Consider the following 125,578-nt stretch of genomic DNA (forward strand, 5'->3'; position numbering starts at 1 on the left):
TTTGATTTCACATCAAAATGAGTTTCTACTTTTTTTTATTTATTTGTGTCTTCTGTAAAGCACCTACTATACAAATAAAATAACATAAAATGTATGGATCGTCAGGGGGTTACTCAAAATCTATCCAGAAATATGAATATAAATTACACTTAAATAAAAGCTTAATAAAATATTAATCCAACATTTTTCTGAAACTTATTATAATTAAGATTTGTTGTATGTTTTGATACTAATTCTATTTCAAAGGTTTTTTTTCATAGTCGAATACATAGGCCTATTCGGGTTTAATAAAGCACATTTTGTTACCTTTAAATTTAAAGCATTTTGTGTTTATTTTTATTTTTGCACTGTGCCAACTTCCCATTACACAACATTTACTTTTCTTTAACGAGTCGCCGCCTGACAGCAGGATCAAGTTTGTTGTGTAATCCAATAAACTCCAGTCCGTATTTCCCCTCGAACCCATCTGGCTCACTGGCAGGGTTTGTTTACTGGCGGAGAGCAGAGGCTGGGAAGAAGAAGAAGAAGAAGGGGGATCCTGCAGGACCAGAGACTGTACAATCTACCTCTGTGGCGTGGTGGACGAAGAAGAAGAAGAAGACATAATCTATCAAAAAAAAGAAGCTTTTTCTTTCACTCAAATTGTTCCCACGGCTGTCCGCTGTGCCGAGCATAAAGACAAAACCTGGATCACAGCCCGTGTATATGTTGCATTTTTGACTCCCAAACAAACACGAAGAAGAAGAAAAAAGTAGCTGCAGAGCCACGAAGAAGTCTGTCACAGAGGTCTCTGCAAAATCTCTGCACACACTGGGGAGGAGTTGTCGCATTGGAGCAAAACAAGCTGCGTGGGGAAAAAAAAAAGAAACTCATATCTCACTAGATTAAGTCGGCCGTTATGTATGCTTTTTAAAAAGGACTTGAGGTGTTTTTTTTTTTCTTCCGCCACGCATGCCTCAAACTTCTCCTGTGGCCTGGTGCTGGAGCAGCGGAGCCGAGCTAACGCAGCTAGCGGCTAACACCACCTTCAGCCCCGGACAACAACAACAACAACTCCCGTGTTTCTGCTTTTTCAACGTCGACACGGACAAAGTTAGCTGCAGCAATTCAACACAACAATGCAGTAGATGACACAAAGGGAGCAGTCGTGTCTTGTGCTGTTGTTTGTTTGTTAACAGGGGGGCTTTTCTTTCTTCTCTCTCTCTCTCTCTCCATGAGGTGGCTAACTTTAGCAGCGTCGTTAGCTTGTGTTTGACTGAACACGTTGGACTTGTCGTTCCTCCGCCCATCTTCTGGGATGTCTTTTATTTATTTTTGTTTACCTGTTGGCCCATGTCGCAAAACAAAACCAGTGTCCTGAAGGCATATATCTCCACCAGTCTGAGCTACCGAAAGGATTATTCTGTATTTGACCCGGAATAGTGACTTATCCCGAGTCAGTGATGAGGCTCCGGACTTTGTGTTTGTGTTTTGTTTTGACTGCTGGAGTCTTTCTCATGAGCTGTCATCGAGCTAAAGCAGAGGGTAAGTAATCATTATTATCACATTTTATTAATGCATTTATAAAAAAAACAAAAACAACAACACAAGTCATTTTCTTAAATAGTGTGAATACGTGGCTGTGTTGCACCACTGTAAGAAAAACAACATTATGCAACACACAGGAACCAGAAGTGATAAAATACTAAATAATGACCACATTTCATCCAAATAATTTTTTAAAATCTGTAATAAATTGTTAGACCCCCTCAGCAGCAATAAAAATACACATTTGACACAGTTATTTAGTGCCAATATTGAAAATTAATTATTTTTATTTTTATGGTTTCTCGAAGATCTCTATAAAAAACATGTCATATAAATAACTGAGATTTTAATTATTAATGTTTATCACAGACTTTCTGTACTAAACACAAGTCTTTAATAGCATTTCATTAAAAACAGAATAATGGCATTAAAAATGGCCTAGTAATTGATTTAGACATACATCCTAGGGCTGGTTATTTAGTAATCTTTTATTTCGGTCACAAGAAAAAACAAAAACAAAACAAAAACATTTGTTTTTTAACCGAAAAGGTGTAGGCTGAAGCTTTATCCTATTGCACCTACCCTTATTACAAATCTTATTATTTAAGACACTACTAGGTTACAAAAAACAAAACATATCAGAACAAAATTTGTTCTAAGAATTTCTTTCAAAAGAAATGAAACAAACAAAAAACGATATATATCTCGATATTGTTTAGCTGAATGGCGATACTCGATATATATCGATATGTATTTTTATTAACAGTGAAAACACATACAATAAACTACCTGTTTGTGAATTTAAAAAGTAATATAATAAAATAAAAATGTTCCTTAAATACAATAAAAGAGAGAGAGAGGAGGAGCAGGGTTAAGAGACAGTCAGTCATCATCAGTGAGATGAGGAAAAAGTGACCTGGCACCTCTGTAACGTTATTTTAATGCAACATAAACTATATTGATATTAACGATATTGTCTTACCCTATATCTTGTTTGAAAATATATCGATATATCTTAAAAAGTCGATATATATTGCCCAGCCCCAATACATCCCTGATGCAGTGTTATCATCACAGCTACATAACATACATGAATATACTTTTTTTTTTGTTGCAATTATTGTGACTCGATGTGATGTAAAGATCGTGATATATTTCAAGAGTGTCGATCAATTTTGCTGAAAAAAACCCCTAAAATCATTATCATCTTAAGACAGCTGTACAAAAACAAACTTCTATGCTTTTAAACATCTGGAAAACAAGATATGTCGACATCCACAATTTCCCAGTTTGGGATCAATAAAGTAATTCTATTCTATTCTATGGTTTGGCATCACATCGTTTATTAATTAAAAAATATATTCTAATAACAAATAAGTAGCTGCTATTATTGTACATTTATACGGCTGGAATTTTGATATTATTTTGATTTGTCGTTTAGCCCTTGATGTTTTTTTTTAAGTCATTTCGATTTTGCACGTGATTTGTGATTTGATCAAAGCACTCTGGCAGCAACAGATGTTTTAAAAGACAGTCACTGCATTGACGGGACAAAGGTTAACACTTATCTGCTGTTTGAGTCTGCAGGAACTGTAAACAAAAGGTTTTGTCCCCCCCCCCCCCAAAAAAAAAAGTATGTCTGAGAAATGAGAAGAATTAGTCGGTTGTTGTTGTGGAGAGGAAAGCCTGTTGCCGTGGTCAGTGCAGGAATGTAACAATAAGCCCTCTTTACAGCTCCTGACAATCCCTTTATATTCACCAGCGAACGAGCCGGGGTGATAAGAATGAATGAACACATTTGCAATCGCCCCGGAGACATTTTCACATTTCTCAGACCCCACAATGGCCGCACACAGGCTCGCTGTTTCTCTCTCTGTCGGAATCTGTTTCTTTAAGCAAACATTAGCTATGAGGAAACGTAAAGCAAACCTGTGGGACGACTTGTTGATTTAAATGACTCTACAGGAGTGTGTGTTCTCAGAGTGACAACAACAGAGAGCAGCCTGGTAAACATGGCATTTCATAGTTAATCATTATAACCAGGAAATATGATGAATTTCAACATAAGCAGGTGATTGCAGTGAAAGTCACGGGGAGGAGATGTTTTCTGTTTAAGTCCCTGCTGGTGGTCCCCCTACTTGTCAGACTGAAATAGCAAAAATAAATCGGAGTTAGTTGGAAGGAAAAGTTGCTGTGTTTAAGATCATGTGTCATTACTTTCTTGTGAAGTTAAATCACCAAATTCTACAGAAACTGATGTCAGATGACTGAAGAAAAACATATATTCTGAATTGCAAAACCTCTACTACAGGGAAGTAGATGTAGTGGAGTGATACTATTTTTGCTTTCAACTACTTCCTTAAAATCTTAGTGTTCGACGGAGAGTCCTGTGTCCACAGAAATTATGTTTACAGAAGCTTTTTTATGAGCTACCATAAATAACTGATGAAGCAATTCATTTTGTTCTTATCTTATTATAAAGATTAAATGTTTCTTAAATCTTCAGCATTCACACAACAACACACACTCGTCATCTGTGTAGTTTATGAAAACGCACAAATGTTCGTACCCCGCAAACTGTATCTCTGCAGTCAGTAATCGGCCTGAAGAGTCCACGCTGAAGGAAAAGAGAATCATCAGATTGTGTCGAGGGGTGAATGGAGCAATGTCATCGGACCAGTTTGAGCAAGACTTTGAAGACATAAATAAAGAGCATGTTGTGAACGTGAACCACAGGAGGAAGAAAAGGGGAACCTGGGCCTCTCGCCGGGCACAATTTCATAAAGTGGAGCGACCGGTGTCCAAGTCAGGAAAGCTTCTGAGCTACTTGTTGGACGCTGTCCAGCTCAGCTTGATGGGAAAAAAAAAGAAATCACTTAGGAATGAAAGCTTATCATAAGTATGGATTGAAGTGATTTATTAAGCATTGCCTGACAGTTTGAACAATTTTGCCAATTTGAAAAAAAAACAAAACACCCCTCTTACTTCCAGTTAGCCCCTGATTGGGCCTCTAATGTTGCAAGAGTCAACGAGCTAAGCCTCCGTTTTTTTTTTCTTCTTGAAAAAGAGAGATAGTGATCTTTAAAAAGACAACAGCAGATTGTTTATGAGCACTTACTCACAGCTGTCCTGATCATATCTCCAAAATCTGGAAAGACCCCTCAAACAAACGGTTGAACGAAATTCTCAGTTTGACTTCTTAAGAGTTTTAACCTGTTTCTCGAGTCACGCCACCGCACGCTAACCATCATACGAGCTGAAGAAGACACGTGCCTGTGCTCATTTTGTACATCATATATAACATGTCAGCAATGTTGCTAGTCCCTCAGGCTACATGACTCTTAAACCTCTGGCACTGGAAGGTAGATCTTGCATCACTAAAGGGTTCGGTGTTCGGCGGCATTCGTTTTTCGGTCTGTGGTTAGGTAAGCGATACTTCTCAGTCTTGATGAAATTTGTTTTTAGAGCTGCAGCACGGGCGATTTACATTTATTTCTGTTTCTAAACGGCAAACCAAAGAAAGCTGCTGTTTAGAATAAACGCTGCTTCATGACGGCAAACGCCAACCAGCCAATATCTGTTGTTCAAAATCTCTATCTATTCGGGCACTAGATGGCCTAGCGGTTGTGTCTCGTGCCCCACGTACAGAGGCCTCGCAACAGCGGCGGTGGGTTTGAATCCCCCCCACTCCATCATACATTTCCTGCCTCTGTTCAGCCGTCCTTTTTAATAATAATGATCAAAAATGACGTGCTTGTAGTTATATTCTACCATGTAAGGCTGCATGATTTAGGATTTTTTTTTTCCATCCTGACAAATATTTTATTTACAATTTGTAAAGAAAGTATTCCAGATAATCAGAGTTTGTGATGTTAAAATCAATGGATAATAATGAGCTGTCATATGGGGTTACCATATGGGAGTCTATTTCCTAACAGAACAAAATCTCCCTTCTGTTTATACCCCGTTTGGTTCAGCCCCTCTCCCAATGAGTCTTACAGCAGCACGGAGAAGTAAATGAGACAACAGATGAAGCGACCTGTTTATTAATAAACTTGTCGGTTGCATAAAACGTTTCTAAAGACGTTCAGTTGTGTGTTAATTATGTGAGCGTGTCCAGCCGTGTGGCAGCAACTTTTTGCAACCGAAGTTTCAGACTTTTATTGATGTGAAGTGTTGGAAAATGAGAACCTGGCAAGTTTTTGTTTTGCATCAAGAAACAGAAAAAGCAGCAGCATGAAGCGCTACAGTGCAGTGGAGCGGCTGTGGCTCAGTGGTAGTAAGTCGTCTCTCGATCGGAAGTTTGGGGGTTCGATCGATCCCCAGCTCCTGCAGCCACACGAGAAGTTGTCGGCGGTTATCCTCCGCGTGAGAATGTAACGCAGCGCTGTTTTGTGTGGATACGTTCAAGTTGCTGATTGTTGATTAATGCAGACACGCTGAGAGTGGATACAAATAATTCGAAACTGACCTTTTGACTGGATCACATACGTCCCCGACCATAAAGACTCGGGTCCGTATGGATCACGGGCTGTGTTCTCCTGTTCTAAAAGTAATCGGATGTGCATGATGGCTGGCGCTCCTGTGTGTGCGCACACTTAAATGTTTGTGTGTTTCAGTGCGTCTTGTGTTGCTTCTACATGCAGACAGCAGAGGAGCGAGATATTCAGCGTTTCACAGCTCATTCCATTTTCTTCAATGTCAAATTCCGTCAGTGTCCTCCGCATCGCAGAAATCATATGTCCCTACATTTAACTTTATTAAACCCTGATAGCAATCAGTTGCAGCCCACATTACAGGTTAAACATGTTTTATTATGTAGCAGACAGAATATGTTTTCAACCGCCATCATTTAGGTTTCTAGAAATTCAATCTCCGTCAATATGACTGTCTAAATCTTTTTTTTTTTCTTATCCATGCAACCTGAATGTATCGGCACTACATTAGAGGTAGAAGCTGTGGTTATCTTCCAGTTTGGTTGGTGTCAGATTAAGTATCGGTCCGACTGCAGCGAGTCGTCGTGCCATGATGAAACATCACTTTGTGAACGGTGTCAGGCAGCAGGGAGTTATTGTGAAGCCTCTGGCTTGTTGTTGAGCACAGATCTGGTCAAAGCAGGTTCTGTAAGAGGGGTGACAATCGGCGACCTGGCACCTTTTGATTTATGCCTCCTCACAAGGAGAGGAATAGTGAGGTGATGAAACCGCCCCCGCCCGACGCTGCTTCACAACAGAAACACTCAGACAAGACACTGCAGTTAACCTGCCACTGTTGTCTCGAGTGTTAAAGTCACGAGTGTGTCTGACGTGTGTACAATAGAATGATTTCTGCACCTGTCACCCTCTACAGTTGCTGTCTAATCCGGGTCGACAGGTTCATTATGAAAACCTGGCACACCTGTAATCTCTCACTTTGACCACACAGACGCCTGATACAAAAAAGAGCCTTGTTGTGTCAGAGCTGTACCACTGACTCTGTGACCCCGCTGAAAGGAAATGCGTTTGTTATTGTGCATCACGCTTCAGAGGTAATAATTACCTCACTGCCAACGTTGGCACAGAGAATAATTGGTAAATGGATGCAGCTGGTGGGCAACAGAAGCACAAAAGGATCTTTGGTCTGGAGACATTTCTCTACAAGGATTCACATCAAACAAACCCCAAGAGGGAACGTTGTGGTTTTACAGCTTCTCTCTTTCCGTTCCCTCAGTATGAACACTGCAGACTGGATTACTCTACTTATTTTTATTACTTATTTTATTCCTTGACCTTTTGCACTGTAACGCACCGTCAGTGTGCTGCACTTCATGTCACCCTGACCAGCAGCTGGCACGTTGGACAACCCTCTGTACCCCCGACCCTGCTTACTACTAGACATTTATAGGAGAGCCTGAACTCGTAAAGATGACTCATAAGTCATATCCCAAGACAGTTGCATTTCTTATAGATGTAATTAGGGCTTCACTACTTATCCCAATTTCATTGTTATTACAATGAACACATCACAAAAGTCTGAATTTATGGCAGTAAATTATATTTTGCACATATCATGCAGGCCTCGCAATGTCAATTTCTGAGATGAAAAAACTCTTCTGGAGCTTTCGCACTTGCAGAAAACTCCTGAAAAACTCTGGATATTTGCAGGAGGGGCTGTTTGTTTTTGATATATGTGTGAACGCAAACAGCCACATTTTTCACTCAGACTCCACTCGGAGTTTCTCCTGCCAGTTGTATTTATTTCAGCAGCAAGTCCGAGTGAGCTGATGTGAGAACACAGCAGAATATTCTCCAGAGAATTCAAAGTACTTTGACTTATCAGACATGACCTCAAGCTCAGATGTTACAGAGCTTTTTGTCCTATGAGTAGAAATAGGTTTTGAATAAAGCCATTTTTCCCCCCCTAGCTCACAGGGGAATATAGCGGTATTGACAATTTGTTTCCCTATGTGTGCGTGTTTCCCTTTAAATTGACAGATAATTAGGTTTTACAGCCCGCCTTAAAGTGGATTACATCACATGTCCGTTTGGACACGGTGAACATGTAACACGGTGACCTCGGCATTTTGTGGATCTGCGGTGTGTTCAAGTCTCGGTTTGGAAAACAGCAGAACAGCGAAACCTTGAAAGGGGAAGTGTTGCAATCACTCGGTGTTTGTATTTCTGTGTGCTTATTGAGGCCTCAGTTCACTCCGAGGCCCAGCAGCAGTTATATACCTACGCCATCAGTCTGACAACCTGTTGCCCCCCCCCCACTCCCCGCACACACACACACACACACACACACACACACACACCCTTTCCATCTCTGTTCACCTCCTTCACAAGATGCCTGTTGATGCTTGCAGCTGCAGTGAAAGGATTGTGGGTTTGTTCTTTGAAGCTCACGTTGTGCAGCGATATGTTCAGTATGTGTTCAGAGTTATAGCTGAGTCCACGCTGATTTAAATTTAGTGACCCCAGATGTGATCTACGTCAGGCGTTCACAACGGTATCTATGTGGATTTATTACGAGGATTTGGCAATGTCACCCCAGGCTTATTTTTAATCTGCTTTTGTTTTGAACTTCTGCATTATTGTACAGAATGAGGACAGTCTAAGCAGTTTCACAGAAGGCGTCACCTGTTTGATGTCAATATATCGACTTCTTGTGGGGGGGGGGGGGGGGGGGGGACACCTGCTTCACGCCAGGCTGACCTTGCTGAGGTCTACTCTGGTCACAATGTAAGCCACCTTCAAGTGTCACTGAAAATATCTCGACACAGTCTGATTGCAGTGCACGCTGCATGTGATTACACTTTGCATTTAAGTGTAGGACTGCAGTTAATGAGCTTTTGCATTATTCATTAGTCTGCTGTTGTTTTTTTCCCCCCAATCAATGAAGATATCAGCTTTGTGGGGCTGAAGGTGACTTGTGTTCAACCCATAGTCCAATATGCAGAGACATTAATTTTCCATGTTGCTCTTATTTTAGTCTTTGAGAACGGAATTTAAGCCATTTACAACCTTTGAAACTACAACTTATTTTTAGAATAATTGCTGTTATTTTCCATTGATTCATATGAGATATAATTATTTTTCCGGACCCCTTTTCAGTTTTAATATCATACTTTTTTCTATAAAGATAAGACATCCACAATTGTGAGTAAGAACATGAATTTTGCTGAATTGGAAACAGAAACCTGCCGGCTCTGTTCACCTTTTTGAGAGATGTAATGAAGCACAGTTTCCACTAAGAAGGGCAAGTACATATATTTTACTCAATGTGGCAGCAACCTTAGCCTCATGTTTGCAACTCCCAACATGATGTGAATCATTAGATATCCAGAGCCTGATTGTACTTTTAAAACATGTGAATGGGGTCTAAAAATGTTTGCTTTAAATGATGATCAAAAACAAGCTTACATTTTTTTCAGATTTTCATATACGACTTTAAACACATAATACATCTCTTTTTAGATTATTAAAAATAAGATTCATTCTTTATCTTTTATGCCTTTATTGTAGAGATAGGACAGTGTAGATTAGAGTCAGAAATAGGCAGAGAGAGAGAGTGGGGAACGACATGCCGGAAAGGACACAAATCGGATATATAAACCCGGGTCGTCCACTTCGAGGACTACAGCCTCTGGACACGGCACGCTCGCCCTTACCACTTGGCCACCAGCATCCCCTCTTTTTATATTCTGCACCAAATGCAGAAGCTTCAGGTATGAGACCAGAATGTGTTCTGATCTGATCTGGTCTGGTCAGGAAAAACAGTCCATGTGGAGAGCAACGGGAGGAGAACACAATCCACCATTATGCAATCACATCCATGGAAAATCTAAAAGCTAATAAATGAAGCTTTAGTTGGGACTATTCAGCCAAACTATTATGTCAGGGCTAAGAATGAACTTCTGCACCGTACTCATTGATTTGATTTTCTCTTCAGAAGCCACTGTGATCCATTTTAACATCTTAGATAAGACGACACTTTGATTTAACTCTGCTATTTATTAGAGCTATACAAATCAAATTTGCCATGTTGGGCTCAGAGGATAATTTAATTGTTGTTTATGGTCCTTTCTTTGGATGACTAATACTCAGAACAGAAACCTTTAAACTTTGATTTAAGCTCGCTCCTGTGCGGCTATGATCTCATTTAATACCAACAGGCTGTTCTTGCTCACAGTATTGCCAGAAAATGAAAACTCTCACACTTCTCATCTCTTATTAATTAACCTTAAAGTTAATTTAGTCTCAGGGGTGCAGACAGTGAGAGACTTCAGAGGGCAGCGGTCAGTGAAGACCTGCGGCCTCTCTGATGACTCTAATTGGTGATTCAGAGCACCGGCGCTGTGTTTTCAGTGTTTTTTCGGTCTGGTCTGGCTGTTAGCGGGGAATGTATGGAGAGCTGGAGCTGGCCCGGTCACCATGGTAACCTTTGTGAAATCCTCCCAGTTTTTTTTTTTTCTCTTTCCTCACAATACAGGCAGCATTTAAATTCTGGTATGAACCTGGTTTGTTTTGTTTTTCTCCTGCGGTGGTGAACTGAAGGTCGACGCTCCACTGTACAACAACAACAACAACAACAACAACAAAAATAGTTTGGAGGAGGTTCTACCAAAAAAAGTTCCAAGTTTTGTTTCCATAGTGAGTCCTCTCACACATGAAGAAAATCAGCCCGACAAGAGTCCTTTCTCTGCTGCCGCTCTGAAATTCCTCACTTACACACCAGGACTGCCATGTTCCAGTATCCAATGCGAGCCACTATCGGAACGGCTGGAGTGTATTAAATTCTCCATTGGGAATGTGGTGCTAAAAATACTGGCTTGGCTGAAAGCGTACACTGAAGGGAGCGTGGACTCGCCGCCCTGTGATGATTCGCCTCCTCCCAGGGTCACTCGGTACTCTGATGGCCGACTCAGCTGCAGCTACAGAACCACCATCCCCTTTGCACTGAACCTCCGGCGTCTTTGTCTGTTAAACTGTTTTTGTTTGAGAGTGTGTGTGTGGGGTGAGACACAGAGAGACTCTTTGTAGTTGTGAATACCGCGTCTGTGTTCCCCTGGTGCACACTCCTCCTGGCAGTTACCGTCGCGTCGATGGGACATGTTTCATTTGGAGGTGGATGTGTAGAAAATACAAGTTTAGAGGCATGCCGCTCATGCTTACAAAACGACTCTAATCCCCAAACCACAAGAAGAACTGCAGTTCTAAAAGAAGTTGAAGAAAGAAAAAAAAAAGAAATGCTGCCAAATAACTTTGATCTTGCAGTTTAAACCCATGTTAGGACATTTGGTGTGTACTTTAAACAAGCCTCACAGTTGTAGTCTGAACTGTAGATAGTGAGCATGCTGGTTAAGGTCATGCAGTGAAAAGCTTGTTGTTTGGACACTCTGTGATTGGACACTGTGTGTGCGTCGGTTGTCTTGTACTCTTATGTAACAGAAGGTGTAAAACGAGCTGCTGCCATAAAGAGGTGCACGCCTAGCTGTTAGACCTCTTCCCCCACGTGGCTGACCAGTTGGCCTGATGTGCTCAGATCCATGGTGGGCCAGTTAGTAAACAAATACAGTCCTCTCACCAGGCAGCACTCCCACCAGCTGCACCCAGGACTCATGAACTGTAAAACTGGGGACTGGAATGTCCCACGTTGCACCTGCAAAGGAACAGTTTATTTTTTATGACCACCATTACTTGTGTGTTATGTCACACAAAAGCATATGCTCTGGAGTTTGGCTAATTTCCAGATAAAGAGAGACGAGGAAATCCTTAATTACCGTGTCCGCTCCCTCCATACAGAAACCCCCTGAGTGCAATAGATTTTACAGAAGGATCTTATCTGCAGAAGACATTCACATAGACCTGAAACAATCAGAGATGGTGATTCATGGACTTGGAATTTAAAGAAAAGATGTCATCAAATGTTCCATATTCATCGTATGAGAAGTTTAAGAAAAAGTTAAAGCCAAAGAGTTTATACTTTTAGCTATCTGAAGTTGAGGATTAACATTTCTGTTTCTGTGTTTTATATCACAACTCATGGATTTGTTTGGCCTTTGATAGAACAAATAAGTGCTAAGAAGACACTTCTGCCAGGCCTTCTGATCTGAAACATCAATTGGGGGTGAGAGGATTTATGATAATAATGCCAAAACTAAATATATCTAAACTAAACTTAGTAGTTAACCAAATATAATATTATACTTTCAACAAATTAATAGCCCCTGCAATTGTGTTGAAATACAATTTCAACTTTTTTTTGTCTGTGCAATAGCATAGTTAAGGAATTTCTCACCCAATGGGCTCATACTGTACGTCTGGGTGAAGACTGACAAAGCCACAAATCTCCCACTGGTGCAATACGTGGCTATTAGTGCCTCAATCCCCCCTCACAGACGAATATTTTTAACGCATTAGCTAATGTTTTTTATGGGCTTGAGTTTCAGAAGCAAGTCCACAAATCAACTCGGCATAACCAAGGATGAGCATGGCCTCACTCTGGTGACAGCGCTCCATATTTGACAGTGGCTCTCAGCCAGATATGTGGTTGCTAAACAACACGTCAGCAAAGATAGCCTGGTCTTCATCAAAGCCAGAGACATGACCGCATTTTTCTTTTCCAGCAAAATATCCTCTCTAATTACCAAGAGAGCTATTTTTTATCCTCCTTGAGAACGTCTCAGACTTCTTTAACCCAGCTTTCCTAGTTTGCAAAACTGATGTCTCGCCTAATACATCAGTCACTTTTATTAAGGTACAATCCTTCGGCCAATCCAGGCGATTGATTGTCTTTGGGATTTTTTTTTTTTTTCGTCGTTTCATAATCTCAACATGCTCTATTCTTTGAGGCACAAGTCTTTACTGTGCCTCCCAGCCTTTCAACATAAAACACACATTTTGAAAGATATTCTGTGGATCATACACAATGTTATCTAGTTCTAAGGTTTACGATTTTTTGATACTTTTTTATACCACATGTTTTAAAACGATACTATCACCTTTTTTAATCAATCAGAAGCGTATTAAAGCTGTTAAATAAACTACAGTTCTTATGTCGGGTTCCATTTACATCAGAACTCGGATCTCGGAGCTGGGATTGCGCCACACCCGGGTTAACCGCCTTTACAGTTACGAGTTGGCAACAAGTCGGACAAGCAACATGTACGCCTCCAGGAGTACCTTTGTTTTGTTGGCTAACACCTGGTGATGACGACACACTACAGGATAGTTTGCGTGCAAAAAGTAACTGTAATAGAACTTTCCGAACTATCACAGTGATTGATTGAATTACACAAACAGAGGACTAAGTTGCCAATAAACACAATAGCTACAAGTTAAACGTTACTGTTGATGCACGTAGCAGTAGCAGCAGCAGCCATGTTGGATTTTAACTCTTGACTACTGAAGTTGCTCAGTTTCCAAGTTGGAATTCCGACTTCAGGGCGGTATTCCCAATGACGTATCAAACCGGCAACTCTGAATCCCTGAGTTCTGAGATCAAATGGAGCTCATCATTAGGTCATTTTTTTTATCCAAAAGATGCAGCGAGGGCAGTAGTGTCTAAATTGTACAAATACAAATTGTTACCAATGTATTTGTACTATTTAGACAGAGACAGACTTAATTAAGAACAACTCATTATCATTTCCCAATATGCGGCGCCCTTGTACTTCTGTTGCAGTGCCACCAAAACAGGTTGCATTTGATTCTTGCAAGACTGGTATCCAATGTTTAAAACTCCTTTTATCATTGCAACCTTATTTTCTAATAAAGCTTTGTATTTTCTGTCTTTTCAGTGTGTCCAAGCAAGGACATCCGGAACAATGTGACCAACCTGCAGACGCTTGAGAACTGCACTGTGATCGAAGGCCACCTGAAGATCCTGCTCATGTTCCGAACCAAGCCCGAGGATTTCCGAGGCCTCACTTTCCCCAAACTGATGGTGATCACAGACTACCTGTTGCTCTTCAGGGTCTACGGCATGGAGAGCCTCAGCGATCTCTTCCCCAACCTCACCGTGATCAGAGGCAACAACCTGTTCTTCAACTACGCTCTGGTGATGTTCGAGATGCTCCAGCTGCGAGAGATCGGCCTCCGAAACTTGATGAACATCACCCGTGGAGCCGTGAGAATTGAGAAGAACCCAGATCTCTGCTACCTCTCCACTCTGGACTGGTCCAAGATCCTCGACACAGTGGAGGACAACTACATCATGGCGAACAAGAACGACAGAGAGTGCGGAGATGTTTGCCCCGGGGCCGCCATCGGAAAGACCACCTGCCAGACTACCACCATCAACGGACACTTCAGTGAACGATGCTGGACGCAGAACCACTGCCAAAGAAGTAAGCAGTCTTTTGTCATATATTCTAACTCTCATGTGATGAAGCTGGTCTGTGTTCAATTCTTCCTGGTAGAACTGGATTTATTCAACATGCAGTGATACTTTACGTCCTTGACCATCACACTGCCAAGCACGGTCATGATTGGGCGCCATAGTGAACCAACATCGTATGTAGTAAACATTCAGAAAATGTGTTACAGAAACACAAACCGGCAGCTTAATCGATACTGGACAGAATTTGACCCAATTTTGAACTTTTCCCTAAATGATTAGTGTTGTCATGACAACATCATTTTAAACTTTTGGTTCCAAACTAGTAAAAATCAAATAAAACCAATGACCCGTTTTGAGACGGCAGCAACATAGTTAGAAATCCTTGGCACCAAATTGGAGAAGTTTTTGGTTTTTAATGATAAGAAATAGATGTACGGGACATTTCTGTTTATTTCTGTGCATCAATCATTGTGAAGTGGTGTGGAGTTCACAGCCAATAATCCACAGACCAGGACTCAATACAACTTAAGTTTCACCTCCTCCGCTCTCCGTCTGTCACTAAGAGACATAAACCTAACTTTTGCATCTTTATGTGATTCTCTATCAGTTTAGAAAGCCGGTCTTTGTCAATTTGATTGGACCACCATTCCGCTCTCTCTTGCGCTTGCCGCAGCTTTGGGTTAATTATGACTAAGGATCTGCGTTTTTTTTGTTTGTTTGTGTTTTAAAGCTTTGATAATCATATCGTAAATGTTAAACCATAGTCATCTTTCAATCTTAGATCACAGCCCGATCGCCAGCTCCTTCCAGGAAAACATTTCATTTTCTTATTCACAGTTCTTGAATTACAGGTTAAGGCTTCATAAAGAGTTCAATCTTTAACATTTACGCAACACTTGTTCAAGATAAGAAACGTAGTTATCAGATTAATTCACGACAGTGTTGTTGTATAAATCTTTGTCACAGAGCAGGTATAACTCCTTGTGTGGTTTTAATTTATTTATGTGTTAAATGTGTTTTTGCACCACGTTCAAACATCCCAACGCCCCGAGAATTCAGCTCTCCATCTGAACTAAAAAAAACAACAAGTGAAGGGGCACTTTATAAATCAAAGATGTGTTTTCTACTTGTCAAAATGAAGATAAATTGCATCCTTGAAGTTGTTTTGGCAGAAGCTAGTTGTGTCCCCTCTTAGTGTTGAAATGCCAGAGCTGTGTCATTTACTCAGGTTAAGTGAAGTAGGCCAAGTTCTGTGTCAATGCAGCTTGAACCGCACTCTAAGGTGACGCAACACCATGCCAGTTAGTCTTTGGGTGTTTACCCTCTTCAGTCGGGGGGGTTTGTTCTTGCTCATGTTGTGTGAACGAGCTACAGAAGACATCACTGCACATTTCTCATTGTTCCCCTTTTTGAAGCGCCCTGCCGTGACTCGGGCCCTTCCCCGTGTGTTCTTTCTTTTACTGTAAAATGACAAGCCCACCCATTTCACACAGCCAAAGAGTTCAAGTTCGAGTGCTGGGAAGAATTTTGCGCATGGGTGCTGTCTGAGCACCTTGGCTCGCACCATTACGCAACACTGCATACATGAGTTAAACAGCCCCGTTTGAAGGAGTTTGTCAGCTTACTCAGACTCTTATTAAAATTTGTTTGCTTTAGTGGCCGCATTCACTTTCTCTTTGGCTGAGCAAGTTCCATTATGAAGCTCTTCTGTGCTGTTGTTTTTGTTTTTGTAGGTTTATCCTCTAATTACTTTTCGCTTGAGGTGATTTCTCACAGAGCCTTTTGTCACATTGCGGTGAATGTCGAAGGGGAAGAAAGTGTCGTATAAAACCTCTCACCGCACAGATGACTTCCTAATTGTGTGCGATGGCGATGAATCAAGACCAGACGTCGCCTGGCGAGCTCTGATCCCTAGTCATGGCTCTGCATTCGGCTGGGGCAGGGCCTGCGGTCTTGTGGTCCGGGACCTGTGGTTTATTGCCTACTTTCACTAAAGCATGAAAAGAGCCGTGAAGCCCGAGCTGGAACCGCAGGACAGAGTGCAAGGCAGCTGGTGACCTCCTCAGATGAACACTGTTGCTGCTTTTTACAGACCTACCGTAGTTCTTTAAGTTTGCTACTCTCCCCAGACTAGTTGTTGTTCTTTTTTCTAACCTTCAGCTTTTCTATTATTTTGTTTTGGGTGGGGATTTTACACTTTTAAGTGTGTAGATCTGATACCAAAAGAAACATTTTCAAGCCAAAAGGAATCAAACTCTTTATTTTATTTTATTTTTTTATATTCCTTTTATTTAGAGACAGGACAGTGAATAGTCAGAAATCAGGGAGAGAGAGAGAGTGGGGAATGACATGCGGGAAAGATGCCACAGGTCGGAATCGATACTGTGCCGCCCGTTTGGGGGATTACAGCCTCTGCACATGGGATGCGCGCACTAACCACTAGGCCACCGGTGCACCTAACTTTCTTTTTTTTTGCATGCTTACTAGTGTTGTCAGGTTTGTCAGTATACTTTTCGATATCACGTGTTTATAAAATAACAATCACTGTTATTTTACAGATTGTAGCAAGAAGCACTGAAGATTTTAAACACAGTTTTCTGAATTGTACAAATAAGTTGGCAACATTGCAGTAGGGAAGGTTGCTGATGTACTTGCGCAATTTAGGCAGTGTGCAGTAGTTTGTCTCCAACTTTTGGTGATCAAACACAAAAAATTACCAAATACTAAGGACTTGTATTTTGTATTTTTGTTGCTTTGGTATTTAAGTAGGCATTGATATCATTTAATTGTGCTGGTATCAAAACCAAGATTTAATTATTAAATCGATATTGTGGCAACCCTTATGAGCAATAGATCTCAGAGAGAAATATATATTTTTTAGGCAATATCAGTGAGCTCTAAATTAAAAAAAACCCAGAAACAATAGTGTGATTTTGCTGGTTTTAAATAGGTTTGTAACTCAAACATAAGGTAGTGGTTAAGTGTTGTAATTGCCAGAGGTCACTGCAGGTCACACACACACTCTGAAGTCTAACAGAAAACAAAGCTGCACAACCACGAGGCTTGGCTAAGGTCCCATGTTTGGAGTCACAACCCATTTCCCTTCCTAGCTTCTATAACAAGGGTCATTTGAACTTCATCCAGAACTGCTTCTGCTAATTTCTTCCTTCTTTTTTTTTTTTTTAACTAAATTGGGTGCTTTCCTTTTAACAAAGTGGCTAAGTAGGTTGCAGGAGATGCTCATTACTGAAGCTGATTAGATTTGGCTACAGTCTCACACAAACACACACACAGAGCTGTAATTTTAGTAAATATAAGACATCATCCTGCGGAGCATCTTTCTCATTCCTGCAACCATCTGTCTCAAAGTTGATCCAAATTAGTGCTAAATTGTGGTTGATTTGTTCCTGAGTTTCAATAAAGAAAATGACTAGACAAACACACAAACATTTCAGAAATACAAAACAACTCTTCAAAAGAGCTTGAACACTTGTGGATGTAACTTCTGCATCTTCAGGTTCGTGTTTGTTGTTTACTCATGTCACGAGGTGCTTGTTGGGAAGTGGAGCAAATTCATGTTTAGAACATGTTATATTTTCTTCTACAGCTAAACCACTTTGACTTAGACACGGGCAGCGGTCAATTAGACAAGGGTAACATTTGTTTTTGCAGCGTCATCTGACTGACAAAGTGGGGCGGCAGTAAACCAAGTCTCGGTGTAGACCAAAGTATGGAAGTCGTTCTGGTGGCTGGAGAGGTGCCAGGTCACTTCCCGAGTACTGCCAAGGTGCCCTTGAGCAAGGCACAAACCCCCAACAGCTCTGGCATGCTCCCTATGTAGCTGCTCCACAGGTCCTGTTTGTGCATGTGTGTTTTTTGGGCCTAAGTGTAAACCCAAATTTCCCCCTCAGGGATTAATAAAGTTCAGTGACTTGCTTAAGGGTACCTCGGCAGTGCTCAGGAAGTAAACTGGCACCTCTCCAGCTACCAGAATCAGAATCGGGGTTTATTTCCAAGTACATTTACACATACAAGGAATTTGACTTGGTGTATTGGTGCTAAACAATTAACAAGGAAATAAAGCAGACCAGTTTCCAGACTTGGTTTCCAATGGGACTTGGACCGGCAACCCTCCAGGTCCCAACCCAATTCCCTACGGACAAAGCTACTGCCACCCCCTGTTCTGATCTGTATTAATTTTTTTTGGTTTATGAGACTCCAAAGAAATGAAAGCTTGAAGCCCTGTATTACTGACGATAATCAATAGTTGCATTAGGACATAAATTAATAGTTTGTATTCTGTTACAAACCCTTATTTCAATTTAAACAAGAGAAGAAGAACGTCTTTATTTTCATTACACATTATACGACACATGTTGCTGTGCGTCTCTAAAACAAAAGAATAACATTCATCACATTCACTGTCCATTAAAGTGACACAAAGTGCTATAAAATGAGGTTGATGGACTAGACGGATAAATAATTAGCTTCGGTGGTCTAGGAATTACAAGGATATAATTCCACATTGATTGTTATGCATCATGAGTAATAATGTCATAATGAACTGTCTCCATAAATAATGTCCTACATGAGCTTGCTGCTCTCAAAATAAAATGGCACATTAACTTTTATGCAGTATGAAACGTCCTGCGTAACAAAGACGGCCTTTATTTCCTCTTAAAACAGAGTTAGAGTAATGAGCTGGCTGGAAGGCTAACACTGCACATTTGTCTGTTTACTTTTATAAATGACGGTTTCTTGCCAACCCTGATTTGAAGATAAGACACATTTGATTATGTTTTGGTAATGGTTGTTATGTGGCACAGCTTTTTCTGGACTGTGAGAACAGATTAGCCCGAGCTCTGAGAGTCTGCCAACTGGAAATATTGTCTTTGTATCCATTAAGAAATCAGGACTTTCTGTAAAAAAAACATTTTATATTCATATAAAACAATACATACATGTGATTGAAATGGTTATTTTATACATATATTATATCTATATAACCAGCAAATATTGAGTAAAATGTTGAATCTGTTTGTTTTTCTTCAGTAGTTTTGGGCTCATTTTCTTAAGAGAGATGACCCACTGGTAACGAGGGGAGAGGGAGATGAAGAGGGGAATGTCATGCAACAGTGGCCGGTCTAAAAAAAAAAGCCTTCAGGGAGCCTTTAACTTTACATATCTCTGATATCTATTTAGATTTTGAAAAAAAAAATGTCTGAAGCACTGTCTGAGTCATATACGTGTGCATACATTAAAGGTTTTTCCTCTCTCACTAACTTATCATTATTAAAATATCTTGATGCTTAACACCTGTCGCACAGAACTTCTTACTCTGGCCTGTTTGAGGGGCTTAAAGTTTAAAGTGATCGAGACCATGGGAACGACAGCTCCAATCACAATGACTTCACATATTTAAACTAATACATACTTAATTTTCATTTTTGTCTTTTCAAACGTAATCAAACCCATAAAAAAGTCTTCTTTACCTTCAGTTTGATCTGCAGAGTCCCTCTGCACCTTTAAGAAAAACCTAAAGACCCCACAGCTCTTTCATGAACACCTTCAACCTTAATCATACTGATGACGATGATCATGACGGTTTTGTTTGATAATGGCGATGAAAATATTAAAAATGGTTTTGATTCTGATTAGAACTCAAGAACAGTGGTCGATGTCGTGCTCTGCTTCTGGTCACTTCCTGTCTGCTCCTGTGTGTCCGATCAGACTTAAAGTTATTCATTTAAACTTACTGACGCTGTTTCCTCTCTAGATCCTTGCTTGTGTTGTGCTTCCTCTCTGATATTCCTTGCTTTGATGAAAGCGTCTGCTAAGTGAATTGTAGAATTGTATTTAGAAAAAAAAACCATTTAATTGAATTTCTTTTTAATAAACAGGCTAAAGTAAGCGATCATTTCATAATAGATGTGTTCCAATTTCTGCAAGATTGTGAACTTCTAATTTATCTCTTTCTTTTTTCCCCCAATCAGTTGGTATTTGTTAAGCCAAGTTATGCCTGATGGTTTTGCAGTGTACTTTAAATGAAATTCTTGTCGATAAAAAGATGATTATTATTTTTTATCTTAAACCTTTTGAACCCTGCAGAAAACTTGATGCGTGTTTTACACATTCATTTCTGAAGAGTTTTTTCTTGTCGTGGGGTTCAGTGTTTCCCCTAGGTTTAAAGCGTTGGGGGGGGTGGGGACAAGCCGACATGCCGACACGGCGACACAAACACTTGAAGGAATCTTGGTGTTCATGTGTTACTTTTAATGACAGCTGTCCTTTTCTATCGGAAAGGTATCCTTAAATGACTTCTTTCCCTGATTTCCGACTCTATCCACTATCCTATCCCTATAATAAAGGCACAAAAAGCCCAAAAATAAATCTTAAAAAAAAAAAAATTGTTGGGGGAGCGGGCCGCCCCCCTAATATAATGGTAGGGGAAACACTGGGGTTTATATGTTGTCATTTTAGTCTTTTACTTTTCTCATCAGACGCAGAATGTATTCGTTTCCTAAGAGGAGTATTTTCTGTTGCCGGCCGTCCACTGAGCCCAGAGATATAAATCCTCATGTTTCTCCCAGTTGGCTCGTGTACACAGTATTAAAAGTGATCTTAATTATGCAACCTCTGTCTGAGGTGAGACACGCGGGGGGGGGGCTGTTGTCTTCCTCCTCAGCAACCACTGCAGCTTACACCAGTATTTGGATTTGCATGATCTATTACAAATTAAATCAACTCCCATAAGGTGGAGAATGGCTCTCAGCAGACGCCTGAGCCTCTTGAGTTTGTTTTTTTCCATTTCCACACGTGTGTCTTTGCGGCCCGTGGGCAGACGGAGATAAAAACCATAGTTTGATGCAGGCTGTCACAATTGGAGTATTGCTGTGAAGCACATTTGAGCCAGGTCAGGTGAGGACCTTTCTTGATATGGATGATCCAAATTTAGTTTTGGCTCACATCACACACGTCTGTCCACCAATCACAAGACGGACTTGGGAGATTTGTCAGGGTCAGTATGGGTGTAATGGCTGCACAGACACGAGGAATAAATCACTCAGGGACATAACCTCTGTGTGTGTCTGTGTGTGTGTTTGCAGACAGAGTGGACGGCTATTGTTTAGTCTTGCTGCTAGGAAACAGGAGAGTAACACTGTGGTGTAATGGTGGGTATGAACACATCGGTCCTGCAGCCAAGTCGTATCGGAAGGAAAAGCGAGGTCACCGGTCATGTCGGGAGTACGAAGCGGGTAGTGGGATAGGGGGATGTGTACCGCCTCACCGTTGACCCTCAGCTCTCCTCTCTGCCGACTTTGTCGCAGCTCCCACACGCATCAGTCTGCGCTGGCGCCACGATCCTTTTCCGACCTGCACAATAGTGGTCGTAGAAGATCATGGAGCGCTCTTCCCGATTGTTTCCTGCCTTTGTTGGTCTGTTTCCGCTCCGAGGTTATGAATGGGCACAGGGGACTGGGATGCAGCCTCAGTAGCGGCTCAGACACTTTTATGAGACCAAAATACCGATGCATGACCCCTGGAGGTCAGCGAGGCAGGAAAAGAGGACAAACTTAGCCGCCAGTAAATCTGTCCGTGGGGGAAATTGCGGATATTGTTACGAAGCTTTATTATTTTGAGATGGAAGTGACCCCTGCTGTGACCGAACGTGACGCTTTCATTATACGATCTTGACATTGTGTTCATTGTGGCACTTTTATTTCTGAAAACTGTGATTGCTCGTCACTTTAGAGCCGCCAGCATTTGAAAGGCTCTGTGATGTGTCTCTGACAGCGTGAAGGCAGGTGTTGGTCCATTTCCACAGCTCGATCGGGCTCATGTGTTCTTTACTTTAAAATAATGAACTGTGTCTGAAAGCCAAGCCACCCCTTCCTCCTTGCATCACATGAATCATTCCTTCTATTTCTGTCATGGCCACCATTCGTTCCGTGTCCTCTATATAATATCAAACCTCAGAGCTTAAATCTGTAACCATTGCACATGGCTGCTGTTGCAAGAAAGAGACCAAAATTGCATTTAATGTGACTCAGAAGTGAAAGAAAATCAAAGTCTTTGCTGAGAATTAACAGTTACTGCACTGTCTATAAATCACCAACGTGGACAAACTTCATTATCTACAAAAGCCAAATAAAATGTCTGTCAGAACTCGTCAATGCAGCCCGCTGTGATTGGATTACAACTTTAGAGACCTCACATAGTGTGAGAAAACAAACACAGTGTAGACATTTAAATGCGCATATGGCCAGCAGGTTTACAAGGTAAAGGCCGAAGGTTGTCCTTTCTCCCCCCCCCGCAGATCAGCTGTTGAAAAAGAAACACTACAAAGCCCAGCAACGTGTTTGAAAAAAATACAGTAACTACTCCACTTAGAACCAAATGAGCACTTAACAGTTTTATTAGCTTTAGGAAAAAAAATCTTAGCTCTTTTACGACTTTTTTAAACTGGTTTGTAATCAGACATGAAATGAAGAAAAAGGAAAACAAGATCAGACACATGCATAAAACTCATGGAAATCTCTCCCCCCACCCTTCTTTTCCCCTCTCAGCCTGAAGAGTCTACAGAACTCTTTTCATGGCTATTCTACTAGCCTAGATACACACACACACACACACACACACACACACACACACACACACACACACACACACACACACACACACACCATGAGTCCCGTCCTCTTAGCTGACTTAACTGCTCTGGCACTCGGTCTTGTGGAGAGGAGCTGCTGCACCCTGCGAACCCTCGCCGGCGTTCAGCTCCTGGAGCCGTTCCCATGGAATCCCAGACATTTCAGGCATCTGTTAAAGCTGGGCCGACAGGCGTTTCTGCACCGCTGTACGCGCTCATGCTCGCCGCAGCCATTGGCTTTACAGCGACTCACTGCTGTTTAACTGCAGGTTTAATCGGCTCCGCAGGAAATAGTTTCTTTTTACCTGCTCACACAGCTTACATGCAGCTTTGATCCAAATGTTTTATTCATTTGTTTATTGTGATTTCATCATTAAATTATTAAGTTTATTGCACCTGAACAACATTTACAAAATGTAACAGTGCAATAATCTGCAATTTGTCAAATAAATAAACTCTTCCTATCTTGTATTAATTTGCTCATATTTCATATTTAAACATAATTTTATATTCCTACTTATATTTAAATTTCCTGTATTTCTTCACTTAGATCCTGAAACAGAAACTCCTGAATAAGGATTTCTCATTCTGATACTGTCATCACAAACTAAATATCCCTACTGTGAACATGGTAAAGTATTTTTGCTTTAGTGTCAACTGAAGGCCAGAAATGTTCTTCTGTGTGAACTCAAGGCTGCAAATGAGAGAAAAAAACAGGAAAGCATCCTTTAGTGGTGAACTTAAGAACATGGTACAGTGATGGAGAGCTGATCCAGGGACTCGAGTGGATTTATTGAGATTGACTTTGGCCTCTGAGTGCCGTGAAGGTTTTGAGAGGGTGAGTGAGCGGTTTTATTGCCCTCCAAGAAAAGCTCAATAAAAAATATTATTTGTGGGGATGTCAATGTAGAACTTGGCAGTAAAACATAATAATTTTTAATATTGTCATTTTTGTCAAGTGAGCTGCATAAATCGTTCTCGATTGGCCGGGCTGTGACTATTTAGTTTTAGAAAAGAGTAAAGAATCTGTATTCCATAATAATCCAAATTACGACTTAAATCTCTGCATATTAAGTTTTTACGATGGTATGAAAAATAATCCTTCCATTTAACAATCTATAATCTGAGTGTGACTCCAATAAGTTTATCAATAATTGTCCTTTGTCTGTTGATCCTTTGATGAACAGGCGTCCACTGCTGTTTATTGACGGCTCTGTTTAAAAGTCTAACATTGACAGAAATGTGGCTCCATGGTAACACGCCACTACGCCCTGCCCAGTTTCAAATACGATGCGAGTCTATTTTCAAACAGTGCACGTGTCAAGCTGGACAGCATAGAACGACCTGGACAGGAAGTCAGACAAGGAAACATACAGAGCGTCCGGTCAATTTCAAAAGTACACACAATATACGGACTCACGATCGTATTTTCCGTCACTTTATCAACATTTTCTCTTTATTCCCGCGGGATCTTGTAGTCTTCCTGTGATGTGTGTACAGCTGCTCATGGCTGCGCTCTGCTGCGCTCAAGCTCGTGAAACAGACCCAGCGGGGGAAGGCCGCGCGCCATTCGACGGAGCAAAATCGTGGAGCTAACAGGCCATCAGTTTAAAAAAAACAACAAAAAACTGCCCCCTTTGGCACCTTGAACCTTCAGCTAAATTGCAGAAAGAGAAGAAGTGAATTGTGGTCTTTTTGCTGCTCGCACTTTTCTTTTTTTTGTATTTCTCCTCGGGGGTTTCCGCTCTCTTCAGAAGATGAACGTGTCGATTTAAATAAGGACAAAGTGTTTTGTGATGAAGCATAAATGAAACAAATATGACACACTTCTGATGTCATAACCGGTAGTCAAAGTCGAGCACAGAAGTAGTTATTATTTCAGGCTGACACTGAGACCTGGAAGGAAATGAAGATTCAAGGCCGCGGCGTGCGTCATTTGCCTGTCAAACAGGCGGTGTAATTGCCCATCAATGAGTGCACAGGGTTTTATCATTTCTATTCCAGTCACGGACAAACTGGATATCCTGCCTTCTGATGACAGCGGAGGCAGGGCAGCATCAAAAACAAAAAGTGTTTTTCCATGTTGTTTGTGTGTTTTTGTTCTATTAACGGAGGAGCAGGACGGTTAATGAAAGTGTTTACGCTTCCTGTTGGTACCAGAGCCGTCTCAAACCTGCCGCTGAGTCAGAGCGGCTGACACGTGGTGAACGAGACGAAACGAGACAAACCCAGGTCGTAAGCCTTCGCTATTTATACTGTCACGCTCTGGCAACTATTGTACCTACATTTCCATGTGACGTTCTTAGTTTTGCCTTCATTTGAATCACAGGTTGTTCTAAGTCTTCATCCGGCTCATCTTTGTTTTGAAGCATAATTAAATTCTGCAGCAGAGAGGAGCGTATATTAATAAAATAACATCTCTCGTTCATTCATATTATCATTTAATCTTTTATGCTTCCTATGACACTTAAAAAACGAAAAAGGACTCGGCTCAGACACACGGGACACATTTCTGATGTTTAGATTCATTTTTAAGTTTATTAAACATCAATACTGTTTTATATATCATTCAAACATGGACGCCCTGTGCACAGCGATGTCACTTCTTATATCTTAGTGCAGGTGATGGCAGGAAACATCATCTCGACAGCAAGAGAGATTCACTGCACACAAGAAGGCTGAAGCACTTCTTCTTATTTAAGTCCATTCTCAAACGAATATCGCGTTTCTCCCTCATGGCTTCATCAGGTTTGTGGATGATTTTTATTTGATATATTTTTACATATTTCTCATCAAAATGTCCTTGACCTTAAGGTGATCTTCCTTAACTTTTCGTTTTATCCAACCAACCGTCCAAAACACAAAGATTCTTGTCTCACAAAGACATCTCTTCTACAGCATCCTTTTTATTTATATCATTATCCACATCATGTTATTATTTTTTAACTAATGGGTTCATCGGTAAATGCCCTCTTTTATTTTTTCCTGAGCCTGAAAATGTATCTGTTGTGTTGTCTGACAGAGTGTCCTAAGAAATCAGACAGTTGACTCTGAATAACAGAAAGAGAAGCTGTGAACCTTCTCAAACGCAGCATTTCTGATTTACATTTGGCTCAAACAAATACAACTCCTGCTGTTGATTGATTTGTATATTTCCAAATCTACACTGATCCTAAAGAACAGGAAGAAACCTTCACATACAAGAGGTTTTATTTGTTGTTAAAGTAACACAGACCAGTTGTATTAGATAGATTTACTTTATTGATCCCTGGGAAAACTGGGAAATTGTGATGTGGGATCAATAAAGTAAATCTATCTATCTAATACATTATTAGCTTTCCCTGGTAGTCAATTGTTTTTGCCTTTTCAAAACTTCTTTAAGAGGCCCTCCAAAAATCCGAGCTACATGGGGAAACAAACTTTTCTGACAAATATTTGACGATCCCTAACTTATATCAAGCCTGGAGTCATATAAACTAATGACTGTGAGATATGAACCTGGAGTGTCCTCTGTGAACAAAGCCCGGGGATGTAATGATAGCTCCAGGAGATAAAAGGAAATGAGTGAATTGTCTTTCTAAATGTCACCGGGCGCTCATATATAAATAACACTGAGTTGTTTCCCAGTGTTCTGTCAATACATGACTCGTAGCAAAGTCAATATCTGCGCTCAAATGTCATGCACTTCATTTAATGAATTAATTCAGTGTTGTTGTTCATGTCCCCCCTTAACCCAATCTTCAATCACCACTATGTGATTCTCATGAGGTACAGAGTGAGCTGCAGCTGACAGAGACTCGTTCGGAAATAGAAGTTGGGAGTATGTGACATCTGGTTCTCAGTAGCAGAGAGGAAACCAGGCAGCTCTGCATCAATGACAGACGTTGGTGCACATCAGGACAGAGACAACAGTCATCACCACCTGAGGCCAGTTCGGCTAAATCATACATTTCATTTGCTAAGACTCTGTTACAGGACTTGAAACGGTAAAGATGGTGAAGTACGCTGATGGTATTTATTATCCTCAAATTGGGCAGAGCAAAGGAATAAAAAGGGCTTCGGATGTCTGGCTTGTATTTGCAGCCATCTTGAAATCTGTCTTCTTCTGGCGGTGAACACTGTTGTGTTTGCGATGCGCCGTAGGTTACAGAGCTGATAGTCCCCAACAAAACTCTCCAAAGGATTTATGTCATAACAAAGGATTAAAACAGCCTCGACTGATGATGGCAGGATAATTAAACTCTCAGTGTCCTTCTGTTTAGAGTGACACAATCAAACAGCGCAATCCATTCGCTGTTGCCATGGCTACCCATGAATATGAGACGTTAATTAACTCCAATAAACACCTTTTAAAGTAGCTGTACAGTTCACACATATAGTTGGGTGTTCAACTTTATACTTCCAATAACATCTGCTGGAAAAATAAGATTCTGACGAGCACAATGAAGGAGTTTGTTCAAAGTTGAGTGAAAACATCGGATGGTTTCCTGACTTCATAAACATTGTTGTTGCCGTGAAGGAAGCACAGGCTCAGCCCTGTAAACAGTTTGGTCAACTTGCACCAGCATGTCTGAGGTAACAAAAACCCTGACGTACCCAACAGGAACAAATAAATTAGCCAGTGGGGGATTTAAATATGAACCATTCCTAGAAAACACTCAGAAGTAGGTGACACAGCTGCTCGTAGGCCGAGGAGTCGGGCAATGGCTGTTGGTTTTTATATTTGAGATGTGACATTGGACGTAATCCTTCAGGTCATGCTTAAATAGTTGATTTAGCGATTCTATGAAAACAATCAGAGGAAACAGATTAAAAACAATAAAAGATAATGGAAATAAAAGGTGACATCTACTGCCTTGGATACTGCTTTTTTTGGGAATAAAAGTATTGTCTCAGGATTAAAACATGCTCAGAGGGAACATAGAAAAGTCCCGAGTCTTAATTCTCGTTGGGACAAATTCTTGACAAGGCCAAAATATCGCCGCCCTAACTCGTTGGATAAAGCTATCGAATCCTCAGCGCCAAATATGGATATTTTAATAAATAAAATATACTGCGCTTGAAACAGATTTCCCCACCAATATGACCTACCATGCCATCCCTTCATGACTCCTCTTGGTGGCGTTTATGTCATGAATAAGGACGACGTGTACACGAGTTAATTAGCCATAGCAGAACAGAGGGGTGATGTCGGTCAGCAGTTAAAAGAAGTTCTGAAGGATGAAGCATGAGAAGAGGTGAAACTGACTCCGAATTCTGTGAATACATTAATTCTGCACTTTACCTTTTTTAGGAGCATTTACTATTCTTCAGTTAATCAGATATCAGGATGTATAATTATATGATTGGCGGGCAATCTATTAATTATTGCAGAATTTTGGTATCTTGACTTTATCGTGACTGTGGGCCACATATTGTGTATCATATAGTGAGTTACCCTATGATTCACATCCCTACTCTTATACTCTTAAATAATTATATACAACAGTATTACATCAATGATCAAGCAGTTCCAACAGAAGCGAGGAAAAACTTCCAACAGGCAGAAACGTCTGTCAGAACTGGACTCATAGGTGGACAGACATCTGCTAAAACCAGCTGTTACATTATAATTTGAATATCTGTTGACAAAAGAAATCGTTTGAAGATGAGACGTCCACATGAACACAGCGAATGTTTTATGGATCAGTCCAGAATTAAAAATATTTATGAGTTGGAACAGTATTTACTTATCTAGTATATTTGTTAGCTGTTGTCTCTTTTGACCCTTTTCTGTTCTTTTCATCGTTTTTTTTTTAATGACTTCATTATCCCTAAACGTCCAGTCAGCTGTTGTTGACTTGTTTTTGCATATTTAATGTGTCCTGTCGTACTCTGGACATCATTACAAATGAGGGCATGCCCTCAATGATTCTCCGATGTGTGAATAAAGGATGAAAGAAAGAATGAATGAGTCCATGCCATGCAGGCCGTTTCATGTCATTTGAAAGAAAAGTTCAATTTCAGAAGTTTATACACTTCTTACATTGAGGTCAGTATGTTTAAAACTTGTCCAAACTGCTGAAAAACTCCTTAGCACGACTTTCAGAGGCACCTCATTTGTTCTGTTTGAGATTGTTCTGTTCTGGACCTTCAGCAAAAACGTGCTTTCATAAGAAACTAAACACTGCCCTCGTCATGGACCTGGAATTTTAATTATCAACCAGCACACCGCCGCATTCCTGTTCTGTACAAAAAAGCCCGAATAAGCTGCCGTTTCGTCACTGCTAAAAAGGGAACTTGGAAAAACTCACCACAAAATGATCTTAGGGGCGATTGTGGTTAATGAGAAGTACATAGGGTCTTAATTTTAGGCAGAAATCTCAAAGCTTAGGGAACATGGTGAAGTGTTTGGTAGAAATAACAAAGATGGAAAAGTCTTTCTAACTGAGTGTGCATTGGTGTCAGACAGCAGACAAGGATCCATTATAAACTGCATGAGTCATTTCTTGCAAGCAATGTGGATTCTTTCTGCCTTTTCCAACACCCCACGCGGCTGAAATTCGCTGTTGGCTTGCAGGCTGCACAAATCTTTTTCTTCACCTCCCATGTCCAAGTTGGCATCCCCCAAACAGTGTGGAGTTGTCTTGGTTTGTTGTTGATTTCAAGGATTGTGCATCTCATTGTGCGGCTCTGCCCCCATAGCCAAGCGAAAACCTCTTCTGGTGAGATGAAGAGCCAGGCATTTCTGCAGCATTATTCGCCGGCCTTCATGTGATCCTGCTGCACTTTACACAAAAACCCCATGACAAAGAGATCAGACAGCATGCCAGATGAACCAGAGTCATAATCCAGAGGATAAGGAGTTCAGAGACTGGAGTAGATACACTCAGCCCAGAAAGCTTTAAAACAATAAGATGTAGCCATTTGTAAACAAACCTAAGTCCAACTGCCAATCCAGCGCTTGCCTCCCAAAAGCCTCCATTGATTCTTTGTTGTCAAGTGATTTTACTTTGTCCAAACGGGAGATAAGTGGTGGAGATGCTGACAAGACCAAACTCAAGCTGAGCATAACTAATCGACACAGACCAAACTGAGAAAAGACCTCTGCTTTCCATGAACAGTGCGAGCAGCGGGGTTCATAACGACAATAAAGAAACTGGGCCTGTATTAAGAGATTTGCATGTTTTAAGGAAAGAATGACATACTCCTCCAAACAGTCTCCTCAGCGTCGTTCTCGCTCGGGGAGATCAAAGACGGCTTGGGGTGGCCTCACTCTCAAAGGTCGTCAGGGTCTCGACCTTGAAAACCTTTTGGACAAGCACACAAGAAACAAGTTTATCTCCTTCAGTGTGGTCACTCGCTGTTGATTTTATGAACACCCTGATGATCTCCGACAGCGAATAATGCTGCTAATTTAGGCCAAACTGCAAACCTGCAATAACAATTTGGGCACACATTGCCGAGTCAGCTCAAGTGGACTGTAAAAAATCTTTTGGACAGTGATTGGTTTGTTTTGGTGCCACCTGAAAGTGGTCGTCCACTTTCAGGTGGCACCGGCTGCATGTCTGAGGCTTGACATCAGCCGCCTTAATTGACTAAACCACATCAACCAACCGTTGTATTTTTCTTCTCCTGCACCCACCACACTTTTTTGAAAGATGCTACATTTGAATTACACGAGCAACAGAAACCAACAAACAGATTTTTAAAACATTTTCTCTAATAAGAACCTCAAAGGAAGAACACACACATCACACATTCTGAGGGATCAAGCTGACATCTTCCAAATCCTTGTTATGATCTGATGAAGTCAAGATTTAAAATTTAAAATGTTAAAATCCTAACAATGGAGAAGCTGATATTTAGTTAACGAACTTATTAACATAACTTCCCCAGCTCTGATTTAAATAAGAAAATGCAATGTAGGGCTGCAACTATCAGTTATTTTTTCTTTTTCTGTTGAGTTGTTGAATATTGTAAAAAATAATCAATAACATTGAGAAGTTCATTCAATTAATAAAATAAAAACAAACTTAAAGTTCAAGATGGTGTTTTTAAATATCTTGTTTTGTCCTAGAGGCTTTTGTCAAAAGTCAACATATTTTATTCATAATAAAAACCTAAGAAGAAGAAGAAGAAGCGCATCCTAACATTTGAGAATCTATGAGCAGAACACATATAATTCTTGCTCGATAATAAACCTGAAACGATGTATTTCACCTGTATGTTGATCAACGTCTTGATCATGTGTTTATTTACAGCCTTTAACAGTGAAGTCAGAGGGAAGTTAAACCTCTAAAAACAAGTGAGACGTGGTATAATGGCATCATCTAACACAAAAGGACAACATTAAATCAACAAAAATATCAAACATTACACACAACATAATATCTGAACCAATGTTGAGTTTTAGATGGTTGGAACAACTGCAGATTTGACCAGTTAAAAGTGAATCAACAAATTGTTCCTGGTCCTCTGTGATTTAAAAACATTTTTCTTTTCTTTTTTAAATGACAGTTCTTCATGGTGTCCATTTGACAGAAGTTGTACAAACTGTACTAACCATCATTAACGGATCATAAAAGTGTGATCTGACTCTGATACACGTCTTTCTATAAAGACAACATTTCAACACAAACATATTTTACCCTTTGCAGAAATATGAACCAAAAGTATCTGACATAAGTTCAAACTCCACTCTCAAGAAGTTGCTCTCTTAATAATCTGTTGAAGTCTGTAAATACTTCTAAAGAGTTATGAACAAGATGAGAGTTGATGCATCACATGATGAGCTAGTTTTCAACACTTTACTAACATAACATTAAAGCCTGTATGAATTTGAACCTCTTAATAACTGAATACACCACGTGTCTCTCAACAAGGATTAACTGGAAACTGTTCCTCCTTCTTTCAACTCAAAGTTAATGCATCATTATTCTAAAACTAAGAGGACTTATTAAGAACAATTTGTGCTTTCTATATCATTAAAAAAATTTAGCCACAAAGAAACAGAGAGCGCAGCATTGCCCCCCCCCCCTTGTTTTTGGCTTCAGCTCCAGTCTGTTACTATGTGGCTCTCGGGGTTGATATGTGTTGAGTACCACCCATCGCTGCGGCTGTCTGACTGGCTGAGAGGGAGGACAGAGGGACACAAAGGGTTAAACTGTGCGCCTGTCTTCCTTGGAGATGGGAGAGGCCATTTGAATGGCTAGCTTCTGCAGCTAGCCAACACATTGGCTAAGGCTGAGGGTGGATCTGCTGCTGGGCCTGTGCTCCGACATGGAGCCGCGCTAGAGGATCAGGAGTCTGTGTGAGCACACAGCGAAGCGTTTCTGTTCAAACATATGGGGGGAGGCGTGGAGAACGGGGAGGGAGTGTATGTGCGTACGTGTTTGGGGAAAAGTTGAAGAGCAGCTTTTGAGTGGAACTTAAATAATAGCAAAACAATTTATCAAGAGGACATTTTTGTTTTCTTTCTGTCTTTTTCTTTTTTCGCTCTGTATCAGTGGACTAGCAGGCTGACGTAGATAAAAGGTGGTTATATCATTTGTTTCCCCCCCCCCCCCCCCCCCCCCCCCCCAACATACAGGCACATACTCCTATTCTCATGTTGCTGCTGCCTGCCGAACACACTCCTCTTGCGCTTCAAGAGCTTACCTTTATGAATGCAGGAGGACAGGGGGTCCGTGTTGTTTTGTTCGCGCTATGCCTGACCTCATGTCGCTAATGAGGCCGAGCAGTTTTTGAACATGTGCTCACGGTCGTGCCCGACAACAGAAAGTTAATAAGGAAATCAATTACATAGGGAAAAAAAAAAAACAGATTATGGAGGCGAAATTGGAAGTCCGAAAGGAAACATTTCCTCTCCTGTCTTTTTCTTTACACGTCTTAATGTTGGCTCGGACACTTGGATACACCAACACACTCACAACTTTACGGTGTAACCTGTAACCTCTGCGACTCATTATATCCCCTGCTGCTGACCGCTCTTAATCTGGCTCTCGTGGATGAGAGGCTAATCTCAGCAGGCAGGTCAGTCAGCGGTATTTACCTCTGAGAAGCCTCCGTACATGCTCGCACACTTGTCCTCATACTTCTGCTGACACAACAACACACTCGTAAACCCCTGGTGCACTTACACACACACACACACACTCTTTGCCAATCCTAACGGTCGAATGTTATGTAAGAGGCTGATGTACAAGCACACACACACACACACACGCAGATGTATGCACAAACAGCTGACCCACACTCTGTCTTTAGCTGTTTGTTATTGAACTCTAGAAACAGTTATGAACTTCAGTGTGTGTGTGTGTGTGTGTTTGTTTTGTGTCTGTTAAACACTTCATCTTTCTGAAAGAGGCCTCTGCTTATGTTTTACACATCTACTTTACATGATTTACTGTCGGGTTTGTTTGGACTATAGACATCGCAGCCAGAGCCCAGTGATGAACGGATAGATATCATCATCATGCGCCCTTTAAATGACTTTTGTGTCTCAACTTTGATTTCATGAAATCCAGGCACTGCACAGCTCCCAAGAATTATTTTTCCTTTTAATGTGAACTTCCTTTTAAGACCCACTTTTTTCTTTTTTTAAATCCGAAACTGTCTGAAATTGTTAAAACAAAATGTTCTCAAATTTCCAAGAACCTGCAGGTGCAGGTGCAGCCTTTTCCCCTCTGCCTCACTTTCACCTTCTGGATAAGTGTTTGGATTTAGTCAAATACCGTTTGATCCCTGCTGTTCTGTTTGTATTCACTTTGCATGTTGGCCAACCACAGATGGTTGTGTTTGGGCTTCTGGTGAATTCAGTGGAGAGGGATTACACTCTGTATGCAGACAGAAGGATCGGATGAATATGAGAATATCTATCTTTATACTGTATTTAAAAACGGATTGGGCTACTTAGATACCATTAATGTTCCCTTTTCTCTGACTCTGTAGCTCATATTCAGTCCATACATATTCAGCAGCCCTTTCATTTGTGAACAAAACTCCTGAGAAGTTCCCATATTTTCTGGGAGGGCTGCATGTGTGAGAGCAAATGTCCAAAATTTTCACCCCGACTTTTTCCAGACTTTTCCTGCCAGCACCTTCGTAAAAATTCCAAAATAAGTTTGGGTGAGCCTGGGCGCACATGGCCTAGCGGTTAGGTCGTGCCACAAGTGAGCAGCCGGGGGTTCAAGTCCGACCTGTGGCTGCTTTCCCACATGTTGTTCCCCACTCTCTCTCTCTCTCGCTCCCATTTCATACCCATCCACTATAAATGAAGGCAACAAAAAAGAAAAGAAAAAACAGAAGTTGGGGTGAGCTGACCACAAGAAGTAGGCGTGGCGACGAGGGTATTGTCCTGCTACTTGCGTCCTGCTATGTTCGATCTTTGTGCACAAAATGAAGCTGCTTCATACTCTTTCATGTTCTTATACTTGTGTTCATTTACAGATAGCATTGTAATGAAGGCATGAACTTTCATCTGTGGCTTTGTCTGACATCTTGGAAATGTTGTAAACATAACTGTGAATTCAATTGCATCCCAAGTCTCCCACGGTGATGGGCATGTGTGAAAGAGCCACTCAGATTTGATGGTTCCTGTTTGCCTGTGCTTCTCTAACTGGACTGTCTTGTCCCTCTCTCCTCTGCAGTGTGTCCTGTTCAGTGTAAACATCGAGCCTGCACCAAGGACGACCAGTGCTGCCACGACCAGTGTCTGGGCGGCTGCCTGAAGCCCCACTCGGCCGGTCACTGCGTGGCCTGCCGCGGCCTCCAGCATGAAGGCACCTGCGTGGAACGCTGCCCCGAAAACCACTTTACCTACAAAGGCTGGCGCTGCGTCTCTTTTGCCTTCTGTCAGGAACTCCACAACAAATGCAAGCGGGAGAAGGAGCGCAGCAAGAGCCCCGACTGCCACGAGTACGTCATCCACAACGGGGGATGCATCCCTGAGTGTCCCTCCGGCTACACCACCGTCAACTCCTCCATGTAAGTGGACTCTCAAGCCTGGTTGATGGAACGATGTGTGTTCTGTAAATGTATATAATATTCTTCAAACCAAGCACATTCTGTCACACTGTTAAAAATAGAAACAATATCTTAATTTACAAATGCTTTAGTGTTGACTACAGATTATCATAAAAGGGACTCCGAGGTATTAAGCAGTAATCATTTAATGGGAGGATTTGACCCTGACACTCAGAGTGCTTAAAAATGGATTGTTTCAGGGTGGGTTTAAGGTTGGAAGAATTAGGGAAGGGAAGGTTGTTTTTTGTTTTCTAAGAGACTGGTGTTGTCCCGATACCAGAATTTCACATTTACACACATAACATACCATTCTATACTAGAAGAGTATTTAATGACCGACCTGCACAAATTGCTGGTACAGAAAAGGAATCTGAACACGTTTGTTACGATGTTAAATTGGGCTGCTAAATTAATCCCAGTGTCATCGTTATTGTGGTTTGAGCATTCCCAATACAGACATCACAGAAGTCTGAATTAATGGTGATAAATAAGAAATGTTATTTTAAAAATACCCATATTTTGTGGGTATTTTGTCCTTTTTTTTTTTTTCTTTTTTTTTAACATGAATGTGATGCAGCCGGATGAAGCTCAAGCCAGTAATCAGTTACTTTCAGTTTAGTGTTGAAGAAGAAGAACGGCTGTTTGGATTTATCTTGAAGTCACTACAGAAATGTTGCGGGGAGCGACTAAATCAAAGCAGATTAACTTAAAAACTATAATTATAGCTGATGCACTCTATTATTATTTGTTTATTATCCCCTTTATATCGTCATCTCGATACTGAACACTGTTATCACACGTTGCATTTTTTTCACAAACCCTGCAGCAGACCTGACGTACAATAACATAATGAAGGATTTTCTTCAAAGACAGAGTATCTATGAGAACAAAAATGAAAGAACTGTCAGCATTCACGCATTCATGACAATATGATAGAGGTCTGAAAATAATAGACTCAGTCGATAAGTCAAAAGTAGCATCCATCTCATGACATCAAATATTTACATTTATTATAATCCTCATCCGTCGTACCATCAGTTGCTTATTTTCTTTCAAAATTAAAGCAGGTTTGTATCCAAACAAGAAGAAAGGAATCCTAAGCTTAAGACAGTACAAAAATACAAAATAAAAGACTTAAAAAGCTTATTTGAAATGCAACATGATGGAACTTCAGACACGTGATTTACACGCTCAATCACTGTAATAGTTTGACAGCCCTTAACAATAATCTCTATTATCATTTTTGACCCACTAGAACTGTGCTGCTGTCTGTTCTTAGAGTGTTAACCCTCTGTGTTTTCTTGTTTTGAGGATGTTGATGATATCCCAAAAAAAAATGAAAACCTGTAGCTACCAGGTGACATTCTTGTCTCCGTCTCACTCGTACACTCGTCTGCTGCAGACTGCGCGTGTCGTTTGAAATGACTGCCAATGCTTGTGACAAAGTGCTGGTATTTGTGGTGTGAATGAAAACAATCTGCCGTGTGTGTTGGTTGTGTAAAGAGCTGCAGCTCCATGCAGGGTGGAGATGTAGGCACATGTTTGTGTGCGTCGATTGGACAGCGAACATCTCATAAACAATCATATAAAAAAAAAAAAGAGCAAGTCAGCCTGTTATGTTAAAAAATAAAGGACAGAGATGCCTGCCTTGGTTTTGCTCTCGTCACTGTGTTTCTGGCTCAGAATGACAGAGCAGGAAGTGAAGGTCCTCCCGCTGAGCTCATAAAGCTCCTCAATATGCTCACTCGCGCCTCTCTTTTTTCCTTTTTTTTTATGTGTACATGTGTGAGACTGCAGACAGCTAGGTCAAAGCAGTGCAGCGCAGTAGGAAGGCTGGCACATCTCAGCTTCTGCTTTTGACTCAGAGTCTATCTGCTGCATTTTTTTGTCGCTCGCACACTGCACTAAATTGACGGTTCTTTACAACCACTGCATTGCGGTTGGCGAGCTATAGGCAGACGGTTAGACGTGACCCGTTTCTTCTCTTTTCTCCACATCTGTAATTTACAACCAGCTGTGTGTGTGTGTGTGTGTGTGTGTGTGTAACCATGTAGCTGCATCTCGACAGACTTCTCCCTCTGTAGAGAAAGGGTGTTGCTGCTTGTGCTGACTCGTGGTGACCTCTGTTGCCTCCCTCTTTCACACCTTCACTGACCACAACAGGCGTGTTGATCAGTGTGGGTGTGCCTGGAAGCTCAGACACTCAGCACAGCTCGAATGCAGCAACAATTATTACAAAAACAACAATAATAAAAACAGCAACAAAAACACCATCAACAATATTACAGTAAATACAATATAATAAGTCAGTAACCAAACATTATTTACATGTTTCTTACAAACAATTAAGTGTCATTTCAGTAAAACATGCACTTCTATCTCTGATATCATTAAAGGTCACATATTCTCCTCCTCTTCAACAAGTTTAAATAAGTCTCAGAGGTCCTCAAAAAATAAATGTGGAGTTTCTTGTTCTAAAGCCACTCTGATCCTGTATTTGATCATGTCTATAAACCCCTCTATTTCAGCCCTGCTCAGAACAGGCTGTATCTGTGTCTGTAGCTTTAAATATGTAAATGAGCTGTGTCTGACCACGCCCCCTCTCTGGATTAAGATGTGGCTTGGGCTTTCTTGCTCCGTGTCCTATTGTTTACGGTGAGAAGGCAGACTCAGAGGGCAGAACAAACACCTAGCTGTGGGAGTGTCACCCACCTGGGGGCGGGGCTACTGCCCTTTGTGATGTCATGAAGGGAAAATCTCCAAACGGCCTGTTTGAGCACGCATTTTCTGAAAAGTGGAGCAGGCAAAAGACGGAGAAGATGGACTTTTCTCATAAATGGGGGGTTTGTAGACAGACTAGGGAAACATATTAGAGTTATAAACACATGGTGAAGTGTATTTTGCTTAATATGTGACACACACAAACAAACACAAGGAGTTTTATAAACACCCTGAATCAGCTGATCAATCAGGTTTCATAACTTCTGGATTATAAAGGAGCTGAATCACAATCTGAACTCACATCTTTCAAACTGATAACACTTTGTGAGGTACATAAATTATTATTTATGACACATTACTTGGTGATAATGACTTTTTATTTTTTGTTTTATTCAGGCATCATTATGTTGCACACTTGGGGAGAGCATTTGAGTCAATCACTGTTTGAAAAGGGAAAATTGTTGGTGTACATCAACAGAAAAATGCCATCAGAGAAGGCTGGAAATAGATTCATATGTTTTTATGTATGTGCCTTTATTGGACAGCTTTAGCTCAACTGTAATTGTCTGATGCTCAACAGCTCTTTCATTGAGGCTTAAACACATTTCGGAGCCTCTCAGTATGTTAACTTGATCACTTCTTGCCAGGTGATCATTAATCCCTATAATCTGCACCTTTTAAGCTTCCATTCACCTGTGATGAACCCTGCTGTTCTCCCATCTCAACCTCTTTTTTTATTATCATTTTGATTCCGCTGCCTTTTCTGCTCCCCTTATGGCCCATCTTTTCTTTTTTGGCATCTCCTTCCCGCAGCTGGCTTCAAAGTAAGCTGTGGAAATGAAAGTGCTCAGGGGATAAAGTGGTGTGCTTCATGAGGGTTATGAACCGTCTAGGCTGAAAGTGCAGATGTGGCACCATAGAGAAGGGGGAAAAGGTCACGATAGATCAGGACGCTGACAAAGCAACAATGCATCACATTCTTCTTTCATTTGACACTGTCCAACATCTTTTTATGTAATTTTCGAGATCACTTCTCTTTGGTTTTCTCGCAACATGTTGGTGAATTTGTAGCCAGAGGAACGTTAAAGTGCTGATGAAGAATGGACCCTACATGTCAGACATAAACACAACACATGACCATCCTCTTACACTGAGCACATGAGAGTATGTGTAAACAGGAAGCAGGTTGTCTCTACTCTACATCTGCAGTGCTTTGTTATAGAGGACCTCAAATGTTGAGCTTGAATTGTTTCTAAATACCCTGACTTATAAGAGCCTATCAGAAAGCTGGTGTAAGTCAGCGTAATAGGGATCAACTGTCTCAATTTGTGGCAATCTGCAACCGCGGGTTTTAGAACATGAAGCCAATGCAGAAGTGCAGAAAAGTTCCTTGAGTGTCCGCAGGAATCCCCAATACTTCCGTATTTAATTTCCTATTTTTACAGTTGAAATAAACATGTTTACCGTCTGGTTCCAAAAATGGATTTGGTCTCTAGTCTACAGCTTATTTCTTTCTTGAAAACTGTGCAATCCTTTTTGATTCTATTCATTTTAAGAGTTATGCTTCTAAGTTGAAGAAGCTTGAGTGGTATCAGATATAGTTTTCATTTCATCTAGATGTGTCAAACTAGGATCCCAGATGGAGTGAAATGTGTCCAAATGAAAGCTTTATCTTTTCAAAGAAATACTCTTTTGCATGCCCAGAACAGCAGCCCTGAACCGACAGCCCATCATTGTCTGGTCATGCCTCAGTGCCCGTCGTTTCCGCAGCAGCAGCACGTGTCTCTGATCGGAGATGTTCTTCTCTTCTCTCTGCTCTGTGATTCTGAGACTCTGCAGAGGTTGCTGTGCACTTTGGATTTGAAATCATCAAAGTTTGCACTTATTGCATTATGAGTGTGGGGACTGCACAGATGGCTTTTCCAGGAAGTAGGTTAATAAGGTTGGCACACAAAGCCGTGAACATATGTACCTGTTACGAGAGGAGACTTGTTATAAAGACATGATGTAAGTCGGGTTGTTTCAGGCGCTTGTGAAGGGTTTGGAGTCGTTCCTTTTTTCAGTGAAGTTGAGTAAAGCTCACTTTGCGATGCTTTAGTCATCCACACAGTGCAGCTTATAAAGCAGCTTTTACTTGATTTCTACAGAACTGAAGGTCACATATGTCTCAGTGTCTCTTATATTTAGCAATCGACCCACAATTGTTATCCTGAACACAATGTCTGGATCTTTTAATCACCATGTCTCGTTTTCCTTTGTTTTTTTTAGGCTGAACTGCACTCCCTGCGCCGGGCTCTGTCCAAAGGTCTGTATGGGTGTGAAGACTGTGGACTCGGTCATGACTGCGCAGGCTCTGAGAGGCTGCACCGTGCTCAACGGGAGCCTGGTCATCAACCTGCGGGGAGGAAGTGAGTCTTTGTGGTTTTCTTTGGTTCACTGAGATAACGGTTCACAACGGACCAACAGAACAACAAAGAGAGTCTGACATAACAGCCAAAGTGACACTGAGTGAAGTCAAACTGCAACACACACCTTAAACCAAACTAAATAAGTGTTAACATGCAAATACCATTAGTCTTTTCTTTCATGATTTATGATAAATATAATTCGTTTTACAGCAAAACAATTAAATAAATATATGTTTTTAAGATGACTGAGACAATGCACGTGCAGAATATAACTTGACAACAAAGCAGAAGAACCCAAATACAAAACAGCACAACAACAACGCAAACCATGGAAGAGACACTCAACCAACACCAACAAAACCCAAGGAGTTAAAGAACCCAACCAAAAACCCAATGTGTCTTGCACCTCGGCAATGCTCAGGAAGTGAATCGGCGACTCCCCGGCTACCAGACCCATTTATAGATTTGGTCCGCACCGGGACTTGAACTGGTGAATCTCTCAACCCAAGTCCCTACAGATTGAGCTACTGCCACCCAGGCAGCTTAGGTAGAGACCGAGAGGTCCGAGGATGTAAGAAGATAAATAAGCGATTAAAAAGAGAAACAATGAGAAGAACTGTAAAAATCAATATACGAGAAACATTAAAGAGAGAAAAGTGAAAAAAATAAATCATTAAATAAATCATCATCAGACGTGAACAGGAAAACAACTCTTCTCTATTGAGCTTATTCTTCTTCGTTAAACATTTATTCTTGAGATCAACACATTAAAAATGCATGTTTACATCCAGAGAGTCACATTATTAGTAATTCTTCTTACATAAGGGGAACATATCAGAGCATGGTGGAGAAATATGAGTAATAGTGTCATTATTTTAGACTTTAAATAGATAAATAAAATGACAGTCAATAGTGCAGAGTATGTATTCATGTGACAAACCTTTCTCTAAAGGTGGTAAAGAAATACTGAAGTCACTGGAAGTCTCACTTATATCAGAAGAGGTTTCTTTACTTCTACTTGAACAGATTGTTGTCTTTCTTTTACGTCTTTCTTTTCTGAGTCACAGAGCTCTCCCTCCCTGAAATACTCGGGCTTTGCATGAATCACAGGCATGGATCATAAAGGATTTCTGTGATTTTTAAAGGTTAACTGAGACATAAAGGAACGACTGACCTTTAAACTCCAAAGCAAGCGAGCTTCTTTTCATTTCCTGTGTTACATGATGTCAGGCGTTTCACCTCACCTGTGATGACCCTCTTTGTTTAACCCCCCCTTTGTTTGTCTGCTCAACAATAACAAAGTAAAGGAACACTTCACGGGGGAAATGATTTTGTGTCAAAAGAGCCAAAAATAGATTCAGATGAGATGAAGATAAACTTGATAATTACACATTTGGGGCTTATTGAGTTGTTAGAGCCGCTCAAAGTAAATCAAGTGTTAAAGTGGGATAGATACAAAATGCAAAGACAAATTACTGACGTGAATAAAAATACTAATAGTATTACGTATATATACTATGTACACCCATTCTTAAGGAATAGAAGGGTAAGTGCACAGATAATGTCGCAGGTGTTGATTATATACTATGAAATACACTTGAGCAGATGTACATTCACAGAGTAATAGTAATAATAAACGTATAATGTATGCTTCAGGTTTCAAGGTTTCTTTATTCTTTTTATGTGTGTAGATGTGAGATCAGCGTTCCAATGACAAAAACAACACTTTAAAGGTCACATATTAAGTAAAATACACTTTACTATGTTGTTCTAACTCTAATATGTTTCCCTAGTCTGTCTACAAACCCCTCAATTATGAGAAAAGTCCTTCTTCGTCGTCTTTTGCCTGCTCCACTTTTCAGAAAACAGGCTGTTTGGAGATTTTCCCTTCATGACATCACAAAGGGCAGTAACCCCTCCCACATCTAGGTGTTTTTTCGGCCCTCTGCGTTCGCCTTCTCACTGTTAACAATAGGGCATGGTGCGTGAGTCCGAGGCACCAAAGCCCTTCCAGAGAGGGGGCGTGGTCAGACACAGCTCATGTGCATATTTAAAGGTACAGACACAGAAACAGCCTGTTCTGAGCAGGGCTGAAATAGAGGGTTTTGTAGACATGATCAAATACAGGATTAGAGTGGATTTAGAACAAGAAACTTCACAGACGTGTTTTAAGGAGCTCTGAGACTTACTTAAAGTTGTTGAAAAGGAGGATAATATGTGAGCTTTAAAGCGATACAAATTCAAAGTTCACAGACATCCAGACAGAATACATCACAACAAACATCCTCCTTTAAATCAGGTCATGACAAAGTGCTTACACAGACAACCACTCAAGAGTTCAAGATATCCTTACATGGTTAAAGTGAATCATCTTGTGCTAGCTTTGTTAAGTAGTGCCATAGCCGCAGGTTCAAAAGAGTTTCTGTAGCTTTTTGTCCGCCCATTAGGAGCACAACTAACCTGCAGCCAGAGAAGCCTTACGCTGCAGCTATGAAAAAAACAAAATAAAGACCTGACTGGTTGGGTTGAGACTCTACTACATAAGCTTGCTCGACTATTTGACAAAAAAAAACAGACACTATTTTTAATTTATTTAGTTTTCCGTTTTCTTGAATAAAATTTGTGCAGATGTGAATTAAATCTAACATGAAGAATTTGTGCAAAGTAGCTGCCATGTAGAGAGTGATATAAATGGATAAGCTTATTATTAGACTTATCCTTATAAGGAAGAAAGGTGATAGTGAAATAACAAACTGTAGAGTCCAGTTTGCATGCTGTAGGCTCAAAGGTCTCCTTCATAGCTTTGTGTCTTTTGTTCTTTGTAGACAACATCGCTGCTGAACTGGAGGCCAGCCTGGGCCAGCTGGAGGAGATCACTGGCTACCTGACAGTGCGGCGTTCCTACGCCCTCGTCTCCCTCTCGTTTTTCCGTAAACTCCATGTTATTCGCGGAGAGGAACAGGAAATCGGGTGAGACTTTGACTTCTGAGCCCATCTCATCCTCGCCATGTCAGAGCCGCCTCCTGTAATTATGAGTTAAAAGCGGAAGGACTGACCTTTTGAAAATGTCTTTCTGTGGTGGCTGTTTTTGGTTAGACTTTCCAAAATCATACACAAGGCTTCATGCAGACGAGGAGGAAGCCGTTTGTAGCACAATGAACTACACTTACTGTAAAAACGGCAAAAGATAGGCACATGATGCAAATTGAAGGCTAACCATGCTGAAATAGTTTTTTCTGCTCATGTAACTCCAGGAGCTCTTTAACAGTAAAGTGTCGTACATTTGATGAAAAATATCTTCTTGTAATCTTAGATGTTTGTTTGTTTTTTTTTTGTCAAGGAATTACTCCTTCTACGCTCTGGACAACCAGAACCTGAGGCAGCTCTGGGACTGGTCCAAACACAAGCTGACCATCCTGCAGGGACGCATGTTTTTCCACTACAACTCCAAACTCTGCATGTCCGAGATCCGCAAGATGGAGGGGGTGACGGGGACCAAAGAGCGGCAGGTCAAGAACGACATCGCCTCCAAGACAAACGGAGACCAGGCATCATGTAAGAACCTGTGCTCTGAAGACATGACCGTTGTTGTAAGAGTTACCGTGGCAACAGGAAACACAGAGTCCTGTCTGGAACAGACGCAAACAAAGTCATAGTTCTTGTTATGATGGTCATTTCCTGCTCCTCTATGTTTGCAGATTTCTTCCTGCAGAGCTTTTAGTGGCACAGGAACAACAAACAGAGCAGAGCAGATTAATGTATAACATGGGAACACATTGATATATGGTGATGTGCTCCGTTTTGTACTTTCCATCTCAGTTTAGGATCAGGGACAGGGTGTGTTCAGGGGTGTGTTCAGGGAGTCTATCAAAAACACACAAGAGACAGATTACAGCCTCGTCTTAAAAAAAGAAGGAGACGGTTAACAGGAGGAAATAAATGGGGAAAAGATGCTTCAACAAGTCCTTATCTGGGATATGAGCTGACTTACGGAGGTCCAAGCAGAGCCCCTGCCAGCCCTTATTAGGCAGCAAAACAAAATAATAATCTCATGAGGAAAAATTATCTTGTTGTTGAGGCTATATGGATGTCAATAGAAAAGTTAAAGGGAAATTAATGTAGAAAACTACTCCACAGCTACTCATTAATTAATGATGCATAACACTGCTGCCAGAGATGATGACCGCGGCTCTGTTTGAACCCTTTGGTCTATTTCTGACTCTTTCTTGAGCCCATTTTTCATTTTTACTGCAACCTTGAAAATGTCCCCAAAATTGTCAGCTTGAACTTCATGAGTGAATGCAAACAGCCACATTTTTCAACACGTCCTGCCAGCCTCCGAGTGCGATTTCTACCAGAATCGCGAGCAAGTGGGAGAGGTGACGATGTTTATAGATAGATAATCCTCATTGTCTGTCCTAACAGGGACATAAATTCTCCTTTGACACGGCTCAAACAATAAACACAGCTCACATTAAAAACACAAAGTGCAGTACAGACATTAAAAGAGGATTGTTAAAAACAACAACTTTTAAAAAAAGGTCCGGCTCCTGCAACCAGAACATGACCAGTGCCATCTTAGTGCAAATAAAGAAGTTACTTTATAGTCTTTTCATGTTCTGTCCACTCTTTTGTTGATGACGTGAGAACGTCCAATTACACGTAGCATTGATATTTAAATCCCATTGGGACTTTAACAGCAGCCTTTTCACATCATGTCTAATAGGGAACATTTCCCACTGTGATAGAAATATATAAAAGAGTAAATCAGGCTGTCCTGAAATTGTTCAGTTGTGCATGTGTGAGGGCTTTGCTGTGTTGCGGTTCCTTTTCCTGATTGGTTTAGTTTGTTTTTAAAGTTTCTCTTTTGGTGAGATTTCCATGTCTTCTTTTAGGGTTATAAAGGCTTCTCCGACAAGAAGAACCCTTAGACAGATATGAAGGTCAGCTACGTGATATCTGTCTGAGCAGATTGATTCGCTCACTATGATGCAGAAAGCCAGGCCAATTGTTGGACTAATAAGGTCAAGTGGAAGGTGTCAGACAGATCTCCAAAACCAGGACACCTTGCTACTTAACGTTCTTTCTTTAATAACAGCATAATTAAAACCTCCGGAGAACAAAACAGGTTTTTGTGTTGAGGTCTGAGGTCATTCAATCTGAAGGGGAGCCCACAGTGTGATAACCTCCAGTCTGATTTATACTTACAATGACGAGGTGAAGGCGGGCAGCGGCTCTAACTGAGTTTGGCAGGTTTTCATAATTAATCAACAAAAATGTAAAAACGGTCATTCTCATGACAGGCTGACGCATAGGGCAGCAACACAGTCCTCCCCCTCCACTCCTTTGATTCTGAGAAAGACGCAGTGCTTCAACACCTTAGGCTTTTGAACCTAAGTAAATTAAGTGATTTGTGTGCTCCAGTCTGAGGAGAGGAGTCCACTGAATTATTTTGAAAGTCTAGGGTCCTTTGGTGAGATCACCGACTTCCATTTGTGGAGGGGCTGAAGCGCAACAGTTTCCTTCTACCCTCCTCTACCTCCTCTCTGTCTCCGCTTCACCTTCCTTATCAAAAAACCTGAACCAATCTATTTATTATTTGTAAGCAAATAAAAGGAGTAAAGAGAGTGGATGAGGCTTGATGTCTCAGGGCAGCTTCTTCACATTCTTTTCACTGATGTGTTTTCATGTGGTGTCAGACTGTAGTCCATTACCTGAAGGTCAAAATGAAACTCTGCTACCCTCCTAACAAAACAAGAACACTGACAGTTGAATGGGAGAGGTACTCTCCTGCATAACAAAAACATGCTTTCTGAGACAACAGCGATACCTCTCTGTAACAGATAATACAAGTTTAACACAACATCTTACTTTACCCTGAACTCTTCATGCTCCTCTCCCTGATTTTAATTGATGAATGTTGTTGTTGTTGTTTTTCAGGTGAGAACCATGTGTTGAGGTTCACTCAGATCCGAACTGGGAGTGATAAAATAATGGTGAAGTGGGAACCCTTCTGGCCTCCAGACTTCAGAGACCTGCTGGGCTTTATGGTGCTCTACAAAGAAGCGTAAGTCAATCTTTGTGTCCTCTGTGACGATCGGACCGGGATCTCTGCCAGACACAATATCGTTTAAGATGCTGAAGTACTTTACAGATAGGAAGGGTTGAATAGAAAAATAAAGAGAAGGTTTCAGTAGTATTCACCAGTAGAGCTTACACATTCAAAAGTGCATTGTTTACATTCTTTCAGAGATTAAAACAAACTAAAACCAGCCACTTTCCTCCTTTAAAACGGCATCATTGTAGTGATAGCCTAGCGGTTATGTCGCATGCCCGATGTAGAGAGGCTGTAGTCCTCGTCGCAGCAGCTGTGGGTTCGAATCTGACCTTTGCCCTTTGCGGCATGTCGTCCCCCGCTCTCTCCTCCCAACATTTCCTGTCTCTCCTCAGCTGTCCTGTACAATAAAGGCTCCAAAAAAATAACTTTAAAACAACAAAAACACAGGTCTCAGGTCTCTGTTGTGTGTTGCGCGGCTTGTTTCCTGTATTGACCCGACGAGTAACTGCGAAACATCAAATTGGATCTCGATCTCCTGTCTGTTGTTGAATATAATTTAAGCCCACATGTAACAAATCTGTCTTCTGCTTGTTGTTTTTCTCTTTCTCTACACCAAAAAAGACCTTTTCAGAACGTAACCGAGTTCGACGGGCAGGACGCCTGCGGCTCCAACAGCTGGGTGATCGCCGACGTGGACCCTCCGCGTCGAGCCACAGACGGAGACAGGGAGCAGTTTGAACCGGGTCACCTCATCCTGCCGCTGAAGCCCTGGACGCAGTACGCCATCATGGTGAAAACCCAGCTCTCGGCCTCCGACGAGCACCAGGTCCACGGAGCGAAGAGCGAAATCATCTATGTCCGCACCAACGCCACAAGTAAGACTGATTTAGACTTAGATTCTGACTTATACTGTGAGTGCATCATGGGTTCATTCGAAGCCAACGGTGAAGGGTTTTTTTAAAATATTAAAATGTAAAAGCTGTTTTCCTTCTCCTGTGCGAGAGTTGATCTATTTTAAGGTCGTCTTAAATCCTCATTTCCTTTGCTGTTACTATCATTGACTGGTGGCTTCAGTGAGTTTAGTCTGGTTTCTGTCTAAATGACCTTGGCAGAAGAGCAGGGAACAGGAAAGACAGATGGGACTTTTCGCCTGGGGGGTCCTCTGACCAACAGGGTGCTTGCCTCGTACAAGGTGTCTTCATCTCTCAGTCCCGCAGCAATCCTCAATCTCACCCTACTTAATTGCACTCTTGACACCCACAGAGTGTGTGGTGTGCAGTTTGCGCCCATCGTCATCACTCCTCGTCTAACTGGCTCCCTTTTTTTTCTCCACGATCTGCATTTCCTTCCCGATAAACCAAATTAAACATGACACCCCTCGCTCACAAAGAAACAGGCTTCCAGCGGAGACATGCAGGGTGTCAAAAAGGGAGGCTTGTTTTCTACACGTCTGGCAGCCGCTCAGGCTTCCTGCTCTGTGTCGTACCTCGTCAGAAGGGCAAAGCTGTCATTACCGATAAGCTGTTTCTGATGAGTCTAGTCTGACAATGCGGTCGGACCAGTGTGTCGCGACGCGAGACGGGGACATCATAATCACTCTAAATGACAAAGAATCTGAGATCTGTGTCTCTTCAGGGTTCAGTGTGACATCCCCACACGCCGCTCCCTCCTGGTATCTATTCTCCTCATCACACACTCTCCGTATGAACTCTAGACGTCAACACCTAAATCTTTGCTCAGTTATATTTCTGACACTCTTCTCTTCACTCCTACTCCACTTCAGGCCAGGGCAAGTCCCTCTTATGTCGCCTCCCACTTGAAGATCTGATTCATCTGTCTGCTCAGACGACGACTGATCATCACACAATCAGATAAACACTTGATGCCAGTCCACATGTAGCTGCTAACCTCATTTTGAACTTGCAGCAGTGGAAGACCCACGTTTGTTATTAGCTGTCTACTCAGTCTACGGCAATCAAAGATCAATCATTACACCTGGATGTGCAGGATACAAAAAAAACTCTTTCCATTTCCTGTCAGAACACTTTGTTTCTGTTTCTCAAACGAGTAGTCTGCAGTCTTTTTCTTTTTTTAAATTTATTTTTGGGCATTTTCTGCCTTTATTGGAGAGATGGGACAGTGGATAGAGTTGGAAATCAGAGAGAGAGAGAGAAAGAGAGAGAGAGAGAGGGGGGGGGGGGTAATGACATGCGTGAAAGAAGCAACAGGTTGGATTTGAACCTGTCCACTTGGAGGACTACAGCCTCCAGAAATGCATGTCCAAAGTCTTAACATAGGATTAAATAATGCACATGCCGGGTCTGCAGGATTAGGATTGAGCGTGAGATGTGTTTAAGATGTATTTTGATGACTCTTTCTGACATCTCTGTCATGTCTCCTCAGAACCCTCAGTCCCGCTGGACCCCATCTCCTCGTCCAACTCTTCCTCTCAGATCATCCTCAAGTGGAAACCTCCCAACGACCCCAACGGGAACATCACTCACTACCTGGTCTTCTGCCAGCGCCAGCCTGAAGCCAGCGAGCTCTACAAGTTTGACTACTGTCAGAAAGGTGAGCTTCATTGCTAGTGGTTCTGCTTTTGTGTTTTGTGGTTTTGTGTGTCTGAGTTTCTGACAGACGCGGTGAGGATTTCTTTTGTCATCTTTTTATTTGCAGAAGAGCTTTTTGTCCCTGGAAGACTCCTCTATTTCAAGTTGCTGCTGTCTTTTCAGGCACACTTTCTGATCAATGTTCAAGTAGTGCATTTTTTTTACAAGCTTTTTATCAGAATCAGCTTTAATGGCCGGGTATGCATTTACACACTCAAGGAAACATACAGACGAATCCGAGACAAAAAGCAAATACGCTCAGTTTAGTTGTTTTTAAAGATTTTTGACCTCACTGAGTTTTCACAGAATAAAAAAATTATCTATCTAACTAAATTTATCTAACTAAAGGCATAAAAGTCAGTTTTGAGAACAGGAATAAAAGGTTTGCTGTAATCTTGATGACATCAAATGATATAATATTAATACATACTCCAGATTTTCAAAGGTTTCAGTTGTTGTCATTTTCAGCTCGGTGTTAAAAACATTGATATCAAAACTCAAGACATGACAATAGGAGTGTGTGAAAAGAACAGGGTTTGTTGTGTCTCAGTAGGAAGAGAGGTTGGATTGGACAGAAAAGGACAAAGCCATTTGTGGACCAGTTTTATCTCCGAGTGCATTTTAACCCCAGTGAGCCATTTGTGAATTGAGCCGTGCTCTCCAACAGGCTGAGTGCTGCTCTTTAACCATTGAGAAAAAAACATCAATTGCAGTAAAGGTGAATCTTTTGTTAGGGGACTGTTATGTAGCTCAAACTAAATGAATTTTAGCGATGAGACAAGACAATGAGACAGTCAAGATCGACCTCCTGCTTTGACGCGGGTTCAGACAAAGTTCAGACCTTTAATATGGATGAATTATTTCCTGTCACAGCATGACCTACGTCGATTCCCTGCCATCCATGCCCTACCATATTAGCACCCAACCAACCCAAACGTTCCTCTTTTTAACTCCCACACACACACACACACACCAGAGAGAGAGATGGGAGTCTGCAGCGAGGTCATGTCACTTGTAATTTATCTCCAGCAGAAAGGGTGAGGACCTGAGGGTGACAATGACAGACGTGCCTCTCAGCCACGAGTGTGGGAGGATGTCTATGTGTTTGTTTTTGACTAATGTTTCTGTGTTTATCCCACCTGTTACCCCGTTCGGTCTGATTAACTGTGTTTTTGTTTTTTTTGTTTTCATCAGGGATGAAGCTGCCGTCTCGGGTTCCCACACAGGTCGACAGTGACGAGGAGCAGAAGTGGAACCAGACAGAGGAGCAGGGCCAGGGGACGCGATGCTGCGCCTGCCCCAAAACCGACAAGGAACTGAAGAAGGAGAAAGAGGACTCGGAGTACCGGAAGACCTTTGAGAATTACCTTCACAACGAAGTCTTTGAGATCAAGTAAGACAAATGAGATGAAAATGTACAAAACTGTAGTTTGTGTTTATAACTTTTTGTTTCTTTAATCGTGCCATCAGGAGAGTTACTTCTTAAGTTTTCAAACAAGTCAGACTAAATGCTTCCCTTCTCTTTGTTTCCATGTTGTTATCTTAATGAGGTTCACCTTTGCTTTGAGTGTTGCTGTAGTGCAACAGATGAGGCCTCTTTGAACCATGTGATGTTTGGTATTTGTATCATGCAAAGAACGCTCCATAAAAAAAAGTAGCACGAGTATTGAGACTGAAGAAAGTTTAAGAGGATGCAAAAGGAAAAAAAAAAAACGTTCAGAACAAATCACCTTGCAGCTGCATGGAAAGACCAAAAAAACAGAAAATAAACAAGAAACTTTTTTTCTATTTGCAACAAAAAAACAAAAAATGCAAACCTTTATAAGGGTCAGGTTTTATGAGAAAACATGTACTGGTAATTAGAACGACATGTTGTTGGACCACATCAGTGATAAAAAGTGTGTGAAGTTGATACATGCATCCACACTGACGGCCTGATGAAAAAGTGGAGGTCACAGAGGAGGAGACATGAGATCATTCAGGGATCACAAAATACAAATACAAAATACAAATCCAGATCTTGTCCCAAGTTTCATACATTTTTGTGTAGCAAATAAAAAAGAGAGATAGATAGAGAGACATTGGAAGCTCGACTCTGTTCTCATCATCACACAGCTGGTCACTCGCGTGTGAATGGATGAATGTTCAGCCCCTTTCACACATGCACTCCTGATGGGTTCAGGACAGCCTGCTGTCTGAAAGCTTCCCGAGTTGCTCTTTCACACAGGTCTTCTCTCACAGCAGAAAATATTCCCTTTCGGACAGGAGGGGGGGGTCTTAGGGGGGAGGGCATACAGCAAAAAAGGGTTGCAGCGGTATGCTGTTTACAACATATTCAAGATGGTAGACAGAGCAACTGCATTGGCCAGTTTTTGCCTTCATGTCAAAGCTTTGTGTTAATATACATATCATAGTATCAACAAAAGGAACATACTGGCAAGCAGAAAAGAGAAGGAAGTTTACACAGATCTCTCAGGTTTCTCACCAATCACAGGGTGTGATATGTCATCACCTCCCCCCACTTGAGATTTTTCCTGAATATTACCCACTGTCTTCACACGTCTGCCCACCCAGACTTCTGAGATACATTTTACTAGGAGGGTTGCCGGGCGGAACAAGTCTGGATAAAGAAGGGGTGAAAATGGTGGTTGTTTGTGTTTAAACATGCAGCCCACCCAGAAATATGGGGAATTTTGGTATCATTGGGTTCCTTGAAAGGCAATCTATAAATTAAATTCATTATTATTATTATCCGTAGTTTTGTGCGTAATGTGAAAAGGGTTGTTGGTTGTTAATTTGGGAATATTAATGAAAACGTCAGACACAGATTTCTCTCACATGTCTAAAAGTTAAAAGAGGAAGCTGGCAGTCTAACCCCCCGTCTGGGAGTGTTTCATCTTTCTTCTGTCATATCAAATATTTTAAACTTGCCTTCTCCTTTTTAGACGCTCGAGACAGCGGCGCTCTGTGATGGGCATCGCCAATCGAACACACCCCTTCCTCACCACCGCCCCGAGCCCGACCCACGGCACAGGCAGCCCGGACGAGGACGAGGAAAACTTTGAAAACTCCAAGTCTGTCGTCACCGTCCACGCAAAGGAGTCCACTGTCATCTCAAGCCTGCGCCACTTCACCAGCTACCAGATCGAGATCCACGCCTGCAACCACCCGACTGACGCCGCACGGTGCAGCATGGCGGCGTATGTCAGTGCCCGCACAATGCCTGAAGGTAAGGGTCTGAAGAATGTTGGTCTGTGTAGTAAAAATTAAAAAAGCCATCTTAAGTTGGAGATGTTGTTCATTTAATCCCCAATATATATTCCTTTTTTTAGAAGCATGGTTTACTGAGGGGTTTTTGAGGTGTCTTGTTTTTGTCTTTTGGGCTTTAATTCCTTGTTTGTTTTTTGTTGTCTTTACTGAAATGGACGCCTTAGATTCTTGGAAAATATGTAAATAATACATATGTATTTCTTTTGGATGTAGAAGGGACATGTTGCAAATACATAATATAACATGTAGCCCGACCTCGGCACAAGACATAAAATGATTCAGCCAGTCAGACAGCAAACATCTCATCTTAGGTTAAATCCAAACAGACCTGGGGTTTCATTAAGAATGTCACACATATGAAATAATGTGATTGACACCTGCAGATAAAGCCGACGACGTCATTGGTCCAATCAATTATGACGTGGCAGAGAACACAGTGCTGATCTCATGGCAGGAACCTGCGGCCCCTAATGGTATGATCATCCTGTACGAGGTCAACTACAAGAGACTGGGAGACTCAGAGGTGAGGAAACACACACACACACACACACACACACACACACACACACACTCTCTGCCCTGCCTTTATTGCTTTAGTGTTGGGATTTGATGGGCTGGGTCACTGGGTGCATGAGTTCACTGTAAGTTCACTACAACACATAACACAGACGCTCGTTGGTAATCAGAAAGCACTTTGAATACTTCTCCTGTTCATTAAACTCGACGGCCGAGACTGGGAATGAAAGACGTGCTGCACAGACAAATAAGAGGCAATACTTATTACTGCAAATGTAGTTTCAAATGAAGCCTTACGGCCTCACTAATGTGAGAGGTTGACCACTAAACGGAGACGTCATTTAGGCTTTGCATTATGTTTTAGTTGCTATGGAGACAGATCAACAAAACATTTGGCTGGTGCGGCGGACTGCGATTTTCTTCGTACAGCAAATAAAAAACTAAATAAAATAAAATATTCTGGAACGGTCTTTACTTTGTGACTGAATAGTATCGACTTTAAAAAGAGTCACAGTATTATTTTAAAGCTCGAAAGTATTCAGGAAAGTCCAGCGCTAATCCTCAGTGTTCCTCCTTCTGCAGGAGCTTCACTACTGCGTGTCAAGGAACATGTATAAAGTGACCCGGGGCGCAAAGCTGAAAGTGATGCATCCTGGGAATTACACAGTGAGGATCCGGGCCACCTCGCTGGCAGGGAACGGATCCTGGACCGATCCCACGTACTTCTACGTCCAGGACGCAAGTAAGTCTCCGTCTGCTATGAAGGAAACAAAGCTACGATTTGGACATCAGGCCTAAAATCCAGAAACACACATTTTATTATATTCACATACAAGTATCAGCATAGTGATCCTTCACTTGTTCTGCAGGCGATCCTCTCTACTTCGTAAAGATCATCATCGGGCCGATCCTCTGCTTTGTCCTGGTGCTGTGCATGGCCACGGCCGGATTCGTCATCTTCAGAAAGAGGTACACACTTCTTAAATCCAGCTCGATGCCTTCAAGCTTTTAGTGTGTTTTCAATCGTTGTCAGTGAGATTATTTTATTATTTTTGTCCTCTTCTCTTTAGTCAAACTCAAGGGCCAAGTGGTCCCATCTACGCCTCCTCAAACCCGGAGTATCTCAGCGCTAATGACGGTAAGACCTGATCAATAATACAGAAGAAGAAACTTGATTTATAGTTTAGATTTAAGCCAACTCAAGAAAAAGATGTAATGTTGAAATAACAATTAAAGTATAATAGACATATCTGGAGAATTTAAAATAAGTTGTTTAGTGAAAATTATTTAAGTTATGTGCGCCTGAATTTTAGAAAATATAAAACATTATCACTGCATTTTGGTAACTATGGTAACCAAAGACTTATAAACAGCCTTGAAGAACTTTTTCATTTAAACACTTTTAATTTCTTATTATGATGAATTCCATGTTGGCACCCTAACGCCGAGGTCAGACGACACAATCTTTTTGTCTGTTACCATGGTAACCTGTGTCCGATCAGACGATCACACAGACATACATTCATGACGTGACTTGAAGGACAGACCACGCGGTGGTTCCTGACCAATCGTCACGACCGACGTCATGATTTTGGAAGCAAAAGAGAGAAACTTGCATTGAATTAATTCAAATTAGATATGTTCCTCCGTCTCATAGTTCCATCTCGTAGCATCAACTTCACCATTCTTCTTTGGCGTCGCCATTTTTTTTTGGTAACACTGGTGACTAGAACGCTCTGTGCTCTCATTGGTCAACATCACCGCTGTGAGGGAACACGTCATAGAAAGCAGAGAGAAAAATCCAACATGCTAGACTTCCTGTCGGGAGGTTGTGAGACGTCTCAGACACGATGAAATGAAACGATCCATTTCCAGGGTCGACTGGTCCCCAAACCCTTCGCTGCTGGATCAGGATAATATCGTGTTTGTAACATGTAGTCTGACCTCGACATAATTTGAATTCCATTATATACACTCATGGAATCTGTTTATTTGCGTTTGTTTATTTCAGCTGTAACTTAACTTCTTTAAATAACAAATGCAGTTTTCCACCAACTGGTCAAAACATTCTGAGAAACTCTGTTCAGACTGGGAAACTTGTCCCACCTGATTTGTGGATGTGAAGGCTGAGTGGATGTCCACAAATAAACATTTGGCACACTGAGGACAACACGCTCTTCCCTCTTCCTCTTGGTTTAAGTTAAACTGCTGCAGGCAACGAAAAGCAGACAAACTCAAATTAAGTTGGTTTCTTTAAGGATTGAATTTACTTAGAACCACAGCCAGCTTTCTAAGGAGTATCGAAGAAATCTGACTACTGATGAGTTTTATTATCCAGTAATCCAATTTTCTTGCCTCGACTAACCTGTGTCTTCCTTGTGTGTGCGTTTGTTCTCTGAAATGTGTCTGCAGTGTACGAGGAGGACGAGTGGGAGGTGGGGAGAGACAAGATCAACATTTTGAGGGAGCTGGGCCAGGGCTCCTTCGGCATGGTGTACGAGGGCATCGCCAAGGACATCATCAAGGGCGAGGGCGATACGCGGGTAGCGGTGAAGACGGTGAACGAGTCGGCCAGCCTGAGGGAGAGAATCGAGTTCCTGAACGAGGCCTCGGTCATGAAGGCCTTCAACTGCCACCATGTGGTAAGAAGAGACACCAGGCTGTCCTTGAACACACAAACAGAGTGCATTGTGGGATTAGTGATTCATATTGACCATCGTTTAAAGATTAAGGAAGTGTGTGAGTCAGTGAACCATACCTATGAATTATCAAACCCACATAAAAAACAGTTTGTTCACAATGTCCCAACGTGTACCGGACCTCTCCTTCATTCAGTCAGTAAAGGAAACCAGCTACAGAGCAGAGGTTTAAAGTGAGCGAGGAAACGTCAGGGTTAACTCTGCGTTGTCAGGACTACGGTGGTGGTTCACTTCTTTCTGGGGTAGATCGCCATAGCAACTAATGCTGAACACCTCACCTGCTCCGGGGATTGTTCTGGATACGAGGAAAACACAAGCTGACCAATCGGGGGGGGGGGGAGAGATCAGCCAAATAATTAATTTTTCAACAACAGACTCATTAAACTGTGAAGCCTTTTACTGGTTATACACGAGAACACTTTTCAATTCTGCTTTCACGTTCATTTTATCAGCCCGCCTCGTCTCCGTTTGTTCACATTAAAACCATCAAACGCGTCATGAAAATATCTGAGCAGTAAATTAATTTAGGGGAAAAACAGGTCGATGATGCGCTGATGTTGTCGGAGTGATATCTTAAATCCTAACATCTGCATCCACACTTGGGTATATTTTTTTCTGCGGCTTGTTCTTCCTGAATTTGTCTCTGCAGCTGTGGTTACTTTAGTAAAGATTAGGCTTTTATCTTCTTCACACTTTGCTATCATCATTTTCTCTGAGTTTGAGAAACGTGACGATCTGCTGTGGGCAAGCTTGGTTTTTTTATGAAGCTAACACAGCCCTCTCTCATAGAAACTCTGCGTTGATTTATCAGTTTTATAAGCAGCCTGATCGCCTTTTGTGAGAGGGTCAGCAGAGCGAGATAAACAAACGATACCCTGAATGTGTTGAGCTTATTTTCCCTCAGTCGTCTTGTGCATACTCTAAACAAACCAGGCTGAATTGAAAACAAAAACAAAACCTCCCTCTTGCTTGTCTCCCCCAGGTGCGTCTGCTGGGAGTCGTGTCTAAAGGTCAGCCCACGTTGGTGGTGATGGAGCTGATGACCCACGGAGACCTGAAGAGCTGGCTGCGCTCTCTGAGACCTGACTCTGAGGTAACAGCTCACATCCACCCCGAATCACAAACTGAACCTCAAGTGTGTGAATGAATATTTCATTGATGGTTGAACTGAACAGAAACTCTTCAGTCATGTCCTTCTGCTTTACACTTCTACATGAAGTGTAAAGGAGCCAATCGATGCATTTCTCTTTATTAGAATGGACATTTCTGATATTTTAATTGTATCCCTAAGTCAGAAATAATTTTTGCTTTGGGGTGGTTTGACATTGAATTCACATTATTTCTCCCTCAATCAATCGTCTGCTTCTCTTCCTGACGACATTCAGCTCCTCTGACACTTTAAACAATACTTTTATAAACACACTTCACTTCCCTCTTTGTCAAATCCCTGCAGTTCCCAAACTCTTATCTGGGTTGAAGCGTCGTCACAGATGTACAAACACTGAACAACTTAAATCCATCAATATTGAAACAAGCTAACAGTGAACACAATAAGTAAACGTGGACTCTTCCCCTGACACATTTCACTCAATCTGTGGTTTTCTGTCAAGCCACATTCCTCAGATTCTTGATTTAATCACATCGACTACATGTACTTAAATCACACTGAGGACTTTGAGACCTCTCATTGACTTATTTGCGATGTGACTAAGACCTGCCGCACCTTTCCCAGTCAACAATGTGCACTATAAAAAAATGCCATGGTGTATTTATATTTGATATGTGTACAGATGATTAACCAGTGAAGTGTGCAAACATGCAGATGGCTCTGTGGTGGGAACAGGAGCAGGAGTGAGTTCTTGACAGAAGACTTGAGCAGTCGTCCTCTAAGTCATCAGGAAACGCGTCTTGTTTGGAGTTTAACAGCAGGCTTCCCAAAAGATTGAGAACATTTGAGCTGCTGAGCTGCTCATAGTCAAGTGTTGCAAAAATGGTTCTAATTGTAATTTTTCTTTATGCTGTGGGATGTATGAAGTCTGCAATTCTACAATTCACTTAGCAGACGCTTTTATCCAAAGTGACGTACATCAGAGAGTAAGTACAACACAAGCAAGGTTGTAGAAAAAAGGGAACAATGTCAGTAAGAGCAAACGATCAGCTTTGAGTCCGATTGGACACACAGGTGCTGACAGGAAGTGACCAGAGGCAAAGTACAACATTGACGGCAGTTCTTGAGAGCTCTAATCAGAATAGAAACCGTCTTATAAGTCGTCGTTATCAAACAAAAACCATCGTCATTACCATCATCATCATCAATAATATGGAGACCATCATCATTAAGTTAGTAGGTATTCATGAAAGAGCTGGGTCTTTAGCTTTTTCTTAAAGGTGCAGAGGGACTCTGCAGATCGAATGGAGTTTAGAAGTTCATTCCACCACCGGGGGGCGACAGAGGAGAAGAGTCTAGTCAGCGACTTAAGACCCTGTTGTGAAGGTTGGATCAGACGCCTTTCAAGTCACATGTTAAACAGTATCTAAATCAGCTCTTAACCTGTGTCCTGCAGAACAACCCCGGGCGTCCACCGCCTACTCTGAAGGAGATGATACAAATGGCCGCTGAGATCGCAGACGGCATGGCTTACCTTAACGCCAAGAAGTTTGTCCACAGAGATCTGGCAGCCAGAAACTGCATGGTCGCTCACGATCTCACTGTCAAAATAGGAGGTAAGTTCTCAGCAGGACAAGCATGAACGTTTATAAAAGGAAGCTTTAAGACACTGTTTGGTTCTCGTGTTGTGTCAGGGAGCCTTTGTGTAGGAGTCTATTGTTTGTGTTTTTCTTCATTGTTTTTTTTTAGATTAAAGTTCAATATGCAATAAAAAGGTTTGAATGATGTAAAAGGCAGTGATGTTGTCATAGAGACTGACAGACGATGCACTCTCATATCACTGACAGAGCTGTAAAAGTAGGTTTGATTTATCCTCCTGGCTTCAAGTTTTCACACAGCTGTTATAGATCAAATGCATTTAAACTCACACAGTGCATTACAGTCTGGTAACTGCATTTAGAAACAACAAGTGAACTACGCTGCCTTTACTGTAAGTCAACAACAGCATTCAAACCAAGATGAATGTATTCATTCAGCTTCTCAAAGTACACACACACACATGGACACAGTGGAAAGCAGTGAAACATTTGTGGAATATATGAATATGACGCCCTCTCACTCGCCCGACTCTCTCTTTTACCTTTGCAGACTTTGGCATGACCAGAGACATCTACGAGACCGACTACTACAGGAAGGGAGGGAAGGGCCTGCTGCCCGTCAGGTGGATGGCCCCCGAGTCTCTGAAGGACGGAGTCTTCACTGCAAATTCAGACTGCTGGTCAGTGACGCCTCGGATACTGAGTGTGGGGGCAGGTTGATGATGTGCACGGTTCAGTCTCTAGAAATAAGATGTACAGTCCAGACCTGCTGTTTACATAAAGGAGCCTGAGATATCAGCGGTTATGTATCGATGCTACATAATAAGAACTGATTGATTGATTGCTGTGCATGTTTATAAAATAAAAGTCTGCATCAATCAGTCTCTAAAAAAAGAACGAAAACGGAGCAGCTAAGGTATTAAATGTAAAGGCATCAGGGTTTATAATAATAACAATACAACAAAGAAGTAGTCAAAGAGAAGGAGGATGAGAACACAGAGTTGGAGGTGATGTTGAAGAGGTGGGTTTTTGGGGATTTCTTGAAGGTGGAGAGTGAGGGGGGGGGAGGGTCTCTGGTGTTTTTTGGGAGTCAGGAGGATGTTTTCTAAAATGTGCCATCATTGTTAATCATACAGCATGTAAATAAAAGATGATAAAACTCTACGATGCAATATTCTGTAAGGAATTAAATTAAGCTCATACGTCACAGCTTAGCGTAGCCTTGATAAAAAAAAATCTTACTTTCCAAATACTTTGTTGAAATGGTTGTATAACACCTTTAATTTTTTTTATTTGTGAATAATTGATCAACAAAGCTCTTCCAGAGGCCAATTCTTTTCTGTTTAGTCCTTTTTTTTTTCTTTTTTTAGAGCTTTTAGGACTAGACCACGTGTGCGCCGCTAACCTGTTTTCAGGGCTAACTTTGTTTCCCAGCATCTCTCCCCTGCTGCCTCTGCCCTCAGTCCACCCGCTCTCTGCCTCAAGTGTTTACCAACAGATTAACTCTGTCAGGTGTCTAAATTGGCGTGTCCTCATTCTCCCCCCCCCCCCCCCTCGTCTCCGTTGTTTGTCTCTCTCGCTCGCCTGTGTGCCAGGTCATTCGGGGTGGTGCTGTGGGAGATCAGCACGCTGGCCGAGCAGCCGTACCAGGGCCTGTCCAACGAGCAGGTCCTCAAGTTCGTCATGGACGGGGGCTTCCTGGACCGGCCGGACAACTGCGCGGACAGACTGTGAGTACAAGAGCAGGGCGGTGGTTTGATACAATCAGATGGGTTTATCATCTCCATTAGAGCTCATAGAAGTTATTTTTTTAAATAATAAATCCCCTCAATTCTCTGGATCCAACCTCACCTCACATTGCTCTAAATGCTGATTTGTTGTGTGATCTCACTCTCCCTGTATCCTCACACAGACACAACCTGATGCAGATGTCCTGGCAGTACAACCCCAAGATGCGTCCCGCCTTCCAGGAGATCATCGAGATGCTGCGCGAGGACCTGCACCCTTCCTTCCAGGAGGTGTCCTTCTTCTACAGCGAGGAGAACAAGCCGCCGGAGAGCGAGGACTTTGACCTGGACATGGAGAACATGGAGAGCATCCCGCTGGACCCGTCATCGTACTCCCAGAGGGAGCACTGTTTGGACAGAGACGAGGCGTCCTCCATGGGCCTGAGGGGCAGTTACGAGGAGCACCACATCCCCTTCACACACATGAACGGGGGAAAGACCAACGGACGAATACTGGCCCTACCCCGGTCCAGCCCCTCCTAACACCCCCCCCCCCCACTTTACTCAAACATGTCGATGCTATAGATTAAAAAAAATATATTTTTGTTTTTCGTTGTCATTTTATAGAGATCACACTTTTATCACTCTCTCTCCAGACGCCACTCAGTGCATATCTCAGGACCTTATTTTTCTCCTCCGATGCCACAAACACACACTACAGCACGTCCAAACATGGATGCCAGACGACACTTTTTGTATTTAAGGACGAACCTCCCTTGTCTCTTGTCCATGATTGTAGTTTATATACTGTACATATATATATTGCCAAGTTTGTGCTAGACTGGGTGGATTAATGGATTCAACTGTGAAACAAACTCTTGACAAACAAGACGGCTGCTAAACCCACTGTCCCCTCCTAAGTCCAGACTGCAATCCCCCCCCCTCTCTCGACTCCTTATCCAACCCAAGGATTCATCCCTCGGTTGCTAAGTTTTGGAAAAAGAAAAAAGAGAAGAAAAAGTGCCCTTCTATTTTGTCTGTTGCCTCCATCAGTTGTCATTGAACTTCTGTCTGAATCTTTGTACGCGCGGTAATGACAAACTGAAAATCAAAGACTTCGGGAACTCTTTGTCGGGTGGTTAGGAAACGGTCCATCCTCGAACAAACTCTTCTGATCCACTGGAGAAGCTGGTTGAAGTGGCTTACCTCCTCACACTCTGCAGTATTCCAAAATGGCACACAGGATGAACACAGGACTTTTGTAGGGTTATATATTTTTTTTAAACTGATTCACCTGTCTTTTCTTTTCTTTTCTTTTCTTTGTTTTTTCTCTCTTTGAGTTTTCACATTTACAGCTGAAGGATATTTAAACTGTTTTCAAAAAACACGTTGGTGAACGAGTTCCTCAGATTGACCAATAGCTGCTTCTTTGGTATATTTTAGTGGGTCTAGAAGATTTAAAAAAAAAGTATATAAATATATATATAAATATATTATTGATGTTTTTGTACATAGCTGGTATGTTGTCATTTTTGAGGTCTTTCCGGTTCTAGAAACTGTTTTTACATGTTAGTCTCTTGTGTTTATTTTTTCTAATCCAGAAACTCATACTAAGTAGCTTTTTTTTTTTTGGACTTTGTGATCAACCGACAGCACTTGGTCTTTTTTGCTATGCGAGGCCCCCCCGGCGACGAGGAGTGTGTGGCGTCTTCAGCTTGAGATGTCTGCCCCATCATATGGAGATCAAATAAAAAATAGTGCTGTAAATAATGCAGCAAGGTGCGTTCATGAAGAGGCTCTGCCCGTCTTTCTCCTTTTCTCTTACTACGGGTGTCGTCTGACGCTGAGCCGTTTCTTGAGAATCTATTTTGTGTATCAGAAGCTTTTATCACACGCTCACACGTCAACCATGCAAAGGTACAGTCGACGCATTGAACTTCATCCATAAAGGAAGCACGGCTTAGATGAGATGTGTTTTTTGCCATATACAACACATCACATCATTCAGTGCTTTCAGCAGAAATCCTTCAAATATTGTTCATCTATTGCTGTGATTAAAGGTTTATTCTATAGCGGGGTTTTTTTTTCTTCATGTGTCACATACATGATCATGATAATGCCATGAACACTTTGAAGTAACAGAATTACATCATCATAAAGGTGAAAATCAACCATGCATAAAAACACAAAACTAAACTTATCCTTATTAAGGAATACGTGGGATCGTTCTATAATAGACTTTATCGATGAAATGTTTTTGTACCGTGACTTCTCATGTAAATATCTGCAAATGTATAAAACAAAAAGTTACTTTTCACATATCCGATGACGGTTATTTAAAAAAGTACTGATAAGAATCCAACATTTGAAATGCTGTGGAGTATCTGCTGTCAGTTTCAATGCTGGAGAGGAGAACTGTAATGCAATGACGCCCCCTACTGGACACAATATGAAATGTAAACAACCACCCCCAGTATGAGATGGTGGGGTTTAACCATGAATACTTTTAAAACTGTCGTGTGAAGGCTGAGTAGAAGAGGTCACACTGTTCTAATCCATCACTTCAATAATGTTAAATTTGTTCACAAAGTTATTCTTCAGTATTCTCCATTAAAAAAATACAAACTTGTAAATTGTTGACACTGTAACGCCCCACCATGAGGCGGCCCTCGGGGTCTTAACAACGACCCACAAATTGACCCACAAAAACATGTGAAACACCTTTAAAGCAGTGGTTCTCATCTGGTCTAGCGTCAGGACCCACCACCAACTCCTTCCTGGGAAATCTGAATGTCTGTAATTTTTTAAACAATGAGATTTATTTCATGAAAGATTGAGCAGTTTGGACCTCAGACGGTGGGAAACATGAGACGGAACAAAGAGACGGAACAAAACAAACATATTTTAAAAGCACTACATGGACTTTTAGACACTTTTTTTCCAGGCACACATTTGCGACCCACTGAAAACGGCTCCGTGGCCCACTCATGGGTCCCGACCCACTAGTTGAGAACCGCTGCCTTAAAGCACTCGATACTTCTACAAAACATTTAGCACTCAAAAAAACAATCAAAAAGGGATTTGTTACGAGACATAAATAAATAGTTTACAAAGGACTAAAGCAACAACACACAACCCCTGAATGAGGGGTCAGAGGTCAGCAGTCTCCGCTCCAAAAGTCTCCAAACAACACCTGAGGCCAGGTAACCTTGTTGATTGATCATTGGCTTCACCTGGGCAGAGCTGGAGACAACGGGAGGGGAGAAGGGACAAACAGCACAGGGAACAACATACAGTCGTTACAGACACATTAAGTCATCATCACGGGAAAACAGAGTTGAATATAATGTACACTACAGATGCATGAATGCTTAGGGCTTCTTTTAAATGTTTTATATGCGATTTTTTTGATCCAGCAGATGTCGCCCTTGAGCACCAGCATGAAACCAAAACAACTTGCGGTGCATTGTTGTGTTAGCATGCTAATGCTAGCGATCTTTATTATGCTCGTATCTTCACACTGCATGTAAATTTACCTGAAATGAGCGTGATCTAGAAACACAGTTAAGCAGTGAGTACAGTATGTTATTCTTCTTTTCTCTAGTCCCTCAATTAAACAACTTTTATACGCGAGGGGAGGAGTCAGCCGGCCGTCCTGACGATGTAAACAAAGTGAAGATAGGACTCTGAAAACTCTGAAAACATCACAGACAGTGGGACTCGGGTATTACGCCCATTGTAGACAGTCATGACTCACAGAGTTATTTTCAGAGGATATACTTGATTTCTACATTTAAGTGTGAAAAATCGCACGTTAAGCCTTTAAAGTTCTTCTTATAAGATTTTTAATTTTCACGCATTAACATAAACAGAACACTGTTTCCTTTTTTAAATAAATAAGACTCCTAGGTTCCCACGCAGTTATATTTCAAACATTCACAGAGTGGGCCATTGTCATCATCGTGTTATATATACAGTATATTTAATATATTTACATATATTAATTTAGATAAAAATTTAACAAGCTTTATTTAAATAGGTTAAGGCTCAAAAAATATGAAGAAAGGAGAATAAAAAGAAATACTTACCACCTGAATAAACACAGAGAAAAAGAACACAATTAATAATCAAGCATTAAAAAGTCAAAAGGTCCCAGGGTGATGGACTATTATTTTTCAGGTCTACTGTTCACGATACGATATGATACACTTTATTTGTCTTGGACTCAAAGTGCTGCCAAACATTCAGCTTCTTCCTTTAAAACTAACAAATAAAACAATAGAAAAACACATCCACACATTAACACATTAACATACCCATGCAAGACAACACAACATATATTACAGATTATCTGCAAAAACGCAACATGAGAGATAAGATAACAAAGGTAAGAAAATATAAAAACAAAAAGGAACACCATGACGCTATTAAACAATCCGTACAGCCCTACAAAACATTATTCAGAGTTTTGATTGACGTTGGTACAAAAGAGATTTTAATTTAAAGCGTTTCAGTTTATATTGCTGGCTCAGTCTGGTTCAGTTTTTTACCAAATTCTGTTGAGGTGTACACCGTGAAAAATCCTAGTAATTGAGGTAAATAAAAGATAATAGTAATAATCTGATATGTAAAAAATTATGTAAATAAAAAAACAAATTGTTGTGGTTAACAATCAGCCCATTCATGTGTGAAGGGGTAAAAAGAAGTGTAAAATAATATCAAAATTAATTTAAAACATTTTAAGAGTTCTCTACATTTTAAGATGCTTTAACTGAAAAGTTTTTGAGAAAGATTAAGTTTAATTCTGCTCAAATTGCATTGAGAGGCTTTGATATTTTACTCATTTAGATTATTTTATTTTGAAAAATCTATGACAGGTGACAAAGATCTTTCAATTGATTCCTGTTCCGCATGTCCCTGGCTGTCATCCTAATAATTTACTGCAGACTTTACTGTATAGTTTTTTAAATAATTAAAGGTAAATTCTGCTCAAATTGCATTGAGACGCTTTGATATTTTACTCATATTCAATATTTTAATTTGAAAAATCTAGCAGAATTTACCTTTATTTTTCTCAAAAACTACTACGGTCACTCATGATCTGTGAGTGCAGTCAAGAATACAGGGGTGTACATTCTGCCAGGAAGACTTATTTTTTAAACTAATATGCTACAGATTGCTACAGGCTTGGGTGACTCAGGCTTTCTCACCTAGCTGTGGGAGTGTCACCCACCTGGGGGAGGGGTTACTGCCCTTTGTGATGTCATGAAGGGAAAGTCTCCAAACGGCCTGTTTGAGCACACATTTTTTTTGCTCACCAGAAAACACGATCTTAAAGAGTTACATTTGTTTTCTCCAGATCTTACCTTAACAGATTTACTATGTAGGCAACAAAAATGTCAACATGTTTTGATTTCTTTTGACAGAAACAGAATCATCAGAATGGTGGGTGGCATAGATCAACTCTGACTTTGACAGTGGATTTCTCAAAAAGTACACAGTAAAGGTACTTCATAGTACATGTGCATGTAGTTTAAGAAGTACTAAGTATAGTCATATCATAATCATGGTGTACTTATGGAAGAATTTGTTTTTACAAGACATCAAAGTCAGAATAAAGACTTATTATAGTGATTTATAATGAACTTTGACAGTGGATTTCTCAAAAAGTACACAGTAAAAGTACTTCATAGTACCTGTGCATGTAGTCTAAGAAGTACTAAGTCCAACCATATCAGAATCATGGTGTACTTACGGAAGAAAATGTTTTAACCAGACATCAAAGTCAGAAAAAAAAGACTCTGTAACATGACATATAAGGGACTTTGATGGTGGATTTCTCAAAAAGTACACAGTAAAAGTACTCCATAGTACCCGTGCATGTAGTCTAAGAAGTATTAGGTATAGTCATATCAGAATCATTGTGTACTCATGGAAGAATTGTTTTTTACAAGACATCAAATTCATAAAAAAAGACTCATTATAGTGATTTGTAATGAACTTTGACAGTGGATTACTCAAAAAATACACAGTAAAAGTACTTCATAGTACCTGTGCATGTAGTCTAAGAAGTATTTAGTCCAACCATATCAGAATCATTGTGTACTTATGGAAGAACATATTTTGTTTTTATTTTTTTCCCAGGAAAACTGTTTTTTTTTTTATTGTGGACACCTTATTTTGAAAAACGGAAGTTATCGCAGACTCTCAGTATTATTCTCAAACTAATTTCAGCGACCTCCGGAGCTATTCCCTGAACAGTATTTTGTTTGCTCCCGTTTCATACACGTGTATCTCATAGTCAGTTTTATGGTAAGACTGGAAAAGGAGATTAATGACGGACTCGCTCTCTCTGTCTGTTACTCCTGCTCGCTCTGCAGTCCGGAGCATTTACCGTAAAGATCAGAATACGTGGGCACTTCAAATTTAGGGGCGGCTCACTTCACCATGTAAAAGCGAGGACGGTCCCTGCTCTTCAGAGTCACCACAGTCCGCTGCTCATAGAGGTCAGTGTGAACTAGTCCAGCTCAGAGGACGACTCGTACAGTACTGATGAAAGTAGGGACTGCAGCTCGCTGTCTGACTCTGCAAAAGAAATGTTCTCCTGATGAGGTTGAAGATGTCCCATGAACTAAGAGGAAGGATGGCGATCACTCTGACCAAGACATTTAACCTGATCACAGGACTGCTTATTGTTTTCCAGTTTCACCTGAGCTTCACGAAGCAGAAGTCAGTCTATGGTAAGTCATCTAAACACCTTTTTCTTCTTTTAGGACCCTGACTTAAGTGGGTCAGATATTATTTAGCAAAACTGAATTACTCACTACATTTGCACAGTTTATATTGTAAATGCTACATATAATCTTATAAATATGTTTACTGTTTTTATTTGATCACTTGAATTACTTTAATGCTTCAGTGTTATGTTTCAATACAGTAACCAACCTCCTATCTTATCCACATGTATTGGGACAAAAAAACTTACATTTTAATATAACACATTAATATAAGCCTACTAAAAGTGTTTGTAAATTGTCTGCGTTTTTTAATTATGCATATTATTATTTGAAAAACATATAATTTTTTCTGTAGTAATGATTTTTTAAACAGACTTTCCGAATAATATTATTTAAAGTAAAAAACAGTTTGCAAAGCTTCAACAGAAATTGATTTAAATATTGAACAGTATATGATCACTCTGACTCTGAAGTAGGTGTAATAAATCACAGTTTTCATCACAATCGAAATAAACAAATCTTAACAGCGTATTTTTGCAGGAAATAAAAAAACAAAGACTAAGTTCAACTTCAGTGGCGATTCTAGAGGCGGTCAGGGCCCCAGGTGAAAATCAATGTGGACACCCTTCAACCAGCGCTCTCCACTCGACGGATCATTCCTCTTCATTTTTCTTTGTTGACTTCCTTTGACAAATTTTGGATTACACAGCAATAATGCATGCAACGGTTAGCAGGCCAATACGATTTAGTGCTGTCAGATGGGGGGGGCCACTTAGGGAGGTTTCCTACTGTCATTGCAAAATTTGCACATTTGAGGCCACTTCTTTGGTTTGTCAGCCCTCAACCGCCCCCTACTCATTTTTTACCAACAACACTTCTCTGTTGTGTTGACACCTGCACATCAACCTCAGATGATGTAGACACTGCCCACGTCACACTGCCCACGTCACACTGCCTCACAGGTGGAGCGCTTAACAGAGCTGCCATGTGACTGAAATATAAACACAACACCCACTGCTGCCCGGCCTCACATGCCGGGGTGCTTGAGCTGCTGGTGTGAAAAATGTGAAGCATGCTTTCACCCTCCGCTGTGAAGAGGAAAGTTAGGCTCACTGTTGTCACAGGAAGCGCAGGATGACGGGGTGAGCACGCATGTTGGCCACATGGTGCACTCTGGGAAATTGTTTATGTGTCTTGATGCATGCAAGAGTTTGGAGGTTTGATTTAAAAAAAAAAAAAAAAATTAAATTTAGATGTCTGATGTGATCCTAATATTGCACAATTAGAATTTATACTACGTGCCATTTTTTAAAAGTTATTTATTAAAGCTATTAAATGTTCATACTGGCTGAAATATTCAACCTTAATGATTTTTTAGGCAGAATTATTTTATGTATTGGAAATGTTCTTAAAGTCAAATGCATCATTTTATACAGACTTTAACCAAAATGTTTTGTTTTTTTATGACTTTATAACTACAAAAAATCAAATTAAACGTCAGTGGGGTGGAATATTTGGGAAGAACTATAAATCAGCAAATATTAGGATAATCATAATTTTAATAAATGCGACAGTTCCAGGTTTAAAATGTAAGAATCGTCTGCTTCTTTTGGTCTTAGAGGGTAAGTAAAAAATATAAATGTGTCTTAAGTAGTAGAAAAAAAGACGTGAAGACATCTAGCCGTGCTGCTGGATGAGATGTGTGTTGGTGTTTTGTTACCTATTTTATTATATATTTTATATTTTAAAAGGTTTAGATAAGACTCAACTTTCTATGATAATTTCACTACTTTTATTTCATGCAGGTGTCCGGCTCTTTATCGTCTCAAACTGAAAAAGTGAGTGATGAAAACCTCTTTTATTCACACACTCGGTCTCTCTGATTCCTCAGGACTCTACCTTCCTGACTCACAGAGCCTGGCTCCTCCAGAGAGAAGGTCTTATGTGGCCACAGAGAACAACCAGACCAGCGACAGGAGGTGGGCGTCCAGACCCAGGTCTGGGTCTCCTGGCTGGGCCACAGATAAGAAGGGCCTCTACAGAGACCAGCACAAACCAGATGAGTCCGATCCAGACCTGCTGATGGAGGAGAGACACGACAACTCTACACAGATTGTGGTAAGGATTCGTTAAGAAGACGACTGAAGGTCCTAACTAAACATATCATCATAGGGACCTCACTTTAAAAACATGTGTAGTTAGTCTTCAAATAGGATGAAATCTTGAGGACTTTTGGTAAAACAGTCCCAATGTGGTATATAAAAATGGACAACACATCTCCACTTCCAAAAGGGAGGCCAAAACACCTCTACCACATGGGCTGACATATCGCGCTGGTGACGTCATTTAGAACTGGAGTTGCAAAGTAGACTGCCACGGTTTTTACGTGCTGACCATTCCTTCTTTTAATCAAAAAATAAATTTAACGTACTGAATAACGAGTGAAGATCCTTCAGGTAGTCAGAGTCCACAGCAGAAAGGATTCACAGAAGGGCAGAATCATTTGGAAACAACTGAGATTGCGAGAAAAAAAAAATCTTCTGCCATATGTATCACCATTTATACAAACAAAATTAGAAATTATAGTGACAGATAAATGAAATGTCTTTTTCTGTCCATCAATTCAAATTTCAATGAAACATTCACTTTTGACTTTTGCACATGAACACATGTCAATAGCGTTGTTAAAACATTATAGCGTTCATCCCTAATTCATGATAATGTAAATGGCTCTTTTGTCAGTCTTTGCTAAATTCCTGTCATTGGTCCTCCTCTCATCTGCTCGTCCAGATCACAGAGCGCCGCAGGAGCTGCTTTTATTTACAGCATGGGAAAACTAAACTCCTCAAAACACTTAGGACATTAATCAGCACGACAAGAATTACTTTTAGAGACAGAAACCACGTTTAACAAGAATTTATTTGTTGTGTATTTTGATTTTATTGTTTGACCCCGGTCCCATCTGTTTACATGGAGGAGGCGGAGCTTATGACATACTGCGTACTGCAGCCAGTCAGGAGGGGGAGCTCCAAATGTTTTGACTTCACTTTTGGGGAGCTGCCATGTCGTCCATCTATTAATACAATCCATATGAGTAACAGTAATGACATTTGGACCATCTAATAATATTGTAGTAGAATTTAAAACATTTTAGTGAATTAAATATAAAATATATTAAGAGAGTTTTTTATTATTATTTTATTTTTTTGTTGATTGTCTTGTTTACTGACTGTAAAGTGATTGAGTGAGTGATGCATGTTCTTCCTTATGTTAACAGGTTCCTAACATTTAATATTAAACACCTCTTTGTGTTAATTTGTAAAATGTGTATTCAAAGTAAATCCATCCCTTAAATCTTTGGACAGGACATCGATCACGCCTACTACACATCTAAAATCTACGTCTCAGGTGAGGCGGCCAGTAAAGAGCTGTGGGTGAACGTGGATCAGATGAAAGAGGAGGAGTGGAAGGTCTTTGGCACCCTTTCCAGCACCCACAGACAAGCCGAGGTATCAAACCATTGTTTGGGGGGATACTGAATGTTTTATGAAAATGAAATACCTCCAGTTAGAAGAAGGGGAAAGAGGAATCTATTTTTAATGTTTTGTATTCACTTGACAGTGTTTGTTGAAAATCTTTGTCATACAATTAAAATTGTACTTTTCCTTTCCAGAGAGTGAATCTTTCCTTTGACTTCCCTTTCTACGGCCATATGCTGAAAGAAATCACCGTGGCAACCGGAGGTGAGAGGAGGAATCACAGATTGTAAATAAAACGATAGATGACATGACGGAGCCCCAGAAGTGAAGGCCAAACATTTAGGAGGCGGAGCTTGTGACATATACTGCAGACAGTCAGCAGGGGGGCGCTCCAAATGTTTTGGCCTCAGTTTTTGGGAGCTATGCCGTCCATCTTTTTATACAGTCTATGAATCCGTAAAGGAGGGAGTAGAATGCACGGGTGAAAATCACATTGTTGTCATCTCACTGCTCAGCATATAAATTACTAATAGCAGCCTCTACATGTTTTTTTAATCTCACAGGTTTTATTTATACCGGAGATATAATCCACACACTGCTCACAGCGACGCAGTACATCGCCCCTCTGATGGCCAACTTTGACCCCAGTCTGTCCAAAAACTGCTCAGTGGTCTACTTTGACAATGGTAAGAGAGTCAGAGGAAGACATTTGCATGACCTCAGTATGTTTCTTTTATGACATTTTGTTTGTGAATCAGCTGTAGAATATTTACACTTAATGTGTGCATGTGATGTGTTTTTTTTGTTTACTGTGTAGGGACTGCATTGGTGGTTCAGTGGAACAAGATTCACGTCCAGGACAACATCAGTCTGGGATCGTTCACCTTCCAGGCTGTTCTGCACAGCGACGGACGCATCGTCTTTGCATACAAAGAGGTGACAATTCTTCTCGACTTCTTGTTCTTCTGTTAAAAATTGTGACATGATGCAGCTTTTTTTTTTCTCCTCTTCCCAGATTCCTGTAGACATCAGTGAGATCAGCAGCGAGAATCATCCTGTCAAAGTGGGTTTGTCGGATGCTTTTGTGGTGCTTCATGAGATAGAGCAGATCCCCAGTGAGTGAGACATGGAGCTTTAAGACTTTGTGGAAGATTTTTAAGTTACTAATTTAACTTCTAATTAATTAATATCCTGTCTTACATGCTGCAGATGTTCGGAGGAAAACCATCTTTGAGTATCACAAAGTCAACATCCTAAAGTCCAAAATCTCCAACTCCACAGCTGTGGAGATTTTCCCTCTCCCCAGTAAGTGAATCAATATTTAAGAGTAAGAAGAGAAGTGCTATAAAGATGGCAAGACATAGATTTGTAGAAAGATTTCCACTTGTGTTCTGTAAGGATGGATCAATCGTCAAGAGATAAGTAGTGAACGACATCTGATGATGAAAATGTGTCAGTAGTTCCATAAAAGCGTCACTGCTGTGGGACGGCCTGTAGAAATACATTCAGGTCAAATGTACAGAGGTCAAAGCTTTCTCCTCCTCCTCACTCTTCTTCACGGGTTTCTTTGTTCCCAGCATGTCTGCAGTTCTCCACATGTGGTGCATGTGTCACCTCTCACATCGGCTTCAACTGCAGCTGGTGCAGTCGGCTAGAAAGGTAAAACTGGGAGGCGTTGGGTGAACTTAACACCACGGGCAAAGCTTTCACTTTCTCTACTTTTTGTTAATCACAGGAATATTTGATCTGAAACTGATTTCATCACTTTGATCATTTAATTGTTGCTGTTGTCATGTCTGCTTTGTACCTAATAGTTTCGACTTTCTGTCACAAAATGTAAATCTATCTAGAACAATAATTTTTCATCTCATAATTATGAGTCTTATCTTAAATTTTGACGTTTTAATTTGGGCTTTTATCTCAATATGAACGTTATCAACAAGTAATGCAGGTTATGAACACATTATAGTTTGTTTTTTTAATCAAAAATACAGTTTATCAGTCGTCTAATGATTCTGACTTTTAAATCTGAATTTTTCAATTCATAATTAAGGCCGTCCATGTCATAAACAAATATTAAGGCATCTAAATAGCGCACACATACCCCGTGCACAGTTTCAACACGTTCTCAGCTGCACAACATTGCAGGATCATACCACGAAAATAAATCAAAAGTCTGTGGCTCACTGAAAATAACTTACTACTTTTTATTGTAAAGATACTTTAAAGATTTTTTTATTGTAAAGATACTTTAAAGATTTTTTTATTGTAAAGATACTTTAAAGATTTTTTTATTGTAAAGATACTTTAAAGATTTTTGTTCGCTCACAATAAAAAGTTAAATTATTATCAGTGTGCCACAGACTGTTGATGTATTAAGACATATTTATTCCTGTTTATCCCATAGTTTCTTACTTTTTGTACGTTTACTTTTTATGTAGACATTTGACACTTTTCTCATAATTGTGACTTTTCCTCTCATGTTTTTGATTTTTAAGCTTTACTTTTTTTAAATCTCATAATACAATGTTTTATGAGAATACTTTTAATCTCACTATTTCAGCTTTTTGACACATCATGAGTGTAATTTGTTTTAATCAATGTCAAAGTTTTCATCATGTTTTGCTCTTTGGTATGAATGTGCTTCCGGAGTATCTTACATGTTTGTGAAGTCCTCCTTTAATGCCAGCTGTGTTTATTTCCATGTATTCATCTTCTTTACTTTCTTTCTCAGGTGCTCCAGCGGCTTTGATCGTTTCCGTCAGGACTGGGTCGACCTCGGCTGCCCTGAGGAGGTTCTCTTTCTTTCTGGCTTTATAAAAAAAAAAAAACGTTAGAACTCTTCTCCTCTTTGAGTCTGTCTGCACAGAAGTGTTTACTGACGTTTGTCTCTCCAGAGAAAAGACCCCCAGTGTTTCCGACCGACAAACCTCACAAACGCTACATCTCCTCACCTCACTCATTCGACCACTCCGGCTACAACCACCACAATGCAGCGGAGGACCTCCAGCGTGACCTCGACCCCCCACAGCAAGGCTCCCAGCGCCCCCAACCCCCCATCACACGGACGTATGAGCAGAATCGAATCCTCTCCTCAGACTCCTACCAGCAACCCGGCAGAAGGTAACCCGACAAAATCCTTTCAAATCTTCTGTTGGAACCTCAATGTGTATTCATCTCAAACATCAGCGTGATCTTGAGCAGGTCGTCAGTACGTCTCATGAATCGATGCGTGCTGTTGTTAAATCGGCTCCTCGCCTGTTTGTTGTGTAAAGTCTGACAGAGTCGGGGTCAAATGGTCAGCTATTTCCCAGCCCTCTGTGAGCTCATAGCTGAGTGTATACAGCGCCATGTTAAATACTGCATACTGTCCTCAGCTGCTGAGGGATGACTCAACGTATGTGCATCACTCTGGTTGGTCAAAATATGGGAGGGCTGTTAGCGCTTTTGTTAACCAGCTGAACTGTCCAAAAAGCAAAAAGCTTTGTTTCCAACCCTGGTACTTATCATAGCCACTAGAGTTTGTTAAAAACATAAAGCTCTTCAAAGTTTGAGAATGGCTGAATCCCAAACTTTACACCTAAAGACTTTGAGTTGCGTTACGGGCAGATGTGTGAGTGCGTGTGGCTGACCTACTGTGAAAGCATTTGTGCAGACTTTCCTGTAGGACTTGCACAGAAATCATTTCTAACTGGGTGAATTGAATGAGGTGCTTGTCCAGACTCACTGAAAGGTAACACATTTTTTATTTATTGACGCAGTGTGGAATAAAGTTTGGGGTAAAAAACTGAACAAAACAAAGGACATGATGTAAAAAACTGCATGTTTATTTGTAAGTTACTGTAGTAGTTTCATCCTTTAGGGGTTAATGAGTCCACATTTGTAAAGTTGTTTGTGGATTAACAACGTCTTCAGGTGTTTTGATAGTTTGTTCAGGTCATTAATGTAAGATCAGAGACTGTCTGATGGTTAAAACTTGAACTTAGTGATGTCACCCATTGAACCCTCACCCTACTGAAGACAGATGATGAAGCCGAATGATGGCGATCTGAACATGCTATCTGTACCTGACTTCAATTCTAGAAACAGATTGAGCTGAGGCGGGCCTGTCAATCATATTTTTATATTAGTATAACTCATACTGTCAGTAGTTGCCATGTCAATTTCTTGTCTAAACACACTTCTCTGTCAAATGGATTTACATCTGATGTGAAACTCAAGCCTCCATGTTTTTGTGGGATTACAGAGTGAGCTATTTAAAATCAACCATTGTGACTTTGTGACTGTATGACATCACTGAGTGTACCAACATCACCTCTGTACAGAAGGAGCCCGAGAGAGCATAGGAGAGAGCGATGAACGTCTGCAGATGGGTCTACTTGCGGGCATCGTCATGGCGATGGTCATCATCGCAGCAGCTGTCCTCACATCTGTTTACATGTACAACAACCCGACATCCAGCGCAAGTCTCTTCTTCATGGAGGTCAGTGACACTCGTGCCGTGCACCTCAGTTCTTACCAACGTTTTGTTGTTGGACTGTATAAGACATGGCTGTGGTGTCAGTGACGTCACCCGTTGGTTTCTGAAGAGGCGTTATGAAGCCAAACTATGGTGGTCGTCATTTTGAAAATGGTGACTCCAACTAACTTCAGGCTATTCGAAAAGCAGGCAAAGAGGTGGAGTTGTTCTAAATAAACATTTAAAAGGCTTAAATGAATTTGTTGATATGTATCCATCCCCAGTGGTGCAATTCAGCAGAGCACAAAGACAAATGTTATTCTTTGTTTCAATAGTAAATAACTACATATTTAAGTGGAGATTTGTATCTAACAAATCCACCTGTGTGTTCATTATCTTTTGTTCATCCCCCCCTTTAGCGGCGGCCCACCCGCTGGCCAATCCTGAAGTTCAGGCGGGGCTCAGGTCACCCTTCATACTCCGAGGTTGAGTCTCCGGACAAAGACAGCGCGGTGGTCATCGACCCCAAACAGTCTTTTGTCATGTCGGACAGAAGAGAGAGTGAACAGAAAGAAGGATTCATAGTTCCTGATCAGAGGGAGCGCTTTCTGATATCAGAGAGATCCTGACCAAAACTACTTTTCCCACAAAGCTTTGGGACGGAGCTGGTTCTCTTTGGGACAACGCATTCCCTCCTTGACTTCTTGTTGTTCAGGTTCATTTCAAGGACAGAAGCTGAGCATTCAGAGGGGAAAACACCAGACCCACGAGGAGATTATAACTACATATTTTATTTACAGTTTGGCTTCATGTTTACAGTTTTGAGGTGAGCCATTGGACTGTTTTAAAGATGTTTCACCTACGCTCAGATCAGGTGTTTTTTTTTTTCGAGTTTATCTGCGGAGCAAGACGGGATGTTGCTGCATGTTTGTGAAGAAGTCTGTTATTTTCCAGCCCTTTATGTGTTGTTCCCACACTTCTTCACAAGTAGGAATGTCATAGTCAGGTGTCACTTCCTCATCTGAAAAATACGGACTAAATACCTCACCATCACACCCACCTTCATCCGGGATGCAAACAGGGCGTGCAGTGTTTCCACTGCTGCTCATCTCAGAGAAAAACAGATTTTATGCAGAATGTACGTCTTTACTTTCTGAATTTAACGACGACAAAGGCAGAAAACGTGTTAACTGATGATACCTGTACAGACATCACAAACATCCACAGCCATTGAAAACACAGGTCTATTTATTTTAGACATGAGACAGTTCAAATCTTCTAACATATTTAATTGTTCCCACATATATGTCATGTGTATATTTATCATATAACAGTACAAACAGGTCTACTGTGGGTGTTATTCAGAAGCTGTGCTGCTGATAATTACTCTTACACTCACTAATAACCATTGATATGATATTATTCATCAGCAAGTTCATTGGATTACTACAGTCGTTAAAAAGAGGTCTATAAAAATATTATAATTAAAGCATTTAACAAGATTAATTGTACACAAGCTGTATAATGTAACAATTTATCTCAAGGTGTTAAAGGCTTTTTATGCGATTTTTTTGATCCAGCAGATGTCGCCCTTGAGCACCAGCATGAAACCAAAACAACTCGCGGTGCATTGTTGTGTTAGCATGCTAATGCTAGCGCTCTTTATTCTGCTCGTATCTTCACACTGCATGTAAATTTACCTGAAATGAGCGTGATCTAGAAACACAGTTAAGCAGTGAGTACAGTATGTTATTCTTCTTTTCTCTAGTCCCTCAATTAAACAACTTTTATACACGAGGGGAGGAGTCAGCCGGCCGTCCGGGCGATGTAAACAAACTGAAGATAGGACTCTGAAAACTCTGAAAACATCACAGACAGTGGGACTCGGGTGTTACACCTATTGTAGACAGTCATGACTCACAGAGTTATTTTCAGAGGATATACTTGATTTCTATTATATTTAAGTGTGAAAAATCACATATAAAGCCTTTAAACTCTGCGTACTGATTTTCTTGTTCTTACATTTGAGGATCGTAAGGTTTATTATCCTTTTATTTGATCAGTGAGGATAAATTTAAGAACGGTTTGCTAATCAATCTGATTATATCTACAAAACATTTAATTCAATGACCGAAAAATCAAGTTTCCTGCACCGTGAGAGTGACACAGAGGACATCTAAACAGAATCCACAAACACAAAGTAGTAGTGCCCTGTGTTATTGTAGGCATGTTCAGTTTGACATTGTATTAAGGCAAGAGGTTTCTAAATGGATCACTTAAGACTGGCCTGTAGTCTGCAGGGCGAGACAGTCAAGGCACTGCTGTGGTGGAGGTTCTTTGACGACGCGTGGTCCATGGTTTAGGTTTCTTTATCTTGTGAGAGACGAGAGTCAAACATCAGTCAAAGAGAACTTTGTACTGCATTCATGTCAGCAGAATGTGAAGACAAACATTCAGAAAAACCAAATCAATCAGTGTGAGGACATGATGAGGATATAGTTTTGCGTTGAGAAAGCACTTGACATAACCTTCACATGAGGGTCCTGTTTAAGGACCACTGACTGTATATAAAGACAGAGGATACATCTCGCCCTCCCACTGTTGTGATGTGAAGCCAAAGTATCGCCTGTGATCTACTGACATCATTCAGAGCCAGAGTTGGATATTAGACACTGCCACCATCTTGACGTCCAGCCCCTTACACTTCACAAAACGTACAGACTACACTTACTGATAAAACGGCAAAAATCCCAAAAGGTCAGCAAAGTCCACAACAGGACAGATTATTGTGTCGGTATACGACTCTGGTGTGACTCCCAATATCCTCATACTCCTAGCATGCCGACACCGTTCGCTGACACTCTAGTCAATGATTGTGTATTCACAGCGAGCGGCGCAGAGCGTCTCCGGAGCGTGCCAGAAGTGCCACTACGTTCTGCTCCATTTTCAAATAAGCCGCGAAATGGACCCAGTGGGGCAGGGCGCGCGCTGTCTGACGAAGCAAAACCGTGGCGCTGACGGACCACGGCACACATTGAGTATGTGGAAATAAGGAGTTAGTGTTTCTCACATTCCCTCTCACAGTTCCTCTTCTACTCTGCTTATCCGGGGCAAACAGTGCTGCAGGAGCCTTTGTTATTAGAACTGTCAATCAAGTCATTTTAAACCTTATTATAGCATCAAATGACAAATTAAAACTTAACTTCTCAGAAAAAATAAACTCTTTGACATAAATAAGCACGATAACAGCTAAATTAAAATAAAACGTTATTAAAGGTCCATTTTATGCTTTTTCTGGTTTTATATGCTCTTTAGTGTGTTTTCCAAGTGTCCTGTGGATGTTTAGGCACATCTGTGTGCAAAAATTCAAAGTCCGCAGAAACGCAGCTTCTCCTACGTCCTCCTGTTAGCTGTAGCATTAGCTGCATGTAACGCTCGGTTCTAGCCCCCCTCCATAAAAATTTGTCAGTCCGACGTCATTGTCAGTGTGAGATCACTGATCTAAGCCCATTGGCTCGTTGTGGCAAGCCCTGCAGCTCATGTTGAAATTTCCGAGAAGCGTGCTGAGCAACTGACCAATAACGACAGAGCGGATCGGCAGACCAATCAGAGCAGACTTGGCCCACGTGGGGTCTAACAGTGTGGGCTCAACAGAGCGTAGCTGACGGACTCAGAGCGGAGAGGGAGCAAGGAGGAGCAGTACATGAAAACAGACACTTTTTTCGGACTTTAGCTATTGTGAACGTACAAAAGTAGGAACATAGATTAAATATATGAACCCCAAAAAGGACATAATATGGGCTCTTTAATGAGTATTTTGATTTCATAGTTTGACCCATCTGTTAACATGGAGGAGGCAGAGCTTATGACTGACACTGCAAATAGCCTGTAGGGGGAGCTCCAAATGTTTTAGCTTCACTTTTTGGGGAGCTGTCATGTTGTCCATCTTTTTATACAGTCACATGTCACATATGTGAGAGATGATGATCAACAATGCATTCTGACAGGGACTGAAGCAGCATGCTTATTCCATTTAAATTTATTTGGATGGTAGTAACGCCCAAAGAAGACCCTCATTTTTTACTCTCTATATGTGATATTTAATTGCTATAACTGGATTTCCTTTAAGTATAAAAACAGTGTATCATTAAAATACCCGCTGTATACAGTCAGTGTGTGGTAGCTGATTCTTACCCTTCACAGGTGGTGCAGGTAATCTCCTCCTAAACTGTCTGGATGAGTCCAGGGTGACAGGCTGCAGAAGATGCAGGTGAAACATGAGGGTTTACTTTTATACTTTTATACATTAACAAGCTCTTGACATCATGTTGATGCACTCTAATGATAAGATGTGTGTAAGGTATACAGGTACAGTACCATCACTGGGATCGTCCTGGCCTTTGTGGGGCGGGACTGTGTGTCCACATTGAGCCCTGCATTCTTCAAAGCCGCAATTCTGGCTGAGATGTCACAAATCTAGAGAACAACAACACAAACAGAATCATTGTTTCAGATGTGATTTTATAGTTTTTTTTAAGGATCTATTCATTTGTTGGCTTTTGCCTTGCATGCCTCCTGTGCAGATTCCAGATTGAATTAATACTTAGATGTTCTTTTTTACAGATACACCATCAGGGTCAAATCACAGCAGAAACCAGAGTGAGAAATTAAACCAAAGTATCCATCAGAGTAGAGATTTAAATCATGTCTTTCCAGCAAACTGCATCCTGTATTTTTATGTACAAATCAAAGCTCACACACGTGGCTTTAGGCGAGCTGTTTCCACAAGCAGCACAAAAAAATGATTCAGCTCTTCAGCTCACCTGCAGATCAGACTGTTGAACTTTGGCAGCTGCTGAGGCCACCTGCTCCTCCAGGAAGGAGAGCTCCATGTCTGACGTAGATCCACTGATGCTCCTGGCGCACTCCTCCAGGTCACCGAGCTCTGCCTCCAGACTGTAAACTGAGCCCGCTGCCACGTACACCTGCAGTCCAACACAGGGTTCATTTCAAAATGTAGAACCTTGACTAGAAGTGTTGATTCTTACGGTTTGCGTTCAAATGATCAGTTGTTGCCGTCTGTTCCATTTGCCCGCACAGAACTGGGAAAAAGGGCTTTCGTCTGCTCTGCTCCTTTACTCCTCTACATCCTTCTACATGGAACATGCTGCAAAAAGACTGGAAAATAACTGAACTGATTTCTTTGAATGCTTTTAAATCCAGGCTGAGAGCACTTGAGTCGACCTCCTTTACTTCTAACTGTTTTTTATAATATTAATTGCTGTCTGTATGTTGTGAGTGTAACTGTGTAACTTTTGCTGCCTCTTGGCCAGGACTCCCTTGAAAAAGAGGTTTTTAATCTCAATGAGACTTTTTCTGGATGAATAAAGGTTAAATAAAAAATAATAAAAAATGAAATGGAGCTGGACTTACGTTCTCCTCCAGTTTGGAGAACTGCTGGTCCAGTTTTCTGGGGTCAGTGTTGGGGGGCAGTGAGGGGGTAGAGGACCTGAGCTTGTCTCCTCCCTTCACCCCATGCAGCAGGTCTTCAGTGGTGTTTAGCACCTTCAGGACCTCGGTGGTGATGTTCCGCAACTGCACTGCAGAGTACCTCTGCAAGACACAGTCAGACAGGCAGGAGTTTTAGAAAGAAGTGAATCTGGGAAAATGTCAAGAACAGATCCAGCTGTCTTGATTAGCTTATTCATCTATTGAGCCTTCTTCAATACATATTAGTGTAACCTCAACACATGTATAAATTACAACATCATAACAATAATGTCTTAAATAACAATAATATCAAGGCAATGACCGAAGCAAGAATAAATTAAATTAAGACATTTCCTCTAAACTAAGCTCTCACCTGCTCCAGCAGAGTCGATATGAACTCTAGAGTTTTGTATATGTCCATGTCACTATCCTACCGTACACGGAGAAAAGCACAGAGGAAGAGAAGAAAAGCAGAGTAACAGAAACAAGAAAAGAAATCCAGCATCAAGGAGAGTTGTTAAGAGTTTGGTTGAAATGCAAAGAAAAGTTTAAAAAGAGAGTTGGTGAAACCAGCGGCTCATTCAATGGACTGATCCCGGGATGATGATGGGTAAGGTTAAATAGATTTTTTTCTACAGCATAAATAATTCATTTTAACTCCCGACAACCAGCTAGCAGTTAAGAAAACTTAAGCTTCCTCACCATTTGAATCTCCTCTGGTGTCTGTAGAACATCATCCAGAGAAGACCTCCTGCTCTGATCTTTTTTGCACATTTTCTTTCCTTTAGTTTCCTCCATCCTTTCCTCTGTGACATCACTCTGTGCCTCCATCATCTGAAGCATGGTGGAGACTTTTCCTCCTTTGTCCTGCTTGTCATCATGCAGTCCTATTCTTTGCACAGCAGAGTACCTCTACAACACACAGACACACAGGCACGGTTTTGTCTGAGGCTCGCTCAGTTCTTTGTAATACCTGAATGTGTGTAAGTTCAGAATAATATGTTTCTGAATCACAAATAAAAACGATGGAAAAGAATAATCTGACTCCCAACATGGAGCTTCATTAAACAGACCATGCTATGTTTTTCATAATTAGCCCACGATAGCTGCGTTTGGCTACCGGCTGTTCATATCAGACCACGTTAACTGACAGTTGATCATTTGAGAATAAAACAAGCTAGCTGGACACAGGGCCTAAGTGTAAAAAACATCTGTTTCTGCAGTTTGTAATTAATTAATTTGACTGACACCTACCCAGCAGCAGTAGTTTACGGCATTAAAAAAATAATACAGAAATAGCCAATCTTCTCACTGATGGTCTTGTTTGCTTTTGTAGGACATGAAGAAGCACCAAAATCATTTATGTCTGTTTCATAAATCAAGAACTCCTCATAGGAGCTTTAATAAGCACTCTATTTGTTTTTGCAGATATAAGCTGACCTGATGAAGCTCTAGCTGCAAAACCCTTGAGTGTTTCAAAATGTGTTTATCACCATTTAATTTAACCTTTCATTTATTGCAATAATGCTATTTTCATTACAAATGTTGCTTCACTTTGTTTTTAAGCTATGTTAGTGAAAGATTTTGGCATACTTCTTTACTAGAAGTTGTAAACAGAAGACTCTTCCTCACCATTTGAATCTCCTCTGGTGTCTGTAAAACATCATCCAGAGAAGACCTCCTGCTCTGATCTTTTCTGTACGTTTTCTTTCCTTTAGTTTCCTCCATCCTTTCCTCTGTGACATCACTCTGTGCCTCCATCATCTGTAGCATGGTGGAGACTTTTCCTCCTATGTCCTGTTTGTCATCATGCAGTCCTATTCTTTGCACTGCAGAGTACCTCTACAACACACAGACACACAGGCAGGGATTTCGCTTATTTCTTTGTAATTCACAAATTTCTTGGTGATGAAAGCACTAAATCATGTTTTCTTACTCTAACATGTGTCCCTATTCTGTCTACAAACCCCCCCAATTATGAGAAAAGTCCATCCTCTCCGTCTTTTCCCTGCTCCACTTTTCAGAAAACGTGTGCTCTAACAGTCCATGTGGCGATTTTCCCTTCATGACATCACAAAGGGCAGTAACCCCTCCCCCAGGTGGGTGACACTCCCACAGCTAGGTGTTTGTTCTGCCCTCTGAGTCTGCCTTCTCATCCTAAACAATACGGCACGGTGCAAGAAAGCCCAAGCAACCAAAGCCCTTCCAGAGAGGGGGCGTGGTCAGACACAGCTCATTTACATATTTAAAGGTACAGACACAGAAACAGCCTGTTCTGAGCAGGGCTGAAATAGAGAGGTTTATAGACATGATCAAATACAGGATCAGAGTGGATTTAGAACAAGAAACTTCACACACATGATTTTGGGAGCTCTGATATTTAGTTTAAACTTGAAAAGGAGGAGAATATGTGACCTTTAAGTCCCAACAAGGAGCTTCATAATACGTATAGACAAGGCTTGATCGTTAACTTGGTATGTAGGTTTTTCATAATCAGCTCGAGTAGCTGCCGTTGGCTACCAGCTGTTCATATCAGACCAAGTCAACTTACAGCTGATCATTTGAGAATAAGACGGGTTGTAACATCAAGACCCTTGAATGTATTGAAAGCTAGTAAACTTCAAATGTTACTTGGATTGTTAAGAAATCAGGGCTAAGTGACAATGTTGTAATGTCACTTCAAAATGATATTTTTTTGCACCCATAAACTCCTCATAGGAGTTTTAATAAGCACTCTATTTGTTTTTTGCAAATATAAGCAAACACATCAGACCTGATGAAGCTCTAGCAGCAGAACCCTGGAGTGTTTTAAAATGTGTAGATGTGCAGTTTACCACGATTAAATGTCACCTTCTATTTGTCGAAATAATGTTATCTTCATTACATTCATTACTTGGTTTGAAAGCTATGTTGTTGACTGTTGGTGAAAAAAAAAAGTTTGGCACACATTCGATTTAAACCTCTTTAAACTACATCTAGAAGTTGTAAACAGAAGACTCTTCCTCACCATTTGAATCTCCTCTGGTGTCTGTAAAACATCATCCAGAGAAGACCTCCTGCTCTGATCTTTTCTGCATGTTTTCTTTCCTTTAGTTTCCTCCATCCTTTCCTCTGTGACATCACTCTGTGCCTCCATCATCTGTAGCATGGTGGAGACTTTTCCTCCTTTGTCCTGTTTGTCATCATGCAGTCCTATTCTTTGCACAGCAGAGTACCTCTACAACACAGACACACAGGCAGGGTTTTTTTTGAGGTTCGCTCATTTCTTTGTCATTCACAAATTTCTTGGTGATGAAAGCACTTCACCATGTTTCTCTAACACTCAAATATGTTTCCCTAGTCTGTCTACAAACCCCCAATTATGAGAGAAGTCCATCCTCTCCATCTTTTGCCTGCTCCACATTTCAGAAAATGTCTGCTCAAACAGGCTGAAACAGAGCATTTTCCCTTTATGACATCACAAAGGGCAGTAACCCCTCCCCCAGGTGGGTGACACTCCCACAGCTAGGTGTTTGTTCTGCCCTCTGAGGGCGCGGTCACACTGGCCATCCGTACCGTGCTGTACTCAAGCACGATTGCTTGGGCCATTCCCATGCTGGCCGGCGCGGCCCGCGGTCACACTACACAGGACTATCCGAGCCTAAGCACGATTACCTCTTGTACACTTTATGTTATTATGAAGCCTGCTCAGTTTACAAACAGGCGGACGAGAGAGAGAGAGAGAGAGAGAGAGAGAGAGAGAGAGAGAGAGAGAGAGAGAGAGAGAGAGAGAGAGAGAGAGAGAGAGACGCGCAGTCGAGTCCGCGTCTGTACATCAGAGAACAACACAGAGCATGACAGCTACTTTACTGACTTTACAGCTTATTTTAAGTAATTTTAATCAGACACAGCCATAAATAAATAAAAAAATAAAATAGACGCGCGGCCGAGTCCGTGCGGACGCCCGCACATCGGAGAACAACACAGAGAGCATGACAGCTACTTTGTGACTTATATTGTGTCATGTTAGTCAGATACAGACATGAAACTCTGGATTTCTCCATAATGAAGGCTGTCAGTGTTGTGTTCCCGCGTGCTCGTGCTCGTGCATGAAGTGTACCGTGCCGAAGCTCACCTCTCCGAAGTGTGCCAAAGCCAAGGAAGTGTACCGTGCCTGAGCACGATACGGAGCGGTCACACTGGTCAAACGAACTGGACTTTAGCCTTGAAGCGTGCTTGGGCACGGTACGGATGGCCAGTGTGACCGTGCCCTGAGTCTGCCTTCTCATCCTAAACAATACGGCATGGTGCAACAAAGGCCAAGCAACCCAAGCCCTTCCAGAGAGGGGGCGTGGTCAGACACAGCTCATTTACATATTTAAAGGTACAGACACAGAAACAGCCTGTTCTGAGCAGGGCTGAAATAGAGAGGTTTATAGACATGATCAAATACAGGATCAGAGTGGATTTAGAACAAGAAACCTCACAGACATGTTAAGCTTCCTCATCCTCACCATTTGAATCTCCTCTGGTGTCTGTAAAACATCATCCAGAGAAGACCTCCTGCTCTGATCTTTTCTGTACGTTTTCTTTCCTTTAGTTTCCTCCATCCTTTCCTTTGTTTCTGTGACATCACTCTGTGCCTCCATCATCTGTAGCATGGTGGAGACTTTTCCTCCTATGTCCTGTTTGTCATCATACAGTCCTATTCTTTGCACTGCAGAGTACCTCTACAACACACAGACACACAGGCAGGGATTTTTCAGAGGTTTGCTCATTTCTTTGTGATACCTGAATGTGATGAAAGCAGTTTTGGTTGGACCTTTGAGGACGGAGAAATGGATTTTCTTGAAATCTATACCCTAGATGTTACATTTTACTCTTTCATTTTTACTTTCTGAATTTGATTTGCCTAAAACATAAACACTGTTGATATGCTGATAAATTCTTATGAAGCAGTTTGATTCTTAGAAAAAAGTAGCACAAAAGAAAGAAAACAGAGGAGAGAAACATGGAAAGAAATCCAGCATCAAGTTCAAGACAAGGCTTGTTGGTTAAGTTTGTTAAGAAGGTTGAGCAAGTTGGTTTCTGAAGAGGCTTTCTGAAGCCGAGTGATGACTATCTCCATGTTTGAGATGATTTCTCCACCTAACTTAAGATTAATCTAGAGACAAACAAACAAACAGGTGGAACTTTGTGATGATTTTGTGCAGTTTATCACCTTTAAATGTAACCTTCCATTTGAAGAAATAATGCTTTTTTAATTGAAAATGTTGCATTACATGGTTTGAAAGTTATGTAAGTGACTCTGAGTGAAAGAGTTTGGCAGTCCTTTGATTTTAAGCTTTTTAAACTACATCTAGAAGTTGTTAACAGAAGACTCTTCCTCACCATTTGAATCTCCTCTGGTGTCTGTAAAACATCATCCAGAGAAGACCTCCTGCTCTGATCTTTTTTGTACGTTTTCTTTCCTTTAGTTTCCTCCATCCTTTCCTTGGTTTCTGCGATGTCACTCTGTGCCTCCATCATCTGTAGCATGGTGGAGACTTTTCCTCCTATGTCCTGTTTGTCATCATGCAGTCCTATTCTTTGCACTGCAGAGGAGCTCTACAACACACAGACACACAGATGAAAGCACCATGTTTTTATAACTCTAATATGTTTCTGTTCACAAACACCCCCAATTATGAGAAAAGTCCATTCTCTCTGTCTTTTGCCTGCTCCACTTTTCAGAAATTGTGTGTTCTAACAGGCTGTTTGGTGATTATAAAGGGCAGTAACCTTTCCCCTAGAAGTTTTTCGCTCATTTCTTTGTGATACCTGAATGTGTTGAAAGCAGTTTTGGTTGGACCTTTGAGGACCGAGAAAGAAGTTTGCTTGAAATCTAAAACCTTACATGTTATTTTTGACTATCTTATTCCTCCACTTTCTGAATTTGATTTGCCTCAAGTAGAAACACTCTCAACATGTTGATGTTCAGAAATACTTGGAACGCAGTCTGATCATGATGACTGTTGCACTCTTCAGTTTTGGCCTCAGAGATGAAATATGAGACAATATATCTTTAACATTGCCGCTTTAAATTAAGTCAACACTCAAACGTTGTCCATTTCTAAACACTGTTAATCAAATGAATTGAAAACTTCAGTAGAGTTTAGAGAAGGAGTTTGGCATACGTCAGATTTGAAGCTTCTAAAAATGCATCTAGAAGTTGTAAACAGAAGACGCTTACTCACCATTTGAATCTCCTCTGGTGTCTGTAAAACATCATCCAGAGAAGACCTCCTGCTCTGATCTTTTCTGCATGTTTTCTTTCCTTTAGTTTCCTCCATCCTTTCCTCTGTGACATCACTCTGTGCCTCCATCATCAGACGCATGGTGGAGACTTTTCCTCCTCTGTCCTGTTGCTTGTCGTCATGCAGTCCTATTCTTTGACACAACTGTTTGGCCTCGTATGTCTCCAGCATCTCTTTGATGGACATAACTGCAGTCTTTGCTGGAGATCTTATCGCGTGTGGATCACTTTCTTTTCCCTGCTCGTTGTCTTTTCTGCCTTTAGCATCTTCACTCTCCTCTTGTTTCTGAATATTTGCCTCTGGGTTTTCCTCCGCATATGACTGTGGAGCATTCTCGCTTGGACTTTCCAATTCTTTTTTACTTTCTGTCTCCTTGGTGTCTTCTGTGCTTTGTGCATCAATCATCCGATCCTGAACTTCACTTTCTCCCTCGATTTTGAATTCCACATCCATCTCTACATTCTCCAATCCACTCTCTGCCCCAGTTTGGACTTCTCCATCTACCTTGACATGCTCCAATTCACTTTCTCCCCCTTTTTTGACTTCCTCGTCCACCTCCACATGCATCAACTCACTTTCGTTCCCTATTGTCACTTCCCTATCCACTGAACCACTCCCTCCCTCTATTTGTACGTTCTCGTCCACCTTGACTTGCGCTTGCTCGCTCACGTTTCCTCCATTTTCAGCTGCTTCGTCATTTACCGTCTGTACCTGCATGTCCTCCAGAGTCATCATCAACATGCTGCTGATGATCCTGTCAAACTCTGCGTATTCCTCACTGTTTTCTTCATCTTTTGCCGTCTCCCAGCTTCCCTGACTGCCACTGCTTTCGTCAATTTTATCGTCTTCCTGTCTTGCCCCCGGCTGATTCTCTTCTGCAACTTTTATTATCTCCTTGCCCTCGTCCACAGTTTTTAACTCCGTCTCTGCATCTCTTGCCCTTTCAGTGCCTTTTAATACCTCACCCTCCTCTGTGACTCCGTCCTCCATGCCATCTCTCTTTTCCTCCACTGTTTCATCACTGCTCCCTTTCTTTTTCTCCTCGATTTCATCCCTTAAATCAAACATGTTCACATCCAAATCCTCGAAGGATTCCTCCTTGTCTTGATTATTTCCCTCTGCGTTCTCCCACATATCACTTCCTGTCACTTTGTTTACCTCCTGCCCCGTCTGTCCAACTTTATCCAGATTATCCTCAGTGGAAGAAAACTCAGAAGCACCAACTAGACTGGCTAAATCACGCATGTGAGCGGCCTGGACGGCCTTCTCCGCCCGCAGTTTCCACAGTGCCTCCTCGTCTGTCCCCTCCTCCTCTTCTTCACCTCTGCCCACTCGGTCCAGCTCGTCCTCAGTGGATGAAAATTGGCTGGCGTTGACTTGATGTGCTAATCGGCACACTTTCAACGCCAGCTCTTCTTTCTTCTCATCCTCCTCCTCCTCCTCCTCCTCCTCTCTTGTCTTCATGTCTTCGTCCAAAAGGCCAACACTGTCTAGCTCGTCCTCCGTGGAGGAAAACTGGTTGGCGTTTACTTGGTAAGCTAATCTGCACACTTTAACCGCCAGCTCCACATTCTTCCCGTTTTCCTCCTCATCTTCTGTCTTCTCTTCGATGCCAACTCTGTCCATCTCGTCCTCTGTGGAGGAGAACTGGTACGCCCGGGATTCTTTTTCCAGCTGACAGAGTTTAAATGTAAAACCGTTTGTCTTTTCCTCCCTCTCCTCATTCTGTTCCTCCTCTGTATCTTCATCCTTATCTCCCTCTCCTCCTTCTTCTTCTTCTTCTTCTTCACTCTTGCCAGCTTTGTCTAACTCCTCATCAGTGGAAGAGAAGTACTTGAGCCTGGACTGAGTGATCAGCTTGTTTAATCTGTAATTTATCTCCTCGTCATCTTCTTCATTCCCTTCCTCCTCCTCTTTCTCCTCGTCCTCAGTTCTTCCCTCATCCGACTCGACCTCCATCCTTTGCTGCTGCTCATCTTCTTCGTCGCTGTCCTTATCCTCCTCTTCCTCTCTTCGTCCATCATCAACAGCATCTCCATAGACAGCTTCTTTTTCTTCTCCAGTGGATGAGTCATCCACTCGGCCAGCGAGCTGTTCTAGTTTGGCCGTGAGCTCCTGGTCCATCTGATTGGCTACCTGTCCAGTGATGTCAGTCTGAAGTTCCAGTATTTCAGGGGTCGTCATACCTCCAGAGGACAAAGTGTCGGGAGTCACAGCTTCTGGTGGATGGTTGTCTTTTTTGCTGTTATTCTGTGAAAAATCAAAAACATTTGAGAATCTTATATATGGGAAAATATTTTCAAAAAAAGTTTCTGGTTCGACAAAACTGAACCGCAATAAAATACAACGGCTCTGCCATGATTCCTACATGTGACATGAGATAAACTCAGATGTGTAGATTCTGTGTTAAAAGCTGCGAGGCATTTCCACGATTATGTCCACTGACAGACAACAGGAGTATATGTTTCTTGTTATTAGTTTATAATAAATACACATAAACCTTTTTTTCAATTTTGAATAACCCTTGCATTACCTCTTTGAATATGCGACTAATATACGAGTCTGCAAGTTTTCTTAAAGACAACTACAAACGAAAAGAGACATGAAAACTTTCTGTAGCAAGTTTGAGAGCCTGAAGTGACACTTCCCCTTCATTGTTAGGTCCAACACATTTTTCTAAACTCATAAACATGAAATGCATCCATTATGCTTGTCTTACTTCAAAGGATCCACTGCATCTATGTTGGGAACTGAACAGCAAGAAAGTCATAAATGTAAACTAAAAGAGCTTTCCTCCTCTTGGCTGTTCATTTGTGTGTGTGTGCGTGTGTGTGTGTGTGTGTGTGTGTGTGTGTGTGTGTACATACGGTTGGTGTATGGTCGTGTGTGTGTGCTCTCCTACAGAAAAATCTGTGTGTATCTGTTTCCACGGTATTGTGCAGGGTCCTTTGATAACTGCTTCAGAACCTATTTGTTAAAATATGCTGTACAAATACACAGTAATTGAAATTAATTAAAAACTAAACATTGAATCAGTGCCAGAATTGACAATTTCACATGGTTATGTAAAGTCGTCTTTTTCATCATCAACCTCTCTCTTCATGTCATTTCATCTCATCAGTTTATGTATTTTATTTACCAGAGAAGACGACTCTTTCTCGCTCTTCTTCTTCTGCTGTGATCTCTCCGCAGCCCCCATGTTCTCTTCCTGTCTGACTCCCTCCGTGTTGAAGTTCATATCGATGATGCTGGTCCTGCGGGAAGGAGGTCTCCTGATCTCTGCGGGCACCTTCAGCTTTATGACACCGAGCAGAGGTTTGTTCGGCTTCCAGTTCCCCTCAGAGTCAGAGAGCACGATGTCCCTGCTGCTTCTGCGGCCCAACATGGGGGACAGGAGCTTGTCTCCGCTGGCTCGGCGGCTCATCAGCGGGGACAGGATCCTGTCGCAGGTGTCCTGCAGATCCATGTTCGAGTCCACCATCTTCCTGTGGACCTCCTGGAGGGCGGTACCCAAAGAGCTGTCCGACCCGTGTTTGATGTCGTTGTCGGAGCCCATGCCTTCGTAGGCGGACACCACTGCAGACTCCCTCTCCAAGGCACTGTAGACCTGGCTCTTCCTCTTCGTCAGCAGGCTGGGACGCGACAGCTGGGCGCTCTGCAGGGCAATCCAGTTCCCATCCATGCTGTGAAGAACTGCGGAGACGCCTTTACATGCAAGTATGCAAGCATACGCACACACACACAAACACAAATATGTACACACATAACCATATGCCAGAAAAAGTAGAATCAGACATGCTGCAACATAAACAAACACAAACAAACAGTAGAGGCAGGAATTAGCTGTATCAATGTAAATGTCCTGTTTCACATAAGAACTGAAACAATTAATCAATTATAGATCAAGTATTCACAACATACCATTCTCTTCAGATAGCAAATAGAACATTTTGATCTTTTATCACTGCCAAAAAACAAAAAAAACACAAACAATGATTGTTTAAGTTTAAGAAGCAAAATAAATGTGATCTTACCTGCGTTGTCCAGCCGGTCTACACTCTTCCAAGCTGTCATAGCGGGACCACCGTCTTCCTTCACTGACGCCTTTGGAGAGTCTTGAACCATCCCGGGAGAGTCGTTCTCCAACAGTGAGAAGGCGGAGTGTGATCTCTGAGAAGGGGCGATATGACAAATACAATTGAGTGAAAGGCTGAAAGTAAGAACTACATCTCTGCTGTGTCACCTGTTCTATCTTTAAGGACACTCATACTGCACTCTGCATGGCTCCGTTACAAAATCACACATGAACCAGCAGAGGGCAGCACATGTCAGCATTCAGATGAGAGGATATGTATGTGCAGAAATCATCACATATTCGTTTTTCACCTCTGTGATTGAAGATAACTGAATCCTTTATTTCAGTAGGATTGCCTTTGTCACAATGCTACAATGTTCAGGTCCTTCATGTATAATCTCACTGAAGTAAGCATGAATCATTGATAAAAAAGAACCACTGAGAACCACAAACACTGATTAGCTCTCTCATGATAATATCAGATACTCTTAACAATAATGTGTCAACAGCATTGAACTGATTGTAGCTGGTAGATGTGGAGCGATGTAAACTTTAAATAAAGTTTGGTACAGTAGAGCAGGCCTATTCAACTGGCGGCCTGTGGATGATATCAGACTAGCCGGAGATCAGTTCTATTTACAATAAAAAAAATAAAAATAAAAATAATAAACGGGGGGAAAACTTGTGAATGACTGTAATTGTTGCCACAGTAAAGTTTTAAAAACAGCACAGCGCTCCTGTTTAATAGAACATCTTTGTGTCCTGTGCTCGCAGCCTATCACAAGCTTGTGTTGTTGATGGGCTTTCGTGCAGTGTGCGGCTGTGGTGGGCTTGCATGTCTGGCCCCCCGGGTCCTTAGCTTTCTAAAAAATGTGGAGTTGAGTTAAAATAGAGTTGAACAGCCCTGCTGTAGAGAGTCACATAAATCAATCTGAAGAGTCCAAAAAGATTGAGAGATCAGGAAGGAAGGAGAAACTTAATTCTTGCACACTAAACTCTACCTAATTATTGACTTTCTCTAAACATTGCACACAACTTTAAATCTTTGAGCCTGTTTTGGAGCCCTGACCCTAAAAGTGCAGTTTTTTGTATCTGTGAAACTTGAGTGATTGTGTTTGTGATGCTTTTTTTTTGTTTGTGTTTGTTTTTACAAAGAGGCCTGGTTGCTGTTTGACGGAGCTGGTGGCACGATCACTGGCGGACTGATGGTGATGATGAAGGTCAGTGTTGTGTTCAACTGGCCAGTCCTGGACATACTCTGCCCTCATGTCAGCCAAAGTCTTCTTCCGATTAATAATCTAAGAGAGACAGAGACCTGATTAGTACTGCGCACAATACTGCAGTTGTGTTTTATTAAGTTAAAGAGGAATAAGTTTGAATGACTGGCGTAACTCTCCACTCAATGGCTTCTCACACACAGTTAATCAACCTGACTGCACACCTCCAAACACTTACTCTACTCTCAAAGAAATTCATGCAACAAAATATAGAACTGCCTCTTACTTTTTGCACAATAGTTTTGGCCAGTTCCTCAACGAGCTCCCCTTTGTGCTCTCGCAGATAGTGCGCCTCATTCTGCTTCGCCTAGTGAACAAACACAGAACCAACTAAGAAAGCTATTCAGCACCTCGCACACACACACACACCAAAAAAAAAAACCCTGTAAGCTGATTACTCCTCCACGGATACCCCTTCAATCCGCATAATTGCTGTATTCAGTTCAAAAGCTTTGGGATACTTGCAGAGATTAGTGAAAGGTGAAAGGTTTCTGACATGCTGCAGTGTTTCAAATAAAAGGACAGCAGAACTAGAAATAAACTTGTAGTGTTGAGGTTTCATATATTTGAACAATTGTCTGAAGTTGTGAAGAAGAAGAGCGTCCCTTTGTGATATAAGTTGTGTCGCCATAGTAACTAAGGTCCTCCTTGAATTGATTTATTTTCTCTTGGACGTTATTTACTTCCTCTTTGTAATCAGTTATTGTCTGTTTGGCCTTTTTGTCTGTTCATAGTGATGTTGTTCTTTTGTGCAGTCGTTTTTGAATGTCTTCAGAGTGATTTAGTGCCTCTTTTTAGTTATTTGTCATCTTTGTTTGTTTAGTTTTACCTCTTTAAAGTTAAATGTTCTTTGTAGTTTTCTTATTTGTAGTCATTGATTGTCTCTTGTCTGTTCATAAGATCTCATTTGTAGTTGCCTTTTCTCTAATGTGGTTCTGCATGTTGTTGTTGTTTATTTGTATTTGAAGTTGCATTGTGTGTATTTGTAGTCTTTTTGTGCCACTTGTAATTTTTTGTCACGCATTAATGTTTGTTACTGGAGTCGTTTTACAACTATCTCTTCTAGTCACGGCGTGTATCTCTGTTGACATTTTGTGTCTCCTTGTAGTCGTTTTGTTTTTCTCTTTCTTCAGAGATCATGAGCTACAGCATTTTAATTGATAACTGCAGCGCCCCCTGCTGGCTATTAGAAACAACGCAGGTTTAATTCAGCATTAGTTATATTTTGTGTTTTTCTCCAGTCCAAGAGGCTCTGGTGCTTGTCATAAACAATCTTTGAATATTGGCCGATGCTGACTATCCCAGAGTCTAGAAAAAGCTTCCTTTGTAGAGCTTTCATGACGGCTGTGTTTGAAGTGCAGTTCCAGTTTTAACGGATTTGTTCATTTATTTTAGGATAGAGTTTGAGTTAGAGCTGAAAACATTGTTGAAGTGTGGAGAGAAGCCGATAGCTCGATGTTTCAACGTTATGGGTTTGATCAGATGCTGTGAATTCACTCATGGTTACTCATGTTGTTGAGTTAGGTTTTTGAGATTTCACTGTAAAAACAGAAGAAGAAAAAAAGATGCTAATTCATTACATTTGGGGGCTTGGATGGGTTTGGGATTAAATAGTCTGTCAGTAGAACACAGTAATCTAGAGGGTTTTTTTGTTCTCTGTAATGATCCTCGGGATATAAGCTCTTCTGATTTTCATAATCTGACATAGATAGAAAAAGCAGAAGAGTCAGATTAAGGAGAAACTTGATGAAATGACTGCAGACAGACCATTAAAACGGCTGCATTTAAACTACGACTGAAGCCTCTGAAAATATGTTGTCCATGAAATGCTGACACATTAGAAGAACGTGTGTGCAGATTAGCAATCCAAAACAAGAAATACAAATCACAAAGTCTTAACTGAGAATGAATAATGTAAATAACCTGACTGGACGTGTCGAACTCAGCCTTGGTGATGGCCTCATCTAGAGCCTCCTCTGCCACCCGCAAGGCCACAGTGAGTGTCTCTTCCATGCTGTGCTCTAAAGACAAAGAAATTCAATCTTCACTTGTTGTGTTCTTGATTATGTGTCATTAGTCTTCTTTCAGAGACCTGATTGTGTCACTACAGAGTGAAATGATTTGTACACGTTTTAGGAATTAAGCACTCAATGTCTGGATGAGTGAAGTGCATACGCTTACGTAATAGAAACATAAGCAGGCCTGCAGTAAGTAAAGAAACGCCACATGAGAAACAAGTTGGAGGAGACTGAGCTGGGAGTTGTGTTTCATCATATTATCAACATTCAAAAAGGACAGGGGGTGAATTTAGACTTCCTGTCCATCCATTGGTGCATGTTTTGGTGGCTGTTGCCTGCGCTCGCCTGGCTCATCAGTCAACCAATCAATGTACACTTAACGTCCTCCGATGCTATGATCCTTTCAAAAACACCTATAAACACAGCTGTACAACAACTCCTGCATTTCTAACTTAATTGTTCCCTCGTTCTTTTAGAACATGGCTTTGTCCAAATCAAACATACTAGTTTAAAATGTTAGGAAATACATTCATTTATATTTTTCTTACAGAGACTTGTATATGAGTCTCACATTAGCTTAGCACAAAGAATGAATAGAGGGGGAAACAGCGAGCAGGGCTCAGTACAAAGGTGACTAAATCCAGCCACCAGCGCCTCTCAAGCTCACACACACACACACACACACACACACACACGCTGATCTCATCTAATCCGTTAAGGTGGTCCAGTGATCCTCGTTTTGTTAAGTCTGGTTATATTCCAGGCTAGCTGTTTCCCCACGTTTCAAGTCTTCATACTACCTGCTGTAGTTATTGGCGAAATATGAAGCTACTTTGTCCTAATGTTACTCCAGTATTTCCAAAAACAATGCAATGTCTGCTCTAATATCTTTGATAAATCCATGGCTATTACAAAAAAAACACTATTACATCATCTTTCACAGCATCACTTTGTGTGTATATAAAGTTTCATTTTCTGAGATTAGGAAACAAATCTTAATCATGACAAACTGTAGGCTTTAAGTACAGTACATATCGCCTTTCTTCTTCTCTTGAGTGCACGTTAGATTTAAGATGCTTCACATGAACATACTGGTGTGTTAACCAAAAGGTATCTCAGATGTTTTGCGCTGTTGTTTTTTTTTTTGTATGTGTTACCAGAAGATGCATCACATATATAGTTTAACAGTTAAAACAGGGATTGGTGAAATAAATATGACACGTGTCTGTACCTTCACTTTGTCTGTAGAAGGCTGAGTCGCTCCCGCTGATGCTGCCCTCATTGCAGATACTCTCCTCGTAGGTGCTGCCCTCTGTGCACACACAGAAACACACATACAAATAGACATACAGAGAAATGTAAACACAGATACAAGAAGAATCAGGTTTAATAAATGGTACTGTCACTTTAATGAGGAAATTACTCCAAAATTAAATGCAATAAAAGTACAATTTTTATCATCAGCATGACTCAAACAGTAGACGGGATATCTGTGCTGTCCTTCAAAATGTACAGTTTGTGATTTGATGTTGCAGCAAAGAGTTCAGTCGCACAGTTGACTTGCCCTTTCCAACCCTGAGCCCTGAGCTCTTTTCATGTCATGTAAATATTCATGCAACAATGCAGCCGTTTGTGGTTACATAAGTGCATTAGAGCGACCTCACTTGTGGCATTACCAGGAGACCTTTATCTGTGCGCTGCGCTCGCCGGTCCAGAGGTTCAGTAGAGTACACAGGGTCACTTCTGATCATTTTAAGGGGAAAGGGGACAGGATTTAAACCAAGTAATATTTACCTCGCTCATTTTGCAAACACACACAGAGTCTCGTTGTAAAACCCCTGCACGTAAGCAGGAGTTCACTGTCTTCTGTGTATTTTTTAGGAGCTTGTGTTGACCCCTGACATTTTTTGAAAATGAGTGTGGAGGCCTTTTTGTCCCAGAACAGGAACATTAAAGAGACTTGAGACCAACAGAGCTTTCTGTTGCACAGCAGCTAAAGGTCATAGTTACCCTGAATGCAAGAGTACACCCCCTGAACCAAGGTGAACTGACTGTGGCATTAACTTAGTATCTGTTAATCTGTGTTTTTATGTATATCATAAAACTGACATGATGTGTGAATCATGGATGTAAATGATAATGGCGTCATTTTCTACAGAAGCTCACATCAGAATACTTTCAGTATTGTTAATACCGGATAACAAATGTGAAACACATTCATGAGACTGAAGGATTTGGAGTTCATACAAAAATATCAAACAGCACGCACATCCGAAAACTTAAGTACTGGGTGCTTAACAAAAACTGGATACACAGTCTGTGCGCTACACTGTGTTTCCAACCAGACATGAGACAGTCATTATATCATATACAGAAGCCTCTCAACAAAAGAAACCTCAAAAACATCACCAATGGATGACGACGTGAAACGTTAAACACAGTAATGTTGAATAGTAGGGCTGGGAATCTTTGGGTGTCTCACGATTTGATTCTTGGGGTCACGATTCGATTGAGAATCTATTTTCGATTCAAAATGATTCTGGATTCATGAAGTCTAGTTTTGAATTAGTCCATACTTCAGGATCTACTCTGAATTTGTTGTCGCTCCATTTGGCATTCTACTGAGTTAAAGAGCTAGCATTAGCACTTAGCAGGGAGTGACCGATTAGCCCAAAAAGTTCTTCTATTTCAAATCTCAAAAGACAAAAATTTTTACAAAAACATTTTTTTTTCCCCACCACTATTGAACAGGAAGCTTAAGTGTCATTACACTGATGCTGAAGACAACACAATACAACACAACTGCTCCCACACTCCCTGAGTTAAACCTATAAATATGAATTAAGGACATGAACACAATGTTAACCTAAAAACAGTAAATATAAACTGGTCACGTAAGCTATTAAACTGTGAGGTAATGTGTGATTCCTCCAACACACAGTTTAAAGTAAATCTTGATCAAACCAGCTCTTATTTGTACTTCAAATTTGATAAAAAACACAAAACACAATTTTCTTTTTTCTTTTTTTCTCTCAACATCCCGGGATTGCGTCCCTAAAGAGCGGGTCTTCTCATACCTGAACACCGTCATGAGGTTTGAAATATTTAAACAGCTGTAGGATTAATTGCCTGGAACTTTTGCACACATTCATTTTCCTCTCGTGGTGATTTGTTGAGACTTTAACAAGCATTTGATTTTTTTTATCTAGCACAACTACGCAGTCACAGTTTTAATTTGTCTAATTATTGAATACCTGCTAAACTCACCACATTCTAATCAGCCTGTTTAGTGGTAATAAACTAGTCTCAGCATGAAAGCAGCCAGATTATGAAACATATCTGCTCTATATCTCAGCCTGTCTGCAGTGTCTTTGTTTGACATTATTCTGCACACTTAAGAATCTTTTCATCTAGTGTTTGATGCTCCTTGTGATTTTCTTTTACTTATTATTGCCAGTCCTGTGTGTTAGGTTTGTATTTATGTTGCATCATGTTGCACTGAGCTGCATGTTTCTTTTGCACTTTTGCTCCAGACAAAGATCCCCTCAGGGACAATAAAGTACATCTAATGTAATCTGAATGAAGCCCAGGGAACATCCCTGACTGAGAGCTGTCTCATTGAGCTGCTGGCATGGCTGCAGACTTGTTTTGTTGTGTGTGTCTCTTCTCGTGTTTGTTGATAATTTTCTTCATGCAAAAGAAAATAAAAGGGAGTCGAATTAAAGCCAATATATTCATTTATGTTTCTTTAATCAGTGATTAGCTCTCATTTCTCTATATACTGCTACTACAGGGGACTTAGTCATTGTGTTTCCCTCTTCAGGGGAGGATGTCTCTGTTGCTGCTCTGTAGTAGTTTCTTGAGGCTGAATGTTTCACAGCTGCAATAATCTCACACTAAATGACTTAGTTTGGAGAAGAGAGAAAAGAGAATGGCTTTAGAATTTGAAATAAATAAGATGCTTGTGTGATACACTTTGATTAGGGCACAAGTATCTTCTGTTTATGTCAAACTCCAAATTCTCATTCTATTCATTCAGCCCGTGTTGTTCTTGTACAAGGCAACGTTAGCAGGTTCCTCATGGTTCAGGCTCTGCAGATCGGATTTGGCAGCTGATTAAACACGGCTGGGTGAAAAACAAATTAAAACGTGCGATACTGTGCAAACTGTGCAAAAGAGTGCATGTGAGGAATACGACTGTGAGCGGTGGCCTGATGGTGATCAGCCCACATCAGTCATCCTCCCGCAGGGGTCACAGCGCTGCATCATCTGCAGCCAGCGACCCCCACGCCATGAAACACTTGTAATACTCCGAAATCCCTCGTCCTTCAATCAGATCAGAAGGACTGAACTAATGGCCCCGAGGATGCACTCCTCTGCCTCAACTCTGACTGGACAAGTGGGATGGAGCATATGCTGCTGGGTGAACAGTGTTATTTAAGCACTGGGGAGTACTATGAATACATTTTCAGCCCGGATAGCTCCAGCGAAGCTCACAGCTCTGACTGTATTTGTGTTTAATCTGTGTAGGATTGTTCGAAGCAGAAGTCCCCTTATGGAAACAATGAAGGAAATGACTGAAACAGCTTTTCTCTTGAAACTAGTTTGTGTCTTGCAACATCGAGCATTAAAAACGAATATATCAGTTTCATCACACACTCTTCACTAAGCACAAGTACCGATCATTAAAAAAAATACACACTCTTAAATATACTCACTTCCTGCAAAATCAGTTACCAATTAAAGGTAAACAGTATGTAAAATCCACCACCAGGGGGCTCTCAATCAAAACAATAACAAAACGTTATGTCGAAGGCTGGCGGGGAATCATGGGAGTGATTCTCTCTGCTACTCCCCCCTCCGACCCCCCATGTGAAAATGAACTCTGCGTTGACAGTAGTAAAGACGAACGGGCGAAACCGTCCTGAAAGGTACTAACAGGACTGACCTTGAATCTTCTGTATGTTTTCTATGAATTGAAGTCACTTTTGGGAACAAGCTGCAAACCCCAAACTGGCACATCTTCGCCTCCTGAAGTTGATATAATATAATAACATCTTAGCTAGCAGCTGGATATTTACAAATACAACAGACATGGACAACCACCTTAAGACAAACCCTTTCTTTAAGTAAGGCCTCTTTTTTGTGTGTGTTTGTCAACTGAGAGGATCTGCTGCTAAATGCGCTATTTATGATTGCTTGTTAACGTTTTCCATCTGCTGTTTGCTGCTGAAAAGCTTGTGCACATTGAGTTTTAAGAATTTTTTACTGCAGCTGCCAAAAAAACGGTACAATGGGCCTTTATATACAGAGATTCTGTAATAATACTGAATAAAAGCCCCACTGTTACGCCACCTTTGTTTTTTTTACGTAGAACAAAACAATGGATGCATGCAACAACCCCACTGTGTGATTTTACACAATCTGCTAAAGGGTCAAAATCAGAGCACCTTTGACATAAAGCTCAATTATTATGATATTAACCTTCATAAATACAGGCAAACAAAAATAACGAGGCTTTGCAGGCTGTTGGCTAGAGTTGTACAAAAAGAAGTGAACATACTTCATTTGCAATTTAATTTAAAATTCAAGTAAAAATTGGCAGTAGTGAAGTCTGTCACTTGTACAAACCCATACGTGTCATGATAACCAGATCAGTTCTTAAACCGGCCACTAGGCGGTGGGTCTGTAATGTGTTTAATACTGTGTTTTGTTTGTTATTTTTTAGCACCCTGATGGGTGGTTAGAGATTCCCTTGGAAAATATTCTCAAGCTGCGCAGTACAAGAAACGTTGTGATGCAAAATGACCTTAAAGTTTGATTTGATAATACCACAAAAAGCACCGACTCCAGGGGTCTCTAATGAAAAAAGAAAAAAAAATGGGACTCTGGCAGGAACAGGAGTAATCTAATTTAGTGATATGAAATAAAAGCGAAGCGGGAGCTTAATCCTGTTTCACTCTGCTCCTGTTCTACACTGTGATGAGGCAGGAAACTGCAAAAACATGCACAAGTATTCATACAAGTATACAGTGTACATACACTAATGTTTTTATTTTTCAATGTGTCCTCGACATCTTTATCTACATCCATATGGACGAAGTGCTTTCCCATTCACACCCTACCCATTCCACTTGGGGTCAAGTTGGGGTCAAGTGTCAAGGACACATCAGACATGTGTGCAGGAGCTGGGGATCTAACGCCCGCCCTTCCGGTTGAGGGACGTCTGACTCTACCACTGAGCCACAGCCGCCCCTCTGTCTACAGTATTCAAGAACAAGGCTTGTTGACAAGATCTTAGCGTCACTTATTAAAGAACATCTAATTCTTCTAGAACATTTCCTCGTAAATTGACACACAAACACTGACATTTTGTTGTTAGTTTTCTCTTTCTATCCAGTGAAAGTTAACCCTTACGTATGTCAGACTACTGTTGAGAAACACATGAACATGATTTGTCTGCTGCCACCAGTGGAGAGAAACGAGGTTTGAACAGAGCGGTGTTACCTGTACGCTCAGAAAGTGTACTGTGCTCCACCAGGTGCTTCCTGTAAAGAGTCTTCAGCACTTTGGCACTGCCGAACCTCTTGAAGCGCGTCTTCACGTTAGTGTAGAACCACTCCAGGTTCTGGGTCTTCAACAACCTGAGAGAGACAAACAGAGATCCATTTTGACTTTAATTAAAAATATATTATTATCATTCTGATCTATTTTTAATACTTTTCATATAACACAGCACACAGAATGAAAAATAAACAGGTGTCAATTCATGCAGTTATTGTGGACATTAAATGATGAAGCTACAGGTCTGAGTACTAACCTTCTGTTTAATACTTCAGTTCACTTCTTACTGTATTTGGGCTGCACAATGAATCACGCTACGAGCATTAACAATAAACACATCACCAAAGTCTGAATTTATCGCAGTGACTAAGAAAAGTTATTTAATTCAATGCAAACAAGCAAACAATGCTTCCACACTCAAAATGGATACACGTTTATCTTTCAGATGGATTGTAAACGTCATGCTTCACACTACTGAAGTTACACAAAGCTCAAGCTCGCTATCAGCTACTTTAAGATTATTTTTTTGAAAATTCAGTGGTGCCAGAAAAACTGGCTTTTGGATTTGGATTGAAGAGGGACATGAAGTCGAACACAGTTATCGACACTGACACTGTGAAGTCATGCTGATAAACCCTCTTTTCTCTCTTATCTTTACTAATTACACTTCATATCATTATCACAATATCGAACAATACAATCGTACATCTTGTATTTTTCTCATAACGTGTAGGTTTACACGCCGTATCGCTTCTGAAGATGAAAAATGAAATTAAAAAGGGTTTTTTTAAACATATTTTTCGATGTATGGATCATGGTAGCAGGGACATAGAACAGGATATACTATTATTAGAGTCTATGATGAAGACTATTTCAGCTCTCTCATTCTTTTGTAATTGAAGTGAATGTTAAAAAATGTGGTAAAAAAAGAAGTAACACAATAATGTAACGTATTTATCTAAATTAAAATTACTCACACATAACATAACTAGTATTACAACTAGTAATATGTTATTAAAAGTATTTTGTGCAGCATCAGAAGTGCTCTGAAAGAAAAACTGGCTCCCAGGTGTTTACAGAGCACAGTAACAAACTGAACTCAGTCCAGGTTTGAATATTATTCACGCTGGCATGCTTAATGGACTGAAACTCTGCTGAACTGTTCTGAGCACGGTTTGACTCACAGATGAACACATCCAGCTGCAGGCGGCTGTGCAGGTTCACTTCTACGCTGCAGATAACCACTGTGACTGTGTGTTCATCTGAATCATGCATCACACTGAATGTTCATGTGCAAATTCAGCCGGCTTTACACTATAAACTTCTTTCACAAATTAAAAAAAAAATGAAAATAAGTGTCAGTAGGTTTAATCCTCGCACACGGATACTAGAGTGTGTAACACTGAAGTTTACAGGACAATGTTGAGGCCGTCAAATGCAGCTTGATGGAAATCAGAAATGGTATCGCTAAGATAACTATTTTATATCTTCGGCTTCTGTGCTAAGAAATGTGCTAAGACTTGAATCCATAGACTGTATAAAAAGATGGACAACATTACAGCCCCGCTAAAGTGAAGCCAAAACATTTGGAGCCACCCCTACTGGCTGGCTGCGGTATAGGTCGTACGCTCTTCAAGAATTAAATCCACAGATTGTTCCAGTTCCAGTTCATTTTTCAGTTCTTGAAGGCGTTGTAGTTATAATTAACAGATGTGTTATCAGATGCTTTTTTTTTTGTTCATAGATCTAATTAGTGGATGACACAGTTGAATGCTTGGGATTGACAGCTGTAGGACATGGCAGAGATATTCGTTTTGCCGTGAGTTACCATCTGTTCACAGTGCGCTCGAGTAGCAGAGAGAGAGCTGAGCGTGTGTGTGTGTGTGTGTGTGTGTGTGTGTTGACAGGAGGTGACACAGAAACTCTCCATGTGTGACCCATTTTTAGATAATTCCTGCAGTCTGTGCTGTCTCACCTCATACAGAGTGAACATCAGACATCATGATGATTCATTTGAACATGATCACCTCTCATATTCTACAGATGAGGGTAGTTTATCTGACTGCGTCAACATGTCGTTAAAGGTTTATACCTGGCCCTCCAGCAAACAGGTCAATGTGCACATATCGAGTGGGAAAGACTTTTTTTTAAAGCAATAAATTCAGACTTTTTTGATGTATAATGGAAGCTCATATTTCAATGTCGACGCCAATGTGATTAATTGTGCAGCCCGAAAAGAAATGTAAACTATCTAAAATTTCAAAGCCGTAGATTTCCAATCAAATTGATTTTTTCATTTAATAAAGTTGGCATTTTAAACCAGAATGTACCAAAGCAGTTAGGAACTATTGGCTTTAGGTCAAAAGAAAAAAGAGGCTAAACGTCACACCTCAGGAAAAACAAACATTTTTCAAACATTTTATGTTATTGCACTTCTTCCACCACTATTTTTTTTTTTTGTAAATTTTATTTCATTCAAACAAACAATAAAGTTAAGAAAAACAAACAAACAAACATAAAATCTCAAATTTTGAATGAAAAGGAGCAGAAAGAAGACTAATCTTATAATATCTGCCCCTCTTTCACAGAGCATTAATTAAAACAAAACAAAACACTAAAAGAAAATAAGTGTCTTTCTCTCTTTCATGTTGTGATCGGGTCAGAAAAAACACAACAGCCGATTGCAGACTTTATTCTGCACTATATCCTAATGACTGTTTTGTAAGTTATAAGTGCTAAATCCATCTCTCCGGAAGCAGAGTCAGACTGAAATAACCTTTATGTCAGCCTCTCATCCTAAACTTACCCATGTACACACACACACATAAACACACACACACACACACACACACACACACACACACACACACACACACACACACACACACACACACACACACACACACAAACACACACAAACACACACACACACACAAACACACATAAACACACACACACACACACACACACACACACACACACACACACACACACACACACACACACACACAAACACACACAAACACACACACACACACACTGCACTTTCACTATCGGCGCCCTTACCTGCTCTTCTCGCAGGAGGAGCAGAGCCAGGCTTTCTCCCGCTTGCTGTAGACCCGGCAGGCCTTGCACACGTTGTACTTGCAGTCGTGACACTTGCGCTTGGGGTTGAGCAGGAAGGTGAAGGGCGAGCAGCAGCGGATGCAGCAGCGGTGGTTGAAGTAACCCTGCCGTGACAGCAGGAGGCAGCGACTGCCCTCGTCGTCCAGCTCCTGCTTCAGTTCACTGAGGGGGGGGGGGGAGGAGGAGGAGGAGGAGGAGAGAGAGAGAGAGAGGAGGAGATGGTTAGTGAGAGCAGGGATGTGCATTTTAGACGGGGTAATATGAAATTAAAGGGTCAAAAATAATCTTTAATTCTGTGGTTATGTGTTTCAGTAGGTTGGATAGATCAGTCATGGGTTCCCTAAGATAAATCAGATGAATATTACAACAAGAAAATGAAATGCATAAAAACATAGAGCACGGCACACTGATCCTCGGCCTCCCTTTAATGAAAATGGAGCAGAAATTAAAGTGGTTTCACAAAGTGGGTCAATCCATCCTTTCCTGAGTATCATTTGAAGGTAAATGATGATTGAAAAAGCTGAAATGATCATTTATAAAGATATTTTAAGCTGAGGATTTACCATGTCATTCCCCTTTAAAGGCCGCCTGCTGTAGCCATGTAAAGGTTAAAGGTTAAAGAGTAGTCTGTGCTGAGTTTTGCATCAGAGCGTTTTCCTCAACAGCAGCAGTACTGATTCTGACTCAAGGTTTTTTTTTCACCTTCAGCTGAAATGAATGCATTCAACACATCCAGTAGAGCATCATTAAGAGTCATGTTTCTGACTAATTGACAGAGGTAAGCCCGATATTAATCTCTTTTAGCTCCGTTTTTGGTCTCCTCCATCTCTGAACGACACACAATCTACTAAATTCTCCTCTATGTTCCCCAGCAAGTAGCTAACTCTGTCTGCTGTTTGACCCCTAGCAGGAAGAGTAGAGCGGATTTATGAAGTTTTTGTACTCTGACGGACTGCAGACAGACAAAGACACCAACTAGCATGTTGTCACATTGGATCATTTTGAAGCTTAACGGTCTGATCTGTCGCTCAAAGGCAGTATATTTCAAAATCCATCCATCAGGTCGTCAGAAAAACGTCGAATGAATGACAATGCTGGACGATAGGTTCATCATATGAAGTGTTGTGTATTATGTGAAGTTAACCGATGACGACATTTCAATGCTGTGTTCGCCACTTGTGTCAAGTTAAGTTGAAGGTCAGATGGCTTATTTTCCACGTTTGCTGAAATATTTAATTAGCGTCAAACCTACAAAATATCAAACATGTCAACCCAAAGTCCATTTAGTAGATGATGAAGCTGAAGAACATAACATTCGTCGACAGTTTCCCAATGCCATTTTAAACTAATCTAAGAAGTTCATTGATATGCTCGCAGTGGACAAACTGGGAATAAAGACAGCTGGCCCCATAACAACAGTATTTTTCAATTACAATCGATTTAGACATGAAAACATTAAATGAACCCTCCTATTGTGGAAAAATCCTGGATTAGGAAAAGTGTTTAGGCTGTTACGAAAGGTTAGAGAGTTTGCAAATAAGGAATTATTTTATTCAGTTCAGTCTTTCCTAAAGCGATGATGAAATAACATCTAATCATTGTTTGTTTGGTCATTCATAAATCCTTCCTTCTACAGGAGGCAGGAGGGCAGCTGAAGTGATTCAGGAAGTAAACTGATTTCTCTCTCTATATATATATCTAAGTTGATATGTTTATGGGTTATGAAATTATTGGGACAACTGTGAAGCACAGAGGCATTGTGGGTACATGAATAGTAGAGGTGGGGTAAAAAATCGACAAATAAAAAGACTAAAGTGAGGTGACTAGAGATGGAATTTTATCTTATTTGACAAAACAGTTCTTTATTTAGTTTAGTGTAGTGGACGTAATATGCAGCGACCATCTTGTCTTGTCTTTATTATACATATTTTCCACATGTGTTTGATAAATGCATTTGAGGGATTAACGCAATATATATCGGCATCTGATTTTTTTCTCTCCCCTTTATCGGTATCGGTATCGGTCGGGCCCTAGTCTGCATATGGTGAAAAATTATTCTCATGATATCCCAACTCCCAAGTTGATGTTTTTAAACGTATTTTTTTTGTCACAAAAGGATGACAAACAACAAAAAGGTAACAATTCAGATTGAAGAATCATATAATTGTTATTTTTTAATTATCTAAAGTCAAAATAGTTGAAAAAATGTGTCTTTTGTTTTGACTCAAAGAACATACAAACATCACATTTACGTATGACCTTTTTTTTTTTTACTGCAAAACTCTATTGAGGAGGTACTTTTTTTTTTTAAAGTAGTGCGTACACACAAAATAAATGTGAGTAAATCATGATCTTTTTTTGTGCTCCACATTATGTGACAGACAGCAGAATTCCTCTTTTCAGACACATTTCTCTTCAGTTCTGACAGCACTAACCTTCAGGCTACATTTCTGTTACTCCAAAACTATTCACATTAGATGTGTCCATCAGAGGCCTGTCTGACTGAGAGACGGACGCCCTGTCACCACGACAACACGCGATATTACAGAAGGAAGAGTCAGAGTAAAGTGACGTCCATAATACGAGTGCATGAAGCAGTTTGTTGTTAAAAACAAACCTCTGACTCAGCAGGACGAACCTGCAGCCATGACGTTAACAGTGAAGCGACGATCCCTCCTCATCTCTCTGAATCGTCTGAGTATGTATGAAACACGATACGTACATGTCCACTCTACAGTATCTGCAGCTCTGTGCCTCACCGACCCTCGTCTGAAGGAGTTTTGTAGCTCGAGCCGCGTCAGCTGCAATAATCCTCAGAAAAAACAAGTCTGTTTCTCTAAGATAAGCTGATGTGATGTCTGCTGATGTGCGCCTGCATCTGTGTGAAACCATGAACGTTCATGCTTCTTTGCCTGCTTGATTTTAAATTGGTCCATAGTGTTCGTTTTATAAAGTAGAATATGGTAATGTTGTTGATTAAGCATAATGTAGTGTCTCGATCTGTTGAGCTGGTTACGTCAAACTGTGTGTGTGTGTGTGTGTGTGTGTGTGTGTGTGTGTGTGTGTGTCTGTGTGTGTGTGTGTCTGTGTGAGTACGCCTGTTGGCATCAAATAGAAACACGTGTCAGCTATCCCAAAGTGGTCAGGTGAATTGTCAGTAAACCAGCTACTGTGGCGTTCTCTTGGTAAACCGTGTTTATCTGCTGAAGGAATTAACAAAAGAACCTAATGATCAGTACCAATATATTTATAAATTATTTACACACACTGTCAGTCTGCTGCCACTAAAGAAAACTAATGTTCAGTTAATAAGGAAGCTCAATGTAATGCAACTTTACATAAGGATTAAAGTCCCATTAAACCATAAAAATAGACGACTATTATTAACGCTATGTGTGTGTTATTGTCAAACTGTCTGAGCCGTGCATGTCAGGATTCCTTTTTCATTTCTTGTGTTTGAAATTCAACTTCTTCACAATCGGATAAAGTTTAGAATCAAAATCTCCATACTGTTTAAATGGACTGTGACAACAACTTTGTCAAAGAAATTCATCTCATTAAGACACCAAAGAACAATTCTGAAACTTTTCCTCGATGTAATAAAAATCCAAACAAACTGAAAAAATGGAAGTCGACATTTTTCCTTTCATGCGGTTTTCCACAGACGCCCAGTATGTGTGTGTGTGGGTGTGTAAGTGTGTGTGAGTGTGTGTGTGTGTGTGTGTGTGTGTGTGTGTGTGTGTGTGTGGGGGGGGGGGGGGTGTGTGGGTGTGTGCACACGAGACAGAAACACATGCTTGCAATCCCCTAATCATCAGGTGCATTGGCAGGAAAATGGTTACTGGTGCTTTTCCCAGAAAACGTATCAGTGAGCGGGAAGAATCAACAAACAGTCAGATTGTGCTTCATTAGCCACAAAATGATTCATCACAAATTCACTCTCATGACACAGTCGGTGTACTGCTGGATTCACTGACTGTTTCTTTAATCTATCTGCTTGAACAACTATATATCGTATATTAAATGTTCACTTTGACCTTTTCCCGGAGTTTCTCCTTCCAGCCAGCTAGATTGTTTTCCCACGGTAAGTTCGAGTAAGCTGATGTGAGAACACAGCAGGAAATAATCAGGAGAATTCACCTCGAGCGAATGGGAGGGGGCTGGTGGTGACATTTCTATCCTGTGACTGGTGCATGGTGCAAAGACAGTCTGCACGCCACGGCGACTATCACCATGTATGTGACTAGACGGCTGCAACATGTTTTCTGCTCAACAGATTGATCTCCTCCACTCTTTAGTTGGTGCTGTCATTCTGTCTAACTACACCTAGCATTGATAAAAAGGGAAATATTCTAATTTTAGCGTCGTATAGAGGACTTGGTTGCACCATGTGCCACTTCCCTGTCGTTCTTTGTGTCATTTCTTGCCTCTGGAGAGTGGTGACCCCCCCTCCCGTCCGACAGGGTCAGTCTCCCGCTGTGAGGTGCATATGTGAACAGATTTCAAGAGTGCATATGTATTTTTAGATTTTAAGGAGGTGTTTGCACATCCAACTATCTCATAAAGTAGGTGCATAGGGTGACAAACTACTGCACACTACTCTTGCCAAGCTTCACCAATTCATTAGGAAAATCACAACGCTTCGTTTTTGGTGAAGCTCGGCAAGCGCAGTGTGTTGCTTTTTCCTTTACAAGAGCGCATATGTGGAAAAAAACGGCTATAGTGTCAAACCTAAAAAACAACAATTATTGTGCATCAAAACTACAAACCCCTCTTTCAGCCAAACGTAAGCGTGAGTCTCTGCACACCTGGAGCTGTAAACAACAACAGGATTATCTCCGAGTAAGCACACTGCTTTCCACATTTTAAGAAAGAAGAAAGCTCACCACTTAATCGCTTTTGGTCACATGGAAACTGAACCAGAAACCTTCCAGTTAACTCTTTTTGAGCTTCACTTCAACAGCAGAGGAAAATGATTAAGTAAACACAAAAACAGACTGAATAAGGACATAATAATTATGTTGCTGTAACGCTAATTGTATAAGTGTTTCTGTGAGTTAACATTCATTAATTCACCTTGGAATTTATGACCATTAAAATCACAAAACATAATCGACCACTGCTTCCAACCTTTTCTCTCAGCTGGGCGCCCTAGAAAAAGTTTCAGGTAGTGGCCTTTAATTCTGTCTACAAGTTCTTAGCAGGGTCATTTTCCCTCAAAAGGTCTGCGATGGTTTTGTTTAAATATCGTCTTATTTGTTTATTAAAAATTATTGGACCCAATGCAAAAAGTCTCGCAACACCGGGGGCTCCAAAACATAGGCGCCACTGTGTCTGTTTGCATTGCAGCGGTGGTTTTTTTTTACCTCTAAACCCCGGAAGCATCAATGTGTGTGTTTGCTGACTTCTTTCTTATTCAAAATGATTCCCATTGCGAAATAATTGTTGCAGCTTAAAAAAGGAAAAAACGTTTCTATAATGAACCTAAATGTATTGTTTGCCTGCTAGAATGGCTGACACTTAGGTGTACCCTGCAGCTGTATGAAACACTAATGAGATGTGACATAGCGTCTGCAGCGTCTGAAAACGAGAGACTTTGAAAGAACTGCTCCATAGCTCCACTTGAGGCCTCTCAACTCCACATAACATTAATTCAATACAGAGTTAAGTGGTGTTGTCACTTAAAACAGGTTTTTATTGGTAACAGGTTATTGACCTTCCTTGTCATTTTCTCTCACGGCAGAGTTCAGAACATACGTCTCGAGCCAAATTCAACATTAGGACTTCCTGTGATAAAAACTCAGAAGGAATTCACCGCCATTACCGGTAAGTCTATTTAACATGTTGTGTTATCTTTTGATTTGGTTCCCAGATTGTTAAAAGCCTTTTTTTGATAAAGAAAGGACTGAATCTCGTTTTGTAGGTTAATAACACAAAGGGCACGAGGAAGATGTAAACCAGTAAGGAGGGAGAGTGACATAATGGTGACATATCTTACCTATGACTAACTTACATTGGCGAGCATTTCCAACTATTGTGTCCCACCATGTCCCTCTCAGATCACACCCACATTAGCATTTAATTCTGTCTTTGTGTCCATGCATTTAGGGATTGACGCTTTGAGGAAGTCAGTCTGAGTACAACAGGAAAGGGAGGTGATTTCCCGTCCAGTGTTGTTGAACAAACTTGGGAGGAGAGGACAGAAAACACACACTGATGTTCACAAACGACTCTAATACAAACTATTCTCCATATTGTTAACAGATACTGAAAGTCAGTATGTTAATGTGTGATGTTATATGATACATTTAATTATATACGACAACCTGTTCATCAACGCTCAGCTCATTATTTTAGATTATTTAAGTGCAGTTACCAGTTGTGATAGCGAGCAGAGCTACTCAACCTCCTTGTCCGTTAAGAGGGCCGTTTTGATCCATTGTTAAGGTGGAATGACTCAAGGTTACACTTAGAGCAAAGGTGGCATTAATCAAACGTTTATCACAAATGTCTAAAGCTTAGAACCACAGATGGTCCAGATCTAACCTGAGTCGCTCCTCCTCTTTCTTGCGTAGCTTCATGTCTCTCTGCACCACCTGCAGCACATGCTCCGCCTCATTGTCAGACAGCCCTGACAGATCCAGCTTACGCCCCATTGCTGACACCACCTCCACCTCCTCCTCCTCCTCCTCCTCCTCCTCCGACTGTCGCTCAACCCCTCTGACCAATCAATCAGCCCGTTGTTATCATCTATAAGGAACAGAAAAGAAGATAAGACATGAAACAACACAAATAAGATCAGAAAATCTTTGACATTTGACATCAAGTGTCAAATTGAAAAAGAAAACTTGAGAGTGCATCTGGCTTGAACTAATACATATATATAATATAGCATACCTTCTTTTTTTTTAAAGTTTAGATTGAGTTTTAACTGCACTGCATTCAAAGTCCGAGGTGTCTGTTATTTAGCACATCCAAGGGAATCCAGTAGACAAAAAACACTGGGAGTAAACTATCCAGTATGACTGATTTAAAGTGAAATGTCATGCTTAATGATTTTTTTTATTTTCTTTTTTTTTAGAAATTTCAACGTCAGCTTTCCTGGAGACTTGTGATTTAAATCCCAAAATGAACCCCTCAGTATTAATGTTCATATAACTACCACCTTTGAAAATATGTGAGTGGGTAAAGTTGTAAGATATACTCAGAGTAAAATAAGATAATAGCTATTAAATACTGTTGTTCTTAAAATTGTTGTGAGACATTTCTTGTAAGGTGTTGTTAAGTGTGCAGACTTTCCACATTTCTGTCTATGAAACACAAATGTCCTCATCTGTTCAGTAAACACGTTAAACTGAATTAAATGCATTTTTACACCTTTATTAGGCACAATAAGAGTTCAGAGCTGTGTCCTTGTAAGAACTCCAAACTCGTCTTGAGCCACTTACACAAGAAAATCAGGGGTATTAACACTCAGCTCAGGATTTGGATTTTCTGCAATAGCATTCCTGAGGAGGAAATCTCTTTCTTTCTGTATCACTCTGAGTCAAGAAGAAAGTCCAGACCCAACTTCTCTATGACTGAAGCCTCCATGACAGCAGATCCGTGAGTCTGCAGGGAATTACAGAGGATGGAGCTATATGCTTTACGCAGACTTTTAACATAGATTTACCAAAGCTTTAATGGAGAAATATCACAGCCATAGCAACCCATTCTTCATGTACTTCAACTATGTAAACATGAAAATTAAAACATCCAAACTTTAATAAATATCAGAGAGAAGAAGCCACTTTACTCCTAAGGAATCACAGACTAAAGTAACAAGCACAAATTCAGGTACTGATTTTAAGGGAGGCTGCTTGACAAAGTATGGATGTTATTTCATTTTTCAATCGCTTCTCTTACATGTTGTGTAAAATAAAGTTAAAAACTCACCGATATCTGCCACCGGTGCGCCTTCAAGACCATACAAAGGGAGGGGAAAGCGATTCTGTAATCCGTGTGTCTCCTGGAACGAATAAAACGAGAACCTTCGCCGAAAATATGTACAAAAAAAAAAAGTTACATTAAAGCTCCATCTTTGTATCTTGTCCTCCGTACTTCAGGTAGAGGAGAAGTTTCACAACAGGTCTGATCCGTGCAGCCAGTCCAGGTTTCTGAGAGAGAGAGAAAATCAGGATCAGCCTTTCTCTTCTGAGCTGAGCGGATTAGGCGACGTGGAAGTGATGAAAGTTTGTGTTCATAAATTTCACTTTTTATGATGGAAAACAGGATTTGACTACCTCGCTAATGCCTGAGACTGATGACCAGTGTAGAGGACTTCTCTTTTTTTTAAAGAAATGTGATGGATACAGATGTATTAGAGGGCAAAAAATAAATTTAGATCAGTTACCAACATAACTGAAGGTGGGCTATAATTAACATGGGCTCATGAGTGCCAGAAATTATAATTGGGGGAGCTTTGAGGGCTTAATTGTTAAAAGAAGGAGCTGACGATTTTCTGACATAACAAGCAGAAAAAAAATCGCATTTCTCCCGAAAAAAACCCAACACATCCTATAATAGAAATTAAATGTCCGTTCCTAATAAATATACATCCCAAGCACAATTAATCAATTCTACTCATATAAAGTAGCCTACACACATCAATCACCACTAAATAATATATTTTTTTTTAAAAGCTACCACACAAGACTTAAGTAAAATAAATCATAACTTAAACTGTGAGCAAAGAAGATATAATACAACAAACTCAAGTTAGGAACACAACAGGACACCAAAACAGTTCACTGCCAACTCAAAAGTCTTACTCGCAGTATTAATGAAGTTTATCAGTCCTGACTTTCCCAAGGAATTACTTATTTTCCTCAACATTTGACATCTTGAATGCTACTGAAATATCGGTCATGACCTATTTACAGTCTATGGTCGTGACACAGTCTAATAAAGCTCGAACTTACTGTTTGTTTGTTTGTGTGTTTGTTTGTTTAAATTGATCATGGTAGTAACTAAAAACTGTACTTTACTAACAAAAGAGTAGTTTTAGACTAAAACTGTGAAAAGTGGTGTGTTAATGTTGACCCATAAATGCTAACGAGCAGCAACTTACATTTTGAGAAGCAACGGTCAACGTCAAAGAGAGCTGCTGCTTGCTGAGGGCCACTAGTGGACAGGTGAGGAACTACAGTGTCTAAAATACAGGATAGGGTGTATCAAAAAAAAAGAGGATATGGAGATGATTGACATCAACTTTATAAAAACTAAACCTGTATAATTATTATTATTATTAAATATAATATCACCGGGGTACATTTGGGAACTAGTGTTGATGTTTGTTCAGGTTGAAGCAAGTTTAAATTTGTCGATTCATTTATTTACATTTCACATGTCCACATATTCTTATAATCTATAAATTAAATGAATAATCAAACAAAGTGCATAAACTCAAATCAATTTTACAAATACTCCGACAAGTTAAAAAAAAAGCCCTGTGTGCTTGATCCACAAACCTGACTCAAAATTCAAACTAAGCTATGGCTCTACCTAGTGGTCAATGTCGGAATTACATACTTAATTACATTACACTTTAAGTTACCGTATTTCATTATTACCAAATCAAATAAAAGAAAAAAAACACACATTTCAGCTTCAACATCAGATGTATTTTTAATTTAACAAGTTAATATTTCAAGTTTAGCCTATTAATATAAAAATATTTTCGTTTTTCTTTAATCTATGGGCCAATGCAACTTATTTGCCCTTGTCCTATATATTCTTGTGGCAGACCAGAAGATGCTGACCAGGAGGATGTGGACCTTTTAGGGAAACAAACCATATTTACATTCAGTCTCTCTTCCGTCTCCAAAATATTTGCCTTAAAACGCACATATAAGACCATGTTTCTTTGTTCATTATGTAGAGGTGGTGTTTGTGCAAGAGTTTTTTTGTGTTTGAAAATAACAGTTTACACTCTACCTCGTCAAAAGACTTTAAAAAATGTTAGAGCACCTTAAAGACCTGAGCTCTCCACTCTTTATTAATCATCATATACTGTAAAAATCCCCACAAGACAAAATCACATCTGCATCAAATCATTTCAGAGAAACTGTTAAATATATAAAAATGTTTTCTTAATTATTAAAGAGTGTGTCAAAAAATATTAAACATGCATTTATAAACACAAAATACTTGAATGTACTCAGGAAGTGTTCTTCAGAAGAGCTGTATGATGTTTTTTTATCACTACTTTACTGATGTCAGTCATCATCTGAGAGAGTGAGATACTTCTCATATTAAAGTGACAACAAAACCAATATTGGAGGAGGAGATCCAACGCATTAAACCAGCACAAGTTGCTGTGTTTGTTCTTGTCCCTCATTAAATATCACTCCCATACATCCTTGATATGTTTCATTGATACAGCTTGAGGCCAAAAGAGCAAAATTATCTGTTACGCAACCAAATATTGCCTTACACACCCATCCTGTAATCTGTCTTTCCTCCTTCTAATATGACCTGAAAGATAAATCTGGTGACCTTTTGGGGGGGGGGGAGGGGGCTACTCCTGGTTTATGAACCCTAAAGTAAAAATCTACCTGGCATTGGATAATAGTAAAACCAACTTCACCTTAAGCAGCAACAGCTGTAAAAAAAACCAAGAAAATGTCTCAGTGTTGGCGATCCACTGCTGCTCATAGATAAAAAAACAACAACAACAAATCAGTAGGCTATATATTCCACCATTTAAAAAAAAAAAGTTTCAATGGGTTTCAATGGCAGGATTTGAAGTTTGGCTGTAAGTCCACATGTATTTCTACATGTTTGTTCTGTTGTTCTTGCTTAAAAAAGGATTTCAGTAATTCTACCACTACAGTAGACGTCAGCATTTAGTCTAACTGCTGCAGTCATTAACATAGTGATTTAAAAAGTACAGACATTCCAGTAAAGTGATAACCTAATATTTAAATAATTAAGTTTAATTTTCCTGACGTGTATCATCCTGTTTGTATTTTTTTTTATTTCCTCGAATATCTTGTGAAATACGGTGTAATTTAAAATGTAAGGACCCAAAATAATGAATTTAACAACCCTGCAACTTGAGAGGTATATTTCAATTCATTAATACATTTTACAAGATGCGAATTTGACCGTCTGTGTGTATGTTTAGAATATTAAATGCATTCACTCGGATTAAACTAGTCCTAAATATACGTTTTTATTATGTTGTCAGACACATATATTACACAATATTTGTCCGGCAGATGGTGATATCTGTTTCATGATCTCGATACTTGCCGCCTGTGGTGTCAAGCCCCGCCCACATCAGACTCCGCCAGGTTCCGCCCACATCTGCAGCCAGAGGTTGTTGGAGGACAGAGCTGTCACCTGAGGTCAAACATGGAGACTTTCGACTTGTCTAAACCTCATAATTCAGCGGTAATAGTTTGAAATGAAGAGTTTGAATATGAACTGAATGTTCTTTAGTTTATATTGGTGATGAAAGTACCAATATAGGCCGATATGTAGTATAATTATTTATATAGCCTAAAGCTCAGAGGACTAATAATGACTGAATTCACTACAACACAAGCTGCTGCTCATTCTTTGCAGGCAGTAGATATAATATGAACATATTTATATATATTCAAATAGTACAAGACTCAGGTGGAAGTTTCAGATTTTTTTATTTATTTCAGTGAGGTTCTGTTTTCCAAACATGTTTTTAATTCCACTCAAACCAAGAAACATGATAAAGCCTATAAATGAATGTAAAAACAACAAGACATTTTTTTTTAAACAGTTTAACTGTATACCAGCACCATCATTTATAGCCTCCATATTGGGATTTAATGACTCTATGAATATTCATGCATGCTTTTGAATATGAAATGTTACCAAAAAAACAAGCTTAATAAACATGAAATACTTTTAGGTTCAAAGAAATAAAGTCATGAATAGAAAGATCAGCAAACGTAAATTTCCTCTTTAGACAATCCTTGACCAGTTTAGACTAAACAAACATACATTCAAAGCATCTGCTCTTTATCATTTCTATTTGAATCAGAGGTCTTGGTAATGTGTCTGTTACCCCTCCTCCTCACACCCACTCGACTCTCAGCTTCGCTTTCATCTGACAGCTTATTTTATCTTGTCCTCAAGCAGCCCACTGGTATGCCAAATTGGCGGGCCGGGGTGTTTCCAAGATTTATTAGTTGAAATCCAGAAGATTGCAACACCGTAGGCCACCAGGAACAATCCCATTACATTTGCAAAGAATGCCTCGGGGGGGGAGTCAGAGTACTTTGGGTCGTTCCTTAATGTTAAAGCAAAAAAAAAAAAAAAAAAAGAGAAAAAGTTTACACATTGTGAGGCAGCACATTCTCTGTTTACATCATGTCTAAAGTTTCAATTTTAACAATTTGAGGAATGTTTTCTGGGGTGATACTCACAAGCTAAAAATGAGTCTCTCTGTAAGGCCAATGAGTGACACACATATCGTGCTACCGAAGAGAAAACGTCCAAGGAACACATGGAGGGGGTGGAACGCTGCTTTCCAGGACTCCGGTGTGATTGGAAACAAGTAGATGCTGGCTGCAAGAGCAATCTGTTCATTGACGGAGAGGGAAACATTTACTCTTGAAATATCTAGATTGTTGTCACTATGATGTGGTGTTTCAGAAAGAGAGGATTTATCACAGCTTTAAAAAAAAAAAAGAGGTTTGTAACGGTGGTTAAAAATACAGTGGTTTGAATGTAATTCTATTAGTTGCAAGTAAAAAAGAACATGAGTACTCATTACAGTATAATCTGAAATGTAGTTTAAATACCTCTATACCAAACAGTGAAACAACAGTTATGCCCAGCCAGCTGTGCAGGCTGAACAAGTCCGGGAAATTGGAACCACTTTGGGAACCAAAAACAGCCTTGAGAGCCATTACGGCGCAGAAGAAGGCCAAGGTGTTCAAGGCCGCATGGATCAACTTCACAGATTCTTTGCTGAGCTGATGGGTCCAGGGGAGTCTGAAGGCAATGATGCCTGCAAGAGAAGGCGACTCGGGCTCAGTTGCAAACTCTGTTTAACAATTAAGCGGATTTCTACATTTTGCACATGAACAAAGACATTGTTTTCATTAAGAACAGGCTCCATATCTCTATGCACATGTTAAAGTTTGAAAGGTGCATTTGTTGATTGCACCTTCAATATTAAATCAATGACTTTTAAAGGTTATATATCACGGGATGTGGGATTTTTTTTTTCTGCTGGGTTCCTGGAGAGGACTAACCTTACACTACGCAACCTAAAAGCAATATACTTCTTAGCTGTTGCAATTTTTGTAAAATGTAAAAAAGACTCACCCAGTCCATTCAAGAAAACAAAGCCAGAGAGCTGCAAGACGGGATGCCAGTTGAAATTGGCTGGTCCTCCATCCCAGGCCAAACCATCTCCATAGTTGGAAACCCATCTCAGCACGAATATTATGGTCAAAGACCCGAATGCCAGGGCGGCCGACAGAGCGACCATGAAATGATTGTGGTTCTCCATCACTAGGCAGGCAAAGGTGTCCAAGCATCAGCAGGGCGCGACTAAACTGGAGCAGCAGTCATCACAGCTATATAGATTTTAAGGGGAGGCAGGGCAGGACGGATCAGGTTCACATGATGTAAGGCAAAGGTGTGCTGTAAATTTTGTCGTCCTAAGAGGGAGGGAACAACTGACCTATTTTACGATGGAGGCAGTTTTGTTTTTTTTTGCTCAGTGTCCTCAGCCAAATATTTGTTAATTTTTACGACATGGGCGTATTGGGCTTCAGGAGTGTCTCAGGTGAAGCAAGCTGGGAAGATCCAAACAATCCTAAAGCCGCAAAAAACTTGATCTCCAACCATGGTCCAAAATCAGTGTAGGAAATAACCCCCTCACTTTTTGAAGTTGCAGTTTATGTGGATGAAAACGAACAAAGTCCTTTTTTTTCATCTTATTAAATAAACATCCTGAAATTACTGTTACCAAAACACACTTGTGATTTTGAGAAATTAATTTTCATTTAAAAACTGTATTTATTTTGGTCATTAATCTTAATTGTATTCTTAATATTTGCAATTTTTTTTGTGTTTTATGTTGCAACTTTGGCACACGCAATCTGTTTTCCTTCAAGCGCCAATGAAGTCAAGTCACATCACATCTTTTTATAAAGGCACATTTCAAAACAACAGCGACTACGCACAATGCATAAAAGAAAGAATGACTTACAACAATTATTAGAATACAGAAATAACAACAAAGGAAGCAAAAATAAAACCTGAGAAAACTGCCTATTCAGGACCAGATGACTCAACCGAGATTTTAAGTATGTGACAAAGTATTAAAGAAGTACAGTCAAATGTATTCATTCACTTTAATCAAGAATATTTTCCAATATAAGATCATCCCCATCCTGTTAAAGTGGCAGTAAACAACATGATCATTCCAATGGAATACAGCAAACCGTCATCAAAATGAAGCCAATGCGGAAGTGCAAAATCCTGCAGTTCATTGAGTGTCCACTTGAGGCTGGCTCCTGGAACTCACATACACAACTGGCAAAAAAAACAGATTTTACAGCATAAATAAATGTTTACAGCGTGGTACAAAAAAACGAAATATGTCTCTACATTAGTTATTGTCAACACCGGCACACACTGTACGGGGGGGGGGGGGGGTGAATTTTTGATTTTGAAAACAGTACATGTTAGGAGCGGAGCTGACATGATTGACAGGTGGACGCGATGTAACGGTTGGTCGAGAGGCTTCAAACCCGCCTCAGCTCCGGCTCTCAGCCTGTCGTTAGTTTGACTGAAAGTTAGGCTGAGACAGGATTTCCAACATGGCGGCTGATGCCAATGAGCCTCCGGAGCCCCCTGCAGTAACAGATGGCTGACGTCACTCAGTCTTCGTCCATTAATATTTACAGTCTATGGTTCAGACCTACTTAGTTTTAAAAAAAAGAAACTAGATACAAGGCAGGGCGTTCACAGACAAAGATCACACACACTCATTTATCCAAAAGAAGGAGTCAATTTTACTATGTTAGTTAAATGCAATGATTAAAATGTCTTGTTAATGAAGTAATGATATGTACTGGAGCTGGAATTTAATTAAACCATAGCAATAGTGACCTATGAAAAAAAACCCAGTGGAAAGATATATTAGTTATCTGCGAGCAACAATCATTTATGATGACACTGCCACCATCCTGTTGACAAACCACTGACCTGAAAAAGCCCATCAAGACTGGGGCTTGAGGTTCAGGTTGCGTCACGTTATACATAGAATAAGACTCACGCTTAAATGATTAACGGCCCAAACTTCTAGACGGAGAGGCAGCAGTTGGTCAGGGCGGGCAGCGGCACATCAAAATCCATCTCACTGTTTACAGGTTCATCTCGGGGCAGCCTGAGCACCCCCTGCTGTTCCCCCCGCTGACGCAATATAACTCAAGTGCGAGATTCGACACCAGCCATCGTCAAATTTGCTGAAGTAGGGACTCACCACCGTCATCAACAACTCAATCCGGCTCGCCAAGACTGGACTGGGAAGCACAATCCTTAACGATAGCATACATTTTGTTGTCCTGGATTCAAGTTCTGCACATATTTAACTGCCTCTATAATAACACTGATAAACAAAAATCGAATCCACATGTAAACAGAAAAGCACACACTGAATAAGTAGGTGAATCTGTGTCCATTGTTGTAATGTTCTCGCCCTGTTGAACATCATATGTTCACATTACAAGAGATCTGCATCAAACACAACATAAAAAAATAAGACAAACAGATGAAAACACCATCAATCTACTGCACAACCTAAACAGCCTCAAGAAAACATTATTTAAAAGTTTGAATGAGGTAGGCAAGAATGAGTATTTAAAACGAAGATCAGCAACATCAAGTCTCTCGTGTGCTCCGAACAGACGACCCTGAACTCCGCTATAAACATCTCCCCTGCTGTTATGAAGCCTCGACAGCTGCGCCTAAAGGAGGGCGAGTGTGTCCCCTCCAGCCCTCGCCCGCTTCGACAGGGGAAGACACTGAAAGAATTCTGACCCACTCGCACACTTCCCGGCTTTGCAACTGCAGAGCTGTTGAACAACAGCAGCTGGACAAGGCTAGTGGTACAGTATCGGTAGTGAAAGTTTTCCATCCTGACCTCAGGCAAGACATCTACTGTAGATGCTGTTAGAGATGTTGTCACGAACCGTTGGAAAACAAGTAGGTGTGGACCCAAGTGCAGAATAACTATTTATTTTTTTAAACAAAAACTTACTATCAAAATCCAACTCGAAAAAACAAGGAGACACTAGTGAACTGACGACCGACATACGACAACGAACTGACACAGAGGGTAAGAAACCAAGAGACTAAATAGACATGGGGTAATCAGACACAGGTGAAGACAATGAGGGCAATCAACACTGGAGGGAAACACACAGAGGCAGGACAAGAAACACTGAGGACAACTATGACAAATACACGAAACACTGAAGACACTGTTAAACATCGACATGCTAGAACAGAGAGGGACACAAGGATACGAAATTACAAAATAACACAGGAGACACTGAAGACTAAACTATGAAACATTAGGACAAAAACACACAAGGGAAACAAGCAACACTAGGATAAACAGGAGAAATGGAAACCTGAACTCTGAAATACAAAACTAAATAAGACCAGATCATGACAGATGTTTTGCCAAAGCATCTACTGTAGATGCAAAACATCGACAATCCAGCGGAACGCTAAACAGCGTCTCATAAGTCATAAATCAACTGCGCCTGCCCTCCCATGTCACTCTGAACTCAATCACTCCATCATGTAGACCTTGGTTGAACTGAGCATTATACGTTGCATCTGTAATGACTGTTCTGCTGAATGTATGCTGCTCCTCTGCATGTATTTGTTTTTCAGCTGTGTTTTTTTGGGAAGATTTGTCTGAGATATTCGTTAAACTATATATCAGGAATGTTCTAATCCGATGCACAGCTGTGGGCTGGGAGAACATCACTTTGTATTTTTATTTGTGCAGATACATAAGCACCACGACAAATTAGCCAAAAGTTGATTTCACTAATCTATGAGCTGTTTGCAGTAGTTCCCCGCTCTGTATGTGCACCAGCTTTGTGCACCTGCAGGTCACACAGACAGGCACCTTTGTGACGCTCTCATTGATGTAACGCCAAACCACGTTTGCTATCTTCTCAGACTCAACAGTAGAAAAATGGAGGAGGCTTTGATTAAGTGAGAAGTTGAGTTGTTTTGCTGACAGCAACCACTTTATGAAAGGTGTGAATGTGGGACCATCTCCAAATTGAAAAATGATTGATTGTTTGGCAGATAAGTCAGGAACTTACACAACGACTGTTGTTTTTAAACTGATTCTGGTGAACATTAAAAGACATGACACAGCAGGCTATGGTAATGGTGTTTAGTATGATTGACTGTTCAACTGTTGGTCTTGATGCCTTAAGGTATTTGCTGACTGTGAGAAAAAAAGCAAATCAAAGACAATTAACCTGAAACATTTTGTAGGAATCTGTAGCGTCTTAGTAGAAAATACGTATACAATCCATTTATACTGTATCTAGCTATATGATTTAGCTGAACCCTTGTGTACTTGTACTTCATTATATCTTTGTTGGAGACATTAGTTCAATTCCAGCATTATCAGTATTTCAGTCAGGAATACTCTCGTCATAGATTTAACCATTTATTGCACTCATGGTTTGTTCAGTTGTATTTAACAGTATTGTTTCTGCTCTTAGCTCTCAGCAGTATCAGTGCAGCATGCCACAGATTTTGCTGAGAGCGCAAACCTTTAATTCCCCCCATGGGAGCATGCAGAACAGAGCCTGAATGTGCATGTAAAGGTACTAACATCTTGCAGACATAAGAAGCAAACAATTCATCCTAGAGTACAAGATGTGATGACTGAAGCTGCTGGAGGTTGGGGCGGTGGAGGGAGAATTTCACAGCAGTGTCTATCAGCAGAGTGGATGTACTGCCCTTTCTGCACGTTCCAAAGTACAGGATTTGACAGCCAGATAACACTCAAACAAAAGTCCTCCAATAAAAACACAAGGCTTGTCTTTTCTTGATTTTACTTGAGTTCCTTTTCGTTTGGTTTTTGTAAAAAGACAAATGGTCTCCAAGGCAGAAGCGTAGCAGAAAACCATTCAGCAGCAACATGCATCCTCTGTCTCTCTCTGTCCTTCTGACTGCTTCACTGCAGCATGTGACTTAATGAACTAACTACCCACAATGACCAATAGATGACAGTATAAACCATGAACTAATGTAAAAATTAAATGTTTTTAATCTTTTAAATCTAACTTATTATGACCACTTATTTTAACATTTTTAAACTTAATTCAAATTACTGACTTCAAAATAAAGGCAGCACAGTGGATGTGATGCAGGAGGAGTGAGGCCGCCTTGTTTTCAGAGTGTGATAATGATTGGTTGGCATTGGGGCGGTTCACAGATCAGCTTGCGGGCAGGACTACCCGCAGGGCTCCATGACATCTCTTGTTCTGGGTCATCATCTTGGGCTGCCCAAGAAGTGACAGTGACCTGTGAGGCAGAGACATTTGATTTTAAGGACGGAGTAATTGTTTAACAGTGTTACCATGAACGTGTATGTGTTGTAGGTAAACAAACCGCCCTTGTAGATAACCGGTCATGGTTGATTTTAGTGAAATTAATTATAGGCTATTATCTTTTATCACTTAACTGACTAGTGCCAATAAAGCTGTATGCACTTCATGCGAGGACGATCCAACATTTCACATCATCACAGCTGATCTTCAAATATGAGGCATCAATGTTTTGAAAAAGACCACATTCTGATTGGATTTACATTTTACAGTGTCCCAACTGTTTTGGAAACAGGGTCAGAGGCGCTGCTTCACAACATGCAAGGCAGGCAACTGCTTGGGGCCCCAGGCCAGCAGGGGACCCCGAAGGGCTGATAAAACTTTAAAACACAGCAGTGGCTCAAAATGCGCAAAGTTTGCAACGACAGTAGGAAACCCCCCTTAAGTGGCCCCATCTGACAACACTCACTCGTATAATAGCAAATGAATGAATGGGGGAGAGACACTTTAATAACATAACTTCCGCTCAAAAAATGTTGTTGGTGTCAGATTGTTTATAACATAATGCAGTTTGGAGGGGCCCCCTGTACATTTCTGTCTCTGGCCCCAAAAGACTCCAGAATCGCCACTGAACAGGGTTGTACAATAACAAGTTTAGTGAGTTTAGCTGCCTGACTTTAGTGCTGTCCCTAAAGTGGACAGATGTGTGGTGTCTCCTTGTGATTGTTGCGTGTTGTGTCATGAAGAGCCTCCTGTCTGAAATTATAGGATTATCAGAAGATGACAAATCTGAAAGCACTGGTATGTTTACATCCCAGGTGTGGACTTGAGAACTTAATCAACTCGGGATTACTGAAATACCACACAGTACATTATTTGGCTTCCAAGAAGGGAACTCTGATTTCTAAAGCGCTGCCAAGCCTTTAATGTAAAAAAACTGTACCTCCCATAATTAGATTAAATCAGCGAGATGAGTCAGGGCAGGCCCATAAATAATTGAAACTGTAGATAGCTTTATTACAGTCTATAAATCTATTTAGAGCAAGAATGAAAAACTAGATGGGCCATATCTTCCCACAGTGTCAACTAAAAGGACACTTTTGGGCCACCTTTTCTTTTCTTGCCACAAACTAAACAAGTTCTGGTCAGATGTATTCAAGTGCCTCTCTGAAGCATCACAAAAGATCCACACACAGCACTTTTGAGAGGAACCCGACATCTTCTAACTCTGTCCCACTGTGAACAAAAGACAATACAACATGGAGTAGTTTTTGGAAAGAGGAACATTTTTAGCTCTCTGGAAAAATTAGAATGGAGCTCCTTTTAAAACCTGGCTATGGCCCTCTCTCTCCTTATGGTAAATGGTTAATGGACTTGAACTTGTACGGTGCTTTTCTAGTCTTGTAGTCTGACTTTTACACCAGAGGTCCCACCTACCTTTTCGTACCATAATATTAATAAGATTCATACCCATTCACACACTGATGGCCGTTGCTATGTTAAGTGTCTAATCCCATGTATTCATACACCGCAGAAGAAGCAGAAGGAGCAATTTGGGGTTATGGACACATTGGATATGCGGCTGCAAGAGCCGGGGATTGAACCCTCGCCCTCCGCTCACCGCTGCAGCTGAGAGGGTCAGACACAGTCTCTCTTTGAACTCAGCAAATTCTAACAAAATGTGAACACCTTTTTTGTATATTTATTAATAATAAAACTTAAGTGTGACCCGGCTTGCATAAGTTTGTACAAACATATTTTGTATACTCTGCATATGTGTTTATGCAGCAAACAAATATGCATACTTTCCTAGATCAACAACACTGTCTAATATGTCTGTTTATTTTTCATGAGGTGCTGCTTCTGTTGCTAACTCTATTGATTTGTATCCTACATTAACATGGTTTTTTTAGTGTTTTGTGTTGTTTTAAGTGTTCTGTTTGACTTCTTTTAGTCGTTGTTACCCTACAGTACGAGGGGCGAAAGTTTTCTTTGTAACTCCGCTCTTCAAAACTGAAAATGACCATTTTCTGATTTTTTTTTTTTTTTTTATATTTTATGGTGTCCTGTTTTGGAAACAAGGTTGTACAAAAACAAAACACAGTTAAGATAACTTTTTTTCCATGTGAAATTGGGACATTGCAGGGTTTTTATTTCCTAACATTTGATGCAGAAAACAGCACGTGAAGGTCCCTTTAGATTGACATTATTCCTTCTTTTTGTTTCTGTATACCTCAATCATGTCTTTCAGAATCATGTAACGGCGTTTTTCATTCAGCCTACTGAGCAAAGAAAGCAGAACTAATATCATTAAGAGCCACAGAATGATTCAAGGTGTTTTCATCACACATTTTACTGAAGACTGAAATGATTCCTATAGCCTACTTTATTTTTTATTCTAAAGCTTTCTTTTATTTTTTATGCTTTACTGTAAATCTTGTTTTTTCTAATCAAGCATTTTTATGTGTGGATGAATATTCAGGCATTTTGATTTGATGATAACACTGTGCTTCCCGACCTCTAGGTTTAAATCCAAAGTCAATCTGAGGGGTCCCAGTGTGATAAAGAAACTGTTCGGTTTTTATCACTTTAATTTAAAAAAAAAAAACTAAATATTTGTTATTTTTCACGATTCTTTGAACTTTCATATAAACAATAATCTGAGTGAGAAACTTGATGCTTTGGCTGAAGCTGTGCAATTTGTGAGAATATGAGCATGTGCTTGTCACAAGACTAGAAAGGTATAGGCGGCAACAATCACAACAGATACAGCACAGGGGTGATAGGTAACGTATAAACCAGCTGCATCTTCTTACAGTTTTTTCCAATTGCTAAAACACAATTTTGAAAACTAGGCTGGTTTTATTAAAATACTTAACACAGTTCACAAAACCACACACCCAAACTGCAAAATACCTCATATATCCTGCCAAATGAAGCACTGCAACCAAAACTACATATAGCATTATCAAAATCAAACTTTTGCACCAAATGGCACACACTTCATTCATATTACCAGATTTTTGTCTAACCAACTACACACTGTTGGGCATAATGAAACGCACTCTCATCTTTAGTATGCTTTGCCATAATACTAAAATAGTTAGAACTATAGAAAATTCTTCAGATTGTTCACATGCACAGAAATATTTGCAGATACACACACATGCTGTTGAAACATTTATTTATTTATTTTTCACCAAACAAGTCAGTGCAACATATACCAGTACAGTAAAATGGCTCAAGTTGGGCTGCACTCTGTCCAGCCTCTCGCATTATCAGCCCATGGTTGATGACATGATCAACTAAGGTTGCTCTGATTTCATTTGAAAGTTGTTTTCTTCTTTGGCCATGAACTCCTCTACCAGCTCTACCCCTACCTCTCACTCTTCCTCTACCAGCTCTACCCCTACCTCTCACTCTTCCTCTACCAGCTCTACCCCTACCTCTCACTCTTCCTCCCCCTCTCATTCTCACCCTCCCTCTTCCTCTCTCTGCAACCTCTTCCAGTGTTGTTGTAAAAGAAAAGGTGCTCACTTGTGGTCTTTTCATAGTGCTTACTTCCTGATTGAAGTGATAACAATTAACCAATGTGTGTAAAGCAGAAAATGTGTTTAGACTTTTGGAGACTTGAGAAGAGGTTTTGCTCTCTGTGTGTCAGTTTAAATAATCGTGCTATGCATGTCATTTTAGTGTGTTAGCAATTGGAAAAAACTGTAATACATAC

General features: G+C 40.7%; 4 protein-coding genes across 9 annotated transcripts; 2 read left to right on the plus strand and 2 right to left on the minus strand.

Annotated features, from left to right (window-relative positions):
- Nucleotides 1-930: 930 nt before the first annotated feature.
- insra (insulin receptor a) lies at nt 931-61,791 on the plus strand. Its single transcript, XM_061045307.1, has 21 exons — nt 931-1,524; nt 13,808-14,356; nt 34,630-34,966; nt 39,995-40,134; nt 42,960-43,104; nt 43,475-43,689; nt 46,075-46,201; nt 46,814-47,067; nt 48,596-48,763; nt 49,996-50,194; nt 51,747-52,030; nt 52,455-52,594; nt 53,170-53,329; nt 53,457-53,556; nt 53,658-53,725; nt 55,000-55,229; nt 56,269-56,379; nt 57,851-58,010; nt 58,543-58,672; nt 59,588-59,722; nt 59,905-61,791. Exons 1-21 carry the CDS (start codon nt 1,443-1,445, stop codon nt 60,260-60,262), a joined length of 4,092 nt encoding a protein of 1,363 aa, XP_060901290.1. The 5' UTR covers nt 931-1,442; the 3' UTR covers nt 60,263-61,791.
- A 4,418-nt stretch (nt 61,792-66,209) lies between these two features.
- LOC132979471 (plexin domain-containing protein 2-like) lies at nt 66,210-75,264 on the plus strand. The gene is made up of 13 exons (XM_061045315.1): nt 66,210-66,459; nt 68,348-68,574; nt 69,822-69,965; nt 70,130-70,199; nt 70,499-70,621; nt 70,753-70,871; nt 70,951-71,050; nt 71,145-71,240; nt 71,513-71,594; nt 72,670-72,730; nt 72,833-73,058; nt 74,261-74,418; nt 74,814-75,264. Exons 1-13 carry the CDS (start codon nt 66,327-66,329, stop codon nt 75,021-75,023), a joined length of 1,749 nt encoding a protein of 582 aa, XP_060901298.1. The 5' UTR covers nt 66,210-66,326; the 3' UTR covers nt 75,024-75,264.
- Nucleotides 75,265-75,624: 360 nt separating this feature from the next.
- On the minus strand, nt 75,625-109,878 carry LOC132979470 (rab effector MyRIP-like). Of its 6 annotated transcripts, none has more exons than XM_061045309.1 (21): nt 109,766-109,878; nt 103,160-103,381; nt 100,037-100,173; nt 94,761-94,841; nt 93,435-93,532; nt 91,738-91,818; nt 91,386-91,532; nt 90,194-90,329; nt 89,299-89,852; nt 86,100-88,409; nt 85,255-85,470; nt 84,378-84,593; nt 82,892-83,101; nt 81,517-81,726; nt 80,587-80,796; nt 80,258-80,314; nt 79,828-80,007; nt 79,218-79,379; nt 78,772-78,870; nt 78,589-78,649; nt 75,625-76,767 (listed from the first exon to the last, which is right to left on the minus strand). In XM_061045309.1, exons 1-21 carry the CDS (start codon nt 109,873-109,875, stop codon nt 76,754-76,756), a joined length of 5,511 nt encoding a protein of 1,836 aa, XP_060901292.1. In that variant the 5' UTR covers nt 109,876-109,878; the 3' UTR covers nt 75,625-76,753. The 6 variants fall into 6 exon arrangements, with proteins under 6 accessions (XP_060901292.1, XP_060901291.1, XP_060901294.1 ...); XM_061045308.1 differs by having other exon boundaries at nt 89,299-89,864; XM_061045311.1 differs by lacking the exon at nt 80,587-80,796 and having other exon boundaries at nt 89,299-89,864.
- Nucleotides 109,879-114,886: 5,008 nt separating this feature from the next.
- On the minus strand, nt 114,887-116,817 carry LOC132979473 (plasma membrane ascorbate-dependent reductase CYBRD1-like). Its single transcript, XM_061045317.1, has 4 exons — nt 116,576-116,817; nt 116,047-116,255; nt 115,669-115,823; nt 114,887-115,532 (listed from the first exon to the last, which is right to left on the minus strand). Exons 1-4 carry the CDS (start codon nt 116,760-116,762, stop codon nt 115,358-115,360), a joined length of 726 nt encoding a protein of 241 aa, XP_060901300.1. The 5' UTR covers nt 116,763-116,817; the 3' UTR covers nt 114,887-115,357.
- Between the last annotated feature and the right edge of the window lie 8,761 nt (nt 116,818-125,578).

The sequence above is a fragment of the Labrus mixtus genome, chromosome 8 (genome assembly GCF_963584025.1).
Source record: "Labrus mixtus chromosome 8, fLabMix1.1, whole genome shotgun sequence".
Taxonomy (NCBI): Eukaryota; Metazoa; Chordata; class Actinopteri; order Labriformes; family Labridae; genus Labrus; species Labrus mixtus.

Coding starts and splice junctions, on each gene's coding strand:
- LOC132979473 (XM_061045317.1), bottom strand. CDS start 116,762: ATGGAGAACCACAATCATTTCATGGTCGCTCTGTCGGCCGCCCTGGCA. Junction 116,256..116,575: donor TGTTTTCTTGAATGGACTGG/GTGAGTCTTTTT, acceptor CTTCTCTTGCAG/GCATCATTGCCTTCAGACTC. Junction 115,533..115,668: donor GAGAGACTCATTTTTAGCTT/GTGAGTATCACC, acceptor TTTAACATTAAG/GAACGACCCAAAGTACTCTG.
- LOC132979471 (XM_061045315.1), top strand. CDS start 66,327: ATGAGGTTGAAGATGTCCCATGAACTAAGAGGAAGGATGGCGATCACT. Junction 71,595..72,669: donor TGGTGCAGTCGGCTAGAAAG/GTAAAACTGGGA, acceptor TTTCTTTCTCAG/GTGCTCCAGCGGCTTTGATC. Junction 73,059..74,260: donor TACCAGCAACCCGGCAGAAG/GTAACCCGACAA, acceptor ACCTCTGTACAG/AAGGAGCCCGAGAGAGCATA.
- LOC132979470 (XM_061045308.1), bottom strand. CDS start 109,875: ATGGGGCGTAAGCTGGATCTGTCAGGGCTGTCTGACAATGAGGCGGAG. Junction 100,174..103,159: donor TCCTCCTGCGAGAAGAGCAG/GTAAGGGCGCCG, acceptor TGTCTCTCTCAG/GTTGTTGAAGACCCAGAACC. Junction 78,871..79,217: donor TTCAACAGTCTGATCTGCAG/GTGAGCTGAAGA, acceptor GTTGTTCTCTAG/ATTTGTGACATCTCAGCCAG.
- insra (XM_061045307.1), top strand. CDS start 1,443: ATGAGGCTCCGGACTTTGTGTTTGTGTTTTGTTTTGACTGCTGGAGTC. Junction 14,357..34,629: donor GCAGAACCACTGCCAAAGAA/GTAAGCAGTCTT, acceptor TCTCCTCTGCAG/TGTGTCCTGTTCAGTGTAAA. Junction 43,105..43,474: donor GGAGAGGAACAGGAAATCGG/GTGAGACTTTGA, acceptor TTTTTTGTCAAG/GAATTACTCCTTCTACGCTC.